The following is a 143,873-nucleotide window of genomic DNA, read 5'->3' as shown; positions in this document are numbered from 1 at the left end:
GGTGAGTCACAGAGACAAAGAGACTGAGGTGGGGTCCCTTAAACTCCATATAATTTGAACTTTCCTGAAGCTGGGATTGGAATTCCTGGACAGAAGGGGGTGAGTCACAGAGACAAAGAGACTGAGGTGGGGGCCCTGAAACTCCATAACATTTGAACCTTCCTGAAGCTGGGATTGGAGCTCCTGGTAGAAGGGGGGTGAGTCACAGAGACAAAGAAACTGAGGTGGGGGCCCTTAAACTCCATATCATTTGAACTTTCCTGAAGCTGGGATTGGAGCTCCTGGATAGAAGGGGGGTGAGTCACAGAGACAAAGAGACTGAGGTGGGGTCCCTTAAACTCCATATCATTTGAACTTTCCTGAAGCTGGGATTGGAATTCCTGGACAGAAGGGGGTGAGTCACAGAGACAAAGAGACTGAGGTGGGGGCCCTTAAACTCCATAACATTTGAACCTTCCTGAAGCTGGGATTGGACCTCCTGGTAGAAGGGGGGTGAGTCACAGAGACAAAGAGACTGAGGTGGGGGCCCTTAAACTCTATATCATTTGAACTTTCCTGAAGCTGGGATTGGAGCTCCTGGATAGATGGGGGGTGAGTCACAGAGACAAAGAGACTGAGGTGGGGGCCCTTAAACTCCATATCATTTGAACTTTCCTAAAGCTGGGATTTGAGCTCCTGGATAGAAGGGGGGTGAGTCACAGAGACAAAGAGACTGAGGTGGGGGCCCTTAAACTCCATAACATTTGAACCTTCCTGAAGCTGGGATTGGAGCTCCTGGTAGAAGGGGGGTGAGTCACAGAGACAAAGAGACTGAGGTGGGGGCCGTTAAACTCTATATCATTTGAACTTTCCTGAAGCTGGGATTGGAGCTCCTGGATAGATGGGGGGTGAGTCACAGAGACAAAGAGACTGAGGTGGGGGCCCTTAAACTCCATATCATTTGAACTTTCCTGAAGCTGGGATTGGATCTCCTGGATAGAAGGGGGGTGAGTCACAGAGACAAAGAGACTGAGGTGGGGGCCCTTAAACTCCATATCATTTGAACCTTCCTGAAGCTGGGCTTGGAGCTCCTGGATAGAAGGGGGGTGAGTCACAGAGACAAAGAAACTGAGTTGGGGGCCCTTAAACTCCATATCATTTGAACTTTCCTGAAGCTGGGATTGGACCTCCTGGATAGAAGTGGGGTGAGTCACAGAGACAAAGAGACTGAGGTGGGGTCCCTTAAACTCCATATAATTTGAACTTTCCTGAAGCTGGGATTGGAATTCCTGGACAGAAGGGGGTGAGTCACAGAGACAAAGAGACTGAGGTGGGGGCCCTGAAACTCCATAACATTTGAACCTTCCTGAAGCTGGGATTGGAGCTCCTGGTAGAAGGGGGGTGAGTCACAGAGACAAAGAAACTGAGGTGGGGGCCCTTAAACTCCATATCATTTGAACTTTCCTGAAGCTGGGATTGGAGCTCCTGGATAGAAGGGGGGTGAGTCACAGAGACAAAGAGACTGAGGTGGGGTCCCTTAAACTCCATATCATTTGAACTATCCTGAAGCTGGGATTGGAATTCCTGGACAGAAGGGGGTGAGTCACAGAGACAAAGAGACTGAGGTGGGGGCCCTTAAACTCCATAACATTTGAACCTTCCTGAAGCTGGGATTGGAGCTCCTGGTAGAAGGGGGGTGAGTTACAGAGACAAAGAAACTGAGGTGGGGGCCCTTAAACTCCATATCATTTGAACTTTCCTGAAGCTGGGATTGGAGCTCCTGGATAGAAGGGGGGTGAGTCACAGAGACAAAGAGACTGAGGTGGGGTCCCTTAAACTCCATATCATTTGAACTTTCCTGAAGCTGGGATTGGAATTCCTGGACAGAAGGGGGTGAGTCACAGAGACAAAGAGACTGAGGTGGGGGCCCTTAAACTCCATAACATTTGAACCTTCCTGAAGCTGGGATTGGAGCTCCTGGTAGAAGGGGGGTGAGTCACAGAGACAAAGAGACTGAGGTGGGGGCCCTTAAACTCTATATCATTTGAACTTTCCTGAAGCTGGGATTGGAGCTCCTGGATAGATGGGGGGTGAGTCACAGAGACAAAGAGACTGAGGTGGGGGCCCTTAAACTCCATATCATTTGAACTTTCCTGAAGCTGGGATTGGAGCTCCTGGATAGAAGGGGGGTGAGTCACAGAGACAAAGAAACTGAGTTGGGGGCCCTTAAACTCCATATCATTTGAACTTTCCTGAAGCTGGGATTGGACCTCCTGGATAGAAGTGGGGTGAGTCACAGAGACAAAGAGACTGAGGTGGGGGCCCTTAAACTCCATATCATTTGAACTTTCCTGAAGCTGGGATTGGAATTCCTGGACAGAAGGGGGTGAGTCACAGAGACAAAGAGACTGAGGTGCGGGCCCTTAAACTCCATAACATTTGAACTTTCCTGAAGCTGGGATTGGAATTCCTGGACAGAAGGGGGTGAGTCAAAGAGACAAAGAGACTGAGGTGGCTGCCCTTAAACTCCATAACATTTGAACCTTCCTGAAGCTGGGATTGGAGCTCCTGGTAGAAGGGGGGTGAGTCACAAAGACAAAGAAACTGAGGTGGGGGCCCTTAAACTCCATATCATTTGAACTTTCCTGAAGCTGGGATTGGAGCTCCTGGATAGAAGGGGGGTGAGTCACAGAGACAAAGAGACTGAGGTGGGGTCCCTTAAACTCCATATCATTTGAACTATCCTGAAGCTGGGATTGGAATTCCTGGACAGAAGGGGGTGAGTCACAGAGACAAAGAGACTGAGGTGGGGGCCCTTAAACTCCATAACATTTGAACCTTCCTGAAGCTGGGATTGGAGCTCCTGGTAGAAGGGGGGTGAGTCACAGAGACAAAGAGACTGAGGTGGGGGCCGTTAAACTCTATATCATTTGAACTTTCCTGAAGCTGGGATTGGAGCTCCTGGATAGATGGGGGGTGAGTCACAGAGACAAAGAGACTGAGGTGGGGGCCCTTAAACTCCATATCATTTGAACTTTCCTGAAGCTGGGATTGGATCTCCTGGATAGAAGGGGGGTGAGTCACAGAGACAAAGAGACTGAGGTGGGGGCCCTTAAACTCCATATCATTTGAACCTTCCTGAAGCTGGGCTTGGAGCTCCTGGATAGAAGGGGGGTGAGTCACAGAGACAAAGAAACTGAGTTGGGGGCCCTTAAACTCCATATCATTTGAACTTTCCTGAAGCTGTGATTGGACCTCCTGGATAGAAGTGGGGTGAGTCACAGAGACAAAGAGACTGAGGTGGGGTCCCTTAAACTCCATATAATTTGAACTTTCCTGAAGCTGGGATTGGAATTCCTGGACAGAAGGGGGTGAGTCACAGAGACAAAGAGACTGAGGTGGGGGCCCTGAAACTCCATAACATTTGAACCTAACTGAAGCTGGGATTGGAGCTCCTGGTAGAAGGGGGGTGAGTCACAGAGACAAAGAAACTGAGGTGGGGGCCCTTAAACTCCATATCATTTGAACTTTCCTGAAGCTGGGATTGGAGCTCCTGGATAGAAGGGGGGTGAGTCACAGAGACAAAGAGACTGAGGTGGGGTCCCTTAAACTCCATATCATTTGAACTATCCTGAAGCTGGGATTGGAATTCCTGGACAGAAGGGGGTGAGTCACAGAGACAAAGAGACTGAGGTGGGGGCCCTTAAACTCCATAACATTTGAACCTTCCTGAAGCTGGGATTGGAGCTCCTGGTAGAAGGGGGGTGAGTTACAGAGACAAAGAAACTGAGGTGGGGGCCCTTAAACTCCATATCATTTGAACTTTCCTGAAGCTGGGATTGGAGCTCCTGGATAGAAGGGGGGTGAGTCACAGAGACAAAGAGACTGAGGTGGGGTCCCTTAAACTCCATATCATTTGAACTTTCCTGAAGCTGGGATTGGAATTCCTGGACAGAAGGGGGTGAGTCACAGAGACAAAGAGACTGAGGTGGGGGCCCTTAAACTCCATAACATTTGAACCTTCCTGAAGCTGGGATTGGAGCTCCTGGTAGAAGGGGGGTGAGTCACAGAGACAAAGAGACTGAGGTGGGGGCCCTTAAACTCTATATCATTTGAACTTTCCTGAAGCTGGGATTGGAGCTCCTGGATAGATGGGGGGTGAGTCACAGAGACAAAGAGACTGAGGTGGGGGCCCTTAAACTCCATATCATTTGAACTTTCCTAAAGCTGGGATTTGAGCTCCTGGATAGAAGGGGGGTGAGTCACAGAGACAAAGAGACTGAGGTGGGGGCCCTTAAACTCCATAACATTTGAACCTTCCTGAAGCTGGGATTGGAGCCCCTGGTAGAAGGGGGGTGAGTCACAGAGACAAAGAGACTGAGGTGGGGGCCCTTAAACTCCATAACATTTGAACCTTCCTGAAGCTGGGATTGGAGCTCCTGGTAGAAGGGGGGTGAGTTACAGAGACAAAGAAACTGAGGTGGGGGCCCTTAAACTCCATATCATTTGAACTTTCCTGAAGCTGGGATTGGAATTCCTGGACAGAAGGGGGTGAGTCACAGAGACAAAGAGACTGAGGTGCGGGCCCTTAAACTCCATAACATTTGAACTTTCCTGAAGCTGGGATTGGAATTCCTGGACAGAAGGGGGTGAGTCAAAGAGACAAAGAGACTGAGGTGGCTGCCCTTAAACTCCATAACATTTGAACCTTCCTGAAGCTGGGATTGGAGCTCCTGGTAGAAGGGGGGTGAGTCACAAAGACAAAGAAACTGAGGTGGGGGCCCTTAAACTCCATATCATTTGAACTTTCCTGAAGCTGGGATTGGAGCTCCTGGATAGAAGGGGGGTGAGTCACAGAGACAAAGAGACTGAGGTGGGGTCCCTTAAACTCCATATCATTTGAACTATCCTGAAGCTGGGATTGGAATTCCTGGACAGAAGGGGGTGAGTCACAGAGACAAAGAGACTGAGGTGGGGGCCCTTAAACTCCATAACATTTGAACCTTCCTGAAGCTGGGATTGGAGCTCCTGGTAGAAGGGGGGTGAGTTACAGAGACAAAGAAACTGAGGTGGGGGCCCTTAAACTCCATATCATTTGAACTTTCCTGAAGCTGGGATTGGAGCTCCTGGATAGAAGGGGGGTGAGTCACAGAGACAAAGAGACTGAGGTGGGGTCCCTTAAACTCCATATCATTTGAACTTTCCTGAAGCTGGGATTGGAATTCCTGGACAGAAGGGGGTGAGTCACAGAGACAAAGAGACTGAGGTGGGGGCCCTTAAACTCCATAACATTTGAACCTTCCTGAAGCTGGGATTGGAGCTCCTGGTAGAAGGGGGGTGAGTCACAGAGACAAAGAGACTGAGGTGGGGGCCCTTAAACTCTATATCATTTGAACTTTCCTGAAGCTGGGATTGGAGCTCCTGGATAGATGGGGGGTGAGTCACAGAGACAAAGAGACTGAGGTGGGGGCCCTTAAACTCCATATCATTTGAACTTTCCTAAAGCTGGGATTTGAGCTCCTGGATAGAAGGGGGGTGAGTCACAGAGACAAAGAGACTGAGGTGGGGGCCCTTAAACTCCATAACATTTGAACCTTCCTGAAGCTGGGATTGGAGCTCCTGGTAGAAGGGGGGTGAGTCACAGAGACAAAGAGACTGAGTTGGGGGCCCTTAAACTCCATAACATTTGAACCTTCCTGAAGCTGGGATTGGAGCTCCTGGTAGAAGGGGGGTGAGTCACAGAGACAAAGAGACTGAGGTGGGGGCCCTTAAACTCTATATCATTTGAACTTTCCTGAAGCTGGGATTGGAGCTCCTGGATAGATGGGGGGTGAGTCACAGAGACAAAGAGACTGAGGTGGGGGCCCTTAAACTCTATATCATTTGAACTTTCCTGAAGCTGGGATTGGAGCTCCTGGATAGATGGGGTGTGAGTCACAGAGACAAAGAGACTGAGGTGGGGGCCCTTAAACTCCATATCATTTGAACTTTCCTAAAGCTGGGATTTGAGCTCCTGGATAGAAGGGGGGTGAGTCACAGAGACAAAGAGACTGAGGTGGGGGCCCTTAAACTCCATAACATTTGAACATTCCTGAAGCTGGGATTGGAATTCCTGGACAGAAGGGGGTGAGTCACAGAGACAAAGAGACTGAGGTGGGGGCCCTTAAACTCTATATCATTTGAACTTTCCTGAAGCTGGGATTGGAGCTCCTGGATAGATGGGGGCTGAGTCACAGAGATAAAGAGACTGAGGTGGGGGCCCTTAAACTCCATATCATTTGAACTTTCCTAAAGCTGGGATTGGAGCTCCTGGATAGAAGGGGGGTGAGTCACAGAGACAAAGAGACTGAGGTGGGGGCCCTTAAACTCCATAACATTTGAACCTTCATGAAGCTGGGATTGGAGCTTCTGGATAGAAGGGGGGTGAGTCACAGAGACAAAGAGACTGAGGTGGGGGCCCTTAAACTCCATATCATTTGAACTTTCCTGAAGCTGGGATTGGAGCTCCTGGATAGATGGGGGTGAGTCACAGAGACAAAGAGAGTGAGGTGGGGTCCCTTAAACTCCATATAATTTGAACTTTCCTGAAGCTGGGATTGGAATTCCTGGACAGAAGGGGGTGAGTCACAGAGACAAAGAGACTGAGGTGGGGGCCCTGAAACTCCATAACATTTGAACCTTCCTGAAGCTGGGATTGGAGCTCCTGGTAGAAGGGGGGTGAGTCACAGAGACAAAGAAACTGAGGTGGGGGCCCTTAAACTCCATAACATTTGAACTTTCCTGAAGCTGGGATTGGAGCTCCTGGATAGATGGGGGGTTAGTCACAGAGACAAAGAGACTGAGGTGGGGGCCCTTAAACTCCATATCATTTGAACTTTCCTAAAGCTGGGATTTGAGCTCCTGGATAGAAGGGGGGTGAGTCACAGAGACAAAGAAACTGAGGTGGGGGCCCTTAAACTCCATAACATTTGAACATTCCTGAAGCTGGGATTGGAATTCCTGGACAGAAGGGGGTGAGTCACAGAGACAAAGAGACTGAGGTGGGGGCCCTTAAACTCTATATCATTTGAACTTTCCTGAAGCTGGGATTGGAGCTCCTGGATAGATGGGGGCTGAGTCACAGAGATAAAGAGACTGAGGTGGGGGCCCTTAAACTCCATATCATTTGAACTTTCCTAAAGCTGGGATTGGAGCTCCTGGATAGAAGGGGGGTGAGTCACAGAGACAAAGAGACTGAGGTGGGGGCCCTTAAACTCCATATCATTTGAACCTTCCTGAAGCTGGGATTGGAGCTCCTGGATAGAAGGGGGGTGAGTCACGGAGACAAAGAGACTGAGGTGGGGTCCCTTAAACTCCATATCATTTGAACTTTCCTGAAGCTGGGATTGGAATTCCTGGTAGAAGGGGGGTGAGTCACAGAGACAAAGAGACTGAGGTGGGGGCCCTTAAACTCTATATCATTTGAACTTTCCTGAAGCTGGGATTGGAGCTCCTGGATAGATGGGGGGTGAGTCACAGAGACAAAGAGACTGAGGTGGGGGCCCTTAAACTCCATATCATTTGAACTTTCCTAAAGCTGGGATTTGAGCTCCTGGATAGAAGGGGGGTGAGTCACAGGGACAAAGAGACTGAGGTGGGGGCCCTTAAACTCCATAACATTTGAACATTCCTGAAGCTGGGATTGGAGCTCCTGGTAGAAGGGGGGTGAGTCACAGAGACAAAGAGACTGAGGTGGGGGCCCTTAAACTCCATAACATTTGAACCTTCCTGAAGCTGGGATTGGAGCTCCTTGTAGAAGGGGGGTGAGTCACAGAGACAAAGAGACTGAGGTGGGGGCCCTTAAACTCTATATCATTTGAACTTTCCTGAAGCTGGGATTGGAGCTCCTGGATAGATGGGGGGTGAGTCACAGAGACAAAGAGACTGAGGTGGGGGCCCTTAAACTCCATATCATTTGAACTTTCCTGAAGCTGGGATTGGAGCTCCTGGATAGAAGGGGGGTGAGTCACAGAGACAAAGAGACTGAGGTGGGGTCCCTTAAACTCCATATCATTTGAACTTTCCTGAAGCTGGGATTGGAATTCCTGAACAGAAGGGGGTGAGTCACAGAGACAAAGAGACTGAGGTGGGGGCCCTTAAACTCCATAACATTTGAACCTTCCTGAAGCTGGGATTGGAGCTCCTGGTAGAAGGGGGGTGAGTCACAGAGACAAAGAGACTGAGGTGGGGCCCCTTAAACTCTATATCATTTGAACTTTCCTGAAGCTGGGATTGGAGCTCCTGGATAGATGGGGGCTGAGTCACAGAGACAAAGAGACTGAGGTGGGGCCCTTAAACTCCATAACATTTCAACTTTCCTGAAGCTGGGATTGGAGCTCCTGGTAGAAGGGGTTGAGTCACAGAGACAAAGAGACTGAGGTGGGGGCCCTTAAACTCCATAACATTTGAAGCTTCCTGAAGCTGGGATTGGAGCTGCTGGATAGAAGGGGGTAAGTCACAGAGACAAAGAGACTGAGGTGGGGGCCCTTTAACTCCATATCATTTGAACATTCCTGAAGCTGGGATTGGAGCTCCTGGATAGAAGTGGGGGGTGAGATAGAGAGACAAAGAGACTGAGGTGGGGGCCCTTAAACTCCATATCATTTGAACTTTCCTGAAGCTGGGATTGGAGCTCCTGGATAGAAGGGGGGTGAGTCACAGAGACAAAGAGACTGAGGTGGGGTCCCTTAAACTCCATATCATTTGAACTTTCCTGAAGCTGGGATTGGAATTCCTGAACAGAAGGGGGTGAGTCACAGAGACAAAGAGACTGAGGTGGGGGCCCTTAAACTCCATAACATTTGAACCTTCCTGAAGCTGGGATTGGAGCTCCTGGTAGAAGGGGGGTGAGTCACAGAGACAAAGAGACTGAGGTGGGGCCCCTTAAACTCTATATCATTTGAACTTTCCTGAAGCTGGGATTGGAGCTCCTGGATAGATGGGGGCTGAGTCACAGAGACAAAGAGACTGAGGTGGGGGCCCTTAAACTCCATATCATTTGAACTTTCCTAAAGCTGGGATTTGAGCTCCTGGATAGAAGGGGGGTGAGTCACAGAGACAAAGAGACTGAGGTGGGGCCCTTAAACTCCATAACATTTCAACTTTCCTGAAGCTGGGATTGGAGCTCCTGGTAGAAGGGGTTGAGTCACAGAGACAAAGAGACTGAGGTGGGGGCCCTTAAACTCCATAACATTTGAAGCTTCCTGAAGCTGGGATTGGAGCTGCTGGATAGAAGGGGGTAAGTCACAGAGACAAAGAGACTGAGGTGGGGGCCCTTTAACTCCATATCATTTGAACATTCCTGAAGCTGGGATTGGAGCTCCTGGATAGAAGTGGGGGGTGAGATAGAGAGACAAAGAGACTGAGGTGGGGGCCCTTAAACTCTATATCATTTGAACTTTCCTGAAGCTGGGATTGGAGCTCCTGGTAGAAGGGGGGTGAGTCACAGAGACAAAGAGACTGAGGTGGGGGCCCTTAAACTCTATATCATTTGAATTTTCCTGAAGCTGGGATTGGAGCTCCTGGATAGATGGGGGCTGAGTCACAGAGATAAAGAGACTGAGGTGGGGGCCCTTAAACTCCATATCATTTGAACTTTCCTAAAGCTGGGATTGGAGCTCCTGGATAGAAGGAGGGTGAGTCACAGAGACAAAGAGACTGAGGTGGGGGCCCTTAAACTCCATAACATTTGAACCTTCATGAAGCTGGGATTGGAGCTCCTGGATAGAAGGGGGGTGAGTCACAGAGACAAAGAGACTGAGGTGGGGGCCCTTAAGCTCCATATCATTTGAACCTTCCTGAAGCTGGGATTGGAGCTCCTGGATAGAAGGGGGGTGAGTCACGGAGACAAAGAGACTGAGGTGGGGTCCCTTAAACTCCATATCATTTGAACTTTCCTGAAGCTGGGATTGGAATTCCTGGTAGAAGGGGGGTGAGTCACAGAGACAAAGAGACTGAGGTGGGGGCCCTTAAACTCTATATCATTTGAACTTTCCTGAAGCTGGGATTGGAGCTCCTGGATAGATGGGGGGTGAGTCACAGAGACAAAGAGACTGAGGTGGGGGCCCTTAAACTCCATATCATTTGAACTTTCCTAAAGCTGGGATTTGAGCTCCTGGATAGAAGGGGGGTGAGTCACAGAGACAAAGAGACTGAGGTGGGGGCCCTTAAACTCCATAACATTTGAACATTCCTGAAGCTGGGATTGGAGCTCCTGGTAGAAGGGGGGTGAGTCACAGAGACAAAGAGACTGAGGTGGGGTCCCTTAAACTCCATATCATTTGAACTTTCCTGAAGCTGGGATTGGAATTCCTGAACAGAAGGGGGTGAGTCACAGAGACAAAGAGACTGAGGTGGGGGCCCTTAAACTCCATAACATTTGAACCTTCCTGAAGCTGGGATTGGAGCTCCTGGTAGAAGGGGGGTGAGTCACAGAGACAAAGAGACTGAGGTGGGGGCCCTTAAACTCTATATCATTTGAACTTTCCTGAAGCTGGGATTGGAGCTCCTGGATAGATGGGGGGTGAGTCACAGAGACAAAGAGACTGAGGTGGGGGCCCTTAAACTCCATATCATTTGAACTTTCCTGAAGCTGGGTTTGGAGCTCCTGGATAGAAGGGGGGTGAGTCACAGAGACAAAGAGACTGAGGTGGGGTCCCTTAAACTCCATATCATTTGAACTTTCCTGAAGCTGGGATTGGAATTCCTGAACAGAAGGGGGTGAGTCACAGAGACAAAGAGACTGAGGTGGGGGCCCTTAAACTCCATAACATTTGAACCTTCCTGAAGCTGGGATTGGAGCTCCTGGTAGAAGGGGGGTGAGATAGGGAGACAAAGAGACTGAGGTGGGGGCCCTTTAACTCCATATCATTTGAAGCTTCCTGAAGCTGGGATTGGAGCTGCTGGATAGAAGGGGGGTGAGTCACAGAGACAAAGAGACTGAGGTGGGTCCCTTAAACTCCATATCATTTCAACTTTCCTGAAGCTGGGATTGGAGCTCCTTGTAGAAGGGGTTGAGTCACAGAGACAAAGAGACTGAGGTGGGGGCCCTTAAACTCCATAACATTTGAAGCTTCCTGAAGCTGGGATTGGAGCTCCTGGTAGAAGGGGGGTGAGTCACAGAGACAAAGAGACTGAGGTGGGGGCCCTTAAACTCTATATCATTTGAATTTTCCTGAAGCTGGGATTGGAGCTCCTGGATAGATGGGGGGTGAGTCACAGAGACAAAGAGACTGAGGTGGGGGCCCTTAAACTCCATATCATTTGAACTTTCCTAAAGCTGGGATTGGAGCTCCTGGATAGATGGGGGGTGAGTCACAGAGACAAAGAGACTGAGGTGGGGTCCCTTAAACTCCATAACATTTGAACCTTCCTGAAGTTGGGATTGGAGCTCCTGGTAGAAGGGGGGTGAGTCACAGAGACAAAGAGAGTGAGGTGGGGGCCCTTAAACTCTATATCATTTGAACTTTCCTGAAGCTGGGATTGGAGCTCCTGGATAGATGGGGGGTGAGTCACAGAGACAAAGAGACTGAGGTGGGGGCCCTTAAACTCCATATCATTTGAACTTTCCTGAAGCTGGGATTGGAGCTGCTGGATAGAAGGGGGGTGAGTCACAGAAACAAAGAGACTGAGGTGGGGGCCCATAAACTCTATATCATTTGAACTTTCCTGAAGCTAGGGTTGGAGCTGCTGGACAGAAGGGGGGTGAGTCACAGAGACAAAGAGACTAAGGTGGGGGCCCTTAAACTCCATAACATTTGAACGTTCCTGAAGCTGGGATTCGAGCTCCTGGTAGAAGGGGGGTGAGTCACAGAGACAAAGAGACTGAGGTGGGGGCCCTTAAACTCTATATCATTATAACTTTCCTGAAGCTGGGATTGGAGCTCCTGGATAGATGGCTGGTGAGTCACAGAGACAAAGAGACTGAGGTGGGGGCCCTTAAACTCTATATCATTTGAACTTTCCTGAAGCTGGGATTGGAGCTGCTGCATAGAAGGGGGGTGAGTCACAGAGACAAAGAGACTGAGGTGGGGGCCCTTAAACTCCATATCACTTGAACCTTCCTGAAGCTGGGGTTTGAGCTGCTGGATAGAAGGGCAGTGAGTCACAGAGACAAAGAGAGTGAGGTGGGGGCCCTTAAACTCCATATCATTTGAACTTTCCTAAAGCTGGGATTTGAGCTCCTGGATAGAAGGGGGGTGAGTCACAGAGACAAAGAGACTGAGGTGGGGCCCTTAAACTCCATAACATTTCAACTTTCCTGAAGCTGGGATTGGAGCTCCTGGTAGAAGGGGTTGAGTCACAGAGACAAAGAGACTGAGGTGGGGGCCCTTAAACTCCATAACATTTGAAGCTTCCTGAAGCTGGGATTGGAGCTGCTGGATAGAAGGGGGTAAGTCACAGAGACAAAGAGACTGAGGTGGGGGCCCTTTAACTCCATATCATTTGAACATTCCTGAAGCTGGGATTGGAGCTCCTGGATAGAAGAGGGGGGGTGAGTCACAGAGACAAAGAGACTGAGGTGGGGGCCCTTAAACTCTATATCATTTGAATTTTCCTGAAGCTGGGATTGGAGCTCCTGGATAGATGGGGGGTGAGTCACAGAGACAAAGAGACTGAGGTGGGGGCCCTTAAACTCCATATCATTTGAACCTTCCTGAAGCTGGGGTTGGAGCTGCTGGATAGAAGGGCAGAGAGTCACAGAGACAAAGAGACTGAGGTGGGGGCCCTTAAACTCCATATCATTTGAAGCTTCCTGAAGTTGGGATTGGAGCTCCTGTATAGAAGTGGGGGGTGAGATAGGGAGACAAAGAGACTGAGGTGGGGGCCCTTTAACTCCATATCATTTGAAGCTTCCTGAAGCTGGGATTGGAGCTGCTGGATAGAAGGGGGGTGAGTCACAGAGACAAAGAGACTGAGGTGGGGCCCTTAAACTCCATATCATTTCAACTTTCCTGAAGCTGGGATTGGAGCTCCTTGTAGAAGGGGTTGAGTCACAGAGACAAAGAGACTGAGGTGGGGGCCCTTAAACTCCATAACATTTGAAGCTTCCTGAAGCTGGGATTGGAGCTCCTGGTAGAAGGGGGGTGAGTCACAGAGACAAAGAGACTGAGGTGGGGGCCCTTAAACTCCATAACATTTGAACCTTCATGAAGCTGGGATTGGAGCTACTGGATAGAAGGGGGGTGAGTAACAGAGAGAAAGAGATTGAGTTGGGGGCCCTTAAACTCCATATCATTTGAACCTTCCTGAAGTTGGGCTTGGAGCTCCTGGATAGAAGGGGGGTGAGTCACAGAGACAAAGAGACTGAGGTGGGGGCCCTTAAACTCCATATCATTTGAACTTTCCTGAAGCTGGGATTGGAGCTCCTGGATAGAAGGGGGGTGAGTCACAGAGACAAAGAGACTGAGGTGGGGGCCCTTAAACTCTATATCATTTGAACTTTCCTGAAGCTGGGATTGGAGCTCCTGGATAGATGGGGGGTGAGTCACAGAGACAAAGAAACTGAGGTGGGGGCCCTTAAAGTCCATATCATTTGAACTTTCCTGAAGCTGGGATTGGATCTCCTGGATAGAAGGGGGGTGAGTCACAGAGACAAAGAGACTGAGGTGGGGGCCCTTAAACTCCATATCATTTGAACTTTCCTAAAGCTGGGATTTGAGCTCCTGGATAGAAGGGGGGTGAGTCACAGAGACAAAGAGACTGAGGTGGGGCCCTTAAACTCCATAACATTTCAACTTTCCTGAAGCTGGGATTGGAGCTCCTGGTAGAAGGGGTTGAGTCACAGAGACAAAGAGACTGAGGTGGGGGCCCTTAAACTCCATAACATTTGAAGCTTCCTGAAGCTGGGGTTGGAGCTGCTGGATAGAAGGGCAGAGAGTCACAGAGACAAAGAGACTGAGGTGGGGGCCCTTAAACTCCATATCATTTGAAGCTTCCTGAAGCTGGGATTGGAGCTCCTGTATAGAAGTGGGGGGTGAGATAGGGAGACAAAGAGACTGAGGTGGGGGCCCTTTAACTCCATATCATTTGAAGCTTCCTGAAGCTGGGATTGGAGCTGCTGGATAGAAGGGGGGTGAGTCACAGAGACAAAGAGACTGAGGTGGGGCCCTTAAACTCCATATCATTTCAACTTTCCTGAAGCTGGGATTGGAGCTCCTTGTAGAAGGGGTTGAGTCACAGAGACAAAGAGACTGAGGTGGGGGCCCTTAAACTCCATAACATTTGAAGCTTCCTGAAGCTGGGATTGGAGCTCCTGGTAGAAGGGGGGTGAGTCACAGAGACAAAGAGACTGAGGTGGGGGCCCTTAAACTCCATAACATTTGAACCTTCATGAAGCTGGGATTGGAGCTACTGGATAGAAGGGGGGTGAGTAACAGAGAGAAAGAGATTGAGTTGGGGGCCCTTAAACTCCATATCATTTGAACTTTCCTGAAGCTGGGATTGGAATTCCTGAACAGAAGGGGGTGAGTCACAGAGACAAAGAGACTGAGGTGGGGGCCCTTAAACTCCATAACATTTGAACCTTCCTGAAGCTGGGATTGGAGCTCCTGGTAGAAGGGGGGTGAGTCACAGAGACAAAGAGACTGAGGTGGGGCCCCTTAAACTCTATATCATTTGAACTTTCCTGAAGCTGGGATTGGAGCTCCTGGATAGATGGGGGCTGAGTCACAGAGACAAAGAGACTGAGGTGGGGGCCCTTAAACTCCATATCATTTGAACTTTCCTAAAGCTGGGATTTGAGCTCCTGGATAGAAGGGGGGTGAGTCACAGAGACAAAGAGACTGAGGTGGGGCCCTTAAACTCCATAACATTTCAACTTTCCTGAAGCTGGGATTGGAGCTCCTGGTAGAAGGGGTTGAGTCACAGAGACAAAGAGACTGAGGTGGGGGCCCTTAAACTCCATAACATTTGAAGCTTCCTGAAGCTGGGATTGGAGCTGCTGGATAGAAGGGGGTAAGTCACAGAGACAAAGAGACTGAGGTGGGGGCCCTTTAACTCCATATCATTTGAACATTCCTGAAGCTGGGATTGGAGCTCCTGGATAGAAGTGGGGGGTGAGATAGAGAGACAAAGAGACTGAGGTGGGGGCCCTTAAACTCTATATCATTTGAACTTTCCTGAAGCTGGGATTGGAGCTCCTGGTAGAAGGGGGGTGAGTCACAGAGACAAAGAGACTGAGGTGGGGGCCCTTAAACTCTATATCATTTGAATTTTCCTGAAGCTGGGATTGGAGCTCCTGGATAGATGGGGGCTGAGTCACAGAGATAAAGAGACTGAGGTGGGGGCCCTTAAACTCCATATCATTTGAACTTTCCTAAAGCTGGGATTGGAGCTCCTGGATAGAAGGAGGGTGAGTCACAGAGACAAAGAGACTGAGGTGGGGGCCCTTAAACTCCATAACATTTGAACCTTCATGAAGCTGGGATTGGAGCTCCTGGATAGAAGGGGGGTGAGTCACAGAGACAAAGAGACTGAGGTGGGGGCCCTTAAGCTCCATATCATTTGAACCTTCCTGAAGCTGGGATTGGAGCTCCTGGATAGAAGGGGGGTGAGTCACGGAGACAAAGAGACTGAGGTGGGGTCCCTTAAACTCCATATCATTTGAACTTTCCTGAAGCTGGGATTGGAATTCCTGGTAGAAGGGGGGTGAGTCACAGAGACAAAGAGACTGAGGTGGGGGCCCTTAAACTCTATATCATTTGAACTTTCCTGAAGCTGGGATTGGAGCTCCTGGATAGATGGGGGGTGAGTCACAGAGACAAAGAGACTGAGGTGGGGGCCCTTAAACTCCATATCATTTGAACTTTCCTAAAGCTGGGATTTGAGCTCCTGGATAGAAGGGGGGTGAGTCACAGAGACAAAGAGACTGAGGTGGGGGCCCTTAAACTCCATAACATTTGAACATTCCTGAAGCTGGGATTGGAGCTCCTGGTAGAAGGGGGGTGAGTCACAGAGACAAAGAGACTGAGGTGGGGTCCCTTAAACTCCATATCATTTGAACTTTCCTGAAGCTGGGATTGGAATTCCTGAACAGAAGGGGGTGAGTCACAGAGACAAAGAGACTGAGGTGGGGGCCCTTAAACTCCATAACATTTGAACCTTCCTGAAGCTGGGATTGGAGCTCCTGGTAGAAGGGGGGTGAGTCACAGAGACAAAGAGACTGAGGTGGGGGCCCTTAAACTCTATATCATTTGAACTTTCCTGAAGCTGGGATTGGAGCTCCTGGATAGATGGGGGGTGAGTCACAGAGACAAAGAGACTGAGGTGGGGGCCCTTAAACTCCATATCATTTGAACTTTCCTGAAGCTGGGTTTGGAGCTCCTGGATAGAAGGGGGGTGAGTCACAGAGACAAAGAGACTGAGGTGGGGTCCCTTAAACTCCATATCATTTGAACTTTCCTGAAGCTGGGATTGGAATTCCTGAACAGAAGGGGGTGAGTCACAGAGACAAAGAGACTGAGGTGGGGGCCCTTAAACTCCATAACATTTGAACCTTCCTGAAGCTGGGATTGGAGCTCCTGGTAGAAGGGGGGTGAGATAGGGAGACAAAGAGACTGAGGTGGGGGCCCTTTAACTCCATATCATTTGAAGCTTCCTGAAGCTGGGATTGGAGCTGCTGGATAGAAGGGGGGTGAGTCACAGAGACAAAGAGACTGAGGTGGGTCCCTTAAACTCCATATCATTTCAACTTTCCTGAAGCTGGGATTGGAGCTCCTTGTAGAAGGGGTTGAGTCACAGAGACAAAGAGACTGAGGTGGGGGCCCTTAAACTCCATAACATTTGAAGCTTCCTGAAGCTGGGATTGGAGCTCCTGGTAGAAGGGGGGTGAGTCACAGAGACAAAGAGACTGAGGTGGGGGCCCTTAAACTCTATATCATTTGAATTTTCCTGAAGCTGGGATTGGAGCTCCTGGATAGATGGGGGGTGAGTCACAGAGACAAAGAGACTGAGGTGGGGGCCCTTAAACTCCATATCATTTGAACTTTCCTAAAGCTGGGATTGGAGCTCCTGGATAGATGGGGGGTGAGTCACAGAGACAAAGAGACTGAGGTGGGGTCCCTTAAACTCCATAACATTTGAACCTTCCTGAAGTTGGGATTGGAGCTCCTGGTAGAAGGGGGGTGAGTCACAGAGACAAAGAGAGTGAGGTGGGGGCCCTTAAACTCTATATCATTTGAACTTTCCTGAAGCTGGGATTGGAGCTCCTGGATAGATGGGGGGTGAGTCACAGAGACAAAGAGACTGAGGTGGGGGCCCTTAAACTCCATATCATTTGAACTTTCCTGAAGCTGGGATTGGAGCTGCTGGATAGAAGGGGGGTGAGTCACAGAAACAAAGAGACTGAGGTGGGGGCCCATAAACTCTATATCATTTGAACTTTCCTGAAGCTAGGGTTGGAGCTGCTGGACAGAAGGGGGGTGAGTCACAGAGACAAAGAGACTAAGGTGGGGGCCCTTAAACTCCATAACATTTGAACGTTCCTGAAGCTGGGATTCGAGCTCCTGGTAGAAGGGGGGTGAGTCACAGAGACAAAGAGACTGAGGTGGGGGCCCTTAAACTCTATATCATTATAACTTTCCTGAAGCTGGGATTGGAGCTCCTGGATAGATGGCTGGTGAGTCACAGAGACAAAGAGACTGAGGTGGGGGCCCTTAAACTCTATATCATTTGAACTTTCCTGAAGCTGGGATTGGAGCTGCTGCATAGAAGGGGGGTGAGTCACAGAGACAAAGAGACTGAGGTGGGGGCCCTTAAACTCCATATCACTTGAACCTTCCTGAAGCTGGGGTTTGAGCTGCTGGATAGAAGGGCAGTGAGTCACAGAGACAAAGAGAGTGAGGTGGGGGCCCTTAAACTCCATATCATTTGAACTTTCCTAAAGCTGGGATTTGAGCTCCTGGATAGAAGGGGGGTGAGTCACAGAGACAAAGAGACTGAGGTGGGGCCCTTAAACTCCATAACATTTCAACTTTCCTGAAGCTGGGATTGGAGCTCCTGGTAGAAGGGGTTGAGTCACAGAGACAAAGAGACTGAGGTGGGGGCCCTTAAACTCCATAACATTTGAAGCTTCCTGAAGCTGGGATTGGAGCTGCTGGATAGAAGGGGGTAAGTCACAGAGACAAAGAGACTGAGGTGGGGGCCCTTTAACTCCATATCATTTGAACATTCCTGAAGCTGGGATTGGAGCTCCTGGATAGAAGAGGGGGGGTGAGTCACAGAGACAAAGAGACTGAGGTGGGGGCCCTTAAACTCTATATCATTTGAATTTTCCTGAAGCTGGGATTGGAGCTCCTGGATAGATGGGGGGTGAGTCACAGAGACAAAGAGACTGAGGTGGGGGCCCTTAAACTCCATATCATTTGAACCTTCCTGAAGCTGGGGTTGGAGCTGCTGGATAGAAGGGCAGAGAGTCACAGAGACAAAGAGACTGAGGTGGGGGCCCTTAAACTCCATAACATTTGAACCTTCATGAAGCTGGGATTGGAGCTCCTGGATAGAAGGGGGGTGAGTCACAGAGACAAAGAGACTGAGGTGGGGGCCCTTAAGCTCCATATCATTTGAACCTTCCTGAAGCTGGGATTGGAGCTCCTGGATAGAAGGGGGGTGAGTCACGGAGACAAAGAGACTGAGGTGGGGTCCCTTAAACTCCATATCATTTGAACTTTCCTGAAGCTGGGATTGGAATTCCTGGTAGAAGGGGGGTGAGTCACAGAGACAAAGAGACTGAGGTGGGGGCCCTTAAACTCTATATCATTTGAACTTTCCTGAAGCTGGGATTGGAGCTCCTGGATAGATGGGGGGTGAGTCACAGAGACAAAGAGACTGAGGTGGGGGCCCTTAAACTCCATATCATTTGAACTTTCCTAAAGCTGGGATTTGAGCTCCTGGATAGAAGGGGGGTGAGTCACAGAGACAAAGAGACTGAGGTGGGGGCCCTTAAACTCCATAACATTTGAACATTCCTGAAGCTGGGATTGGAGCTCCTGGTAGAAGGGGGGTGAGTCACAGAGACAAAGAGACTGAGGTGGGGTCCCTTAAACTCCATATCATTTGAACTTTCCTGAAGCTGGGATTGGAATTCCTGAACAGAAGGGGGTGAGTCACAGAGACAAAGAGACTGAGGTGGGGGCCCTTAAACTCCATAACATTTGAACCTTCCTGAAGCTGGGATTGGAGCTCCTGGTAGAAGGGGGGTGAGTCACAGAGACAAAGAGACTGAGGTGGGGGCCCTTAAACTCTATATCATTTGAACTTTCCTGAAGCTGGGATTGGAGCTCCTGGATAGATGGGGGGTGAGTCACAGAGACAAAGAGACTGAGGTGGGGGCCCTTAAACTCCATATCATTTGAACTTTCCTGAAGCTGGGTTTGGAGCTCCTGGATAGAAGGGGGGTGAGTCACAGAGACAAAGAGACTGAGGTGGGGTCCCTTAAACTCCATATCATTTGAACTTTCCTGAAGCTGGGATTGGAATTCCTGAACAGAAGGGGGTGAGTCACAGAGACAAAGAGACTGAGGTGGGGGCCCTTAAACTCCATAACATTTGAACCTTCCTGAAGCTGGGATTGGAGCTCCTGGTAGAAGGGGGGTGAGATAGGGAGACAAAGAGACTGAGGTGGGGGCCCTTTAACTCCATATCATTTGAAGCTTCCTGAAGCTGGGATTGGAGCTGCTGGATAGAAGGGGGGTGAGTCACAGAGACAAAGAGACTGAGGTGGGTCCCTTAAACTCCATATCATTTCAACTTTCCTGAAGCTGGGATTGGAGCTCCTTGTAGAAGGGGTTGAGTCACAGAGACAAAGAGACTGAGGTGGGGGCCCTTAAACTCCATAACATTTGAAGCTTCCTGAAGCTGGGATTGGAGCTCCTGGTAGAAGGGGGGTGAGTCACAGAGACAAAGAGACTGAGGTGGGGGCCCTTAAACTCTATATCATTTGAATTTTCCTGAAGCTGGGATTGGAGCTCCTGGATAGATGGGGGGTGAGTCACAGAGACAAAGAGACTGAGGTGGGGGCCCTTAAACTCCATATCATTTGAACTTTCCTAAAGCTGGGATTGGAGCTCCTGGATAGATGGGGGGTGAGTCACAGAGACAAAGAGACTGAGGTGGGGTCCCTTAAACTCCATAACATTTGAACCTTCCTGAAGTTGGGATTGGAGCTCCTGGTAGAAGGGGGGTGAGTCACAGAGACAAAGAGAGTGAGGTGGGGGCCCTTAAACTCTATATCATTTGAACTTTCCTGAAGCTGGGATTGGAGCTCCTGGATAGATGGGGGGTGAGTCACAGAGACAAAGAGACTGAGGTGGGGGCCCTTAAACTCCATATCATTTGAACTTTCCTGAAGCTGGGATTGGAGCTGCTGGATAGAAGGGGGGTGAGTCACAGAAACAAAGAGACTGAGGTGGGGGCCCATAAACTCTATATCATTTGAACTTTCCTGAAGCTAGGGTTGGAGCTGCTGGACAGAAGGGGGGTGAGTCACAGAGACAAAGAGACTAAGGTGGGGGCCCTTAAACTCCATAACATTTGAACGTTCCTGAAGCTGGGATTCGAGCTCCTGGTAGAAGGGGGGTGAGTCACAGAGACAAAGAGACTGAGGTGGGGGCCCTTAAACTCTATATCATTATAACTTTCCTGAAGCTGGGATTGGAGCTCCTGGATAGATGGCTGGTGAGTCACAGAGACAAAGAGACTGAGGTGGGGGCCCTTAAACTCTATATCATTTGAACTTTCCTGAAGCTGGGATTGGAGCTGCTGCATAGAAGGGGGGTGAGTCACAGAGACAAAGAGACTGAGGTGGGGGCCCTTAAACTCCATATCACTTGAACCTTCCTGAAGCTGGGGTTTGAGCTGCTGGATAGAAGGGCAGTGAGTCACAGAGACAAAGAGAGTGAGGTGGGGGCCCTTAAACTCCATATCATTTGAACTTTCCTAAAGCTGGGATTTGAGCTCCTGGATAGAAGGGGGGTGAGTCACAGAGACAAAGAGACTGAGGTGGGGCCCTTAAACTCCATAACATTTCAACTTTCCTGAAGCTGGGATTGGAGCTCCTGGTAGAAGGGGTTGAGTCACAGAGACAAAGAGACTGAGGTGGGGGCCCTTAAACTCCATAACATTTGAAGCTTCCTGAAGCTGGGATTGGAGCTGCTGGATAGAAGGGGGTAAGTCACAGAGACAAAGAGACTGAGGTGGGGGCCCTTTAACTCCATATCATTTGAACATTCCTGAAGCTGGGATTGGAGCTCCTGGATAGAAGAGGGGGGGTGAGTCACAGAGACAAAGAGACTGAGGTGGGGGCCCTTAAACTCTATATCATTTGAATTTTCCTGAAGCTGGGATTGGAGCTCCTGGATAGATGGGGGGTGAGTCACAGAGACAAAGAGACTGAGGTGGGGGCCCTTAAACTCCATATCATTTGAACCTTCCTGAAGCTGGGGTTGGAGCTGCTGGATAGAAGGGCAGAGAGTCACAGAGACAAAGAGACTGAGGTGGGGGCCCTTAAACTCCATATCATTTGAAGCTTCCTGAAGTTGGGATTGGAGCTCCTGTATAGAAGTGGGGGGTGAGATAGGGAGACAAAGAGACTGAGGTGGGGGCCCTTTAACTCCATATCATTTGAAGCTTCCTGAAGCTGGGATTGGAGCTGCTGGATAGAAGGGGGGTGAGTCACAGAGACAAAGAGACTGAGGTGGGGCCCTTAAACTCCATATCATTTCAACTTTCCTGAAGCTGGGATTGGAGCTCCTTGTAGAAGGGGTTGAGTCACAGAGACAAAGAGACTGAGGTGGGGGCCCTTAAACTCCATAACATTTGAAGCTTCCTGAAGCTGGGATTGGAGCTCCTGGTAGAAGGGGGGTGAGTCACAGAGACAAAGAGACTGAGGTGGGGGCCCTTAAACTCCATAACATTTGAACCTTCATGAAGCTGGGATTGGAGCTACTGGATAGAAGGGGGGTGAGTAACAGAGAGAAAGAGATTGAGTTGGGGGCCCTTAAACTCCATATCATTTGAACCTTCCTGAAGTTGGGCTTGGAGCTCCTGGATAGAAGGGGGGTGAGTCACAGAGACAAAGAGACTGAGGTGGGGGCCCTTAAACTCCATATCATTTGAACTTTCCTGAAGCTGGGATTGGAGCTCCTGGATAGAAGGGGGGTGAGTCACAGAGACAAAGAGACTGAGGTGGGGGCCCTTAAACTCTATATCATTTGAACTTTCCTGAAGCTGGGATTGGAGCTCCTGGATAGATGGGGGGTGAGTCACAGAGACAAAGAAACTGAGGTGGGGGCCCTTAAAGTCCATATCATTTGAACTTTCCTGAAGCTGGGATTGGATCTCCTGGATAGAAGGGGGGTGAGTCACAGAGACAAAGAGACTGAGGTGGGGGCCCTTAAACTCCATATCATTTGAACTTTCCTAAAGCTGGGATTTGAGCTCCTGGATAGAAGGGGGGTGAGTCACAGAGACAAAGAGACTGAGGTGGGGCCCTTAAACTCCATAACATTTCAACTTTCCTGAAGCTGGGATTGGAGCTCCTGGTAGAAGGGGTTGAGTCACAGAGACAAAGAGACTGAGGTGGGGGCCCTTAAACTCCATAACATTTGAAGCTTCCTGAAGCTGGGGTTGGAGCTGCTGGATAGAAGGGCAGAGAGTCACAGAGACAAAGAGACTGAGGTGGGGGCCCTTAAACTCCATATCATTTGAAGCTTCCTGAAGCTGGGATTGGAGCTCCTGTATAGAAGTGGGGGGTGAGATAGGGAGACAAAGAGACTGAGGTGGGGGCCCTTTAACTCCATATCATTTGAAGCTTCCTGAAGCTGGGATTGGAGCTGCTGGATAGAAGGGGGGTGAGTCACAGAGACAAAGAGACTGAGGTGGGGCCCTTAAACTCCATATCATTTCAACTTTCCTGAAGCTGGGATTGGAGCTCCTTGTAGAAGGGGTTGAGTCACAGAGACAAAGAGACTGAGGTGGGGGCCCTTAAACTCCATAACATTTGAAGCTTCCTGAAGCTGGGATTGGAGCTCCTGGTAGAAGGGGGGTGAGTCACAGAGACAAAGAGACTGAGGTGGGGGCCCTTAAACTCCATAACATTTGAACCTTCATGAAGCTGGGATTGGAGCTACTGGATAGAAGGGGGGTGAGTAACAGAGAGAAAGAGATTGAGTTGGGGGCCCTTAAACTCCATATCATTTGAACCTTCCTGAAGTTGGGCTTGGAGCTCCTGGATAGAAGGGGGGTGAGTCACAGAGACAAAGAGACTGAGGTGGGGGCCCTTAAACTCCATATCATTTGAACTTTCCTGAAGCTGGGATTGGAGCTCCTGGATAGAAGGGGGGTGAGTCACAGAGAAAAAGAGACTGAGGTGGGGGCCCTTAAACTCTATATCATTTGAACTTTCCTGAAGCTGGGATTGGAGCTCCTGGATAGATGGGGGGTGAGTCACAGAGACAAAGAAACTGAGGTGGGGGCCCTTAAAGTCCATATCATTTGAACTTTCCTGAAGCTGGGATTGGATCTCCTGGATAGAAGGGGGGTGAGTCACAGAGACAAAGAGACTGAGGTGGGGGCCCTTAAACTCCATATCATTTGAACTTTCCTAAAGCTGGGATTTGAGCTCCTGGATAGAAGGGGGGTGAGTCACAGAGACAAAGAGACTGAGGTGGGGCCCTTAAACTCCATAACATTTCAACTTTCCTGAAGCTGGGATTGGAGCTCCTGGTAGAAGGGGTTGAGTCACAGAGACAAAGAGACTGAGGTGGGGGCCCTTAAACTCCATAACATTTGAAGCTTCCTGAAGCTGGGATTGGAGCTGCTGGATAGAAGGGGGTAAGTCACAGAGACAAAGAGACTGAGGTGGGGGCCCTTTAACTCCATATCATTTGAACTTTCCTGAAGCTGGGATTGGATCTCCTGGATAGAAGGGGGGTGAGTCACAGAGACAAAGAGACTGAGGTGGGGGCCCTTAAACTGCATATCATTTGAACTTTCCTGAAGCTGGGATTGGAGCTCCTGGTAGAAGGGGGGTGAGTCACAGAGACAAAGAGACTGAGGTGGGGGCCCTTAAACTCTATATCATTTGAATTTTCCTGAAGCTGGGATTGGAGCTCCTGGATAGATGGGGGGTGAGTCACAGAGACAAAGAGACTGAGGTGGGGGCCCTTAAACTCCATATCATTTGAACCTTCCTGAAGCTGGGGTTGGAGCTGCTGGATAGAAGGGCAGTGAGTCACAGAGACAAAGAGACTGAGGTGGGGGCCCTTAAACTCCATATCATTTGAAGCTTCCTGAAGCTGGGATTGGAGCTCCTGGATAGAAGTGGGGGGTGAGATAGGGAGACAAAGAGACTGAGGTGGGGGCCCTTTAACTCCATATCATTTGAAGCTTCCTGAAGCTGGGATTGGAGCTGCTGGATAGAAGGGGGGTGAGTCACAGAGACAAAGAGACTGAGGTGGGGCCCTTAAACTCCATATCATTTCAACTTTCCTGAAGCTGGGATTGGAGCTCCTGGATAGATGGGGGGTGAGTCACAGAGACAAAGAGACTGAGGTGGGGGCCCTTAAACTCTATATCATTTGAACTTTCCTAAAGCTGGGATTGGAGCTCCTGGATAGATGGGGGGTGAGTCACAGAGACAAAGAGACTGAGGTGGGGGCCCTTAAACTCCATAACATTTGAACCTTCCTGAAGCTGGGATTGGAGCTGCTGGATAGAAGGGGGGTGAGTAACAGAGACAAAGAGATTGAGTTGGGGGCCCTTTAACTCCATATCATTTGAACCTTCCTGAAGCTGGGCTTGGAGCTCCTGGATAGAAGGGGGGTGAGTCACAGAAACAAAGAGACTGAGGTGGGGGCCCATAAACTCTATATCATTTGAACTTTCCTGAAGCTGGGATTGGAGCTCCTGGATAGATGTGGGGTGAGTCACAGAGACAAAGAGACTGAGGTGGGGGCCCTTAAACTCCATAACATTTGAACCTTCCTGAAGCTGGGATTGGAGGTGCTGGATAGAAGGGGGGTGAGTAACAAGGACAAAGAGACTTAGTTGGGGGCCCTTAAACTCCATATCATTTGAACCTTCCTGAAACTGGGCTTGGAGCTCCTGGATAGAAGGGGGGGGTGTCACAGAGACAAAGAGACTGAGATGGGGGCCCTTAAACTCCATAACATTTGAACCTTCATGAAGCTGGGATTGGAGCTCCTGGATAGATGGGGGCTGAGTCACAGAGACAAAGAGACTGAGGTGGGGGCCCTTAAACTCCATATCATTTGAACTTTCCTAAACCTGGGATTGGAGCTCCTGGATAGAAGGGGGGTGAGTCACAGAGACAAAGAGACTGAGGTGGGGGCCCTTAAACTCCATAACATTTGAACCTTCATGAAGCTGGGATTGGAGCTACTGGATAGAAGGGGGGTGAGTAACAGAGAGAAAGAGATTGAGTTGGGGGCCCTTAAACTCCATATCATTTGAACCTTCCTGAAGTTGGGCTTGGAGCTCCTGGATAGAAGGGGGGTGAGTCACAGAGACAAAGAGATTGAGTGGGGGGCCCTTAAACTCCATATCATTTGAACCTTCCTGAAGTTGGGCTTGGAGCTCCTGGATAGAAGGGGGGTGAGTCACAGAAACAAAGAGACTGAGGTGGGGTCCCTTAAACTCTATATCATTTGAACTTTCCTGAAGCTGGGATTGGAATTCCTGGACAGAAGGGGGTGAGTCACAGAGACAAAGAGACTGAGGTGGGGGCCCTTAAACTCCATAACATTTGAACCTTCCTGAAGCTGGGATTGGAGCTCCTGGTAGAAGCGGGGTGAGTCACAGAGACAAAGAAACTGAGGTGGGGGCCCTTAAACTCCATATCATTTGAACTTTCCTGAAGCTGGGATTGGAGCTCCTGGATAGATGGGGGGTGAGTCACAGAGACAAAGAGGTGGGGGCCCTTAAACTCCATATCATTTGAACTTTCCTAAAGCTGGGATTTGAGCTCCTGGATAGAAGGGGGGTGAGTCACAGAGACAAAGAGACTGAGGTGGGGGCCCTTAAACTCCATAACATTTGAACATTCCTGAAGCTGGGATTGGAATTCCTGGACAGAAGGGGGAGAGTCACAGAGACAAAGAGACTGAGGTGGGGGCCCATAAACTCTATATCATTTGAACTTTCCTGAAGCTGGGATTGGAGCTCCTGGATAGATGGGGGCTGAGTCACAGAGACAAAGAGACTGAGGTGGGTGCCCTTAAACTCCATATCATTTGAACTTTCCTGAAGCTGGGATTGGAGCTCCTGGATAGATGGGGGGTGAGTCACAGAGACAAAGAGACTGAGGTGGGGGCCCTTAAAGTCCATATCATTTGAACTTTCCTGAAGCTGGGATTGGATCTCCTGGATTGAAGGGGGGTGAGTCACAGAGACAAAGAGACTGAGGTGGGGCCCTTAAACTCCATAACATTTCAACTTTCCTGAAGCTGGGATTGGAGCTCCTGGTAGAAGGGGTTGAGTCACAGAGACAAAGAGACTGAGGTGGGGGCCCTTAAACTCCATAACATTTGAAGCTTCCTGAAGCTGGGATTGGAGCTGCTGGATAGAAGGGGGTAAGTCACAGAGACAAAGAGACTGAGGTGGGGGCCCTTTAACTCCATATCATTTGAACATTCCTGAAGCTGGGATTGGAGCTCCTGGATAGAAGTGGGGGGGTGAGTCACAGAGATAAAGAGACTGAGGTGGGGGCCCTTAAACTCTATATCATTTGAATTTTCCTGAAGCTGGGATTGGAGCTCCTGGATAGATGGGGGGTGAGTCACAGAGACAAAGAGACTGAGGTGGGGGCCCTTAAACTCCATATCATTTGAACCTTCCTGAAGCTGGGGTTGGAGCTGCTGGATAGAAGGGCAGAGAGTCACAGAGACAAAGAGACTGAGGTGGGGGCCCTTAAACTCCATATCATTTGAAGCTTCCTGAAGCTGGGATTGGAGCTCCTGTATAGAAGTGGGGGGTGAGATAGGGAGACAAAGAGACTGAGGTGGGGGCCCTTTAACTCCATATCATTTGAAGCTTCCTGAAGCTGGGATTGGAGCTGCTGGATAGAAGGGGGGTGAGTCACAGAGACAAAGAGACTGAGGTGGGGCCCTTAAACTCCATATCATTTCAACTTTCCTGAAGCTGGGATTGGAGCTCCTTGTAGAAGGGGTTGAGTCACAGAGACAAAGAGACTGAGGTGGGGGCCCTTAAACTCCATAACATTTGAAGCTTCCTGAAGCTGGGATTGGAGCTCCTGGTAGAAGGGGGGTGAGTCACAGAGACAAAGAGACTGAGGTGGGGGCCCTTAAACTCCATAACATTTGAACCTTCATGAAGCTGGGATTGGAGCTACTGGATAGAAGGGGGGTGAGTAACAGAGAGAAAGAGATTGAGTTGGGGGCCCTTAAACTCCATATCATTTGAACCTTCCTGAAGTTGGGCTTGGAGCTCCTGGATAGAAGGGGGGTGAGTCACAGAGACAAAGAGACTGAGGTGGGGGCCCTTAAACTCTATATCATTTGAACTTTCCTGAAGCTGGGATTGGAGCTCCTGGATAGATGGGGGGTGAGTCACAGAGACAAAGAGACTGAGGTGGGGGCCCTTAAAGTCCATATCATTTGAACTTTCCTGAAGCTGGGATTGGATCTCCTGGATTGAAGGGGGGTGAGTCACAGAGACAAAGAGACTGAGGTGGGGGCCCTTAAACTCCATATCATTTGAACTTTCCTAAAGCTGGGATTTGAGCTCCTGGATAGAAGGGGGGTGAGTCACAGAGACAAAGAGACTGAGGTGGGGCCCTTAAACTCCATAACATTTCAACTTTCCTGAAGCTGGGATTGGAGCTCCTGGTAGAAGGGGTTGAGTCACAGAGACAAAGAGACTGAGGTGGGGGCCCTTAAACTCCATAACATTTGAAGCTTCCTGAAGCTGGGATTGGAGCTGCTGGATAGAAGGGGGTAAGTCACAGAGACAAAGAGACTGAGGTGGGGGCCCTTTAACTCCATATCATTTGAACATTCCTGAAGCTGGGATTGGAGCTCCTGGATAGAAGTGGGGGGGTGAGTCACAGAGACAAAGAGACTGAGGTGGGGGCCCTTAAACTCTATATCATTTGAATTTTCCTGAAGCTGGGATTGGAGCTCCTGGATAGATGGGGGGTGAGTCACAGAGACAAAGAGACTGAGGTGGGGGCCCTTAAACTCCATATCATTTGAACCTTCCTGAAGCTGGGGTTGGAGCTGCTGGATAGAAGGGCAGAGAGTCACAGAGACAAAGAGACTGAGGTGGGGGCCCTTAAACTCCATATCATTTGAAGCTTCCTGAAGCTGGGATTGGAGCTCCTGTATAGAAGTGGGGGGTGAGATAGGGAGACAAAGAGACTGAGGTGGGGGCCCTTTAACTCCATATCATTTGAAGCTTCCTGAAGCTGGGATTGGAGCTGCTGGATAGAAGGGGGGTGAGTCACAGAGACAAAGAGACTGAGGTGGGGCCCTTAAACTCCATATCATTTCAACTTTCCTGAAGCTGGGATTGGAGCTCCTTGTAGAAGGGGTTGAGTCACAGAGACAAAGAGACTGAGGTGGGGGCCCTTAAACTCCATAACATTTGAAGCTTCCTGAAGCTGGGATTGGAGCTCCTGGTAGAAGGGGGGTGAGTCACAGAGACAAAGAGACTGAGGTGGGGGCCCTTAAACTCCATAACATTTGAACCTTCATGAAGCTGGGATTGGAGCTACTGGATAGAAGGGGGGTGAGTAACAGAGAGAAAGAGATTGAGTTGGGGGCCCTTAAACTCCATATCATTTGAACCTTCCTGAAGTTGGGCTTGGAGCTCCTGGATAGAAGGGGGGTGAGTCACAGAGACAAAGAGACTGAGGTGGGGGCCCTTAAAATCTATATCATTTGAACTTTCCTGAAGCTGGGATTGGAGCTCCTGGATAGAAGGGGGGTGAGTCACAGAGACAAAGAGACTGAGGTGGGGGCCCTTAAACTCTATATCATTTGAACTTTCCTGAAGCTGGGATTGGAGCTCCTGGATAGATGGGGGGTGAGTCACAGAGACAAAGAAACTGAGGTGGGGGCCCTTAAAGTCCATATCATTTGAAGCTTCCTGAAGCTGGGATTGGAGCTGCTGGATAGAAGGGGGTAAGTCACAGAGACAAAGAGACTGAGGTGGGGGCCCTTTAACTCCATATCATTTGAACTTTCCTGAAGCTGGGATTGGATCTCCTGGATAGAAGGGGGGTGAGTCACAGAGACAAAGAGACTGAGGTGGGGGCCCTTAAACTGCATATCATTTGAACTTTCCTGAAGCTGGGATTGGAGCTCCTGGTAGAAGGGGGGTGAGTCACAGAGACAAAGAGACTGAGGTGGGGGCCCTTAAACTCTATATCATTTGAATTTTCCTGAAGCTGGGATTGGAGCTCCTGGATAGATGGGGGGTGAGTCACAGAGACAAAGAGACTGAGGTGGGGGCCCTTAAACTCCATATCATTTGAACCTTCCTGAAGCTGGGGTTGGAGCTGCTGGATAGAAGGGCAGTGAGTCACAGAGACAAAGAGACTGAGGTGGGGGCCCTTAAACTCCATATCATTTGAAGCTTCCTGAAGCTGGGATTGGAGCTCCTGGATAGAAGTGGGGGGTGAGATAGGGAGACAAAGAGACTGAGGTGGGGGCCCTTTAACTCCATATCATTTGAAGCTTCCTGAAGCTGGGATTGGAGCTGCTGGATAGAAGGGGGGTGAGTCACAGAGACAAAGAGACTGAGGTGGGGCCCTTAAACTCCATATCATTTCAACTTTCCTGAAGCTGGGATTGGAGCTCCTGGATAGATGGGGGGTGAGTCACAGAGACAAAGAGACTGAGGTGGGGGCCCTTAAACTCCATATCATTTGAACTTTCCTAAAGCTGGGATTGGAGCTCCTGGATAGATGGGGGGTGAGTCACAGAGACAAAGAGACTGAGGTGGGGTCCCTTAAACTCCATAACATTTGAACCTTCCTGAAGCTGGGATTGGAGCTCCTGGTAGAAGGGGGGTGAGTCACAGAGACAAAGAGAGTGAGGTGGGGGCCCTTAAACTCTATATCATTTGAACTTTCCTGAAGCTGGGATTGGAGCTCCTGGATAGAAGGGCAGTGAGTCACAGAGACAAAGAGACTGAGGTGGGGGCCCTTAAACTCCATATCATTTGAAGCTTCCTGAAGCTGGGATTGGAGCTCCTGGATAGAAGTGGGGGGTGAGATAGGGAGACAAAGAGACTGAGGTGGGGGCCCTTTAACTCCATATCATTTGAAGCTTCCTGAAGCTGGGATTGGAGCTGCTGGATAGAAGGGGGGTGAGTCACAGAGACAAAGAGACTGAGGTGGGGCCCTTAAACTCCATATCATTTCAACTTTCCTGAAGCTGGGATTGGAGCTCCTGGATAGATGGGGGGTGAGTCACAGAGACAAAGAGACTGAGGTGGGGGCCCTTAAACTCCATATCATTTGAACTTTCCTAAAGCTGGGATTGGAGCTCCTGGATAGATGGGGGGTGAGTCACAGAGACAAAGAGACTGAGGTGGGGTCCCTTAAACTCCATAACATTTGAACCTTCCTGAAGCTGGGATTTGAGCTCCTGGTAGAAGGGGGGTGAGTCACAGAGACAAAGAGACTGAGGTGGGGGCCCTTAAACTCTATATCATTTGAACTTTCCTGAAGCTGGGATTGGAGCTCCTGGATAGATGGGGGGTGAGTCACAGAGACAAAGAGACTGAGGTGGGGGCCCTTAAACTCCATATCATTTGAACTTTCCTGAAGCTGGGATTGGAGCTGCTGGATAGAAGGGGGGTGAGTCACAGAAACAAAGAGACTGAGGTGGGGGCCCATAAACTCTATATCATTTGAACTTTCCTGAAGCTGGGATTGGAGCTCCTGGATAGATGGGGGGTGAGTCACAGAGACAAAGAGACTGAGGTGGGGGCCCTTAAACTCCATATCATTTGAACGTTCCTGAAGCTGGGATTCGAGCTCCTGGTAGAAGGGGGGTGAGTCACAGAGACAAAGAGACTGAGGTGGGGGCCCTTAAACTCTATATCATTATAACTTTCCTGAAGCTGGGATTGGAGCTCCTGGATAGATGGGGGGTGAGTCACAGAGACAAAGAGACTGAGGTGGGGGCCCTTAAACTCTATATCATTTGAACTTTCCTGAAGCTGGGATTGGAGCTGCTGCATAGAAGGGGGGTGAGTCACAGAGACAAAGAGACTGAGGTGGGGGCCCTTAAACTCCATATCACTTGAACCTTCCTGAAGCTGGGGTTTGAGCTGCTGGATAGAAGGGCAGTGAGTCACAGAGACAAAGAGAGTGAGGTGGGGGCCCTTAAACTCCATATCATTTGAAGCTTCCTGAAGCTGGGATTGGAGCTCCTGGATAGAAGTGGGGGGTGAGATAGGGAGACAAAGAGACTGAGGTGGGGGCCCTTTTACTCCATATCATTTGAAGCTTCCTGAAGCTGGGATTGGAGCTGCTGGATAGAAGGGGGGTGAGTCACAGAGACAAAGAGACTGAGGTGGGGCCCTTAAACTCCATATCATTTCAACTTTCCTGAAGCTGGGATTGGAGCTCCTTGTAGAAGGGGTTGAGTCACAGAGACAAAGAGACTGAGGTGGGGGCCTTTAAACTCTATATCATTTGAACTTTCCTGAAGCTGGGATTGGAGCTCCTGGTAGAAGGGGGGTGAGTCACAGAGACAAAGAGACTGAGGTGGGGGCCCTTAAACTCTATATCATTTGAATTTTCCTGAAGCTGGGATTGGAGCTCCTGTATAGAAGTGGGGGGTGAGATAGGGAGACAAAGAGACTGAGGTGGGGGCCCTTTAACTCCATATCATTTGAAGCTTCCTGAAGCTGGGATTGGAGCTGCTGGATAGAAGGGGGGTGAGTCACAGAGACAAAGAGACTGAGGTGGGGCCCTTAAACTCCATATCATTTCAACTTTCCTGAAGCTGGGATTGGAGCTCCTTGTAGAAGGGGTTGAGTCACAGAGACAAAGAGACTGAGGTGGGGGCCCTTAAACTCCATAACATTTGAAGCTTCCTGAAGCTGGGATTGGAGCTCCTGGTAGAAGGGGGGTGAGTCACAGAGACAAAGAGACTGAGGTGGGGGCCCTTAAACTCCATAACATTTGAACCTTCATGAAGCTGGGATTGGAGCTACTGGATAGAAGGGGGGTGAGTAACAGAGAGAAAGAGATTGAGTTGGGGGCCCTTAAACTCCATATCATTTGAACCTTCCTGAAGTTGGGCTTGGAGCTCCTGGATAGAAGGGGGGTGAGTCACAGAGACAAAGAGACTGAGGTGGGGGCCCTTAAACTCTATATCATTTGAACTTTCCTGAAGCTGGGATTGGAGCTCCTGGATAGAAGGGGGGTGAGTCACAGAGACAAAGAGACTGAGGTGGGGGCCCTTAAACTCTATATCATTTGAACTTTCCTGAAGCTGGGATTGGAGCTCCTGGATAGATGGGGGGTGAGTCACAGAGACAAAGAAACTGAGGTGGGGGCCCTTAAAGTCCATATCATTTGAAGCTTCCTGAAGCTGGGATTGGAGCTGCTGGATAGAAGGGGGTAAGTCACAGAGACAAAGAGACTGAGGTGGGGGCCCTTTAACTCCATATCATTTGAACTTTCCTGAAGCTGGGATTGGATCTCCTGGATAGAAGGGGGGTGAGTCACAGAGACAAAGAGACTGAGGTGGGGGCCCTTAAACTGCATATCATTTGAACTTTCCTGAAGCTGGGATTGGAGCTCCTGGTAGAAGGGGGGTGAGTCACAGAGACAAAGAGACTGAGGTGGGGGCCCTTAAACTCTATATCATTTGAATTTTCCTGAAGCTGGGATTGGAGCTCCTGGATAGATGGGGGGTGAGTCACAGAGACAAAGAGACTGAGGTGGGGGCCCTTAAACTCCATATCATTTGAACCTTCCTGAAGCTGGGGTTGGAGCTGCTGGATAGAAGGGCAGTGAGTCACAGAGACAAAGAGACTGAGGTGGGGGCCCTTAAACTCCATATCATTTGAAGCTTCCTGAAGCTGGGATTGGAGCTCCTGGATAGAAGTGGGGGGTGAGATAGGGAGACAAAGAGACTGAGGTGGGGGCCCTTTAACTCCATATCATTTGAAGCTTCCTGAAGCTGGGATTGGAGCTGCTGGATAGAAGGGGGGTGAGTCACAGAGACAAAGAGACTGAGGTGGGGCCCTTAAACTCCATATCATTTCAACTTTCCTGAAGCTGGGATTGGAGCTCCTGGATAGATGGGGGGTGAGTCACAGAGACAAAGAGACTGAGGTGGGGGCCCTTAAACTCCATATCATTTGAACTTTCCTAAAGCTGGGATTGGAGCTCCTGGATAGATGGGGGGTGAGTCACAGAGACAAAGAGACTGAGGTGGGGTCCCTTAAACTCCATAACATTTGAACCTTCCTGAAGCTGGGATTGGAGCTCCTGGTAGAAGGGGGGTGAGTCACAGAGACAAAGAGAGTGAGGTGGGGGCCCTTAAACTCTATATCATTTGAACTTTCCTGAAGCTGGGATTGGAGCTCCTGGATAGATGGGGGGTGAGTCACAGAGACAAAGAGACTGAGGTGGGGGCCCTTAAACTCCATATCATTTGAACTTTCCTGAAGCTGGGATTGGAGCTGCTGGATAGAAGGGGGGTGAGTCACAGAAACAAAGAGACTGAGGTGGGGGCCCATAAACTCTATATCATTTGAACTTTCCTGAAGCTGGGATTGGAGCTCCTGGATAGATGGGGGGTGAGTCACAGAGACAAAGTGACTGAGGTGGGGGCCCTTAAACTCCATATCATTTGAACGTTCCTGAAGCTGGGATTCGAGCTCCTGGTAGAAGGGGGGTGAGTCACAGAGACAAAGAGACTGAGGTGGGGGCCCTTAAACTCTATATCATTTGAATTTTCCTGAAGCTGGGATTGGAGCTCCTGGATAGATGGGGGGTGAGTCACAGAGACAAAGAGACTGAGGTGGGGGCCCTTAAACTCCATATCATTTGAACCTTCCTGAAGCTGGGGTTGGAGCTGCTGGATAGAAGGGCAGTGAGTCACAGAGACAAAGAGACTGAGGTGGGGGCCCTTAAACTCCATATCATTTGAAGCTTCCTGAAGCTGGGATTGGAGCTCCTGGATAGAAGTGGGGGGTGAGATAGGGAGACAAAGAGACTGAGGTGGGGGCCCTTTAACTCCATATCATTTGAAGCTTCCTGAAGCTGGGATTGGAGCTGCTGGATAGAAGGGGGGTGAGTCACAGAGACAAAGAGACTGAGGTGGGGCCCTTAAACTCCATATCATTTCAACTTTCCTGAAGCTGGGATTGGAGCTCCTGGATAGATGGGGGGTGAGTCACAGAGACAAAGAGACTGAGGTGGGGGCCCTTAAACTCCATATCATTTGAACTTTCCTAAAGCTGGGATTGGAGCTCCTGGATAGATGGGGGGTGAGTCACAGAGACAAAGAGACTGAGGTGGGGTCCCTTAAACTCCATAACATTTGAACCTTCCTGAAGCTGGGATTTGAGCTCCTGGTAGAAGGGGGGTGAGTCACAGAGACAAAGAGACTGAGGTGGGGGCCCTTAAACTCTATATCATTTGAACTTTCCTGAAGCTGGGATTGGAGCTCCTGGATAGATGGGGGGTGAGTCACAGAGACAAAGAGACTGAGGTGGGGGCCCTTAAACTCCATATCATTTGAACTTTCCTGAAGCTGGGATTGGAGCTGCTGGATAGAAGGGGGGTGAGTCACAGAAACAAAGAGACTGAGGTGGGGGCCCATAAACTCTATATCATTTGAACTTTCCTGAAGCTGGGATTGGAGCTCCTGGATAGATGGGGGGTGAGTCACAGAGACAAAGAGACTGAGGTGGGGGCCCTTAAACTCCATATCATTTGAACGTTCCTGAAGCTGGGATTCGAGCTCCTGGTAGAAGGGGGGTGAGTCACAGAGACAAAGAGACTGAGGTGGGGGCCCTTAAACTCTATATCATTATAACTTTCCTGAAGCTGGGATTGGAGCTCCTGGATAGATGGGGGGTGAGTCACAGAGACAAAGAGACTGAGGTGGGGGCCCTTAAACTCTATATCATTTGAACTTTCCTGAAGCTGGGATTGGAGCTGCTGCATAGAAGGGGGGTGAGTCACAGAGACAAAGAGACTGAGGTGGGGGCCCTTAAACTCCATATCACTTGAACCTTCCTGAAGCTGGGGTTTGAGCTGCTGGATAGAAGGGCAGTGAGTCACAGAGACAAAGAGAGTGAGGTGGGGGCCCTTAAACTCCATATCATTTGAAGCTTCCTGAAGCTGGGATTGGAGCTCCTGGATAGAAGTGGGGGGTGAGATAGGGAGACAAAGAGACTGAGGTGGGGGCCCTTTTACTCCATATCATTTGAAGCTTCCTGAAGCTGGGATTGGAGCTGCTGGATAGAAGGGGGGTGAGTCACAGAGACAAAGAGACTGAGGTGGGGCCCTTAAACTCCATATCATTTCAACTTTCCTGAAGCTGGGATTGGAGCTCCTTGTAGAAGGGGTTGAGTCACAGAGACAAAGAGACTGAGGTGGGGGCCTTTAAACTCTATATCATTTGAACTTTCCTGAAGCTGGGATTGGAGCTCCTGGTAGAAGGGGGGTGAGTCACAGAGACAAAGAGACTGAGGTGGGGGCCCTTAAACTCTATATCATTTGAATTTTCCTGAAGCTGGGATTGGAGCTCCTGGATAGATGGGGGGTGAGTCACAGAGACAAAGAGACTGAGGTGGGGGCCCTTAAACTCCATATCATTTGAACTTTCCTGAAGCTGGGATTGGCGCTCCTGGATAGAAGGGAGGTGAGTCACAGAGACAAAGAGACTGAGGTGGGGGCCCTTAAACTCTATATCATTTGAATTTTCCTGAAGCTGGGATTGGAGCTCCTGGATAGATGGGGGGTGAGTCACAGAGACAAAGAGACTGAGGTGGGGGCCCTTAAACTCCATAACATTTGAACCTTCCTGAAGCTGGGATTGGAGGTGCTGGATAGAAGGGGGGTGAGTAACAAGGACAAAGAGACTTAGTTGGGGGCCCTTAAACTCCATATCATTTGAACCTTCCTGAAACTGGGCTTGGAGCTCCTGGATAGATGGGGGCTGAGTCACAGAGACAAAGAGACTGAGGTGGGGGCCCTTAAACTCCATATCATTTGAACTTTCCTAAACCTGGGATTGGAGCTCCTGGATAGAAGGGGGGTGAGTCACAGAGACAAAGAGACTGAGGTGGGGGCCCTTAAACTCCATAACATTTGAACCTTCATGAAGCTGGGATTGGAGCTACTGGATAGAAGGGGGGTGAGTAACAGAGAGAAAGAGATTGAGTTGGGGGCCCTTAAACTCCATATCATTTGAACCTTCCTGAAGTTGGGCTTGGAGCTCCTGGATAGAAGGGGGGTGAGTCACAGAGACAAAGAGACTGAGGTGAGGGCCCTTAAACTCCATATCATTTGAACTTTCCTGAAGCTGGGATTGGAGCTCCTGGATAGAAGGGGGGTGAGTCACAGAGACAAAGAGACTGAGGTGGGGGCCCTTAAACTTTATATCATTTGAACTTTCCTGAAGCTGGGATTGGAGCTCCTGGATAGATGGGGGGTGAGTCACAGAGACAAAGAGACTGAGGTGGGGGCCCTTAAACTCTATATCATTTGAACTTTCCTGAAGCTGGGATTGGAGCTCCTGGATAGATGGCGGGGTGAGTCACAGAGACAAAGAGACTGAGGTGGGGGCCCTTAAACTCCATATCATTTGAACTTTCCTGAAGCTGGGATTGGATCTCCTGGATAGAAGGGGGGTGAGTCACAGAGACAAAGAGACTGAGGTGGGGGCCCTTAAACTCCATATCATTTGAACTTTCCTAAAGCTGGGATTTGAGCTCCTGGATAGAAGGGGGGTGAGTCACAGAGACAAAGAGACTGAGGTGGGGGCCCTTAAACTCCATAACATTTGAACCTTCCTGAAGCTGGGATTGGAGCTCCTGGTAGAAGGGGGGTGAGTCACAGAGACAAAGAGACTGAGGTGGGGGCCCTTAAACTCCATAACATTTGAACCTTCCTGAAGCTGGGATTGGAGCTCCTGGATAGAAGGGGGGTGAGTCACAGAGACAAAGAAACTGAGTTGGGGGCCCTTAAACTCCATATCATTTCAACTTTCCTGAAGCTGGGATTGGACCTCCTGGATAGAAGTGGGGTGAGTCACAGAGACAAAGAGACTGAGGTGGGGTCCCTTAAACTCCATATCATTTGAACTTTCCTGAAGCTGGGATTGGAATTCCTGGACAGAAGGGGGTGAGTCACAGAGACAAAGAGACTGAGGTGGGGGCCCTTAAACTCCATAACATTTGAACCTTCCTGAAGCTGGGATTGGAGCTTCTGGTAGAAGGGGGGTGAGTCACAGAGACAAAGAGACTGAGGTGGGGGCCCATAAACTCTATATCATTTGAACTTTCCTGAAGCTGGGATTGGAGCTCCTGGATAGATGGGGGCTGAGTCACAGAGACAAAGAGACTGAGGTGGGGGCCCTTAAACTCCATATCATTTGAACTTTCCTAAAGCTGGGATTGGAGCTCCTGGATAGAAGGGGGGTGAGTCACAGATACAAAGAGACTGAGGTGGGGGCCCTTAAACTCCATATCATTTGAACCTTCCTGAAGTTGGGCTTGGAGCTCCTGGATAGAAGGGGGGTGAGTCACAGAGACAAAGAGACTGAGGTGGGGGCCCTTAAACTCCATATCATTTGAACTTTCCTGAAGCTGGGATTGGAGCTCCTGGATAGAAGGGGGGTGAGTCACAGAGACAAAGAGACTGAGGTGGGGGCCCTTAAACTCTATATCATTTGAACTTTCCTGAAGCTGGGATTGGAGCTCCTGGATAGATGGGGGGTGAGTCACAGAGACAAAGAGACTGAGGTGGGGGCCCTTAAACTCTATATCATTTGAACTTTCCTGAAGCTGGGATTGGATCTCCTGGATAGAAGGGGGGTGAGTCACAGAGACAAAGAGACTGAGGTGGGGGCCCTTAAACTCCATATCATTTGAACTTTCCTAAAGCTGGGATTTGAGCTCCTGGATAGAAGGGGGGTGAGTCACAGAGACAAAGAGACTGAGGTGGGGGCCCTTAAACTCCATAACATTTGAACCTTCCTGAAGCTGGGATTGGAGCTCCTGGTAGAAGGGGGGTGAGTCACAGAGACAAAGAGACTGAGGTGGGGGCCCTTAAACTCCATAACATTTGAACCTTCCTGAAGCTGGGATTGGAGCTTCTGGATAGAAGGGGGGTGAGTCACAGAGACAAAGAAACTGAGTTGGGGGCCCTTAAACTCCATATCATTTGAACTTTCCTAAAGCTGGGATTGGAGCTCCTGGATAGAAGGGGGGTGAGTCACAGATACAAAGAGACTGAGGTGGGGGCCCTTAAACTCCATAACATTTGAACCTTCATGAAGCTGGGATTGGAGCTACTGGATAGAAGGGGGGTGAGTAACAGAGAGAAAGAGATTGAGTTGGGGGCCCTTAAACTCCATATCATTTGAACCTTCCTGAAGTTGGGCTTGGAGCTCCTGGATAGAAGGGGGGTGAGTCACAGAGACAAAGAGACTGAGGTGGGGGCCCTTAAACTCCATATCATTTGAACTTTCCTGAAGCTGGGATTGGAGCTCCTGGATAGAAGGGGGGTGAGTCACAGAGACAAAGAGACTGAGGTGGGGGCCCTTAAACTCTATATCATTTGAACTTTCCTGAAGCTGGGATTGGAGCTCCTGGTAGAAGGGGGGTGAGTCACAGAGACAAAGAAACTGAGGTGGGGGCCCTTAAACTCCATATCATTTGAACTTTCCTAAAGCTGGGATTGGAGCTCCTGGATAGAAGGGGGGTGAGTCACAGATACAAAGAGACTGAGGTGGGGGCCCTTAAACTCCATAACATTTGAACCTTCATGAAGCTGGGATTGGAGCTACTGGATAGAAGGGGGGTGAGTAACAGAGAGAAAGAGATTGAGTTGGGGGCCCTTAAACTCCATATCATTTGAACCTTCCTGAAGTTGGGCTTGGAGCTCCTGGATAGAAGGGGGGTGAGTCACAGAGACAAAGAGACTGAGGTGGGGGCCCTTAAACTCCATATCATTTGAACTTTCCTGAAGCTGGGATTGGAGCTCCTGGATAGAAGGGGGGTGAGTCACAGAGACAAAGAGACTGAGGTGGGGGCCCTTAAACTCTATATCATTTGAACTTTCCTGAAGCTGGGATTGGAATTCCTGGACAGAAGGGGGTGAGTCAAAGAGACAAAGAGACTGAGGTGGCTGCCCTTAAACTCCATAAAATTTGAACCTTCCTGAAGCTGGGATTGGAGCTCCTGGTAGAAGGGGGGTGAGTCACAAAGACAAAGAAACTGAGGTGGGGGCCCTTAAACTCCATATCATTTGAACTTTCCTGAAGCTGGGATTGGAGCTCCTGGATAGAAGGGGGGTGAGTCACAGAGACAAAGAGACTGAGGTGGGGTCCCTTAAACTCCATATCATTTGAACTGTCCTGAAGCTGGGATTGGAATTCCTGGACAGAAGGGGGTGAGTCACAGAGACAAAGAGACTGAGGTGGGGGCCCTTAAACTCCATAACATTTGAACCTTCCTGAAGCTGGGATTGGAGCTCCTGGTAGAAGGGGGGTGAGTTACAGAGACAAAGAAACTGAGGTGGGGGCCCTTAAACTCCATATCATTTGAACTTTCCTGAAGCTGGGATTGGAGCTCCTGGATAGAAGGGGGGTGAGTCACAGAGACAAAGAGACTGAGGTGGGGGCCCTTAAACTCCATAACATTTGAAGCTTCCTGAAGCTGGGATTGGAGCTCCTGGTAGAAGGGGGGTGAGTCACAGAGACAAAGAGACTGAGGTGGGGGCCCTTAAACTCTATATCATTTGAATTTTCCTGAAGCTGGGATTGGAGCTCCTGGATAGATGGGGGGTGAGTCACAGAGACAAAGAGACTGAGGTGGGGGCCCTTAAACTCCATATCATTTGAACTTTCCTAAAGCTGGGATTGGAGCTCCTGGATAGATGGGGGGTGAGTCACAGAGACAAAGAGACTGAGGTGGGGTCCCTTAAACTCCATAACATTTGAACCTTCCTGAAGCTGGGATTGGAGCTCCTGGTAGAAGGGGGGTGAGTCACAGAGACAAAGAGAGTGAGGTGGGGGCCCTTAAACTCTATATCATTTGAACTTTCCTGAAGCTGGGATTGGAGCTCCTGGATAGATGGGGGGTGAGTCACAGAGACAAAGAGACTGAGGTGGGGGCCCTTAAACTCCATATCATTTGAACTTTCCTGAAGCTGGGATTGGAGCTGCTGGATAGAAGGGGGGTGAGTCACAGAAACAAAGAGACTGAGGTGGGGGCCCTTAAACTCTATATCATTATAACTTTCCTGAAGCTGGGATTGGAGCTCCTGGATAGATGGGGGGTGAGTCACAGAGACAAAGAGACTGAGGTGGGGGCCCTTAAACTCTATATCATTTGAACTTTCCTGAAGCTGGGATTGGAGCTGCTGCATAGAAGGGTGGTGAGTCACAGAGACAAAGAGACTGAGGTGGGGGCCCTTAAACTCCATATCACTTGAACCTTCCTGAAGCTGGGGTTTGAGCTGCTGGATAGAAGGGCAGTGAGTCACAGAGACAAAGAGAGTGAGGTGGGGGCCCTTAAACTCCATATCATTTGAAGCTTCCTGAAGCTGGGATTGGAGCTCCTGGATAGAAGTGGGGGGTGAGATAGGGAGACAAAGAGACTGAGGTGGGGGCCCTTTTACTCCATATCATTTGAAGCTTCCTGAAGCTGGGATTGGAGCTGCTGGATAGAAGGGGGGTGAGTCACAGAGACAAAGAGACTGAGGTGGGGCCCTTAAACTCCATATCATTTCAACTTTCCTGAAGCTGGGATTGGAGCTCCTTGTAGAAGGGGTTGAGTCACAGAGACAAAGAGACTGAGGTGGGGGCCCTTAAACTCCATAACATTTGAAGCTTCCTGAAGCTGGGATTGGAGCTGCTGGTTAGAAGGGGGTAAGTCACAGAGACAAAGAGACTGAGGTGGGGGCCCTTTAACTCCATATCATTTGAACGTTCCTGAAGCTGGGATTGGAGCTCCTGGATAGAAGTGGGGGGTGAGATAGAGAGACAAAGAGACTGAGGTGGGGGCCTTTAAACTCTATATCATTTGAACTTTCCTGAAGCTGGGATTGGAGCTCCTGGTAGAAGGGGGGTGAGTCACAGAGACAAAGAGACTGAGGTGGGGGCCCTTAAACTCTATATCATTTGAATTTTCCTGAAGCTGGGATTGGAGCTCCTGGATAGATGGGGGGTGAGTCACAGAGACAAAGAGACTGAGGTGGGGGCCCTTAAACTCCATATCATTTGAACTTTCCTGAAGCTGGGATTGGCGCTCCTGGATAGAAGGGAGGTGAGTCACAGAGACAAAGAGACTGAGGTGGGGGCCCTTAAACTCCATAACATTTGAACCTTCCTGAAGCTGGGATTGGAGGTGCTGGATAGAAGGGGGGTGAGTAACAAGGACAAAGAGACTTAGTTGGGGGCCCTTAAACTCCATATCATTTGAACCTTCCTGAAACTGGGCTTGGAGCTCCTAGATAGAAGGGGGGTGAGTCACAGAGACAAAGAGACTGAGATGGGGGCCCTTAAACTCCATAACATTTGAACCTTCATGAAGCTGGGATTGGAGCTCCTGGATAGATGGGGGCTGAGTCACAGAGACAAAGAGACTGAGGTGGGGGCCCTTAAACTCCATATCATTTGAACTTTCCTAAACCTGGGATTGGAGCTCCTGGATAGAAGGGGGGTGAGTCACAGAGACAAAGAAACTGAGGTGGGGGCCCTTAAACTCCATAACATTTGAACCTTCATGAAGCTGGGATTGGAGCTACTGGATAGAAGGGGGGTGAGTAACAGAGAGAAAGAGATTGAGTTGGGGGCCCTTAAACTCCATATCATTTGAACCTTCCTGAAGTTGGGCTTGGAGCTCCTGGATAGAAGGGGGGTGAGTCACAGAGACAAAGAGACTGAGGTGGTGGCCCTTAAACTCCATAACATTTGAACCTTCCTGAAGCTGGGATTGGAGCTCCTGGTAGAAGGGGGGTGAGTCACAGAGACAAAGAGACTGAGGTGGGGGCCCTTAAACTCTATATCATTTGAACTTTCCTGAAGCTGGGATTGGAGCTCCTGGATAGAAGGGGGGTGAGTCACAGAGACAAAGAGACTGAGGTGGGGGCCCTTAAACTCTATATCATTTGAACTTTCCTGAAGCTGGGATTGGAGCTCCTGGATAGATGGGGGGTGAGTCACAGAGACAAAGAGACTGAGGTGGGGGCCCTTAAACTCTATATCATTTGAACTTTCCTGAAGCTGGGATTGGATCTCCTGGATAGAAGGGGGGTGAGTCACAGAGACAAAGAGACTGAGGTGGGGGCCCTTAAACTCCATATCATTTGAACTTTCCTAAAGCTGGGATTTGAGCTCCTGGATAGAAGGGGGGTGAGTCACAGAGACAAAGAGACTGAGGTGGGGGCCCTTAAACTCCATAACATTTGAACCTTCCTGAAGCTGGGATTGGAGCTCCTGGTAGAAGGGGGGTGAGTCACAGAGACAAAGAGACTGAGGTGGGGTCCCTTAAACTCCATAACATTTTAACCTTCCTGAAGCTGGGATTGGAGCTTCTGGATAGAAGGGGGGTGAGTCACAGAGACAAAGAAACTGAGTTGGGGGCCCTTAAACTCCATATCATTTGAACTTTCCTAAAGCTGGGATTGGAGCTCCTGGATAGAAGGGGGGTGAGTCACAGATACAAAGAGACTGAGGTGGGGGCCCTTAAACTCCATAACATTTGAACCTTCATGAAGCTGGGATTGGAGCTACTGGATAGAAGGGGGGTGAGTAACAGAGAGAAAGAGATTGAGTTGGGGGCCCTTAAACTCCATATCATTTGAACCTTCCTGAAGTTGGGCTTGGAGCTCCTGGATAGAAGGGGGGTGAGTCACAGAGACAAAGAGACTGAGGTGGGGGCCCTTAAACTCCATATCATTTGAACTTTCCTGAAGCTGGGATTGGAGCTCCTGGATAGAAGGGGGGTGAGTCACAGAGACAAAGAGACTGAGGTGGGGGCCCTTAAACTCTATATCATTTGAACTTTCCTGAAGCTGGGATTGGAGCTCCTGGTAGAAGGGGGGTGAGTCACAGAGACAAAGAAACTGAGGTGGGGGCCCTTAAACTCCATAACATTTGAACCTTCATGAAGCTGGGATTGGAGCTACTGGATAGAAGGGGGGTGAGTAACAGAGAGAAAGAGATTGAGTTGGGGGCCCTTAAACTCCATATCATTTGAACCTTCCTGAAGTTGGGCTTGGAGCTCCTGGATAGAAGGGGGGTGAGTCACAGAGACAAAGAGACTGAGGTGGGGGCCCTTAAACTCCATATCATTTGAACTTTCCTGAAGCTGGGATTGGAGCTCCTGGATAGAAGGGGGGTGAGTCACAGAGACAAAGAGACTGAGGTGGGGGCCCTTAAACTCTATATCATTTGAACTTTCCTGAAGCTGGGATTGGAATTCCTGGACAGAAGGGGGTGAGTCAAAGAGACAAAGAGACTGAGGTGGCTGCCCTTAAACTCCATAAAATTTGAACCTTCCTGAAGCTGGGATTGGAGCTCCTGGTAGAAGGGGGGTGAGTCACAAAGACAAAGAAACTGAGGTGGGGGCCCTTAAACTCCATATCATTTGAACTTTCCTGAAGCTGGGATTGGAGCTCCTGGATAGAAGGGGGGTGAGTCACAGAGACAAAGAGACTGAGGTGGGGTCCCTTAAACTCCATATCATTTGAACTGTCCTGAAGCTGGGATTGGAATTCCTGGACAGAAGGGGGTGAGTCACAGAGACAAAGAGACTGAGGTGGGGGCCCTTAAACTCCATAACATTTGAACCTTCCTGAAGCTGGGATTGGAGCTCCTGGTAGAAGGGGGGTGAGTTACAGAGACAAAGAAACTGAGGTGGGGGCCCTTAAACTCCATATCATTTGAACTTTCCTGAAGCTGGGATTGGAGCTCCTGGATAGAAGGGGGGTGAGTCACAGAGACAAAGAGACTGAGGTGGGGGCCCTTAAACTCCATAACATTTGAAGCTTCCTGAAGCTGGGATTGGAGCTCCTGGTAGAAGGGGGGTGAGTTACAGAGACAAAGAAACTGAGGTGGGGGCCCTTAAACTCTATATCATTTGAATTTTCCTGAAGCTGGGATTGGAGCTCCTGGATAGATGGGGGGTGAGTCACAGAGACAAAGAGACTGAGGTGGGGGCCCTTAAACTCCATATCATTTGAACTTTCCTAAAGCTGGGATTGGAGCTCCTGGATAGATGGGGGGTGAGTCACAGAGACAAAGAGACTGAGGTGGGGTCCCTTAAACTCCATAACATTTGAACCTTCCTGAAGCTGGGATTGGAGCTCCTGGTAGAAGGGGGGTGAGTCACAGAGACAAAGAGAGTGAGGTGGGGGCCCTTAAACTCTATATCATTTGAACTTTCCTGAAGCTGGGATTGGAGCTCCTGGATAGATGGGGGGTGAGTCACAGAGACAAAGAGACTGAGGTGGGGGCCCTTAAACTCCATATCATTTGAACTTTCCTGAAGCTGGGATTGGAGCTGCTGGATAGAAGGGGGGTGAGTCACAGAAACAAAGAGACTGAGGTGGGGGCCCTTAAACTCTATATCATTATAACTTTCCTGAAGCTGGGATTGGAGCTCCTGGATAGATGGGGGGTGAGTCACAGAGACAAAGAGACTGAGGTGGGGGCCCTTAAACTCTATATCATTTGAACTTTCCTGAAGCTGGGATTGGAGCTGCTGCATAGAAGGGTGGTGAGTCACAGAGACAAAGAGACTGAGGTGGGGGCCCTTAAACTCCATATCACTTGAACCTTCCTGAAGCTGGGGTTTGAGCTGCTGGATAGAAGGGCAGTGAGTCACAGAGACAAAGAGAGTGAGGTGGGGGCCCTTAAACTCCATATCATTTGAAGCTTCCTGAAGCTGGGATTGGAGCTCCTGGATAGAAGTGGGGGGTGAGATAGGGAGACAAAGAGACTGAGGTGGGGGCCCTTTTACTCCATATCATTTGAAGCTTCCTGAAGCTGGGATTGGAGCTGCTGGATAGAAGGGGGGTGAGTCACAGAGACAAAGAGACTGAGGTGGGGCCCTTAAACTCCATATCATTTCAACTTTCCTGAAGCTGGGATTGGAGCTCCTTGTAGAAGGGGTTGAGTCACAGAGACAAAGAGACTGAGGTGGGGGCCCTTAAACTCCATAACATTTGAAGCTTCCTGAAGCTGGGATTGGAGCTGCTGGTTAGAAGGGGGTAAGTCACAGAGACAAAGAGACTGAGGTGGGGGCCCTTTAACTCCATATCATTTGAACGTTCCTGAAGCTGGGATTGGAGCTCCTGGATAGAAGTGGGGGGTGAGATAGAGAGACAAAGAGACTGAGGTGGGGGCCTTTAAACTCTATATCATTTGAACTTTCCTGAAGCTGGGATTGGAGCTCCTGGTAGAAGGGGGGTGAGTCACAGAGACAAAGAGACTGAGGTGGGGGCCCTTAAACTCTATATCATTTGAATTTTCCTGAAGCTGGGATTGGAGCTCCTGGATAGATGGGGGGTGAGTCACAGAGACAAAGAGACTGAGGTGGGGGCCCTTAAACTCCATATCATTTGAACTTTCCTGAAGCTGGGATTGGCGCTCCTGGATAGAAGGGAGGTGAGTCACAGAGACAAAGAGACTGAGGTGGGGGCCCTTAAACTCCATAACATTTGAACCTTCCTGAAGCTGGGATTGGAGGTGCTGGATAGAAGGGGGGTGAGTAACAAGGACAAAGAGACTTAGTTGGGGGCCCTTAAACTCCATATCATTTGAACCTTCCTGAAACTGGGCTTGGAGCTCCTAGATAGAAGGGGGGTGAGTCACAGAGACAAAGAGACTGAGGTGGGGGCCCTTAAACTCTATATCATTTGAACTTTCCTGAAGCTGGGATTGGAGCTGCTGCATAGAAGGGTGGTGAGTCACAGAGACAAAGAGACTGAGGTGGGGGCCCTTAAACTCCATATCACTTGAACCTTCCTGAAGCTGGGGTTTGAGCTGCTGGATAGAAGGGCAGTGAGTCACAGAGACAAAGAGAGTGAGGTGGGGGCCCTTAAACTCCATATCATTTGAAGCTTCCTGAAGCTGGGATTGGAGCTCCTGGATAGAAGTGGGGGGTGAGATAGGGAGACAAAGAGACTGAGGTGGGGGCCCTTTTACTCCATATCATTTGAAGCTTCCTGAAGCTGGGATTGGAGCTGCTGGATAGAAGGGGGGTGAGTCACAGAGACAAAGAGACTGAGGTGGGGCCCTTAAACTCCATATCATTTCAACTTTCCTGAAGCTGGGATTGGAGCTCCTTGTAGAAGGGGTTGAGTCACAGAGACAAAGAGACTGAGGTGGGGGCCCTTAAACTCCATAACATTTGAAGCTTCCTGAAGCTGGGATTGGAGCTGCTGGTTAGAAGGGGGTAAGTCACAGAGACAAAGAGACTGAGGTGGGGGCCCTTTAACTCCATATCATTTGAACGTTCCTGAAGCTGGGATTGGAGCTCCTGGATAGAAGTGGGGGGTGAGATAGAGAGACAAAGAGACTGAGGTGGGGGCCTTTAAACTCTATATCATTTGAACTTTCCTGAAGCTGGGATTGGAGCTCCTGGTAGAAGGGGGGTGAGTCACAGAGACAAAGAGACTGAGGTGGGGGCCCTTAAACTCTATATCATTTGAATTTTCCTGAAGCTGGGATTGGAGCTCCTGGATAGATGGGGGGTGAGTCACAGAGACAAAGAGACTGAGGTGGGGGCCCTTAAACTCCATATCATTTGAACTTTCCTGAAGCTGGGATTGGCGCTCCTGGATAGAAGGGAGGTGAGTCACAGAGACAAAGAGACTGAGGTGGGGGCCCTTAAACTCCATAACATTTGAACCTTCCTGAAGCTGGGATTGGAGGTGCTGGATAGAAGGGGGGTGAGTAACAAGGACAAAGAGACTTAGTTGGGGGCCCTTAAACTCCATATCATTTGAACCTTCCTGAAACTGGGCTTGGAGCTCCTAGATAGAAGGGGGGTGAGTCACAGAGACAAAGAGACTGAGATGGGGGCCCTTAAACTCCATAACATTTGAACCTTCATGAAGCTGGGATTGGAGCTCCTGGATAGATGGGGGCTGAGTCACAGAGACAAAGAGACTGAGGTGGGGGCCCTTAAACTCCATATCATTTGAACTTTCCTAAACCTGGGATTGGAGCTCCTGGATAGAAGGGGGGTGAGTCACAGAGACAAAGAAACTGAGGTGGGGGCCCTTAAACTCCATAACATTTGAACCTTCATGAAGCTGGGATTGGAGCTACTGGATAGAAGGGGGGTGAGTAACAGAGAGAAAGAGATTGAGTTGGGGGCCCTTAAACTCCATATCATTTGAACCTTCCTGAAGTTGGGCTTGGAGCTCCTGGATAGAAGGGGGGTGAGTCACAGAGACAAAGAGACTGAGGTGGGGGCCCTTAAACTCCATATCATTTGAACTTTCCTGAATCTGGGATTGGAGCTCCTGGATAGAAGGGGGGTGAGTCACAGAGACAAAGAGACTGAGGTGGGGGCCCTTAAACTTTATATCATTTGAACTTTCCTGAAGCTGGGATTGGAGCTCCTAGATAGATGGGGGGTGAGTCACAGAGACAAAGAGACTGAGGTGGGGGCCCTTAAACTCTATATCATTTGAACTTTCCTGAAGCTGGGATTGGAGCTCCTGGATAGATGGCGGGGTGAGTCACAGAGACAAAGAGACTGAGGTGGGGGCCCTTAAACTCCATATCATTTGAACTTTCCTGAAGCTGGGATTGGATCTCCTGGATAGAAGGGGGGTGAGTCACAGAGACAAAGAGACTGAGGTGGGGGCCCTTAAACTCCATATCATTTGAACTTTCCTAAAGCTGGGATTTGAGCTCCTGGATAGAAGGGGGGTGAGTCACAGAGACAAAGAGACTGAGGTGTGGGCCCTTAAACTCCATAACATTTGAACCTTCCTGAAGCTGGGATTGGAGCTCCTGGTAGAAGGGGGGTGAGTCACAGAGACAAAGAGACTGAGGTGGGGGCCCTTAAACTCCATAACATTTGAACCTTCCTGAAGCTGGGATTGGAGCTCCTGGATAGAAGGGGGGTGAGTCACAGAGACAAAGAAACTGAGTTGGGGGCCCTTAAACTCCATATCATTTCAACTTTCCTGAAGCTGGGATTGGACCTCCTGGATAGAAGTGGGGTGAGTCACAGAGACAAAGAGACTGAGGTGGGGTCCCTTAAACTCCATATCATTTGAACTTTCCTGAAGCTGGGATTGGAATTCCTGGACAGAAGGGGGTGAGTCACAGAGACAAAGAGACTGAGGTGGGGGCCCTTAAACTCCATAACATTTGAACCTTCCTGAAGCTGGGATTGGAGCTCCTGGTAGAAGGGGGGTGAGTCACAGAGACAAAGAGACTGAGGTGGGGGCCCATAAACTCTATATCATTTGAACTTTCCTGAAGCTGGGATTGGAGCTCCTGGATAGATGGGGGCTGAGTCACAGAGACAAAGAGACTGAGGTGGGGGCCCTTAAACTCCATATCATTTGAACTTTCCTAAAGCTGGGATTGGAGCTCCTGGATAGAAGGGGGGTGAGTCACAGATACAAAGAGACTGAGGTGGGGGCCCTTAAACTCCATAACATTTGAACCTTCATGAAGCTGGGATTGGAGCTACTGGATAGAAGGGGGGTGAGTAACAGAGAGAAAGAGATTGAGTTGGGGGCCCTTAAACTCCATATCATTTGAACCTTCCTGAAGTTGGGCTTGGAGCTCCTGGATAGAAGGGGGGTGAGTCACAGAGACAAAGAGACTGAGGTGGGGGTCCTTAAACTCCATATCATTTGAACTTTCCGGAAGCTGGGATTGGAGCTCCTGGATAGAAGGGTGGTGAGTCACAGAGACAAAGAGACTGAGGTGGGGTCCCTTAAACTCCATATCATTTGAACTTTCCTGAAGCTGGGATTGGAATTCCTGGACAGAAGGGGGTGAGTCACAGAGACAAAGAGACTGAGGTGGGGGCCCTTAAACTCCATAACATTTGAACCTTCCTGAAGCTGGGATTGGAGCTCCTGGTAGAAGGGGGGTGAGTCACAGAGACAAAGAGACTGAGGTGGGGGGCCCTTAAACTCTATATCATTTGAACTTTCCTGAAGCTGGGATTGGAGCTCCTGGATAGATGCGGGGTGAGTCACAGAGACAAAGAGACTGAGGTGGGGGCCCTTAAACTCCATATCATTTGAACTTTCCTAAAGCTGGGATTTGAGCTCCTGGATAGAAGGGGGGTGAGTCACAGAGACAAAGAGACTGAGGTGGGGGCCCTTAAACTCCATATCATTTGAACTTTCCTAAAGCTGGGATTGGAGCTCCTGGATAGAAGGGGGGTGAGTCACAGAGACAAAGAGACTGAGGTGGGGGCCCTTAAACTCCATATCATTTGAACTTTCCTGAAGCTGGGATTGGAATTCCTGGACAGAAGGGGGTGAGTCACAGAGACAAAGAGACTGAGGTGCGGGCCCTTAAACTCCATAACATTTGAACTTTCCTGAAGCTGGGATTGGAATTCCTGGACAGAAGGGGGTGAGTCAAAGAGACAAAGAGACTGAGGTGGCTGCCCTTAAACTCCATAACATTTGAACCTTCCTGAAGCTGGGATTGGAGCTCCTGGTAGAAGGGGGGTGAGTGACAAAGACAAAGAAACTGAGGTGGGGGCCCTTAAACTCCATATCATTTGAACTTTCCTGAAGCTGGGATTGGAGCTCCTGGATAGAAGGGGGGTGAGTCACAGAGACAAAGAGACTGAGGTGGGGTCCCTTAAACTCCATATCATTTGAACTGTCCTGAAGCTGGGATTGGAATTCCTGGACAGAAGGGGGTGAGTCACAGAGACAAAGAGACTGAGGTGGGGGCCCTTAAACTCCATAACATTTGAACCTTCCTGAAGCTGGGATTGGAGCTCCTGGTAGAAGGGGGGTGAGTTACAGAGACAAAGAAACTGAGGTGGGGGCCCTTAAACTCCATATCATTTGAACTTTCCTGAAGCTGGGATTGGAGCTCCTGGATAGAAGGGGGGTGAGTCACAGAGACAAAGAGACTGAGGTGGGGTCCCTTAAACTCCATATCATTTGAACTTTCCTGAAGCTGGGATTGGAATTCCTGGACAGAAGGGGGTGAGTCACAGAGACAAAGAGACTGAGGTGGGGGCCCTTAAACTCCATAACATTTGAACCTTCCTGAAGCTGGGATTCGAGCTCCTGGTAGAAGGGGGGTGAGTCACAGAGACAAAGAGACTGAGGTGGGGGCCCTTAAACTCTATATCATTTGAACTTTCCTGAAGCTGGGATTAGAGCTCCTGGATAGATGGGGGGTGAGTCACAGAGACAAAGAGACTGAGGTGGGGGCCCTTAAACTCCCTATCATTTGAACTTTCCTAAAGCTGGGATTTGAGCTCCTGGATAGAAGGGGGGTGAGTCACAGAGACAAAGAGACTGAGGTGGGGGCCCTTAAACTCCATAACATTTGAACCTTCCTGAAGCTGGGATTGGAGGTGCTGGATAGAAGGGGGGTGAGTAACAAGGACAAAGAGACTTAGTTGGGGGCCCTTAAACTCCATATCATTTGAACCTTCCTGAAACTGGGCTTGGAGCTCCTAGATAGAAGGGGGGTGAGTCACAGAGACAAAGAGACTGAGATGGGGGCCCTTAAACTCCATAACATTTGAACCTTCATGAAGCTGGGATTGGAGCTCCTGGATAGATGGGGGCTGAGTCACAGAGACAAAGAGACTGAGGTGGGGGCCCTTAAACTCCATATCATTTGAACTTTCCTAAACCTGGGATTGGAGCTCCTGGATAGAAGGGGGGTGAGTCACAGAGACAAAGAGACTGAGGTGGGGGCCCTTAAACTCCATAACATTTGAACCTTCATGAAGCTGGGATTGGAGCTACTGGATAGAAGGGGGGTGAGTAACAGAGAGAAAGAGATTGAGTTGGGGGCCCTTAAACTCCATATCATTTGAACCTTCCTGAAGTTGGGCTTGGAGCTCCTGGATAGAAGGGGTGTGAGTCACAGAGACAAAGAGACTGAGGTGGGGGCCCTTAAACTCCATATCATTTGAACTTTCCTGAAGCTGGGATTGGAGCTCCTGGATAGAAGGGGGGTGAGTCACAGAGACAAAGAGACTGAGGTGGGGGCCCTTAAACTTTATATCATTTGAACTTTCCTGAAGCTGGGATTGGAGCTCCTGGATAGATGGGGGGTGAGTCACAGAGACAAAGAGACTGAGGTGGGGGCCCTTAAACTCTATATCATTTGAACTTTCCTGAAGCTGGGATTGGAGCTCCTGGATAGATGGCGGGGTGAGTCACAGAGACAAAGAGACTGAGGTGGGGGCCCTTAAACTCCATATCATTTGAACTTTCCTGAAGCTGGGATTGGATCTCCTGGATAGAAGGGGGGTGAGTCACAGAGACAAAGAGACTGAGGTGGGGGCCCTTAAACTCCATATCATTTGAACTTTCCTAAAGCTGGGATTTGAGCTCCTGGATAGAAGGGGGGTGAGTCACAGAGACAAAGAGACTGAGGTGGGGGCCCTTAAACTCCATAACATTTGAACCTTCCTGAAGCTGGGATTGGAGCTCCTGGTAGAAGGGGGGTGAGTCACAGAGACAAAGAGACTGAGGTGGGGGCCCTTAAACTCCATAACATTTGAACCTTCCTGAAGCTGGGATTGGAGCTCCTGGATAGAAGGGGGGTGAGTCACAGAGACAAAGAAACTGAGTTGGGGGCCGTTAAACTCCATATCATTTCAACTTTCCTGAAGCTGGGATTGGACCTCCTGGATAGAAGTGGGGTGAGTCACAGAGACAAAGAGACTGAGGTGGGGTCCCTTAAACTCCATATCATTTGAACTTTCCTGAAGCTGGGATTGGAATTCCTGGACAGAAGGGGGTGAGTCACAGAGACAAAGAGACTGAGGTGGGGGCCCTTAAACTCCATAACATTTGAACCTTCCTGAAGCTGGGATTGGAGCTCCTGGTAGAAGGGGGGTGAGTCACAGAGACAAAGAGACTGAGGTGGGGGCCCATAAACTCTATATCATTTGAACTTTCCTGAAGCTGGGATTGGAGCTCCTGGATAGATGGGGGCTGAGTCACAGAGACAAAGAGACTGAGGTGGGGGCCCTTAAACTCCATATCATTTGAACTTTCCTAAAGCTGGGATTGGAGCTCCTGGATAGAAGGGGGGTGAGTCACAGATACAAAGAGACTGAGGTGGGGGCCCTTAAACTCCATAACATTTGAACCTTCATGAAGCTGGGATTGGAGCTACTGGATAGAAGGGGGGTGAGTAACAGAGAGAAAGAGATTGAGTTGGGGGCCCTTAAACTCCATATCATTTGAACCTTCCTGAAGTTGGGCTTGGAGCTCCTGGATAGAAGGGGGGTGAGTCACAGAGACAAAGAGACTGAGGTGGGGGCCCTTAAACTCCATATCATTTGAACTTTCCTGAAGCTGGGATTGGAATTCCTGGACAGAAGGGGGTGAGTCACAGAGACAAAGAGACTGAGGTGGGGGCCCTTAAACTCCATAACATTTGAACCTTCCTGAAGCTGGGATTGGAGCTCCTGGTAGAAGGGGGGTGAGTCACAGAGACAAAGAGACTGAGGTGGGGGCCCATAAACTCTATATCATTTGAACTTTCCTGAAGCTGGGATTGGAGCTCCTGGATAGATGGGGGCTGAGTCACAGAGACAAAGAGACTGAGGTGGGGGCCCTTAAACACCATATCATTTGAACTTTCCTAAAGCTGGGATTGGAGCTCCTGGATAGAAGGGGGGTGAGTCACAGATACAAAGAGACTGAGGTGGGGGCCCTTAAACTCCATAACATTTGAACCTTCATGAAGCTGGGATTGGAGCTACTGGATAGAAGGGGGGTGAGTAACAGAGAGAAAGAGATTGAGTTGGGGGCCCTTAAACTCCATATCATTTGAACCTTCCTGAAGTTGGGCTTGGAGCTCCTGGATAGAAGGGGGGTGAGTCACAGAGACAAAGAGACTGAGGTGGGGGCCCTTAAACTCTATATCATTTGAACTTTCCTGAAGCTGGGATTGGAGCTCCTGGATAGATGGGGGGTGAATCACAGAGACAAAGAGACTGAGGTGGGGGCCCTTAAACTCTATATCATTTGAACTTTCCTGAAGCTGGGATTGGAGCTCCTGGATAGATGGGGGGGTGAGTCACAGAGACAAAGAGACTGAGGTGGGGGCCCTTAAACTCCATATCATTTGAACTTTCCTGAAGCTGGGATTGGATCTCCTGGATAGAAGGGGGGTGAGTCACAGAGACAAAGAGACTGAGGTGGGGGCCCTTAAACTCCATATCATTTGAACTTTCCTAAAGCTGGGATTTGAGCTCCTGGATAGAAGGGGGGTGAGTCACAGAGACAAAGAGACTGAGGTGGGGGCCCTTAAACTCCATAACATTTGAACCTTCCTGAAGCTGGGATTGGAGCTCCTGGTAGAAGGGGGGTGAGTCACAGAGACAAAGAGACTGAGGTGGGGGCCCTTAAACTCCATAACATTTGAACCTTCCTGAAGCTGGGATTGGAGCTCCTGGATAGAAGGGGGGTGAGTCACAGAGACAAAGAAACTGAGTTGGGGGCCCTTAAACTCCATATCATTTGAACTTTCCTGAAGCTGGGATTGGACCTCCTGGATAGAAGTGGGGTGAGTCACAGAGACAAAGAGACTGAGGTGGGGTCCCTTAAACTCCATATCATTTGAACTTTCCTGAAGCTGGGATTGGAATTCCTGGACAGAAGGGGGTGAGTCACAGAGACAAAGAGACTGAGGTGGGGGCCCTTAAACTCCATAACATTTGAACCTTCCTGAAGCTGGGATTGGAGCTCCTGGTAGAAGGGGGGTGAGTCACAGAGACAAAGAAACTGAGGTGGGGGCCCTTAAACTCCATATCATTTGAACTTTCCGGAAGCTGGGATTGGAGCTCCTGGATAGAAGGGTGGTGAGTCACAGAGACAAAGAGACTGAGGTGGGGTCCCTTAAACTCCATATCATTTGAACTTTCCTGAAGCTGGGATTGGAATTCCTGGACAGAAGGGGGTGAGTCACAGAGACAAAGAGACTGAGGTGGGGGCCCTTAAACTCCATAACATTTGAACCTTCCTGAAGCTGGGATTGGAGCTCCTGGTAGAAGGGGGGTGAGTCACAGAGACAAAGAGACTGAGGTGGGGGGCCCTTAAACTCTATATCATTTGAACTTTCCTGAAGCTGGGATTGGAGCTCCTGGATAGATGCGGGGTGAGTCACAGAGACAAAGAGACTGAGGTGGGGGCCCTTAAACTCCATATCATTTGAACTTTCCTAAAGCTGGGATTTGAGCTCCTGGATAGAAGGGGGGTGAGTCACAGAGACAAAGAGACTGAGGTGGGGGCCCTTAAACTCCATATCATTTGAACTTTCCTAAAGCTGGGATTGGAGCTCCTGGATAGAAGGGGGGTGAGTCACAGAGACAAAGAGACTGAGGTGGGGGCCCTTAAACTCCATATCATTTGAACTTTCCTGAAGCTGGGATTGGAATTCCTGGACAGAAGGGGGTGAGTCACAGAGACAAAGAGACTGAGGTGCGGGCCCTTAAACTCCATAACATTTGAACTTTCCTGAAGCTGGGATTGGAATTCCTGGACAGAAGGGGGTGAGTCAAAGAGACAAAGAGACTGAGGTGGCTGCCCTTAAACTCCATAACATTTGAACCTTCCTGAAGCTGGGATTGGAGCTCCTGGATAGATGCGGGGTGAGTCACAGAGACAAAGAGACTGAGGTGGGGGCCCTTAAACTCCATATCATTTGAACTGTCCTGAAGCTGGGATTGGAATTCCTGGACAGAAGGGGGTGAGTCACAGAGACAAAGAGACTGAGGTGGGGGCCCTTAAACTCCATAACATTTGAACCTTCCTGAAGCTGGGATTGGAGCTCCTGGTAGAAGGGGGGTGAGTTACAGAGACAAAGAAACTGAGGTGGGGGCCCTTAAACTCCATATCATTTGAACTTTCCTGAAGCTGGGATTGGAGCTCCTGGATAGAAGGGGGGTGAGTCACAGAGACAAAGAGACTGAGGTGGGGTCCCTTAAACTCCATATCATTTGAACTTTCCTGAAGCTGGGATTGGAATTCCTGGACAGAAGGGGGTGAGTCACAGAGACAAAGACACTGAGGTGGGGGCCCTTAAACTCCATAACATTTGAACCTTCCTGAAGCTGGGATTGGAGCTCCTGGTAGAAGGGGGGTGAGTCACAGAGACAAAGAGACTGAGGTGGGGGCCCTTAAACTCTATATCATTTGAACTTTCCTGAAGCTGGGATTGGAGCTCCTGGATAGATGGGGGGTGAGTCACAGAGACAAAGAGACTGAGGTGGGGGCCCTTAAACTCCATATCATTTGAACTTTCCTAAAGCTGGGATTTGAGCTCCTGCATAGAAGGGGGGTGAGTCACAGAGACAAAGAGACTGAGGTGGGGGCCCTTAAACTCCATAACATTTGAACCTTCCTGAAGCTGGGATTGGAGCTCCTGGTAGAAGGGGGGTGAGTCACAGAGACAAAGAGACTGAGGTGGGGGCCCTTAAAGTCTATATCATTTGAACTTTCCTGAAGCTGGGATTGGAGCTCCTGGATAGATGGGGGGTGAGTCACAGAGACAAAGAGACTGAGGTGGGGGCCCTTAAACTCCATATCATTTGAACTTTCCTGAAGCTGGGATTGGATCTCCTGGATAGAAGGGGGGTGAGTCACAGAGACAAAGAGACTGAGGTGGGGGCCCTTAAACTCCATATCATTTGAACCTTCCTGAAGCTGGGCTTGGAGCTCCTGGATAGAAGGGGGGTGAGTCACAGAGACAAAGAAACTGAGTTGGGGGCCCTTAAACTCCATATCATTTGAACTTTCCTGAAGCTGGGATTGGACCTCCTGGATAGAAGTGGGGTGAGTCACAGAGACAAAGAGACTGAGGTGGGGTCCCTTAAACTCCATATAATTTGAACTTTCCTGAAGCTGGGATTGGAATTCCTGGACAGAAGGGGGTGAGTCACAGAGACAAAGAGACTGAGGTGGGGGCCCTGAAACTCCATAACATTTGAACCTTCCTGAAGCTGGGATTGGAGCTCCTGGTAGAAGGGGGGTGAGTCACAGAGACAAAGAAACTGAGGTGGGGGCCCTTAAACTCCATATCATTTGAACTTTCCTGAAGCTGGGATTGGAGCTCCTGGATAGAAGGGGGGTGAGTCACAGAGACAAAGAGACTGAGGTGGGGGCCCTTAAACTCCATATCATTTGAACTTTCCTGAAGCTGGGATTGGAATTCCTGGACAGAAGGGGGTGAGTCACAGAGACAAAGAGACTGAGGTGCGGGCCCTTAAACTCCATAACATTTGAACTTTCCTGAAGCTGGGATTGGAATTCCTGGACAGAAGGGGGTGAGTCAAAGAGACAAAGAGACTGAGGTGGCTGCCCTTAAACTCCATAACATTTGAACCTTCCTGAAGCTGGGATTGGAGCTCCTGGATAGATGCGGGGTGAGTCACAGAGACAAAGAGACTGAGGTGGGGGCCCTTAAACTCCATATCATTTGAACTGTCCTGAAGCTGACATTGGAATTCCTGGACAGAAGGGGGTGAGTCACAGAGACAAAGAGACTGAGGTGGGGGCCCTTAAACTCCATAACATTTGAACCTTCCTGAAGCTGGGATTGGAGCTCCTGGTAGAAGGGGGGTGAGTTACAGAGACAAAGAAACTGAGGTGGGGGCCCTTAAACTCCATATCATTTGAACTTTCCTGAAGCTGGGATTGGAGCTCCTGGATAGAAGGGGGGTGAGTCACAGAGACAAAGAGACTGAGGTGGGGTCCCTTAAACTCCATATCATTTGAACTTTCCTGAAGCTGGGATTGGAATTCCTGGACAGAAGGGGGTGAGTCACAGAGACAAAGACACTGAGGTGGGGGCCCTTAAACTCCATAACATTTGAACCTTCCTGAAGCTGGGATTGGAGCTCCTGGTAGAAGGGGGGTGAGTCACAGAGACAAAGAGACTGAGGTGGGGGCCCTTAAACTCTATATCATTTGAACTTTCCTGAAGCTGGGATTGGAGCTCCTGGATAGATGGGGGGTGAGTCACAGAGACAAAGAGACTGAGGTGGGGGCCCTTAAACTCCATATCATTTGAACTTTCCTAAAGCTGGGATTTGAGCTCCTGCATAGAAGGGGGGTGAGTCACAGAGACAAAGAGACTGAGGTGGGGGCCCTTAAACTCCATAACATTTGAACCTTCCTGAAGCTGGGATTGGAGCTCCTGGTAGAAGGGGGGTGAGTCACAGAGACAAAGAGACTGAGGTGGGGGCCCTTAAAGTCTATATCATTTGAACTTTCCTGAAGCTGGGATTGGAGCTCCTGGATAGATGGGGGGTGAGTCACAGAGACAAAGAGACTGAGGTGGGGGCCCTTAAACTCCATATCATTTGAACTTTCCTGAAGCTGGGATTGGATCTCCTGGATAGAAGGGGGGTGAGTCACAGAGACAAAGAGACTGAGGTGGGGGCCCTTAAACTCCATATCATTTGAACCTTCCTGAAGCTGGGCTTGGAGCTCCTGGATAGAAGGGGGGTGAGTCACAGAGACAAAGAAACTGAGTTGGGGGCCCTTAAACTCCATATCATTTGAACTTTCCTGAAGCTGGGATTGGACCTCCTGGATAGAAGTGGGGTGAGTCACAGAGACAAAGAGACTGAGGTGGGGTCCCTTAAACTCCATATAATTTGAACTTTCCTGAAGCTGGGATTGGAATTCCTGGACAGAAGGGGGTGAATCACAGAGACAAAGAGACTGAGGTGGGGGCCCTGAAACTCCATAACATTTGAACCTTCCTGAAGCTGGGATTGGAGCTCCTGGTAGAAGGGGGGTGAGTCACAGAGACAAAGAAACTGAGGTGGGGGCCCTTAAACTCCATATCATTTGAACTTTCCTGAAGCTGGGATTGGAGCTCCTGGATAGAAGGGGGGTGAGTCACAGAGACAAAGAGACTGAGGTGGGGGCCCTTAAACTCCATAACATTTGAACCTTCCTGAAGCTGGGATTGGAGCTCCTGGTAGAAGGGGGGTGAGTCACAGAGACAAAGAGACTGAGGTGGGGGGCCCTTAAACTCTATATCATTTGAACTTTCCTGAAGCTGGGATTGGAGCTCCTGGATAGATGCGGGGTGAGTCACAAAGACAAAGAGACTGAGGTGGGGGCCCTTAAACTCCATATCATTTGAACTTTCCTAAAGCTGGGATTTGAGCTCCTGGATAGAAGGGGGGTGAGTCACAGAGACAAAGAGACTGAGGTGGGGGCCCTTAAACTCCATATCATTTGAACTTTCCTAAAGCTGGGATTGGAGCTCCTGGATAGAAGGGGGGTGAGTCACAGAGACAAAGAGACTGAGGTGGGGGCCCTTAAACTCCATATCATTTGAACTTTCCTGAAGCTGGGATTGGAATTCCTGGACAGAAGGGGGTGAGTCACAGAGACAAAGAGACTGAGGTGCGGGCCCTTAAACTCCATAACATTTGAACTTTCCTGAAGCTGGGATTGGAATTCCTGGACAGAAGGGGGTGAGTCAAAGAGACAAAGAGACTGAGGTGGCTGCCCTTAAACTCCATAACATTTGAACCTTCCTGAAGCTGGGATTGGAGCTCCTGGTAGAAGGGGGGTGAGTCACAAAGACAAAGAAACTGAGGTGGGGGCCCTTAAACTCCATATCATTTGAACTTTCCTGAAGCTGGGATTGGAGCTCCTGGATAGAAGGGGGGTGAGTCACAGAGACAAAGAGACTGAGGTGGGGTCCCTTAAACTCCATATCATTTGAACTGTCCTGAAGCTGGGATTGGAATTCCTGGACAGAAGGGGGTGAGTCACAGAGACAAAGAGACTGAGGTGGGGGCCCTTAAACTCCATAACATTTGAACCTTCCTGAAGCTGGGATTGGAGCTCCTGGTAGAAGGGGGGTGAGTTACAGAGACAAAGAAACTGAGGTGGGGGCCCTTAAACTCCATATCATTTGAACTTTCCGGAAGCTGGGATTGGAGCTCCTGGATAGAAGGGGGGTGAGTCACAGAGACAAAGAGACTGAGGTGGGGTCCCTTAAACTCCATATCATTTGAACTTTCCTGAAGCTGGGATTGGAATTCCTGGACAGAAGGGGGTGAGTCACAGAGACAAAGAGACTGAGGTGGGGGCCCTTAAACTCCATAACATTTGAACCTTCCTGAAGCTGGGATTGGAGCTCCTGGTAGAAGGGGGGTGAGTCACAGAGACAAAGAGACTGAGGTGGGGGCCCTTAAACTCTATATCATTTGAACTTTCCTGAAGCTGGGATTGGAGCTCCTGGATAGATGGGGGGTGAGTCACAGAGACAAAGAGACTGAGGTGGAGGCCCTTAAACTCCATATCATTTGATCTTTCCTAAAGCTGGGATTTGAGCTCCTGGATAGAAGGGGGGTGAGTCACAGAGACAAAGAGACTGAGGTGGGGGCCCTTAAACTCCATAACATTTGAACCTTCCTGAAGCTGGGATTGGAGCTCCTGGTAGAAGGGGGGTGAGTCACAGAGACAAAGAGACTGAGGTGGGGGCCCTTAAACTCTATATCATTTGAACTTTCCTGAAGCTGGGATTGGAGCTCCTGGATAGATGGGGGGTGAGTCACAGAGACAAAGAGACTGAGGTGGGGGCCCTTAAACTCCATATCATTTGAACTTTCCTGAAGCTGGGATTGGATCTCCTGGATAGAAGGGGGGTGAGTCACAGAGACAAAGAGACTGAGGTGGGGGCCCTTAAACTCCATATCATTTGAACCTTCCTGAAGCTGGGCTTGGAGCTCCTGGATAGAAGGGGGGTGAGTCACAGAGACAAAGAAACTGAGTTGGGGGCCCTTAAACTCCATATCATTTGAACTTTCCTGAAGCTGGGATTGGACCTCCTGGATAGAAGTGGGTTGAGTCACAGAGACAAAGAGACTGAGGTGGGGTCCCTTAAACTCCATATAATTTGAACTTTCCTGAAGCTGGGATTGGAATTCCTGGACAGAAGGGGGTGAGTCACAGAGACAAAGAGACTGAGGTGGGGGCCCTTAAACTCCATAACATTTGAACCTTCCTGAAGCTGGGATTGGAGCTCCTGGTAGAAGGGGGGGTGAGTCACAGAGACAAAGAGACTGAGGTGGGGGCCCTTAAACTCTATATCATTTGAACTTTCCTGAAGCTGGGATTGGAGCTCCTGGATAGATGGGGGGTGAGTCACAGAGACAAAGAGACTGAGGTGGGGGCCCTTAAACTCCATATCATTTGAACTTTCCTAAAGCTGGGATTTGAGCTCCTGGATAGAAGGGGGGTGAGTCACAGAGACAAAGAGACTGAGGTGGGGGCCCTTAAACTCCATAACATTTGAACCTTCCTGAAGCTGGGATTGGAGCTCCTGGTAGAAGGGGGGTGAGTCACAGAGACAAAGAGACTGAGGTGGGGGCCCTTAAACTCTATATCATTTGAACTTTCCTGAAGCTGGGATTGGAGCTCCTGGAAAGATGGGGGGTGAGTCACAGAGACAAAGAGACTGAGGTGGGGGCCCTTAAACTCCATATCATTTGAACTTTCCTGAAGCTGGGATTGGATCTCCTGGATAGAAGGGGGGTGAGTCACAGAGACAAAGAGACTGAGGTGGGGGCCCTTAAACTCCATATCATTTGAACCTTCCTGAAGCTGGGCTTGGAGCTCCTGGATAGAAGGGGGGTGAGTCACAGAGACAAAGAAACTGAGTTGGGGGCCCTTAAACTCCATATCATTTGAACTTTCCTGAAGCTGGGATTGGACCTCCTGGATAGAAGTGGGGTGAGTCACAGAGACAAAGAGACTGAGGTGGGGTCCCTTAAACTCCATATAATTTGAACTTTCCTGAAGCTGGGATTGGAATTCCTGGACAGAAGGGGGTGAGTCACAGAGACAAAGAGACTGAGGTGGGGGCCCTTAAACTCCATATCATTCGAACTTTCCTGAAGCTGGGATTGGAATTCCTGGACAGAAGGGGGTGAGTCACAGAGACAAGGAGACTGAGGGGCGGGCCCTTAAACTCCATAACATTTGAACTTTCCTGAAGCTGGGATTGGAATTCCTGGACAGAAGGGGGTGAGTCAAAGAGACAAAGAGACTGAGGTGGCTGCCCTTAAACTCCATAACATTTGAACCTTCCTGAAGCTGGGATTGGAGCTCCTGGTAGAAGGGGGGTGAGTCACAAAGACAAAGAAACTGAGGTGGGGGCCCTTAAACTCCATATCATTTGAACTTTCCTGAAGCTGGGATTGGAGCTCCTGGATAGAAGGGGGGTGAGTCACAGAGACAAAGAGACTGAGGTGGGGTCCCTTAAACTCCATATCATTTGAACCTTCCTGAAGCTGGGCTTGGAGCTCCTGGATAGAAGGGGGGTGAGTCACAGAGACAAAGAAACTGAGTTGGGGGCCCTTAAACTCCATATCATTTGAACTTTCCTGAAGCTGGGATTGGACCTCCTGGATAGAAGTGGGGTGAGTCACAGAGACAAAGAGACTGAGGTGGGGTCCCTTAAACTCCATATCATTTGAACTTTCCTGAAGCTGGGATTGGAATTCCTGGACAGAAGGGGGTGAGTCACAGAGACAAAGAGACTGAGGTGGGGGCCCTGAAACTCCATAACATTTGAACCTTCCTGAAGCTGGGATTGGAGCTCCTGGTAGAAGGGGGGTGAGTCACAGAGACAAAGAAACTGAGGTGGGGGCCCTTAAACTCCATATCATTTGAACTTTCCTGAAGCTGGGATTGGAGCTCCTGGATAGAAGGGGGGTGAGTCACAGAGACAAAGAGACTGAGGTGGGGTCCCTTAAACTCCATATCATTTGAACTTTCCTGAAGCTGGGATTGGAATTCCTGGACAGAAGGGGGTGAGTCACAGAGACAAAGAGACTGAGGTGGGGGCACTTAAACTCCATAACATTTGAACCTTCCTGAAGCTGGGATTGGAGCTCCTGGTAGAAGGGGGGTGAGTCACAGAGACAAAGAGACTGAGGTGGGGGCCCTTAAACTCCATAACATTTGAACCTTCCTGAAGCTGGGATTGGAGCTCCTGGTAGAAGGGGGGTGAGTTACAGAGACAAAGAAACTGAGGTGGGGGCCCTTAAACTCCATATCATTTGAACTTTCCTGAAGCTGGGATTGGAGCTCCTGGATAGAAGGGGGGTGAGTCACAGAGACAAAGAGACTGAGGTGGGGTCCCTTAAACTCCATATCATTTGAACTTTCCTGAAGCTGGGATTGGAATTCCTGGACAGAAGGGGGTGAGTCACAGAGACAAAGAGACTGAGGTGGGGGCACTTAAACTCCATAACATTTGAACCTTCCTGAAGCTGGGATTGGAGCTCCTGGTAGAAGGGGGGTGAGTCACAGAGACAAAGAGACTGAGGTGGGGGCCCTTAAACTCTATATCATTTGAACTTTCCTGAAGCTGGGATTGGAGCTCCTGGATAGATGGGGGGTGAGTCACAGAGACAAAGAGACTGAGGTGGGGGCCCTTAAACTCCATATCATTTGAACTTTCCTAACGCTGGGATTTGAGCTCCTGGATAGAAGGGGGGTGAGTCACAGAGACAAAGAGACTGAGGTGGGGGCCCTTAAACTCTATATCATTTGAACTTTCCTGAAGCTGGGATTGGAGCTCCTGGATAGATGGGGGGTGAGTCACAGAGACAAAGAGACTGAGGTGGGGGCCCTTAAACTCCATATCATTTGAACTTTCCTGAAGCTGGGATTGGATCTCCTGGATAGAAGGGGGGTGAGTCACAGAGACAAAGAGACTGAGGTGGGGGCCCTTAAACTCCATATCATTTGAACCTTCCTGAAGCTGGGCTTGGAGCTCCTGGATAGAAGGGGGGTGAGTCACAGAGACAAAGAAACTGAGTTGGGGGCCCTTAAACTCCATATCATTTGAACTTTCCTGAAGCTGGGATTGGACCTCCTGGATAGAAGTGGGGTGAGTCACAGAGACAAAGAGACTGAGGTGGGGTCCCTTAAACTCCATATAATTTGAACTTTCCTGAAGCTGGGATTGGAATTCCTGGACAGAAGGGGGTGAGTCACAGAGACAAAGAGACTGAGGTGGGGGCCCTGAAACTCCATAACATTTGAACCTTCCTGAAGCTGGGATTGGAGCTCCTGGTAGAAGGGGGGTGAGTCACAGAGACAAAGAAACTGAGGTGGGGGCCCTTAAACTCCATATCATTTGAACTTTCCTGAAGCTGGGATTGGAATTCCTGGACAGAAGGGGGTGAGTCACAGAGACAAAGAGACTGAGGGGCGGGCCCTTAAACTCCATAACATTTGAACTTTCCTGAAGCTGGGATTGGAATTCCTGGACAGAAGGGGGTGAGTCAAAGAGACAAAGAGACTGAGGTGGCTGCCCTTAAACTCCATAACATTTGAACCTTCCTGAAGCTGGGATTGGAGCTCCTGGTAGAAGGGGGGTGAGTCACAAAGACAAAGAAACTGAGGTGGGGGCCCTTAAACTCCATATCATTTGAACTTTCCTGAAGCTGGGATTGGAGCTCCTGGATAGAAGGGGGGTGAGTCACAGAGACAAAGAGACTGAGGTGGGGGCCCTTAAACTCCATAACATTTGAACCTTCCTGAAGCTGGGATTGGAGCTCCTGGTAGAAGGGGGGTGAGTTACAGAGACAAAGAAACTGAGGTGGGGGCCCTTAAACTCCATATCATTTGAACTTTCCTGAAGCTGGGATTGGAGCTCCTGGATAGAAGGGGGGTGAGTCACAGAGACAAAGAGACTGAGGTGGGGTCCCTTAAACTCCATATCATTTGAACTTTCCTGAAGCTGGGATTGGAATTCCTGGACAGAAGGGGGTGAGTCACAGAGACAAAGAGACTGAGGTGGGGGCACTTAAACTCCATAACATTTGAACCTTCCTGAAGCTGGGATTGGAGCTCCTGGTAGAAGGGGGGTGAGTCACAGAGACAAAGAGACTGAGGTGGGGGCCCTTAAACTCTATATCATTTGAACTTTCCTGAAGCTGGGATTGGAGCTCCTGGATAGATGGGGGGTGAGTCACAGAGACAAAGAGACTGAGGTGGGGGCCCTTAAACTCCATATCATTTGAACTTTCCTAACGCTGGGATTTGAGCTCCTGGATAGAAGGGGGGTGAGTCACAGAGACAAAGAGACTGAGGTGGGGGCCCTTAAACTCTATATCATTTGAACTTTCCTGAAGCTGGGATTGGAGCTCCTGGATAGATGGGGGGTGAGTCACAGAGACAAAGAGACTGAGGTGGGGGCCCTTAAACTCCATATCATTTGAACTTTCCTGAAGCTGGGATTGGATCTCCTGGATAGAAGGGGGGTGAGTCACAGAGACAAAGAGACTGAGGTGGGGGCCCTTAAACTCCATATCATTTGAACCTTCCTGAAGCTGGGCTTGGAGCTCCTGGATAGAAGGGGGGTGAGTCACAGAGACAAAGAAACTGAGTTGGGGGCCCTTAAACTCCATATCATTTGAACTTTCCTGAAGCTGGGATTGGACCTCCTGGATAGAAGTGGGGTGAGTCACAGAGACAAAGAGACTGAGGTGGGGTCCCTTAAACTCCATATAATTTGAACTTTCCTGAAGCTGGGATTGGAATTCCTGGACAGAAGGGGGTGAGTCACAGAGACAAAGAGACTGAGGTGGGGGCCCTGAAACTCCATAACATTTGAACCTTCCTGAAGCTGGGATTGGAGCTCCTGGTAGAAGGGGGGTGAGTCACAGAGACAAAGAAACTGAGGTGGGGGCCCTTAAACTCCATATCATTTGAACTTTCCTGAAGCTGGGATTGGAGCTCCTGGATAGAAGGGGGGTGAGTCACAGAGACAAAGAGACTGAGGTGGGGTCCCTTAAACTCCATATCATTTGAACTTTCCTGAAGCTGGGATTGGAATTCCTGGACAGAAGGGGGTGAGTCACAGAGACAAAGAGACTGAGGTGGGGGCCCTTAAACTCCATAACATTTGAACCTTCCTGAAGCTGGGATTGGAGCTCCTGGTAGAAGGGGGGTGAGTCACAGAGACAAAGAGACTGAGGTGGGGGCCCTTAAACTCTATATCATTTGAACTTTCCTGAAGCTGGGATTGGAGCTCCTGGATAGATGGGGGGTGAGTCACAGAGACAAAGAGACTGAGGTGGGGGCCCTTAAACTCCATATCATTTGAACTTTCCTAAAGCTGGGATTTGAGCTCCTGGATAGAAGGGGGGTGAGTCACAGAGACAAAGAGACTGAGGTGGGGGCCCTTAAACTCCATAACATTTGAACCTTCCTGAAGCTGGGATTGGAGCTCCTGGTAGAAGGGGGGTGAGTCACAGAGACAAAGAGACTGAGGTGGGGGCCCTTAAACTCCATAACATTTGAACCTTCCTGAAGCTGGGATTGGAGCTCCTGGTAGAAGGGGGGTGAGTCACAGAGACAAAGAGACTGAGTTGGGGGCCCTTAAACTCTATATCATTTGAACTTTCCTGAAGCTGGGATTGGAGCTCCTGGATAGATGGGGGGTGAGTCACAGAGACAAAGAGACTGAGGTGGGGGCCCTTAAACTCCATATCATTTGAACTTTCCTAAAGCTGGGATTTGAGCTCCTGGGTAGAAGGGGGGTGAGTCACAGAGACAAAGAGACTGAGGTGGGGGCCCTTAAACTCCATATCATTTGAACTTTCCTAAAGCTGGGATTTGAGCTCCTGGATAGAAGGGGGGTGAGTCACAGAGACAAAGAGACTGAGGTGGGGGCCCTTAAACTCCATAACATTTGAACCTTCCTGAAGCTGGGATTGGAGCTCCTGGTAGAAGGGGGGTGAGTCACAGAGACAAAGAGACTGAGGTGGGGGCCCTTAAACTCCATAACATTTGAACTTTCCTGAAGCTGGGATTGGAGCTCCTGGATAGATGGGGGGTGAGTCACAGAGACAAAGAGACTGAGGTGGGGGCCCTTAAACTCTATATCATTTGAACTTTCCTGAAGCTGGGATTGGAGCTCCTGGATAGATGGGGTGTGAGTCACAGAGACAAAGAGACTGAGGTGGGGGCCCTTAAACTCCATATCATTTGAACTTTCCTAAAGCTGGGATTTGAGCTCCTGGGTAGAAGGGGGGTGAGTCACAGAGACAAAGAGACTGAGGTGGGGGCCCTTAAACTCCATAACATTTGAACATTCCTGAAGCTGGGATTGGAATTCCTGGACAGAAGGGGGTGAGTCACAGAGACAAAGAGACTGAGGTGGGGGCCCTTAAACTCTATATCATTTGAACTTTCCTGAAGCTGGGATTGGAGCTCCTGGATAGATGGGGGCTGAGTCACAGAGATAAAGAGACTGAGGTGGGGGCCCTTAAACTCCATATCATTTGAACTTTCCTAAAGCTGGGATTGGAGCTCCTGGATAGAAGGGGGGTGAGTCACAGAGACAAAGAGACTGAGGTGGGGGCCCTTAAACTCCATAACATTTGAACCTTCATGAAGCTGGGATTGGAGCTCCTGGATAGAAGGGGGGTGAGTCACAGAGACAAAGAGACTGAGGTGGGGGCCCTTAAACTCCATATCATTTGAACCTTCCTGAAGCTGGGATTGGAGCTCCTGGATAGAAGGGGGGTGAGTCACGGAGACAAAGAGACTGAGGTGGGGTCCCTTAAACTCCATATCATTTGAACTTTCCTGAAGCTGGGATTGGAATTCCTGGTAGAAGGGGGGTGAGTCACAGAGACAAAGAGACTGAGGTGGGGGCCCTTAAACTCTATATCATTTGAACTTTCCTGAAGCTGGGATTGGAGCTCCTGGATAGATGGGGGTGAGTCACAGAGACAAAGAGACTGAGGTGGGGGCCCTTAAACTCCATATCATTTGAACTTTCCTGAAGCTGGGATTGGACCTCCTGGATAGAAGTGGGGTGAGTCACAGAGACAAAGAGACTGAGGTGGGGTCCCTTAAACTCCATATAATTTGAACTTTCCTGAAGCTGGGATTGGAATTCCTGGACAGAAGGGGGTGAGTCACAGAGACAAAGAGACTGAGGTGGGGGACCTTAAACTCCATAACATTTGAAGCTTCCTGAAGCTGGGATTGGAGCTCCTGGTAGAAGGGGGGTGAGTCACAGAGACAAAGAGACTGAGGTGGGGGCCCTTAAACTCTATATCATTTGAACATTCCTGAAGCTGGGATTGGAATTCCTGGATAGAAGGAGGGTGAGTCACAGAGACAAAGAGACTGAGGTGGGGGCCCTTAAACTCCATAACATTTGAACCTTCATGAAGCTGCGATTGGAGCTCCTGGATAGATGGGGGGTGAGTCACAGAGACAAAGAGACTGAGGTGGGGGCCCTTAAACTCCATAACATTTGAACCTTCATGAAGCTGCGATTGGAGCTCCTGGATAGATGGGGGGTGAGTCACAGAGACAAAGAGACTGAGGTGGGGGCCCTTAAACTCCATAACATTTGAACCTTCCTGAAGCTGGGATTGGAGCTCCTGGTAGAAGGGGGGTGAGTTACAGAGACAAAGAAACTGAGGTGGGGGCCCTTAAACTCCATATCATTTGAACTTTCCTGAAGCTGGGATTGGAGCTCCTGGATAGAAGGGGGGTGAGTCACAGAGACAAAGAGACTGAGGTGGGGTCCCTTAAACTCCATATCATTTGAACTTTCCTGAAGCTGGGATTGGAATTCCTGGACAGAAGGGGGTGAGTCACAGAGACAAAGAGACTGAGGTGGGGGCACTTAAACTCCATAACATTTGAACCTTCCTGAAGCTGGGATTGGAGCTCCTGGTAGAAGGGGGGTGAGTCACAGAGACAAAGAGACTGAGGTGGGGGCCCTGAAACTCCATAACATTTGAACCTTCCTGAAGCTGGGATTGGAGCTCCTGGTAGAAGGGGGGTGAGTCACAGAGACAAAGAAACTGAGGTGGGGGCCCTTAAACTCCATATCATTTGAACTTTCCTGAAGCTGGGATTGGAGCTCCTGGATAGATGGGGGGTGAGTCACAGAGACAAAGAGACTGAGGTGGGGGCCCTTAAACTCCATATCATTTGAACTTTCCTGAAGCTGGGATTGGAGCTCCTGGATAGAAGGGGGGTGAGTCACAGAGACAAAGAGACTGAGGTGGGGGCCCTTAAACTCCATAACATTTGAACATTCCTGAAGCTGGGATTGGAGCTCCTGGTAGAAGGGGGGTGAGTCACAGAGACAAAGAGACTGAGGTGGGGGCCCTTAAACTCCATAACATTTGAACCTTCCTGAAGCTGGGATTGGAGCTCCTGGTAGAAGGGGGGTGAGTCACAGAGACAAAGAGACTGAGGTGGGGGCCCTTAAACTCTATATCATTTGAACTTTCCTGAAGCTGGGATTGGAGCTCCTGGATAGATGGGGGGTGAGTCACAGAGACAAAGAGACTGAGGTGGGGGCCCTTAAACTCCATATCATTTGAACTTTCCTGAAGCTGGGATTGGAGCTCCTGGATAGAAGGGGGGTGAGTCACAGAGACAAAGAGACTGAGGTGGGGTCCCTTAAACTCCATATCATTTGAACTTTCCTGAAGCTGGGATTGGAATTCCTGAACAGAAGGGGGTGAGTCACAGAGACAAAGAGACTGAGGTGGGGGCCCTTAAACTCCATAACATTTGAACCTTCCTGAAGCTGGGATTGGAGCTCCTGGTAGAAGGGGGGTGAGTCACAGAGAGAAAGAGACTGAGGTGGGGCCCCTTAAACTCTATATTATTTGAACTTTCCTGAAGCTGGGATTGGAGCTCCTGGATAGATGGGGGCTGAGTCACAGAGACAAAGAGACTGAGGTGGGGGCCCTTAAACTCCATATCATTTGAACTTTCCTAAAGCTGGGATTTGAGCTCCTGGATAGAAAGGGGGTGAGTCACAGAGACAAAGAGACTGAGGTGGGGCCCTTAAACTCCATAACATTTCAACTTTCCTGAAGCTGGGATTGGAGCTCCTCGTAGAAGGGGTTGAGTCACAGAGACAAAGAGACTGAGGTGGGGGCCCTTAAACTCCACAACATTTGAAGCTTCCTGAAGCTGGGATTGGAGCTGCTGGATAGAAGGGGGTAAGTCACAGAGACAAAGAGACTGAGGTGGGGGCCCTTTAACTCCATATCATTTGAACTTTCCTAAAGCTGGGATTTGAGCTCCTGGATAGAAGGGGGGTGAGTCACAGAGACAAAGAGACTGAGGTGGGGGCCCTTAAACTCCATAACATTTGAACCTTCCTGAAGCTGGGATTGGAGCTCCTGGTAGAAGGGGGGTGAGTCACAGAGACAAAGAGACTGAGGTGGGGGCCCTTAAACTCCATAACATTTGAACCTTCCTGAAGCTGGGATTGGAGCTCCTGGTAGAAGGGGGGTGAGTCACAGAGACAAAGAGACTGAGGTGGGGGCCCTTAAACTCTATATCATTTGAACTTTCCTGAAGCTGGGATTGGAGCTCCTGGATAGATGGGGGGTGAGTCACAGAGACAAAGAGACTGAGGTGGGGGCCCTTAAACTCTATATCATTTGAACTTTCCTGAAGCTGGGATTGGAGCTCCTGGATAGATGGGGTGTGAGTCACAGAGACAAAGAGACTGAGGTGGGGGCCCTTAAACTCCATATCATTTGAACTTTCCTAAAGCTGGGATTTGAGCTCCTGGATAGAAGGGGGGTGAGTCACAGAGACAAAGAGACTGAGGTGGGGGCCCTTAAACTCCATAACATTTGAACATTCCTGAAGCTGGGATTGGAATTCCTGGACAGAAGGGGGTGAGTCACAGAGACAAAGAGACTGAGGTGGGGGCCCTTAAACTCTATATCATTTGAACTTTCCTGAAGCTGGGATTGGAGCTCCTGGATAGATGGGGGCTGAGTCACAGAGATAAAGAGACTGAGGTGGGGGCCCTTAAACTCCATATCATTTGAACTTTCCTAAAGCTGGGATTGGAGCTCCTGGATAGAAGGAGGGTGAGTCACAGAGACAAAGAGACTGAGGTGGGGGCCCTTAAACTCCATAACATTTGAACCTTCATGAAGCTGCGATTGGAGCTCCTGGATAGATGGGGGGTGAGTCACAGAGACAAAGAGACTGAGGTGGGGGCCCTTAAACTGCATATCATTTGAACCTTCCTGAAGCTGGGATTGGAGCTCCTGGATAGAAGGGGGGTGAGTCACGGAGACAAAGAGACTGAGGTGGGGTCCCTTAAACTCCATATCATTTGAACTTTCCTGAAGCTGGGATTGGAATTCCTGGTAGAAGGGGGGTGAGTCACAGAGACAAAGAGACTGAGGTGGGGGCCCTTAAACTCTATATCATTTGAACTTTCCTGAAGCTGGGATTGCAGCTCCTGGATAGATGGGGGGTGAGTCACAGAGACAAAGAGACTGAGGTGGGGGCCCTTAAACTCCATATCATTTGAACTTTCCTAAAGCTGGGATTTGAGCTCCTGGATAGAAGGGGGGTGAGTCACAGAGACAAAGAGACTGAGGTGGGGGCCCTTAAACTCCATAACATTTGAACATTCCTGAAGCTGGGATTGGAGCTCCTGGTAGAAGGGGGGTGAGTCACAGAGACAAAGAGACTGAGGTGGGGGCCCTTAAACTCCATAACATTTGAACCTTCCTGAAGCTGGGATTGGAGCTCCTGGTAGAAGGGGGGTGAGTCACAGAGACAAAGAGACTGAGGTGGGGGCCCTTAAACTCTATATCATTTGAACTTTCCTGAAGCTGGGATTGGAGCTCCTGGATAGATGGGGGGTGAGTCACAGAGACAAAGAGACTGAGGTGGGGGCCCTTAAACTCCATATCATTTGAACTTTCCTGAAGCTGGGATTGGAGCTCCTGGATAGAAGGGGGGTGAGTCACAGAGACAAAGAGACTGAGGTGGGGTCCCTTAAACTCCATATCATTTGAACTTTCCTGAAGCTGGGATTGGAATTCCTGAACAGAAGGGGGTGAGTCACAGAGACAAAGAGACTGAGGTGGGGGCCCTTAAACTCCATAACATTTGAACCTTCCTGAAGCTGGGATTGGAGCTCCTGGTAGAAGGGGGGTGAGTCACAGAGAGAAAGAGACTGAGGTGGGGCCCCTTAAACTCTATATTATTTGAACTTTCCTGAAGCTGGGATTGGAGCTCCTGGATAGATGGGGGCTGAGTCACAGAGACAAAGAGACTGAGGTGGGGGCCCTTAAACTCCATATCATTTGAACTTTCCTAAAGCTGGGATTTGAGCTCCTGGATAGAAGGGGGGTGAGTCACAGAGACAAAGAGACTGAGGTGGGGCCCTTAAACTCCATAACATTTCAACTTTCCTGAAGCTGGGATTGGAGCTCCTCGTAGAAGGGGTTGAGTCACAGAGACAAAGAGACTGAGGTGGGGGCCCTTAAACTCCACAACATTTGAAGCTTCCTGAAGCTGGGATTGGAGCTGCTGGATAGAAGGGGGTAAGTCACAGAGACAAAGAGACTGAGGTGGGGGCCCTTTAACTCCATATCATTTGAACATTCCTGAAGCTGGGATTGGAGCTCCTGGATAGAAGTGGGGGGTGAGATAGAGAGACAAAGAGACTGAGGTGGGGGCCCTTAAACTCTATATCATTTGAACTTTCCTGAAGCTGGGATTGGAGCTCCTGGTAGAAGGGGGGTGAGTCACAGAGACAAAGAGATTGAGGTGGGGGCCCTTAAACTCTATATCATTTGAATTTTCCTGAAGCTGGGATTGGAGCTCCTGGATAGATGGGGGCTGAGTCACAGAGATAAAGAGACTGAGGTGGGGGCCCTTAAACTCCATATCATTTGAACTTTCCTAAAGCTGGGATTGGAGCTCCTGGATAGAAGGAGGGTGAGTCACAGAGACAAAGAGACTGAGGTGGGGGCCCTTAAACTCCATAACATTTGAACCTTCATGAAGCTGGGATTGGAGCTCCTGGATAGAAGGGGGGTGAGTCACAGAGACAAAGAGACTGAGGTGGGGGCCCTTAAACTCCATATCATTTGAACCTTCCTGAAGCTGGGATTGGAGCTCCTGGATAGAAGTGGGGTGAGTCACGGAGACAAAGAGACTGAGGTGGGGTCCCTTAAACTCCATATCATTTGAACTTTCCTGAAGCTGGGATTGGAATTCCTGGTAGAAGGGGGGTGAGTCACAGAGACAAAGAGACTGAGGTGGGGGCCCTTAAACTCTATATCATTTGAACTTTCCTGAAGCTGGGATTGGAGCTCCTGGATAGATGGGGGGTGAGTCACAGAGACAAAGAGACTGAGGTGGGGGCCCTTAAACTCCATATCATTTGAACTTTCCTAAAGCTGGGATTTGAGCTCCTGGATAGAAGGGGGGTGAGTCACAGAGACAAAGAGACTGAGGTGGGGGCCCTTAAACTCCATAACATTTGAACATTCCTGAAGCTGGGATTGGAGCTCCTGGTAGAAGGGGGGTGAGTCACAGAGACAAAGAGACTGAGGTGGGGGCCCTTAAACTCCATAACATTTGAACCTTCCTGAAGCTGGGATTGGAGCTCCTGGTAGAAGGGGGGTGAGTCACAGAGACAAAGAGACTGAGGTGGGGGCCCTTAAACTCTATATCATTTGAACTTTCCTGAAGCTGGGATTGGAGCTCCTGGATAGATGGGGGGTGAGTCACAGAGACAAAGAGACTGAGGTGGGGGCCCTTAAACTCCATATCATTTGAACTTTCCTGAAGCTGGGTTTGGAGCTCCTGGATAGAAGGGGGGTGAGTCACAGAGACAAAGAGACTGAGGTGGGGTCCCTTAAACTCCATATCATTTGAACTTTCCTGAAGCTGGGATTGGAATTCCTGAACAGAAGGGGGTGAGTCACAGAGACAAAGAGACTGAGGTGGGGGCCCTTAAACTCCATAACATTTGAACCTTCCTGAAGCTGGGATTGGAGCTCCTGGTAGAAGGGGGGTGAGATAGGGAGACAAAGAGACTGAGGTGGGGGCCCTTTAACTCCATATCATTTGAAGCTTCCTGAAGCTGGGATTGGAGCTGCTGGATAGAAAAGGGGTGAGTCACAGAGACAAAGAGACTGAGGTGGGTCCCTTAAACTCCATATCATTTCAACTTTCCTGAAGCTGGGATTGGAGCTCCTTGTAGAAGGGGTTGAGTCACAGAGACAAAGAGACTGAGGTGGGGGCCCTTAAACTCCATAACATTTGAAGCTTCCTGAAGCTGGGATTGGAGCTCCTGGTAGAAGGGGGGTGAGTCACAGAGACAAAGAGACTGAGGTGGGGGCCCTTAAACTCCATATCATTTGAATTTTCCTGAAGCTGGGATTGGAGCTCCTGGATAGAAGGGGGGTGAGTCACAGAGACAAAGAGACTGAGGTGGGGGCCCTTAAACTCCATATCATTTGAACTTTCCTAAAGCTGGGATTGGAGCTCCTGGATAGATGGGGGGTGAGTCACAGAGACAAAGAGACTGAGGTGGGGTCCCTTAAACTCCATAACATTTGAACCTTCCTGAAGCTGGGATTGGAGCTCCTGGTAGAAGGGGGGTGAGTCACAGAGACAAAGAGAGTGAGGTGGGGGCCCTTAAACTCTATATCATTTGAACTTTCCTGAAGCTGGGATTGGAGCTCCTGGATAGATGGGGGGTGAGTCACAGAGACAAAGAGACTGAGGTGGGGGCCCTTAAACTCCATATCATTTGAACTTTCCTGAAGCTGGGATTGGAGCTGCTGGATAGACGGGGGGTGAGTCACAGAAACAAAGAGACTGAGGTGGGGGCCCATAAACTCTATATCATTTGAACTTTCCTGAAGCTGGGATTGGAGCTCCTGGATAGATGGGGGGTGAGTCACAGAGACAAAGAGACTAAGGTGGGGGCCCTTAAACTCTATATCATTTGAACTTTCCTGAAGCTGGGATTGGAGCTGCTGCATAGAAGGGGGGTGAGTCACAGAGACAAAGAGACTGAGGTGGGGGCCCTTAAACTCCATATCACTTGAACCTTCCTGAAGCTGGGGTTTGAGCTGCTGGATAGAAGGGCAGTGAGTCACAGAGACAAAGAGAGTGAGGTGGGGGCCCTTAAACTCCATATCATTTGAAGCTTCCTGAAGCTGGGATTGGAGCTCCTGGATAGAAGTGGGGGGTGAGATAGGGAGACAAAGAGACTGAGGTGGGGGCCCTTTTACTCCATATCATTTGAACTTTCCTGAAGCTGGGATTGGAGCTGCTGGATAGAAGGGGGGTGAGTCACAGAGACAAAGAGACTGAGGTGGGGCCCTTAAACTCCATATCATTTCAACTTTCCTGAAGCTGGGATTGGAGCTCCTTGTAGAAGGGGTTGAGTCACAGAGACAAAGAGACTGAGGTGGTGGCCCTTAAACTCCATAACATTTGAAGCTTCCTGAAGCTGGGATTGGAGCTGCTGGTTAGAAGGGGGTAAGTCACAGAGACAAAGAGACTGAGGTGGGGGCCCTTTAACTCCATATCATTTGAACGTTCCTGAAGCTGGGATTGGAGCTCCTGGATAGAAGTGGGGGGTGAGATAGAGAGACAAAGAGACTGAGGTGGGGGCCCTTAAACTCTATATCATTTGAATTTTCCTGAAGCTGGGATTCTAGCTCCTGGATAGATGGGGGGTGAGTCACAGAGACAAAGAGACTGAGGTGGGGGCCCTTAAACTCCATATCATTTGAACTTTCCTAAAGCTGGGATTTGAGCTCCTGGATAGAAGGGGGGTGAGTCACAGAGACAAAGAGACTGAGGTGGGGGCCCTTAAACTCCATATCATTTGAACTTTCCTAAAGCTGGGATTGGAGCTCCTGGATAGAAGGGGGGTGAGTCACAGAGACAAAGAGACTGAGGTGGGGGCCCTTAAACTCCATATCATTTGAACTTTCCTGAAGCTGGGATTGGAATTCCTGGACAGAAGGGGGTGAGTCACAGAGACAAAGAGACTGAGGTGGGGGCCCTTAAACTCCATAACATTTGAACTTTCCTGAAGCTGGGATTGGAATTCCTGGACAGAAGGGGGTGAGTCACAGAGACAAAGAGACTGAGGTGGCTGCCCTTAAACTCCATAACATTTGAACCTTCCTGAAGCTGGGATTGGAGCTCCTGGTAGAAGGGGGGTGAGTCACAAAGACAAAGAAACTGAGGTGGGGGCCCTTAAACTCCATATCATTTGAACTTTCCTGAAGCTGGGATTGGAGCTCCTGGATAGAAGGGGGGTGAGTCACAGAGACAAAGAGACTGAGGTGGGGTCCCTTAAACTCCATATCATTTGAACTGTCCTGAAGCTGGGATTGGAATTCCTGGACAGAAGGGGGGTGAGTAACAGAGAGAAAGAGATTGAGTTGGGGGCCCTTAAACTCCATATCATTTGAACCTTCCTGAAGTTGGGCTTGGAGCTCCTGGATAGAAGGGGGGTGAGTCACAGAGACAAAGAGACTGAGGTGGGGTCCCTTAAACTCCATATCATTTGAACTTTCCTGAAGCTGGGATTGGAATTCCTGGATAGAAGGGGGGTGAGTCACAGACACAAAGAGACTGAGGTGGGGGCCCTTAAACTCTATATCATTTGAACTTTCCTGAAACTGGGATTGGAGCTCCTGGATAGATGGGGGGTGAGTCACAGAGACAAAGAGACTGAGGTGGGGGCCCTTAAACTCTATATCATTTGAACTTTCCTGAAGCTGGGATTGGAGCTCCTGGATAGATGGGGGGGGTGAGTCACAGAGACAAAGAGACTGAGGTGGGGGCCCTTAAACTCCATATCATTTGAACTTTCCTGAAGCTGGGATTGGATTTCCTGGATAGAAGGGGGGTGAGTCACAGAGACAAAGAGACTGAGGTGGGGGCCCTTAAACTCCATATCATTTGAACTTTCCTAAAGCTGGGATTTGAGCTCCTGGATAGAAGGGGGGTGAGTCACAGAGACAAAGAGACTGAGGTGGGGGCCCTTAAACTCCATAACATTTGAACCTTCCTGAAGCTGGGATTGGAGCTCCTGGATAGAAGGGGGGTGAGTCACAGAGACAAAGAAACTGAGTTGGGGGCCCTTAAACTCCATATCATTTGAACTTTCCTGAAGCTGGGATTGGACCTCCTGGATAGAAGTGGGGTGAGTCACAGAGACAAAGAGACTGAGGTGGGGTCCCTTAAACTCCATATCATTTGAACTTTCCTAAAGCTGGGATTTGAGCTCCTGGATAGAAGGGGGGGTGAGTCACAGAGACAAAGAGACTGAGGTGGGGGCCCTTAAACTCCATAACATTTGAACCTTCCTGAAGCTGGGATTGGAGATCCTGGATAGAAGGGGGGTGAGTCACGGAGACAAAGAGACTGAGGTGGGGTCCCTTAAACTCCATATCATTTGAACTTTCCTGAAGCTGGGATTGGAATTCCTGGTAGAAGGGGGGTGAGTCACAGAGACAAAGAGACTGAGGTGGGGGCCCTTAAACTCCATATCATTTGAACTTTCCTAAAGCTGGGATTTGAGCTCCTGGATAGAAGGGGGGTGAGTCACAGAGACAAAGAGACTGAGGTGGGGGCCCTTAAACTCCATAACATTTGAACCTTCCTGAAGCTGGGATTGGAGCTCCTGGTAGAAGGGGGGTGAGTCACAGAGACAAAGAGACTGAGGTGGGGGCCCTTAAACTCCATAACATTTGAACCTTCCTGAAGCTGGGATTGGAGCTCCTGGTAGAAGGGGGGTGAGTCACAGAGACAAAGAGACTGAGGTGGGGGCCCTTAAACTCTATATCATTTGAACTTTCCTGAAGCTGGGATTGGAGCTCCTGGATAGATGGGGGGTGAGTCACAGAGACAAAGAGACTGAGGTGGGGGCCCTTAAACTCCATATCATTTGAACTTTCCTGAAGCTGGGTTTGGAATTCCTGAACAGAAGGGGGTGAGTCACAGAGACAAAGAGACTGAGGTGGGGGCCCTTAAACTCCATAACATTTGAACCTTCCTGAAGCTGGGATTGGAGCTCCTGGTAGAAGGGGGGTGAGATAGGGAGACAAAGAGACTGAGGTGGGGGCCCTTTAACTCCATATCATTTGAAGCTTCCTGAAGCTGGGATTGGAGCTGCTGGATAGAAGGGGGGTGAGTCACAGAGACAAAGAGACTGAGGTGGGTCCCTTAAACTCCATATCATTTCAACTTTCCTGAAGCTGGGATTGGAGCTCCTTGTAGAAGGGGTTGAGTCACAGAGACAAAGAGACTGAGGTGGGGGCCCTTAAACTCCATAACATTTGAAGCTTCCTGAAGCTGGGATTGGAGCTCCTGGTAGAAGGGGGGTGAGTCACAGAGACAAAGAGACTGAGGTGGGGGCCCTTAAACTCTATATCATTTGAATTTTCCTGAAGCTGGGATTGGAGCTCCTGGATAGATGGGGGGTGAGTCACAGAGACAAAGAGACTGAGGTGGGGGCCCTTAAACTCCATATCATTTGAACTTTCCTAAAGCTGGGATTGGAGCTCCTGGATAGATGGGGGGTGAGTCACAGAGACAAAGAGACTGAGGTGGGGTCCCTTAAACTCCATAACATTTGAACCTTCCTGAAGCTGGGATTGGAGCTCCTGGTAGAAGGGGGGTGAGTCACAGAGACAAAGAGAGTGAGGTGGGGGCCCTTAAACTCCATAACATTTGAACCTTCCTGAAGCTGGGATTGGAGCTCCTGGTAGAAGGGGGGTGAGATAGGGAGACAAAGAGACTGAGGTGGGGGCCCTTTAACTCCATATCATTTGAAGCTTCCTGAAGCTGGGATTGGAGCTGCTGGATAGAAGGGGGGTGAGTCACAGAGACAAAGAGACTGAGGTGGGTCCCTTAAACTCCATATCATTTCAACTTTCCTGAAGCTGGGATTGGAGCTCCTTGTAGAAGGGGTTGAGTCACAGAGACAAAGAGACTGAGGTGGGGGCCCTTAAACTCCATAACATTTGAAGCTTCCTGAAGCTGGGATTGGAGCTCCTGGTAGAAGGGGGGTGAGTCACAGAGACAAAGAGACTGAGGTGGGGGCCCTTAAACTCTATATCATTTGAATTTTCCTGAAGCTGGGATTGGAGCTCCTGGATAGATGGGGGGTGAGTCACAGAGACAAAGAGACTGAGGTGGGGGCCCTTAAACTCCATATCATTTGAACTTTCCTAAAGCTGGGATTGGAGCTCCTGGATAGATGGGGGGTGAGTCACAGAGACAAAGAGACTGAGGTGGGGTCCCTTAAACTCCATAACATTTGAACCTTCCTGAAGCTGGGATTGGAGCTCCTGGTAGAAGGGGGGTGAGTCACAGAGACAAAGAGAGTGAGGTGGGGGCCCTTAAACTCTATATCAGTTGAACTTTCCTGAAGCTGGGATTGGAGCTCCTGGATAGATGGGGGGTGAGTCACAGAGACAAAGAGACTGAGGTGGGGGCCCTTAAACTCCATATCATTTGAACTTTCCTGAAGCTGGGATTGGAGCTGCTGGATAGAAGGGGGGTGAGTCACAGAAACAAAGAGACTGAGGTGGGGGCCCATAAACTCTATATCATTTGAACTTTCCTGAAGCTGGGATTGGAGCTCCTGGATAGATGGGGGCTGAGTCACAGAGATAAAGAGACTGAGGTGGGGGCCCTTAAACTCCATATCATTTGAACTTTCCTAAAGCTGGGATTGGAGCTCCTGGATAGAAGGAGGGTGAGTCACAGAGACAAAGAGACTGAGGTGGGGGCCCTTAAACTCCATAACATTTGAACCTTCATGAAGCTGGGATTGGAGCTCCTGGATAGAAGGGGGGTGAGTCACAGAGACAAAGAGACTGAGGTGGGGGCCCTTAAACTCCATATCATTTGAACCTTCCTGAAGCTGGGATTGGAGATCCTGGATAGAAGGGGGGTGAGTCACGGAGACAAAGAGACTGAGGTGGGGTCCCTTAAACTCCATATCATTTGAACTTTCCTGAAGCTGGGATTGGAATTCCTGGTAGAAGGGGGGTGAGTCACAGAGACAAAGAGACTGAGGTGGGGGCCCTTAAACTCTATATCATTTGAACTTTCCTGAAGCTGGGATTGGAGCTCCTGGATAGATGGGGGGTGAGTCACAGAGACAAAGAGACTGAGGTGGGGGCCCTTAAACTCCATATCATTTGAACTTTCCTAAAGCTGGGATTTGAGCTCCTGGATAGAAGGGGGGTGAGTCACAGAGACAAAGAGACTGAGGTGGGGGCCCTTAAACTCCATAACATTTGAACATTCCTGAAGCTGGGATTGGAGCTCCTGGTAGAAGGGGGGTGAGTCACAGAGACAAAGAGACTGAGGTGGGGGCCCTTAAACTCCATAACATTTGAACCTTCCTGAAGCTGGGATTGGAGCTCCTGGTAGAAGGGGGGTGAGTCACAGAGACAAAGAGACTGAGGTGGGGGCCCTTAAACTCTATATCATTTGAACTTTCCTGAAGCTGGGATTGGAGCTCCTGGATAGATGGGGGGTGAGTCACAGAGACAAAGAGACTGAGGTGGGGGCCCTTAAACTCCATATCATTTGAACTTTCCTGAAGCTGGGTTTGGAATTCCTGAACAGAAGGGGGTGAGTCACAGAGACAAAGAGACTGAGGTGGGGGCCCTTAAACTCCATAACATTTGAACCTTCCTGAAGCTGGGATTGGAGCTCCTGGTAGAAGGGGGGTGAGTCACAGAGACAAAGAGACTGAGGTGGGGGCCCTTAAACTCCATATCATTTGAACTTTCCTGAAGCTGGGATTGGAGCTCCTGGATAGAAGGGGGGTGAGTCACAGAGACAAAGAGACTGAGGTGGGGGCCCTTAAACTCTATATCATTTGAACTTTCCTGAAGCTGGGATTGGAGCTCCTGGATAGATGGGGTGTGAGTCACAGAGACAAAGAGACTGAGGTGGGGGCCCTTAAACTCTATATCATTTGAACTTTCCTGAAGCTGGGATTGGAGCTCCTGGATAGATGGGGGGGTGAGTCACAGAGACAAAGAGACTGAGGTGGGGGCCCTTAAACTCCATATCATTTGAACTTTCCTAAAGCTGGGATTTGAGCTCCTGGATAGAAGGGGGGTGAGTCACAGAGACAAAGAGACTGAGGTGGGGGCCCTTAAACTCCATAACATTTGAACCTTCCTGAAGCTGGGATTGGACCTCCTGGATAGAAGTGGGGTGAGTCACAGAGACAAAGAGACTGAGGTGGGGTCCCTTAAACTCCATATCATTTGAACTTTCCTAAAGCTGGGATTGGAATTCCTGGACAGAAGGGGGTGAGTCACAGAGACAAAGAGACTGAGGTGGGGGCCCTTAAACTCCATAACATTTCAACCTTCCTGAAGCTGGGATTGGAGCTCCTGGTAGAAGGGGGGTGAGTCACAGAGACAAAGAGACTGAGGTGGGGGCCCATAAACTCTATATCATTTGAACTTTCCTAAAGCTGGGATTGGAGCTCCTGGATAGAAGGGGGGTGAGTCACAGAGACAAAGAGACTGAGGTGGGGGCCCTTAAACTCCATAACATTTGAACCTTCATGAAGCTGGGATTGGAGCTCCTGGATAGAAGGGGGGTGAGTCACAGAGACAAAGAGACTGAGGTGGGGGCCCTTAAACTCCATAACATTTGAACCTTCATGAAGCTGGGATTGGAGCTACTGGATAGAAGGGGGGTGAGTAACAGAGAGAAAGAGATTGAGTTGGGGGCCCTTAAACTCCATATCATTTGAACCTTCCTGAAGTTGGGCTTGGAGCTCCTGGATAGAAGGGGGGTGAGTCACAGAGACAAAGAGACTGAGGTGGGGGCCCTTAAACTCCATATCATTTGAACTTTCCTGAAGCTGGGATTGGAGCTCCTGGATAGAAGGGGGGTGAGTCACAGAGACAAAGAGACTGAGGTGGGGGCCCTTAAACTCTATATCATTTGAACTTTCCTGAAGCTGGGATTGGAGCTCCTGGATAGATGGGGTGTGAGTCACAGAGACAAAGAGACTGAGGTGGGGGCCCTTAAACTCTATATCATTTGAACTTTCCTGAAGCTGGGATTGGAGCTCCTGGATAGATGGGGGGGTGAGTCACAGAGACAAAGAGACTGAGGTGGGGGCCCTTAAACTCCATATCATTTGAACTTTCCTGAAGCTGGGATTGGATCTCCTGGATAGAAGGGGAGTGAGTCACAGAGACAAAGAGACTGAGGTGGGGGCCCTTAAACTCCATATCATTTGAACTTTCCTAAAGCTGGGATTTGAGCTCCTGGATAGAAGGGGGGTGAGTCACAGAGACAAAGAGACTGAGGTGGGGGCCCTTAAACTCCATAACATTTGAACCTTCCTGAAGCTGGGATTGGAGCTCCTGGTAGAAGGGGGGTGAGTCACAGAGACAAAGAGACTGAGGTGGGGGCCCTTAAACTCCATAACATTTGAACCTTCCTGAAGCTGGGATTGGAGCTCCTGGATAGAAGGGGGGTGAGTCACAGAGACAAAGAAACTGAGTTGGGGGCCCTTAAACTCCATATCATTTGAACTTTCCTGAAGCTGGGATTGGAGCTCCTGGATAGAAGGGGGGTGAGTCACAGAGACAAAGAGACTGAGGTGGGGGCCCTTAAACTCCATAACATTTGAACCTTCCTGAAGCTGGGATTGGAGCTCCTGGTAGAAGGGGGGTGAGTCACAGAGACAAAGAAACTGAGGTGGGGGCCCTTAAACTCCATATCATTTGAACTTTCCTGAAGCTGGGATTGGAGCTCCTGGATAGAAGGGGGGTGAGTCACAGAGACAAAGAGACTGAGGTGGGGTCCCTTAAACTCCATATCATTTGAACTTTCCTGAAGCTGGGATTGGAATTCCTGGACAGAAGGGGGTGAGTCACAGAGACAAAGAGACTGAGGTGGGGGCCCTTAAACTCCATAACATTTGAACCTTCCTGAAGCTGGGATTGGAGCTCCTGGTAGAAGGGGGGTGAGTCACAGAGACAAAGAGACTGAGGTGGGGGGCCCTTAAACTCTATATCATTTGAACTTTCCTGAAGCTGGGATTGGAGCTCCTGGATAGATGCGGGGTGAGTCACAGAGACAAAGAGACTGAGGTGGGGGCCCTTAAACTCCATATCATTTGAACTTTCCTAAAGCTGGGATTTGAGCTCCTGGATAGAAGGGGGGTGAGTCACAGAGACAAAGAGACTGAGGTGGGGGCCCTTAAACTCCATATCATTTGAACTTTCCTAAAGCTGGGATTGGAGCTCCTGGATAGAAGGGGGGTGAGTCACAGAGACAAAGAGACTGAGGTGGGGGCCCTTAAACTCCATATCATTTGAACTTTCCTGAAGCTGGGATTGGAATTCCTGGACAGAAGGGGGTGAGTCACAGAGACAAAGAGACTGAGGTGGGGGCCCTTAAACTCCATAACATTTGAACTTTCCTGAAGCTGGGATTGGAATTCCTGGACAGAAGGGGGTGAGTCACAGAGACAAAGAGACTGAGGTGGCTGCCCTTAAACTCCATAACATTTGAACCTTCCTGAAGCTGGGATTGGAGCTCCTGGTAGAAGGGGGGTGAGTCACAAAGACAAAGAAACTGAGGTGGGGGCCCTTAAACTCCATATCATTTGAACTTTCCTGAAGCTGGGATTGGAGCTCCTGGATAGAAGGGGGGTGAGTCACAGAGACAAAGAGACTGAGGTGGGGTCCCTTAAACTCCATATCATTTGAACTGTCCTGAAGCTGGGATTGGAATTCCTGGACAGAAGGGGGTGAGTCACAGAGACAAAGAGCCTGAGGTGGGGGCCCTTAAACTCCATATCATTTGAACCTTCCTGAAGCTGGGATTGGAGCTCCTGGATAGAAGGGGGGTGAGTCACGGAGACAAAGAGACTGAGGTGGGGTCCCTTAAACTCCATATCATTTGAACTTTCCTGAAGCTGGGATTGGAATTCCTGGTAGAAGGGGGGTGAGTCACAGAGACAAAGAGACTGAGGTGGGGGCCCTTAAACTCTATATCATTTGAACTTTCCTGAAGCTGGGATTGGAGCTCCTGGATAGATGGGGGGTGAGTCACAGAGACAAAGAGACTGAGGTGGGGGCCCTTAAACTCCATAACATTTGAACATTCCTGAAGCTGGGATTGGAGCTCCTGGTAGAAGGGGGGTGAGTCACAGAGACAAAGAGACTGAGGTGGGGGCCCTTAAACTCCATAACATTTGAACCTTCCTGAAGCTGGGATTGGAGCTCCTGGTAGAAGGGGGGTGAGTCACAGAGACAAAGAGACTGAGGTGGGGGCCCTTAAACTCTATATCATTTGAACTTTCCTGAAGCTGGGATTGGAGCTCCTGGATAGATGGGGGGTGAGTCACAGAGACAAAGAGACTGAGGTGGGGGCCCTTAAACTCCATAACATTTGAACCTTCCTGAAGCTGGGATTGGAGCTCCTGGATAGATGGGGGCTGAGTCACAGAGATAAAGAGACTGAGGTGGGGGCCCTTAAACTCCATATCATTTGAACTTTCCTAAAGCTGGGATTGGAGCTCCTGGATAGAAGGAGGGTGAGTCACAGAGACAAAGAGACTGAGGTGGGGGCCCTTAAACTCCATAACATTTGAACCTTCATGAAGCTGGGATTGGAGCTCCTGGATAGAAGGGGGGTGAGTCACAGAGACAAAGAGACTGAGGTGGGGGCCCTTAAACTCCATATCATTTGAACCTTCCTGAAGCTGGGATTGGAGATCCTGGATAGAAGGGGGGTGAGTCACGGAGACAAAGAGACTGAGGTGGGGTCCCTTAAACTCCATATCATTTGAACTTTCCTGAAGCTGGGATTGGAATTCCTGGTAGAAGGGGGGTGAGTCACAGAGACAAAGAGACTGAGGTGGGGGCCCTTAAACTCTATATCATTTGAACTTTCCTGAAGCTGGGATTGGAGCTCCTGGATAGATGGGGGGTGAGTCACAGAGACAAAGAGACTGAGGTGGGGGCCCTTTAACTCCATATCATTTGAAGCTTCCTGAAGCTGGGATTGGAGCTCCTGGATAGAAGGGGGGTGAGTCACAGAGACAAAGAGACTGAGGTGGGGGCCCTTAAACTCCATAACATTTGAACATTCCTGAAGCTGGGATTGGAGCTCCTGGTAGAAGGGGGGTGAGTCACAGAGACAAAGAGACTGAGGTGGGGGCCCTTAAACTCCATAACATTTGAACCTTCCTGAAGCTGGGATTGGAGCTCCTGGTAGAAGGGGGGTGAGTCACAGAGACAAAGAGACTGAGGTGGGGGCCCTTAAACTCTATATCATTTGAACTTTCCTGAAGCTGGGATTGGAGCTCCTGGATAGATGGGGGGTGAGTCACAGAGACAAAGAGACTGAGGTGGGGGCCCTTAAACTCCATATCATTTGAACTTTCCTGAAGCTGGGTTTGGAATTCCTGAACAGAAGGGGGTGAGTCACAGAGACAAAGAGACTGAGGTGGGGGCCCTTAAACTCCATAACATTTGAACCTTCCTGAAGCTGGGATTGGAGCTCCTGGTAGAAGGGGGGTGAGATAGGGAGACAAAGAGACTGAGGTGGGGGCCCTTTAACTCCATATCATTTGAAGCTTCCTGAAGCTGGGATTGGAGCTGCTGGATAGAAGGGGGGTGAGTCACAGAGACAAAGAGACTGAGGTGGGTCCCTTAAACTCCATATCATTTCAACTTTCCTGAAGCTGGGATTGGAGCTCCTTGTAGAAGGGGTTGAGTCACAGAGACAAAGAGACTGAGGTGGGGGCCCTTAAACTCCATAACATTTGAAGCTTCCTGAAGCTGGGATTGGAGCTCCTGGTAGAAGGGGGGTGAGTCACAGAGACAAAGAGACTGAGGTGGGGGCCCTTAAACTCTATATCATTTGAATTTTCCTGAAGCTGGGATTGGAGCTCCTGGATAGATGGGGGGTGAGTCACAGAGACAAAGAGACTGAGGTGGGGGCCCTTAAACTCCATATCATTTGAACTTTCCTAAAGCTGGGATTGGAGCTCCTGGATAGATGGGGGGTGAGTCACAGAGACAAAGAGACTGAGGTGGGGTCCCTTAAACTCCATAACATTTGAACCTTCCTGAAGCTGGGATTGGAGCTCCTGGTAGAAGGGGGGTGAGTCACAGAGACAAAGAGAGTGAGGTGGGGGCCCTTAAACTCCATAACATTTGAACCTTCCTGAAGCTGGGATTGGAGCTCCTGGTAGAAGGGGGGTGAGATAGGGAGACAAAGAGACTGAGGTGGGGGCCCTTTAACTCCATATCATTTGAAGCTTCCTGAAGCTGGGATTGGAGCTGCTGGATAGAAGGGGGGTGAGTCACAGAGACAAAGAGACTGAGGTGGGTCCCTTAAACTCCATATCATTTCAACTTTCCTGAAGCTGGGATTGGAGCTCCTTGTAGAAGGGGTTGAGTCACAGAGACAAAGAGACTGAGGTGGGGGCCCTTAAACTCCATAACATTTGAAGCTTCCTGAAGCTGGGATTGGAGCTCCTGGTAGAAGGGGGGTGAGTCACAGAGACAAAGAGACTGAGGTGGGGGCCCTTAAACTCTATATCATTTGAATTTTCCTGAAGCTGGGATTGGAGCTCCTGGATAGATGGGGGGTGAGTCACAGAGACAAAGAGACTGAGGTGGGGGCCCTTAAACTCCATATCATTTGAACTTTCCTAAAGCTGGGATTGGAGCTCCTGGATAGATGGGGGGTGAGTCACAGAGACAAAGAGACTGAGGTGGGGTCCCTTAAACTCCATAACATTTGAACCTTCCTGAAGCTGGGATTGGAGCTCCTGGTAGAAGGGGGGTGAGTCACAGAGACAAAGAGAGTGAGGTGGGGGCCCTTAAACTCTATATCAGTTGAACTTTCCTGAAGCTGGGATTGGAGCTCCTGGATAGATGGGGGGTGAGTCACAGAGACAAAGAGACTGAGGTGGGGGCCCTTAAACTCCATATCATTTGAACTTTCCTGAAGCTGGGATTGGAGCTGCTGGATAGAAGGGGGGTGAGTCACAGAAACAAAGAGACTGAGGTGGGGGCCCATAAACTCTATATCATTTGAACTTTCCTGAAGCTGGGATTGGAGCTCCTGGATAGATGGGGGCTGAGTCACAGAGATAAAGAGACTGAGGTGGGGGCCCTTAAACTCCATATCATTTGAACTTTCCTAAAGCTGGGATTGGAGCTCCTGGATAGAAGGAGGGTGAGTCACAGAGACAAAGAGACTGAGGTGGGGGCCCTTAAACTCCATAACATTTGAACCTTCATGAAGCTGGGATTGGAGCTCCTGGATAGAAGGGGGGTGAGTCACAGAGACAAAGAGACTGAGGTGGGGGCCCTTAAACTCCATATCATTTGAACCTTCCTGAAGCTGGGATTGGAGATCCTGGATAGAAGGGGGGTGAGTCACGGAGACAAAGAGACTGAGGTGGGGTCCCTTAAACTCCATATCATTTGAACTTTCCTGAAGCTGGGATTGGAATTCCTGGTAGAAGGGGGGTGAGTCACAGAGACAAAGAGACTGAGGTGGGGGCCCTTAAACTCTATATCATTTGAACTTTCCTGAAGCTGGGATTGGAGCTCCTGGATAGATGGGGGGTGAGTCACAGAGACAAAGAGACTGAGGTGGGGGCCCTTAAACTCCATATCATTTGAACTTTCCTAAAGCTGGGATTTGAGCTCCTGGATAGAAGGGGGGTGAGTCACAGAGACAAAGAGACTGAGGTGGGGGCCCTTAAACTCCATAACATTTGAACATTCCTGAAGCTGGGATTGGAGCTCCTGGTAGAAGGGGGGTGAGTCACAGAGACAAAGAGACTGAGGTGGGGGCCCTTAAACTCCATAACATTTGAACCTTCCTGAAGCTGGGATTGGAGCTCCTGGTAGAAGGGGGGTGAGTCACAGAGACAAAGAGACTGAGGTGGGGGCCCTTAAACTCTATATCATTTGAACTTTCCTGAAGCTGGGATTGGAGCTCCTGGATAGATGGGGGGTGAGTCACAGAGACAAAGAGACTGAGGTGGGGGCCCTTAAACTCCATATCATTTGAACTTTCCTGAAGCTGGGTTTGGAATTCCTGAACAGAAGGGGGTGAGTCACAGAGACAAAGAGACTGAGGTGGGGGCCCTTAAACTCCATAACATTTGAACCTTCCTGAAGCTGGGATTGGAGCTCCTGGTAGAAGGGGGGTGAGATAGGGAGACAAAGAGACTGAGGTGGGGGCCCTTTAACTCCATATCATTTGAAGCTTCCTGAAGCTGGGATTGGAGCTGCTGGATAGAAGGGGGGTGAGTCACAGAGACAAAGAGACTGAGGTGGGTCCCTTAAACTCCATATCATTTCAACTTTCCTGAAGCTGGGATTGGAGCTCCTTGTAGAAGGGGTTGAGTCACAGAGACAAAGAGACTGAGGTGGGGGCCCTTAAACTCCATAACATTTGAAGCTTCCTGAAGCTGGGATTGGAGCTCCTGGTAGAAGGGGGGTGAGTCACAGAGACAAAGAGACTGAGGTGGGGGCCCTTAAACTCTATATCATTTGAATTTTCCTGAAGCTGGGATTGGAGCTCCTGGATAGATGGGGGGTGAGTCACAGAGACAAAGAGACTGAGGTGGGGGCCCTTAAACTCCATATCATTTGAACTTTCCTAAAGCTGGGATTGGAGCTCCTGGATAGATGGGGGGTGAGTCACAGAGACAAAGAGACTGAGGTGGGGTCCCTTAAACTCCATAACATTTGAACCTTCCTGAAGCTGGGATTGGAGCTCCTGGTAGAAGGGGGGTGAGTCACAGAGACAAAGAGAGTGAGGTGGGGGCCCTTAAACTCCATAACATTTGAACCTTCCTGAAGCTGGGATTGGAGCTCCTGGTAGAAGGGGGGTGAGATAGGGAGACAAAGAGACTGAGGTGGGGGCCCTTTAACTCCATATCATTTGAAGCTTCCTGAAGCTGGGATTGGAGCTGCTGGATAGAAGGGGGGTGAGTCACAGAGACAAAGAGACTGAGGTGGGTCCCTTAAACTCCATATCATTTCAACTTTCCTGAAGCTGGGATTGGAGCTCCTTGTAGAAGGGGTTGAGTCACAGAGACAAAGAGACTGAGGTGGGGGCCCTTAAACTCCATAACATTTGAAGCTTCCTGAAGCTGGGATTGGAGCTCCTGGTAGAAGGGGGGTGAGTCACAGAGACAAAGAGACTGAGGTGGGGGCCCTTAAACTCTATATCATTTGAATTTTCCTGAAGCTGGGATTGGAGCTCCTGGATAGATGGGGGGTGAGTCACAGAGACAAAGAGACTGAGGTGGGGGCCCTTAAACTCCATATCATTTGAACTTTCCTAAAGCTGGGATTGGAGCTCCTGGATAGATGGGGGGTGAGTCACAGAGACAAAGAGACTGAGGTGGGGTCCCTTAAACTCCATAACATTTGAACCTTCCTGAAGCTGGGATTGGAGCTCCTGGTAGAAGGGGGGTGAGTCACAGAGACAAAGAGAGTGAGGTGGGGGCCCTTAAACTCTATATCAGTTGAACTTTCCTGAAGCTGGGATTGGAGCTCCTGGATAGATGGGGGGTGAGTCACAGAGACAAAGAGACTGAGGTGGGGGCCCTTAAACTCCATATCATTTGAACTTTCCTGAAGCTGGGATTGGAGCTGCTGGATAGAAGGGGGGTGAGTCACAGAAACAAAGAGACTGAGGTGGGGGCCCATAAACTCTATATCATTTGAACTTTCCTGAAGCTGGGATTGGAGCTCCTGGATAGATGGGGGGTGAGTCACAGAGACAAAGAGACTAAGGTGGGGGCCCTTAAACTCCATAACATTTGAACGTTCCTGAAGCTGGGATTCGAGCTCCTGGTAGAAGGGGGGTGAGTCACAGAGACAAAGAGACTGAGGTGGGGGCCCTTAAACTCTATATCATTATAACTTTCCTGAAGCTGGGATTGGAGCTCCTGGATAGATGGGGGGTGAGTCACAGAGACAAAGAGACTGAGGTGGGGGCCCTTAAACTCTATATCATTTGAACTTTCCTGAAGCTGGGATTGGAGCTGCTGCATAGAAGGGGGGTGAGTCACAGAGACAAAGAGACTGAGGTGGGGGCCCTTAAACTCCATATCACTTGAACCTTCCTGAAGCTGGGGTTTGAGCTGCTGGATAGAAGGGCAGTGAGTCACAGAGACAAAGAGAGTGAGGTGGGGGCCCTTAAACTCCATATCATTTGAAGCTTCCTGAAGCTGGGATTGGAGCTCCTGGATAGAAGTGGGGGGTGAGATAGGGAGACAAAGAGACTGAGGTGGGGGCCCTTTTACTCCATATCATTTGAAGCTTCTTGAAGCTGGGATTGGAGCTGCTGGATAGAAGGGGGGTGAGTCACAGAGACAAAGAGACTGAGGTGGGGCCCTTAAACTCCATATCATTTCAACTTTCCTGAAGCTGGGATTGGAGCTCCTTGTAGAAGGGGTTGAGTCACAGAGACAAAGAGACTGAGGTGGTGGCCCTTAAACTCCATAACATTTGAAGCTTCCTGAAGCTGGGATTGGAGCTGCTGGTTAGAAGGGGGTAAGTCACAGAGACAAAGAGACTGAGGTGGGGGCCCTTTAACTCCATATCATTTGAACGTTCCTGAAGCTGGGATTGGAGCTCCTGGATAGAAGTGGGGGGTGAGATAGAGAGACAAAGAGACTGAGGTGGGGGCCCTTTTACTCCATAACATTTGAACCTTCCTGAAGCTGGGATTGGAGGTGCTGGATAGAAGGGGGGTGAGTAACAAGGACAAAGAGACTTAGTTGGGGGCCCTTAAACTCCATATCATTTGAACCTTCCTGAAACTGGGCTTGGAGCTCCTGGATAGAAGGGGGGGGGGGTGTCACAGAGACAAAGAGACTGAGATGGGGGCCCTTAAACTCCATAACATTTGAACCTTCATGAAGCTGGGATTGGAGCTCCTGGATAGATGGGGGCTGAGTCACAGAGACAAAGAGACTGAGGTGGGGGCCCTTAAACTCCATATCATTTGAACTTTCCTAAACCTGGGATTGGAGCTCCTGGATAGAAGGGGGGTGAGTCACAGAGACAAAGAGACTGAGGTGGGGGCCCTTAAACTCCATAACATTTGAACCTTCATGAAGCTGGGATTGGAGCTACTGGATAGAAGGGGGGTGAGTAACAGAGAGAAAGAGATTGAGTTGGGGGCCCTTAAACTCCATATCATTTGAACCTTCCTGAAGTTGGGCTTGGAGCTCCTGGATAGAAGGGGGGTGAGTCACAGAGACAAAGAGACTGAGGTGGGGGCCCTTAAACTCCATATCATTTGAACTTTCCTGAAGCTGGGATTGGAGCTCCTGGATAGAAGGGGGGTGAGTCACAGACACAAAGAGACTGAGGTGGGGGCCCTTAAACTTTATATCATTTGAACTTTCCTGAAACTGGGATTGGAGCTCCTGGATAGATGGGGGGTGAGTCACAGAGACAAAGAGACTGAGGTGGGGTCCCTTAAACTCTATATCATTTGAACTTTCCTGAAGCTGGGATTGGAGCTCCTGGATAGATGGGGGGGGGTGAGTCACAGAGACAAAGAGACTGAGGTGGGGGCCCTTAAACTCCATATCATTTGAACTTTCCTGAAGCTGGGATTGGATTTCCTGGATAGAAGGGGGGTGAGTCACAGAGACAAAGAGACTGAGGTGGGGGCCCTTAAACTCCATATCATTTGAACTTTCCTAAAGCTGGGATTTGAGCTCCTGGATAGAAGGGGGGTGAGTCACAGAGACAAAGAGACTGAGGTGGGGGCCCTTAAACTCCATAACATTTGAACCTTCCTGAAGCTGGGATTGGAGCTCCTGGATAGAAGGGGGGTGAGTCACAGAGACAAAGAAACTGAGTTGGGGGCCCTTAAACTCCATATCATTTGAACTTTCCTGAAGCTGGGATTGGACCTCCTGGATAGAAGTGGGGTGAGTCACAGAGACAAAGAGACTGAGGTGGGGTCCCTTAAACTCCATATCATTTGAACTTTCCTAAAGCTGGGATTTGAGCTCCTGGATAGAAGGGGGGTGAGTCACAGAGACAACGAGACTGAGGTGGGGGCCCTTAAACTCCATAACATTTGAACCTTCATGAAGCTGGGATTGGAGCTCCTGGATAGAAGGGGGGTGAGTCACAGAGACAAAGAGACTGAGGTGGGGGCCCTTAAACTCCATAACATTTGAACCTTCATGAAGCTGGGATTGGAGCTACTGGATAGAAGGGGGGTGAGTAACAGAGAGAAAGAGATTGAGTTGGGGGCCCTTAAACTCCATATCATTTGAACCTTCCTGAAGTTGGGCTTGGAGCTCCTGGATAGAAGGGGGGTGAGTCACAGAGACAAAGAGACTGAGGTGGGGGCCCTTAAACTCCATATCATTTGAACTTTCCTGAAGCTGGGATTGGAGCTCCTGGATAGAAGGGGGGTGAGTCACAGAGACAAAGAGACTGAGGTGGGGGCCCTTAAACTCTATATCATTTGAACTTTCCTGAAGCTGGGATTGGAGCTCCTGGATAGATGGGGTGTGAGTCACAGAGACAAAGAGACTGAGGTGGGGGCCCTTAAACTCTATATCATTTGAACTTTCCTGAAGCTGGGATTGGAGCTCCTGGATAGATGGGGGGGTGAGTCACAGAGACAAAGAGACTGAGGTGGGGGCCCTTAAACTCCATATCATTTGAACTTTCCTGAAGCTGGGATTGGATCTCCTGGATAGAAGGGGAGTGAGTCACAGAGACAAAGAGACTGAGGTGGGGGCCCTTAAACTCCATATCATTTGAACTTTCCTAAAGCTGGGATTTGAGCTCCTGGATAGAAGGGGGGTGAGTCACAGAGACAAAGAGACTGAGGTGGGGGCCCTTAAACTCCATAACATTTGAACCTTCCTGAAGCTGGGATTGGACCTCCTGGATAGAAGTGGGGTGAGTCACAGAGACAAAGAGACTGAGGTGGGGTCCCTTAAACTCCATATCATTTGAACTTTCCTAAAGCTGGGATTGGAATTCCTGGACAGAAGGGGGTGAGTCACAGAGACAAAGAGACTGAGGTGCGGGCCCTTAAACTCCATAACATTTGAACCTTCCTGAAGCTGGGATTGGAGCTCCTGGTAGAAGGGGGGTGAGTCACAGAGACAAAGAGACTGAGGTGGGGGCCCATAAACTCTATATCATTTGAACTTTCCTGAAGCTGGGATTGGAGCTCCTGGATAGATGGGGGCTGAGTCACAGAGACAAAGAGACTGAGGTGGGGGCCCTTAAACTCCATATCATTTGAACTTTCCTAAAGCTGGGATTGGAGCTCCTGGATAGAAGGGGGGTGAGTCACAGAGACAAAGAGACTGAGGTGGGGGCCCTTAAACTCCATAACATTTGAACCTTCATGAAGCTGGGATTGGAGCTCCTGGATAGAAGGGGGGTGAGTCACAGAGACAAAGAGACTGAGGTGGGGGCCCTTAAACTCCATAACATTTGAACCTTCATGAAGCTGGGATTGGAGCTACTGGATAGAAGGGGGGTGAGTAACAGAGAGAAAGAGATTGAGTTGGGGGCCCTTAAACTCCATATCATTTGAACCTTCCTGAAGTTGGGCTTGGAGCTCCTGGATAGAAGGGGGGTGAGTCACAGAGACAAAGAGACTGAGGTGGGGGCCCTTAAACTCCATATCATTTGAACTTTCCTGAAGCTGGGATTGGAGCTCCTGGATAGAAGGGGGGTGAGTCACAGAGACAAAGAGACTGAGGTGGGGGCCCTTAAACTCTATATCATTTGAACTTTCCTGAAGCTGGGATTGGAGCTCCTGGATAGATGGGGTGTGAGTCACAGAGACAAAGAGACTGAGGTGGGGGCCCTTAAACTCTATATCATTTGAACTTTCCTGAAGCTGGGATTGGAGCTCCTGGATAGATGGGGGGGTGAGTCACAGAGACAAAGAGACTGAGGTGGGGGCCCTTAAACTCCATATCATTTGAACTTTCCTGAAGCTGGGATTGGATCTCCTGGATAGAAGGGGAGTGAGTCACAGAGACAAAGAGACTGAGGTGGGGGCCCTTAAACTCCATATCATTTGAACTTTCCTAAAGCTGGGATTTGAGCTCCTGGATAGAAGGGGGGTGAGTCACAGAGACAAAGAGACTGAGGTGGGGGCCCTTAAACTCCATAACATTTGAACCTTCCTGAAGCTGGGATTGGAGCTCCTGGTAGAAGGGGGGTGAGTCACAGAGACAAAGAGACTGAGGTGGGGGCTCTTAAACTCCATAACATTTGAACCTTCCTGAAGCTGGGATTGGAGCTCCTGGATAGAAGGGGGGTGAGTCACAGAGACAAAGAAACTGAGTTGGGGGCCCTTAAACTCCATATCATTTGAACTTTCCTGAAGCTGGGATTGGACCTCCTGGATAGAAGTGGGGTGAGTCACAGAGACAAAGAGACTGAGGTGGGGTCCCTTAAACTCCATATCATTTGAACTTTCCTGAAGCTGGGATTGGAATTCCTGGACAGAAGGGGGTGAGTCACAGAGACAAAGAGACTGAGGTGGGGGCCCTTAAACTCCATAACATTTGAACCGTCCTGAAGCTGGGATTGGAGCTCCTGGTAGAAGGGGGGTGAGTCACAGAGACAAAGAAACTGAGGTGGGGGCCCTTAAACTCCATATCATTTGAACTTTCCTGAAGCTGGGATTGGAGCTCCTGGATAGAAGGGGGGTGAGTCACAGAGACAAAGAGACTGAGGTGGGGTCCCTTAAACTCCATATCATTTGAACTTTCCTGAAGCTGGGATTGGAATTCCTGGACAGAAGGGGGTGAGTCACAGAGACAAAGAGACTGAGGTGGGGGCCCTTAAACTCCATAACATTTGAACCTTCCTGAAGCTGGGATTGGAGCTCCTGGTAGAAGGGGGGTGAGTCACAGAGACAAAGAGACTGAGGTGGGGGGCCCTTAAACTCTATATCATTTGAACTTTCCTGAAGCTGGGATTGGAGCTCCTGGATAGATGCGGGGTGAGTCACAGAGACAAAGAGACTGAGGTGGGGGCCCTTAAACTCCATATCATTTGAACTTTCCTAAAGCTGGGATTTGAGCTCCTGGATAGAAGGGGGGTGAGTCACAGAGACAAAGAGACTGAGGTGGGGGCCCTTAAACTCCATATCATTTGAACTTTCCTAAAGCTGGGATTGGAGCTCCTGGATAGAAGGGGGGTGAGTCACAGAGACAAAGAGACTGAGGTGGGGGCCCTTAAACTCCATATCATTTGAACTTTCCTGAAGCTGGGATTGGAATTCCTGGACAGAAGGGGGTGAGTCACAGAGACAAAGAGACTGAGGTGCGGGCCCTTAAACTCCATAACATTTGAACTTTCCTGAAGCTGGGATTGGAATTCCTGGACAGAAGGGGGTGAGTCACAGAGACAAAGAGACTGAGGTGGCTGCCCTTAAACTACATAACATTTGAACCTTCCTGAAGCTGGGATTGGAGCTCCTGGTAGAAGGGGGGTGAGTCACAGAGACAAAGAAACTGAGGTGGGGGCCCTTAAACTCCATATCATTTGAACTTTCCTGAAGCTGGGATTGGAGCTCCTGGATAGAAGGGGGGTGAGTCACAGAGACAAAGAGACTGAGGTGGGGTCCCTTAAACTCCATATCATTTGAACTTTCCTGAAGCTGGGATTGGAATTCCTGGACAGAAGGGGGTGAGTCACAGAGACAAAGAGACTGAGGTGGGGGCCCTTAAACTCCATAACATTTGAACCTTCCTGAAGCTGGGATTGGAGCTCCTGGTAGAAGGGGGGTGAGTCACAGAGACAAAGAGACTGAGGTGGGGGGCCCTTAAACTCTATATCATTTGAACTTTCCTGAAGCTGGGATTGGAGCTCCTGGATAGAAGGGGGGTGAGTCACAGAGACAAAGAGACTGAGGTGGGGGCCCTTAAACTCCATATCATTTGAACTTTCCTAAAGCTGGGATTTGAGCTCCTGGATAGAAGGGGGGTGAGTCACAGAGACAAAGAGACTGAGGTGGGGGCCCTTAAACTCCATATCATTTGAACTTTCCTAAAGCTGGGATTGGAGCTCCTGGATAGAAGGGGGGTGAGTCACAGAGACAAAGAGACTGAGGTGGGGGCCCTTAAACTCCATATCATTTGAACTTTCCTGAAGCTGGGATTGGAATTCCTGGACAGAAGGGGGTGAGTCACAGAGACAAAGAGACTGAGGTGGGGGCCCTTAAACTCCATAACATTTGAACTTTCCTGAAGCTGGGATTGGAATTCCTGGACAGAAGGGGGTGAGTCACAGAGACAAAGAGACTGAGGTGGCTGCCCTTAAACTCCATAACATTTGAACCTTCCTGAAGCTGGGATTGGAGCTCCTGGTAGAAGGGGGGTGAGTCACAAAGACAAAGAAACTGAGGTGGGGGCCCTTAAACTCCATATCATTTGAACTTTCCTGAAGCTGGGATTGGAGCTCCTGGATAGAAGGGGGGTGAGTCACAGAGACAAAGAGACTGAGGTGGGGTCCCTTAAACTCCATATCATTTGAACTGTCCTGAAGCTGGGATTGGAATTCCTGGACAGAAGGGGGTGAGTCACAGAGACAAAGAGACTGAGGTGGGGGCCCTTAAACTCCATATCATTTGAACCTTCCTGAAGCTGGGATTGGAGCTCCTGGATAGAAGGGGGGTGAGTCACGGAGACAAAGAGACTGAGGTGGGGTCCCTTAAACTCCATATCATTTGAACTTTCCTGAAGCTGGGATTGGAATTCCTGGTAGAAGGGGGGTGAGTCACAGAGACAAAGAGACTGAGGTGGGGGCCCTTAAACTCTATATCATTTGAACTTTCCTGAAGCTGGGATTGGAGCTCCTGGATAGATGGGGGGTGAGTCACAGAGACAAAGAGACTGAGGTGGGGGCCCTTAAACTCCATATCATTTGAACTTTCCTAAAGCTGGGATTTGAGCTCCTGGATAGAAGGGGGGTGAGTCACAGAGACAAAGAGACTGAGGTGGGGGCCCTTAAACTCCATAACATTTGAACATTCCTGAAGCTGGGATTGGAGCTCCTGGTAGAAGGGGGGTGAGTCACAGAGACAAAGAGACTGAGGTGGGGGCCCTTAAACTCCATATCATTTGAACCTTCCTGAAGCTGGGATTGGAGCTCCTGGATAGAAGGGGGGTGAGTCACGGAGACAAAGAGACTGAGGTGGGGTCCCTTAAACTCCATATCATTTGAACTTTCCTGAAGCTGGGATTGGAATTCCTGGTAGAAGGGGGGTGAGTCACAGAGACAAAGAGACTGAGGTGGGGGCCCTTAAACTCTATATCATTTGAACTTTCCTGAAGCTGGGATTGGAGCTCCTGGATAGATGGGGGGTGAGTCACAGAGACAAAGAGACTGAGGTGGGGGCCCTTAAACTCCATATCATTTGAACTTTCCTAAAGCTGGGATTTGAGCTCCTGGATAGAAGGGGGGTGAGTCACAGAGACAAAGAGACTGAGGTGGGGGCCCTTAAACTCCATAACATTTGAACATTCCTGAAGCTGGGATTGGAGCTCCTGGTAGAAGGGGGGTGAGTCACAGAGACAAAGAGACTGAGGTGGGGGCCCTTAAACTCCATAACATTTGAACCTTCCTGAAGCTGGGATTGGAGCTCCTGGTAGAAGGGGGGTGAGTCACAGAGACAAAGAGACTGAGGTGGGGGCCCTTAAACTCTATATCATTTGAACTTTCCTGAAGCTGGGATTGGAGCTCCTGGATAGATGGGGGGTGAGTCACAGAGACAAAGAGACTGAGGTGGGGGCCCTTAAACTCCATATCATTTGAACTTTCCTGAAGCTGTGATTGGAGCTCCTGGATAGAAGGGGGGTGAGTCACAGAGACAAAGAGACTGAGGTGGGGTCCCTTAAACTCCATATCATTTGAACTTTCCTGAAGCTGGGATTGGAATTCCTGAACAGAAGGGGGTGAGTCACAGAGACAAAGAGACTGAGGTGGGGGCCCTTAAACTCCATAACATTTGAACCTTCCTGAAGCTGGGATTGGAGCTCCTGGTAGAAGGGGGGTGAGTCACAGAGACAAAGAGACTGAGGTGGGGGCCCTTAAACTCCATATCACTTGAACCTTCCTGAAGCTGGGGTTTGAGCTGCTGGATAGAAGGGCAGTGAGTCACAGAGACAAAGAGACTGAGGTGGGGGCCCTTAAACTCCATAACATTTGAACCTTCCTGAAGCTGGGATTGGAGCTCCTGGATAGATGGGGGGTGAGTCACAGAGACAAAGAGACTGAGGTGGGGGCCCTTAAACTCCATATCATTTGAACTTTCCTGAAGCTGTGATTGGAGCTCCTGGATAGAAGGGGGGTGAGTCACAGAGACAAAGAGACTGAGGTGGGGTCCCTTAAACTCCATATCATTTGAACTTTCCTGAAGCTGGGATTGGAATTCCTGAACAGAAGGGGGTGAGTCACAGAGACAAAGAGACTGAGGTGGGGGCCCTTAAACTCCATAACATTTGAACCTTCCTGAAGCTGGGATTGGAGCTCCTGGTAGAAGGGGGGTGAGTCACAGAGACAAAGAGACTGAGGTGGGGGCCCTTAAACTCCATATCACTTGAACCTTCCTGAAGCTGGGGTTTGAGCTGCTGGATAGAAGGGCAGTGAGTCACAGAGACAAAGACAGTGAGGTGGGGGCCCTTAAACTCCATATCATTTGAAGCTTCCTGAAGCTGGGATTGGAGCTCCTGGATAGAAGTGGGGGGTGAGATAGGGAGACAAAGAGACTGAGGTGGGGGCCCTTTTACTCCATATCATTTGAAGCTTCCTGAAGCTGGGATTGGAGCTGCTGGATAGAAGGGGGGTGAGTCACAGAGACAAAGAGACTGAGGTGGGGCCCTTAAACTCCATATCATTTCAACTTTCCTGAAGCTGGGATTGGAGCTCCTTGTAGAAGGGGTTGAGTCACAGAGACAAAGAGACTGAGGTGGTGGCCCTTAAACTCCATAACATTTGAAGCTTCCTGAAGCTGGGATTGGAGCTGCTGGTTAGAAGGGGGTAAGTCACAGAGACAAAGAGACTGAGGTGGGGGCCCTTTAACTCCATATCATTTGAACGTTCCTGAAGCTGGGATTGGAGCTCCTGGATAGAAGTGGGGGGTGAGATAGAGAGACAAAGAGACTGAGGTGGGGGCCCTTTTACTCCATATCATTTGAAGCTTCCTGAAGCTGGGATTGGAGCTGCTGGATAGAAGGGGGGTGAGTAACAGAGACAAAGAGATTGAGTTGCGGGCCCTTTAACTCCATATCATTTGAACCTTCCTGAAGCTGGGCTTGGAGCTCCTGGATAGAAGGGGGGTGAGTCACAGAAACAAAGAGACTGAGGTGGGGGCCCATAAACTCTATATCATTTGAACTTTCCTGAAGCTGGGATTGGAGCTCCTGGATAGATGTGGGGTGAGTCACAGAGACAAAGAGACTGAGGTGGGGGCCCTTAAACTCCATAACATTTGAACCTTCCTGAAGCTGGGATTGGAGGTGCTGGATAGAAGGGGGGTGAGTAACAAGGACAAAGAGACTTAGTTGGGGGCCCTTAAACTCCATATCATTTGAACCTTCCTGAAACTGGGCTTGGAGCTCCTGGATAGAAGGGGGGGGGGTGTCACAGAGACAAAGAGACTGAGATGGGGGCCCTTAAACTCCATAACATTTGAACCTTCATGAAGCTGGGATTGGAGCTCCTGGATAGATGGGGGCTGAGTCACAGAGACAAAGAGACTGAGGTGGGGGCCCTTAAACTCCATATCATTTGAACTTTCCTAAACCTGGGATTGGAGCTCCTGGATAGAAGGGGGGTGAGTCACAGAGACAAAGAGACTGAGGTGGGGGCCCTTAAACTCCATAACATTTGAACCTTCATGAAGCTGGGATTGGAGCTACTGGATAGAAGGGGGGTGAGTAACAGAGAGAAAGAGATTGAGTTGGGGGCCCTTAAACTCCATATCATTTGAACCTTCCTGAAGTTGGGCTTGGAGCTCCTGGATAGAAGGGGGGTGAGTCACAGAGACAAAGAGACTGAGGTGGGGGCCCTTAAACTCCATATCATTTGAACTTTCCTGAAGCTGGGATTGGAGCTCCTGGATAGAAGGGGGGTGAGTCACAGACACAAAGAGACTGAGGTGGGGGCCCTTAAACTTTATATCATTTGAACTTTCCTGAAACTGGGATTGGAGCTCCTGGATAGATGGGGGGTGAGTCACAGAGACAAAGAGACTGAGGTGGGGGCCCTTAAACTCTATATCATTTGAACTTTCCTGAAGCTGGGATTGGAGCTCCTGGATAGATGGGGGGGGGTGAGTCACAGAGACAAAGAGACTGAGGTGGGGGCCCTTAAACTCCATATCATTTGAACTTTCCTGAAGCTGGGATTGGATTTCCTGGATAGAAGGGGGGTGAGTCACAGAGACAAAGAGACTGAGGTGGGGGCCCTTAAACTCCATATCATTTGAACTTTCCTAAAGCTGGGATTTGAGCTCCTGGATAGAAGGGGGGTGAGTCACAGAGACAAAGAGACTGAGGTGGGGGCGCTTAAACTCCATAACATTTGAACCTTCCTGAAGCTGGGATTGGAGCTCCTGGATAGAAGGGGGGTGAGTCACAGAGACAAAGAAACTGAGTTGGGGGCCCTTAAACTCCATATCATTTGAACTTTCCTGAAGCTGGGATTGGACCTCCTGGATAGAAGTGGGGTGAGTCACAGAGACAAAGAGACTGAGGTGGGGTCCCTTAAACTCCATATCATTTGAACTTTCCTAAAGCTGGGATTTGAGCTCCTGGATAGAAGGGGGGTGAGTCACAGAGACAACGAGACTGAGGTGGGGGCCCTTAAACTCCATAACATTTGAACCTTCATGAAGCTGGGATTGGAGCTACTGGATAGAAGGGGGGTGAGTAACAGAGAGAAAGAGATTGAGTTGGGGGCCCTTAAACTCCATATCATTTGAACCTTCCTGAAGTTGGGCTTGGAGCTCCTGGATAGAAGGGGGGTGAGTCACAGAGACAAAGAGACTGAGGTGGGGGCCCTTAAACTCCATATCATTTGAACTTTCCTGAAGCTGGGATTGGAGCTCCTGGATAGAAGGGGGGTGAGTCACAGAGACAAAGAGACTGAGGTGGGGGCCCTTAAACTCTATATCATTTGAACTTTCCTGAAGCTGGGATTGGAGCTCCTGGATAGATGGGGTGTGAGTCACAGAGACAAAGAGACTGAGGTGGGGGCCCTTAAACTCTATATCATTTGAACTTTCCTGAAGCTGGGATTGGAGCTCCTGGATAGATGGGGGGGTGAGTCACAGAGACAAAGAGACTGAGGTGGGGGCCCTTAAACTCCATATCATTTGAACTTTCCTGAAGCTGGGATTGGATCTCCTGGATAGAAGGGGAGTGAGTCACAGAGACAAAGAGACTGAGGTGGGGGCCCTTAAACTCCATATCATTTGAACTTTCCTAAAGCTGGGATTTGAGCTCCTGGATAGAAGGGGGGTGAGTCACAGAGACAAAGAGACTGAGGTGGGGGCCCTTAAACTCCATAACATTTGAACCTTCCTGAAGCTGGGATTGGAGCTCCTGGTAGAAGGGGGGTGAGTCACAGAGACAAAGAGACTGAGGTGGGGGCCCTTAAACTCCATAACATTTGAACCTTCCTGAAGCTGGGATTGGAGCTCCTGGATAGAAGGGGGGTGAGTCACAGAGACAAAGAAACTGAGTTGGGGGCCCTTAAACTCCATATCATTTGAACTTTCCTGAAGCTGGGATTGGACCTCCTGGATAGAAGTGGGGTGAGTCACAGAGACAAAGAGACTGAGGTGGGGTCCCTTAAACTCCATATCATTTGAACTTTCCTGAAGCTGGGATTGGAATTCCTGGACAGAAGGGGGTGAGTCACAGAGACAAAGAGACTGAGGTGGGGGCCCTTAAACTCCATAACATTTGAACCGTCCTGAAGCTGGGATTGGAGCTCCTGGTAGAAGGGGGGTGAGTCACAGAGACAAAGAAACTGAGGTGGGGGCCCTTAAACTCCATATCATTTGAACTTTCCTGAAGCTGGGATTGGAGCTCCTGGATAGAAGGGGGGTGAGTCACAGAGACAAAGAGACTGAGGTGGGGTCCCTTAAACTCCATATCATTTGAACTTTCCTGAAGCTGGGATTGGAATTCCTGGACAGAAGGGGGTGAGTCACAGAGACAAAGAGACTGAGGTGGGGGCCCTTAAACTCCATAACATTTGAACCTTCCTGAAGCTGGGATTGGAGCTCCTGGTAGAAGGGGGGTGAGTCACAGAGACAAAGAGACTGAGGTGGGGGGCCCTTAAACTCTATATCATTTGAACTTTCCTGAAGCTGGGATTGGAGCTCCTGGATAGATGCGGGGTGAGTCACAGAGACAAAGAGACTGAGGTGGGGGCCCTTAAACTCCATATCATTTGAACTTTCCTAAAGCTGGGATTTGAGCTCCTGGATAGAAGGGGGGTGAGTCACAGAGACAAAGAGACTGAGGTGGGGGCCCTTAAACTCCATATCATTTGAACTTTCCTAAAGCTGGGATTGGAGCTCCTGGATAGAAGGGGGGTGAGTCACAGAGACAAAGAGACTGAGGTGGGGGCCCTTAAACTACATATCATTTGAACTTTCCTGAAGCTGGGATTGGAATTCCTGGACAGAAGGGGGTGAGTCACAGAGACAAAGAGACTGAGGTGCGGGCCCTTAAACTCCATAACATTTGAACTTTCCTGAAGCTGGGATTGGAATTCCTGGACAGAAGGGGGTGAGTCACAGAGACAAAGAGACTGAGGTGGCTGCCCTTAAACTCCATAACATTTGAACCTTCCTGAAGCTGGGATTGGAGCTCCTGGTAGAAGGGGGGTGAGTCACAGAGACAAAGAAACTGAGGTGGGGGCCCTTAAACTCCATATCATTTGAACTTTCCTGAAGCTGGGATTGGAGCTCCTGGATAGAAGGGGGGTGAGTCACAGAGACAAAGAGACTGAGGTGGGGTCCCTTAAACTCCATATCATTTGAACTTTCCTGAAGCTGGGATTGGAATTCCTGGACAGAAGGGGGTGAGTCACAGAGACAAAGAGACTGAGGTGGGGGCCCTTAAACTCCATAACATTTGAACCTTCCTGAAGCTGGGATTGGAGCTCCTGGTAGAAGGGGGGTGAGTCACAGAGACAAAGAGACTGAGGTGGGGGGCCCTTAAACTCTATATCATTTGAACTTTCCTGAAGCTGGGATTGGAGCTCCTGGATAGAAGGGGGGTGAGTCACAGAGACAAAGAGACTGAGGTGGGGGCCCTTAAACTCCATATCATTTGAACTTTCCTAAAGCTGGGATTTGAGCTCCTGGATAGAAGGGGGGTGAGTCACAGAGACAAAGAGACTGAGGTGGGGGCCCTTAAACTCCATATCATTTGAACTTTCCTAAAGCTGGGATTGGAGCTCCTGGATAGAAGGGGGGTGAGTCACAGAGACAAAGAGACTGAGGTGGGGGCCCTTAAACTACATATCATTTGAACTTTCCTGAAGCTGGGATTGGAATTCCTGGACAGAAGGGGGTGAGTCACAGAGACAAAGAGACTGAGGTGCGGGCCCTTAAACTCCATAACATTTGAACTTTCCTGAAGCTGGGATTGGAATTCCTGGACAGAAGGGGGTGAGTCACAGAGACAAAGAGACTGAGGTGGCTGCCCTTAAACTCCATAACATTTGAACCTTCCTGAAGCTGGGATTGGAGCTCCTGGTAGAAGGGGGGTGAGTCACAGAGACAAAGAAACTGAGGTGGGGGCCCTTAAACTCCATATCATTTGAACTTTCCTGAAGCTGGGATTGGAGCTCCTGGATAGAAGGGGGGTGAGTCACAGAGACAAAGAGACTGAGGTGGGGTCCCTTAAACTCCATATCATTTGAACTTTCCTGAAGCTGGGATTGGAATTCCTGGACAGAAGGGGGTGAGTCACAGAGACAAAGAGACTGAGGTGGGGGCCCTTAAACTCCATAACATTTGAACCTTCCTGAAGCTGGGATTGGAGCTCCTGGTAGAAGGGGGGTGAGTCACAGAGACAAAGAGACTGAGGTGGGGGGCCCTTAAACTCTATATCATTTGAACTTTCCTGAAGCTGGGATTGGAGCTCCTGGATAGAAGGGGGGTGAGTCACAGAGACAAAGAGACTGAGGTGGGGGCCCTTAAACTCCATATCATTTGAACTTTCCTAAAGCTGGGATTTGAGCTCCTGGATAGAAGGGGGGTGAGTCACAGAGACAAAGAGACTGAGGTGGGGGCCCTTAAACTCCATATCATTTGAACTTTCCTAAAGCTGGGATTGGAGCTCCTGGATAGAAGGGGGGTGAGTCACAGAGACAAAGAGACTGAGGTGGGGGCCCTTAAACTCCATATCATTTGAACTTTCCTGAAGCTGGGATTGGAATTCCTGGACAGAAGGGGGTGAGTCACAGAGACAAAGAGACTGAGGTGGGGGCCCTTAAACTCCATAACATTTGAACCTTCCTGAAGCTGGGATTGGAGCTCCTGGTAGAAGGGGGGTGAGTCACAAAGACAAAGAAACTGAGGTGGGGGCCCTTAAACTCCATATCATTTGAACTTTCCTGAAGCTGGGATTGGAGCTCCTGGATAGAAGGGGGGTGAGTCACAGAGACAAAGAGACTGAGGTGGGGTCCCTTAAACTCCATATCATTTGAACTGTCCTGAAGCTGGGATTGGAATTCCTGGACAGAAGGGGGTGAGTCACAGAGACAAAGAGACTGAGGTGGGGGCCCTTAAACTCCATATCATTTGAACCTTCCTGAAGCTGGGATTGGAGCTCCTGGATAGAAGGGGGGTGAGTCACGGAGACAAAGAGACTGAGGTGGGGTCCCTTAAACTCCATATCATTTGAACTTTCCTGAAGCTGGGATTGGAATTCCTGGTAGAAGGGGGGTGAGTCACAGAGACAAAGAGACTGAGGTGGGGGCCCTTAAACTCTATATCATTTGAACTTTCCTGAAGCTGGGATTTGAGCTCCTGGATAGATGGGGGGTGAGTCACAGAGACAAAGAGACTGAGGTGGGGGCCCTTAAACTCCATATCATTTGAACTTTCCTAAAGCTGGGATTTGAGCTCCTGGATAGAAGGGGGGTGAGTCACAGAGACAAAGAGACTGAGGTGGGGGCCCTTAAACTCCATAACATTTGAACATTCCTGAAGCTGGGATTGGAGCTCCTGGTAGAAGGGGGGTGAGTCACAGAGACAAAGAGACTGAGGTGGGGGCCCTTAAACTCCATATCATTTGAACCTTCCTGAAGCTGGGATTGGAGCTCCTGGATAGAAGGGGGGTGAGTCACGGAGACAAAGAGACTGAGGTGGGGTCCCTTAAACTCCATATCATTTGAACTTTCCTGAAGCTGGGATTGGAATTCCTGGTAGAAGGGGGGTGAGTCACAGAGACAAAGAGACTGAGGTGGGGGCCCTTAAACTCTATATCATTTGAACTTTCCTGAAGCTGGGATTGGAGCTCCTGGATAGATGGGGGGTGAGTCACAGAGACAAAGAGACTGAGGTGGGGCCCCTTAAACTCCATATCATTTGAACTTTCCTAAAGCTGGGATTTGAGCTCCTGGATAGAAGGGGGGTGAGTCACAGAGACAAAGAGACTGAGGTGGGGGCCCTTAAACTCCATAACATTTGAACATTCCTGAAGCTGGGATTGGAGCTCCTGGTAGAAGGGGGGTGAGTCACAGAGACAAAGAGACTGAGGTGGGGGCCCTTAAACTCCATAACATTTGAACCTTCCTGAAGCTGGGATTGGAGCTCCTGGTAGAAGGGGGGTGAGTCACAGAGACAAAGAGACTGAGGTGGGGGCCCTTAAACTCTATATCATTTGAACTTTCCTGAAGCTGGGATTGGAGCTCCTGGATAGATGGGGGGTGAGTCACAGAGACAAAGAGACTGAGGTGGGGGCCCTTAAACTCCATATCATTTGAACTTTCCTGAAGCTGTGATTGGAGCTCCTGGATAGAAGGGGGGTGAGTCACAGAGACAAAGAGACTGAGGTGGGGTCCCTTAAACTCCATATCATTTGAACTTTCCTGAAGCTGGGAATGGAATTCCTGAACAGAAGGGGGTGAGTCACAGAGACAAAGAGACTGAGGTGGGGGCCCTTAAACTCCATAACATTTGAACCTTCCTGAAGCTGGGATTGGAGCTCCTGGTAGAAGGGGGGTGAGTCACAGAGACAAAGAGACTGAGGTGGGGCCCCTTAAACTCTATATCATTTGAACTTTCCTGAAGCTGGGATTGGAGCTCCTGGATAGATGGGGGCTGAGTCACAGAGACAAAGAGACTGAGGTGGGGGCCCTTAAACTCCATAACATTTGAACATTCCTGAAGCTGGGATTGGAGCTCCTGGTAGAAGGGGGGTGAGTCACAGAGACAAAGAGACTGAGGTGGGGGCCCTTAAACTCCATAACATTTGAACCTTCCTGAAGCTGGGATTGGAGCTCCTGGTAGAAGGGGGGTGAGTCACAGAGACAAAGAGACTGAGGTGGGGGCCCTTAAACTCTATATCATTTGAACTTTCCTGAAGCTGGGATTGGAGCTCCTGGATAGATGGGGGGTGAGTCACAGAGACAAAGAGACTGAGGTGGGGGCCCTTAAACTCCATATCATTTGAACTTTCCTGAAGCTGTGATTGGAGCTCCTGGATAGAAGGGGGGTGAGTCACAGAGACAAAGAGACTGAGGTGGGGTCCCTTAAACTCCATATCATTTGAACTTTCCTGAAGCTGGGATTGGAATTCCTGAACAGAAGGGGGTGAGTCACAGAGACAAAGAGACTGAGGTGGGGGCCCTTAAACTCCATAACATTTGAACCTTCCTGAAGCTGGGATTGGAGCTCCTGGTAGAAGGGGGGTGAGTCACAGAGACAAAGAGACTGAGGTGGGGCCCCTTAAACTCTATATCATTTGAACTTTCCTGAAGCTGGGATTGGAGCTCCTGGATAGATGGGGGCTGAGTCACAGAGACAAAGAGACTGAGGTGGGGGCCCTTAAACTCCATATCATTTGAACTTTCCTAAAGCTGGGATTTGAGCTCCTGGATAGAAGGGGGGTGAGTCACAGAGACAAAGAGACTGAGGTGGGGCCCTTAAACTCCATAACATTTCAACTTTCCTGAAGCTGGGATTGGAGCTCCTCGTAGAAGGGGTTGAGTCACAGAGACAAAGAGACTGAGGTGGGGGCCCTTAAACTCCATAACATTTGAAGCTTTCTGAAGCTGGGATTGGAGCTGCTGGATAGAAGGGGGGGGTGAGATAGAGAGACAAAGAGACTGAGGTGGGGGCCCTTAAACTCTATATCATTTGAACTTTCCTGAAGCTGGGATTGGAGCTCCTGGCAGAAGGGGGGTGAGTCACAGAGACAAAGAGACTGAGGTGGGGGCCCTTAAACTCTATATCATTTGAATTTTCCTGAAGCTGGGATTGGAGCTCCTGGATAGATGGGGGGTGAGTCACAGAGACAAAGAGACTGAGGTGGGGGCCCTTAAACTCCATATCATTTGAACCTTCCTGAAGCTGGGGTTGGAGCTGCTGGATAGAAGGGCAGTGAGTCACAGAGACAAAGAGACTGAGGTGGGGGCCCTTAAACTCCATATCATTTGAAGCTTCCTGAAGCTGGGATTGGAGCTCCTGGATAGAAGTGGGGGGTGAGATAGGGAGACAAAGAGACTGAGGTGGGGGCCCTTTAACTCCATATCATTTGAAGCTTCCTGAAGCTGGGATTGGAGCTGCTGGATAGAAGGGGGGTGAGTCACAGAGACAAAGAGACTGAGGTGGGGGCCCTTAAACTCCATAACATTTGAACCTTCCTGAAGCTGGGATTGGAGGTGCTGGATAGAAGGGGGGTGAGTAACAAGGACAAAGAGACTTAGTTGGGGGCCCTTAAACTCCATATCATTTGAACCTTCCTGAAACTGGGCTTGGAGCTCCTGGATAGAAGGGGGGGGGGTGTCACAGAGACAAAGAGACTGAGATGGGGCCCCTTAAACTCCATAACATTTGAACCTTCATGAAGCTGGGATTGGAGCTCCTGGATAGATGGGGGCTGAGTCACAGAGACAAAGAGACTGAGGTGGGGGCCCTTAAACTCCATATCATTTGAACTTTCCTAAACCTGGGATTGGAGCTCCTGGATAGAAGGGGGGTGAGTCACAGAGACAAAGAGACTGAGGTGGGGGCCCTTAAACTCCATAACATTTGAACCTTCATGAAGCTGGGATTGGAGCTACTGGATAGAAGGGGGGTGAGTAACAGAGAGAAAGAGATTGAGTTGGGGGCCCTTAAACTCCATATCATTTGAACTTTCCTGAAGCTGGGATTGGAATTCCTGGACAGAAGGGGGTGAGTCACAGAGACAAAGAGACTGAGGTGGGGGCCCTTAAACTCCATAACATTTGAACTTTCCTGAAGCTGGGATTGGAATTCCTGGACAGAAGGGGGTGAGTCACAGAGACAAAGAGACTGAGGTGGCTGCCCTTAAACTCCATAACATTTGAACCTTCCTGAAGCTGGGATTGGAGCTCCTGGTAGAAGGGGGGTGAGTCACAAAGACAAAGAAACTGAGGTGGGGGCCCTTAAACTCCATATCATTTGAACTTTCCTGAAGCTGGGATTGGAGCTCCTGGATAGAAGGGGGGTGAGTCACAGAGACAAAGAGACTGAGGTGGGGTCCCTTAAACTCCATATCATTTGAACTGTCCTGAAGCTGGGATTGGAATTCCTGGACAGAAGGGGGTGAGTCACAGAGACAAAGAGACTGAGGTGGGGGCCCTTAAACTCCATATCATTTGAACCTTCCTGAAGCTGGGATTGGAGCTCCTGGATAGAAGGGGGGTGAGTCACGGAGACAAAGAGACTGAGGTGGGGTCCCTTAAACTCCATATCATTTGAACTTTCCTGAAGCTGGGATTGGAATTCCTGGTAGAAGGGGGGTGAGTCACAGAGACAAAGAGACTGAGGTGGGGGCCCTTAAACTCTATATCATTTGAACTTTCCTGAAGCTGGGATTGGAGCTCCTGGATAGATGGGGGGTGAGTCACAGAGACAAAGAGACTGAGGTGGGGGCCCTTAAACTCCATATCATTTGAACTTTCCTAAAGCTGGGATTTGAGCTCCTGGATAGAAGGGGGGTGAGTCACAGAGACAAAGAGACTGAGGTGGGGGCCCTTAAACTCCATAACATTTGAACATTCCTGAAGCTGGGATTGGAGCTCCTAGTAGAAGGGGGGTGAGTCACAGAGACAAAGAGACTGAGGTGGGGGCCCTTAAACTCCATATCATTTGAACCTTCCTGAAGCTGGGATTGGAGCTCCTGGATAGAAGGGGGGTGAGTCACGGAGACAAAGAGACTGAGGTGGGGTCCCTTAAACTCCATATCATTTGAACTTTCCTGAAGCTGGGATTGGAATTCCTGGTAGAAGGGGGGTGAGTCACAGAGACAAAGAGACTGAGGTGGGGGCCCTTAAACTCTATATCATTTGAACTTTCCTGAAGCTGGGATTGGAGCTCCTGGATAGATGGGGGGTGAGTCACAGAGACAAAGAGACTGAGGTGGGGGCCCTTAAACTCCATATCATTTGAACTTTCCTGAAGCTGTGATTGGAGCTCCTGGATAGAAGGGGGGTGAGTCACAGAGACAAAGAGACTGAGGTGGGGTCCCTTAAACTCCATATCATTTGAACTTTCCTGAAGCTGGGATTGGAATTCCTGAACAGAAGGGGGTGAGTCACAGAGACAAAGAGACTGAGGTGGGGGCCCTTAAACTCCATAACATTTGAACCTTCCTGAAGCTGGGATTGGAGCTCCTGGTAGAAGGGGGGTGAGTCACAGAGACAAAGAGACTGAGGTGGGGCCCCTTAAACTCTATATCATTTGAACTTTCCTGAAGCTGGGATTGGAGCTCCTGGATAGATGGGGGCTGAGTCACAGAGACAAAGAGACTGAGGTGGGGGCCCTTAAACTCCATATCATTTGAACTTTCCTAAAGCTGGGATTTGAGCTCCTGGATAGAAGGGGGGTGAGTCACAGAGACAAAGAGACTGAGGTGGGGCCCTTAAACTCCATAACATTTCAACTTTCCTGAAGCTGGGATTGGAGCTCCTCGTAGAAGGGGTTGAGTCACAGAGACAAAGAGACTGAGGTGGGGGCCCTTAAACTCCATAACATTTGAAGCTTTCTGAAGCTGGGATTGGAGCTGCTGGATAGAAGGGGGGGGTGAGATAGAGAGACAAAGAGACTGAGGTGGGGGCCCTTAAACTCTATATCATTTGAACTTTCCTGAAGCTGGGATTGGAGCTCCTGGCAGAAGGGGGGTGAGTCACAGAGACAAAGAGACTGAGGTGGGGGCCCTTAAACTCCATAACATTTGAACATTCCTGAAGCTGGGATTGGAGCTCCTAGTAGAAGGGGGGTGAGTCACAGAGACAAAGAGACTGAGGTGGGGGCCCTTAAACTCCATATCATTTGAACCTTCCTGAAGCTGGGATTGGAGCTCCTGGATAGAAGGGGGGTGAGTCACGGAGACAAAGAGACTGAGGTGGGGTCCCTTAAACTCCATATCATTTGAACTTTCCTGAAGCTGGGATTGGAATTCCTGGTAGAAGGGGGGTGAGTCACAGAGACAAAGAGACTGAGGTGGGGGCCCTTAAACTCTATATCATTTGAACTTTCCTGAAGCTGGGATTGGAGCTCCTGGATAGATGGGGGGTGAGTCACAGAGACAAAGAGACTGAGGTGGGGGCCCTTAAACTCCATATCATTTGAACTTTCCTGAAGCTGTGATTGGAGCTCCTGGATAGAAGGGGGGTGAGTCACAGAGACAAAGAGACTGAGGTGGGGTCCCTTAAACTCCATATCATTTGAACTTTCCTGAAGCTGGGATTGGAATTCCTGAACAGAAGGGGGTGAGTCACAGAGACAAAGAGACTGAGGTGGGGGCCCTTAAACTCCATAACATTTGAACCTTCCTGAAGCTGGGATTGGAGCTCCTGGTAGAAGGGGGGTGAGTCACAGAGACAAAGAGACTGAGGTGGGGCCCCTTAAACTCTATATCATTTGAACTTTCCTGAAGCTGGGATTGGAGCTCCTGGATAGATGGGGGCTGAGTCACAGAGACAAAGAGACTGAGGTGGGGGCCCTTAAACTCCATATCATTTGAACTTTCCTAAAGCTGGGATTTGAGCTCCTGGATAGAAGGGGGGTGAGTCACAGAGACAAAGAGACTGAGGTGGGGCCCTTAAACTCCATAACATTTCAACTTTCCTGAAGCTGGGATTGGAGCTCCTCGTAGAAGGGGTTGAGTCACAGAGACAAAGAGACTGAGGTGGGGGCCCTTAAACTCCATAACATTTGAAGCTTTCTGAAGCTGGGATTGGAGCTGCTGGATAGAAGGGGGGGGTGAGATAGAGAGACAAAGAGACTGAGGTGGGGGCCCTTAAACTCTATATCATTTGAACTTTCCTGAAGCTGGGATTGGAGCTCCTGGCAGAAGGGGGGTGAGTCACAGAGACAAAGAGACTGAGGTGGGGGCCCTTAAACTCCATATCATTTGAACCTTCCTGAAGCTGGGGTTGGAGCTGCTGGATAGAAGGGCAGTGAGTCACAGAGACAAAGAGACTGAGGTGGGGGCCCTTAAACTCCATATCATTTGAAGCTTCCTGAAGCTGGGATTGGAGCTCCTGGATAGAAGTGGGGGGTGAGATAGGGAGACAAAGAGACTGAGGTGGGGGCCCTTTAACTCCATATCATTTGAAGCTTCCTGAAGCTGGGATTGGAGCTGCTGGATAGAAGGGGGGTGAGTCACAGAGACAAAGAGACTGAGGTGGGGGCCCTTAAACTCCATAACATTTGAACCTTCCTGAAGCTGGGATTGGAGGTGCTGGATAGAAGGGGGGTGAGTAACAAGGACAAAGAGACTTAGTTGGGGGCCCTTAAACTCCATATCATTTGAACCTTCCTGAAACTGGGCTTGGAGCTCCTGGATAGAAGGGGGGGGGGGTGTCATAGAGACAAAGAGACTGAGATGGGGGCCCTTAAACTCCATAACATTTGAACCTTCATGAAGCTGGGATTGGAGCTCCTGGATAGATGGGGGCTGAGTCACAGAGACAAAGAGACTGAGGTGGGGGCCCTTAAACTCCATATCATTTGAACTTTCCTAAACCTGGGATTGGAGCTCCTGGATAGAAGGGGGGTGAGTCACAGAGACAAAGAGACTGAGGTGGGGGCCCTTAAACTCCATAACATTTGAACCTTCATGAAGCTGGGATTGGAGCTACTGGATAGAAGGGGGGTGAGTAACAGAGAGAAAGAGATTGAGTTGGGGGCCCTTAAACTCCATATCATTTGAACCTTCCTGAAGTTGGGCTTGGAGCTCCTGGATAGAAGGGGGGTGAGTCACAGAGACAAAGAGACTGAGGTGGGGGCCCTTAAACTCCATATCATTTGAACTTTCCTGAAGCTGGGATTGGAGCTCCTGGATAGAAGGGGGGTGAGTCACAGACACAAAGAGACTGAGGTGGGGGCCCTTAAACTTTATATCATTTGAACTTTCCTGAAACTGGGATTGGAGCTCCTGGATAGATGGGGGGTGAGTCACAGAGACAAAGAGACTGAGGTGGGGGCCCTTAAACTCTATATCATTTGAACTTTCCTGAAGCTGGGATTGGAGCTCCTGGATAGATGGGGGGGGGTGAGTCACAGAGACAAAGAGACTGAGGTGGGGGCCCTTAAACTCCATATCATTTGAACTTTCCTGAAGCTGGGATTGGATTTCCTGGATAGAATGGGGGTGAGTCACAGAGACAAAGAGACTGAGGTGGGGGCCCTTAAACTCCATATCATTTGAACTTTCCTAAAGCTGGGATTTGAGCTCCTGGATAGAAGGGGGGTGAGTCACAGAGACAAAGAGACTGAGGTGGGGGCCCTTAAACTCCATAACATTTGAACCTTCCTGAAGCTGGGATTGGAGCTCCTGGATAGAAGGGGGGTGAGTCACAGAGACAAAGAAACTGAGTTGGGGGCCCTTAAACTCCATATCATTTGAACTTTCCTGAAGCTGGGATTGGACCTCCTGGATAGAAGTGGGGTGAGTCACAGAGACAAAGAGACTGAGGTGGGGTCCCTTAAACTCCATATCATTTGAACTTTCCTAAAGCTGGGATTTGAGCTCCTGGATAGAAGGGGGGTGAGTCACAGAGACAACGAGACTGAGGTGGGGGCCCTTAAACTCCATAACATTTGAACCTTCATGAAGCTGGGATTGGAGCTCCTGGATAGAAGGGGGGTGAGTCACAGAGACAAAGAGACTGAGGTGGGGGCCCTTAAACTCCATAACATTTGAACCTTCATGAAGCTGGGATTGGAGCTACTGGATAGAAGGGGGGTGAGTAACAGAGAGAAAGAGATTGAGTTGGGGGCCCTTAAACTCCATATCATTTGAACCTTCCTGAAGTTGGGCTTGGAGCTCCTGGATAGAAGCGGGGTGAGTCACAGAGACAAAGAGACTGAGGTGGGGGCCCTTAAACTCCATATCATTTGAACTTTCCTGAAGCTGGGATTGGAGCTCCTGGATAGAAGGGGGGTGAGTCACAGAGACAAAGAGACTGAGGTGGGGGCCCTTAAACTCTATATCATTTGAACTTTCCTGAAGCTGGGATTGGAGCTCCTGGATAGATGGGGTGTGAGTCACAGAGACAAAGAGACTGAGGTGGGGGCCCTTAAACTCTATATCATTTGAACTTTCCTGAAGCTGGGATTGGAGCTCCTGGATAGATGGGGGGGTGAGTCACAGAGACAAAGAGACTGAGGTGGGGGCCCTTAAACTCCATATCATTTGAACTTTCCTGAAGCTGGGATTGGATCTCCTGGATAGAAGGGGAGTGAGTCACAGAGACAAAGAGACTGAGGTGGGGGCCCTTAAACTCCATAACATTTGAACCTTCCTGAAGCTGGGATTGGAGGTGCTGGATAGAAGGGGGGTGAGTAACAAGGACAAAGAGACTTAGTTGGGGGCCCTTAAACTCCATATCATTTGAACCTTCCTGAAACTGGGCTTGGAGCTCCTGGATAGAAGGGGGGGGGGTGTCATAGAGACAAAGAGACTGAGATGGGGGCCCTTAAACTCCATAACATTTGAACCTTCATGAAGCTGGGATTGGAGCTCCTGGATAGATGGGGGCTGAGTCACAGAGACAAAGAGACTGAGGTGGGGGCCCTTAAACTCCATATCATTTGAACTTTCCTAAACCTGGGATTGGAGCTCCTGGATAGAAGGGGGGTGAGTCACAGAGACAAAGAGACTGAGGTGGGGGCCCTTAAACTCCATAACATTTGAACCTTCATGAAGCTGGGATTGGAGCTACTGGATAGAAGGGGGGTGAGTAACAGAGAGAAAGAGATTGAGTTGGGGGCCCTTAAACTCCATATCATTTGAACCTTCCTGAAGTTGGGCTTGGAGCTCCTGGATAGAAGGGGGGTGAGTCACAGAGACAAAGAGACTGAGGTGGGGGCCCTTAAACTCCATATCATTTGAACTTTCCTGAAGCTGGGATTGGAGCTCCTGGATAGAAGGGGGGTGAGTCACAGACACAAAGAGACTGAGGTGGGGGCCCTTAAACTTTATATCATTTGAACTTTCCTGAAACTGGGATTGGAGCTCCTGGATAGATGGGGGGTGAGTCACAGAGACAAAGAGACTGAGGTGGGGGCCCTTAAACTCTATATCATTTGAACTTTCCTGAAGCTGGGATTGGAGCTCCTGGATAGATGGGGGGGGGGTGAGTCACAGAGACAAAGAGACTGAGGTGGGGGCCCTTAAACTCCATATCATTTGAACTTTCCTGAAGCTGGGATTGGATTTCCTGGATAGAATGGGGGTGAGTCACAGAGACAAAGAGACTGAGGTGGGGGCCCTTAAACTCCATATCATTTGAACTTTCCTAAAGCTGGGATTTGAGCTCCTGGATAGAAGGGGGGTGAGTCACAGAGACAAAGAGACTGAGGTGGGGGCCCTTAAACTCCATAACATTTGAACCTTCCTGAAGCTGGGATTGGAGCTCCTGGATAGAAGGGGGGTGAGTCACAGAGACAAAGAAACTGAGTTGGGGGCCCTTAAACTCCATATCATTTGAACTTTCCTGAAGCTGGGATTGGACCTCCTGGATAGAAGTGGGGTGAGTCACAGAGACAAAGAGACTGAGGTGGGGTCCCTTAAACTCCATATCATTTGAACTTTCCTAAAGCTGGGATTTGAGCTCCTGGATAGAAGGGGGGTGAGTCACAGAGACAACGAGACTGAGGTGGGGGCCCTTAAACTCCATAACATTTGAACCTTCATGAAGCTGGGATTGGAGCTCCTGGATAGAAGGGGGGTGAGTCACAGAGACAAAGAGACTGAGGTGGGGGCCCTTAAACTCCATAACATTTGAACCTTCATGAAGCTGGGATTGGAGCTACTGGATAGAAGGGGGGTGAGTAACAGAGAGAAAGAGATTGAGTTGGGGGCCCTTAAACTCCATATCATTTGAACCTTCCTGAAGTTGGGCTTGGAGCTCCTGGATAGAAGCGGGGTGAGTCACAGAGACAAAGAGACTGAGGTGGGGGCCCTTAAACTCCATATCATTTGAACTTTCCTGAAGCTGGGATTGGAGCTCCTGGATAGAAGGGGGGTGAGTCACAGAGACAAAGAGACTGAGGTGGGGGCCCTTAAACTCTATATCATTTGAACTTTCCTGAAGCTGGGATTGGAGCTCCTGGATAGATGGGGTGTGAGTCACAGAGACAAAGAGACTGAGGTGGGGGCCCTTAAACTCTATATCATTTGAACTTTCCTGAAGCTGGGATTGGAGCTCCTGGATAGATGGGGGGGTGAGTCACAGAGACAAAGAGACTGAGGTGGGGGCCCTTAAACTCCATATCATTTGAACTTTCCTGAAGCTGGGATTGGATCTCCTGGATAGAAGGGGAGTGAGTCACAGAGACAAAGAGACTGAGGTGGGGGCCCTTAAACTCCATATCATTTGAACTTTCCTAAAGCTGGGATTTGAGCTCCTGGATAGAAGGGGGGTGAGTCACAGAGACAAAGAGACTGAGGTGGGGGCCCTTAAACTCCATAACATTTGAACCTTCCTGAAGCTGGGATTGGACCTCCTGGATAGAAGTGGGGTGAGTCACAGAGACAAAGAGACTGAGGTGGGGTCCCTTAAACTCCATATCATTTGAACTTTCCTAAAGCTGGGATTGGAATTCCTGGACAGAAGGGGGTGAGTCACAGAGACAAAGAGACTGAGGTGGGGGCCCTTAAACTCCATAACATTTGAACCTTCCTGAAGCTGGGATTGGAGCTCCTGGTAGAAGGGGGGTGAGTCACAGAGACAAAGAGACTGAGGTGGGGGCCCATAAACTCTATATCATTTGAACTTTCCTGAAGCTGGGATTGGAGCTCCTGGATAGATGGGGGCTGAGTCACAGAGACAAAGAGACTGAGGTGGGGGCCCTTAAACTCCATATCATTTGAACTTTCCTAAAGCTGGGATTGGAGCTCCTGGATAGAAGGGGGGTGAGTCACAGAGACAAAGAGACTGAGGTGGGGGCCCTTAAACTCCATAACATTTGAACCTTCATGAAGCTGGGATTGGAGCTCCTGGATAGAAGGGGGGTGAGTCACAGAGACAAAGAGACTGAGGTGGGGGCCCTTAAACTCCATAACATTTGAACCTTCATGAAGCTGGGATTGGAGCTACTGGATAGAAGGGGGGTGAGTAACAGAGAGAAAGAGATTGAGTTGGGGGCCCTTAAACTCCATATCATTTGAACCTTCCTGAAGTTGGGCTTGGAGCTCCTGGATAGAAGGGGGGTGAGTCACAGAGACAAAGAGACTGAGGTGGGGGCCCTTAAACTCCATATCATTTGAACTTTCCTGAAGCTGGGATTGGAGCTCCTGGATAGAAGGGGGGTGAGTCACAGAGACAAAGAGACTGAGGTGGGGGCCCTTAAACTCTATATCATTTGAACTTTCCTGAAGCTGGGATTGGAGCTCCTGGATAGATGGGGTGTGAGTCACAGAGACAAAGAGACTGAGGTGGGGGCCCTTAAACTCTATATCATTTGAACTTTCCTGAAGCTGGGATTGGAGCTCCTGGATAGATGGGGGGGTGAGTCACAGAGACAAAGAGACTGAGGTGGGGGCCCTTAAACTCCATATCATTTGAACTTTCCTGAAGCTGGGATTGGATCTCCTGGATAGAAGGGGAGTGAGTCACAGAGACAAAGAGACTGAGGTGGGGGCCCTTAAACTCCATATCATTTGAACTTTCCTAAAGCTGGGATTTGAGCTCCTGGATAGAAGGGGGGTGAGTCACAGAGACAAAGAGACTGAGGTGGGGGCCCTTAAACTCCATAACATTTGAACCTTCCTGAAGCTGGGATTGGAGCTCCTGGTAGAAGGGGGGTGAGTCACAGAGACAAAGAGACTGAGGTGGGGGCCCTTAAACTCCATAACATTTGAACCTTCCTGAAGCTGGGATTGGAGCTCCTGGATAGAAGGGGGGTGAGTCACAGAGACAAAGAAACTGAGTTGGGGGCCCTTAAACTCCATATCATTTGAACTTTCCTGAAGCTGGGATTGGACCTCCTGGATAGAAGTGGGGTGAGTCACAGAGACAAAGAGACTGAGGTGGGGTCCCTTAAACTCCATATCATTTGAACTTTCCTGAAGCTGGGATTGGAATTCCTGGACAGAAGGGGGTGAGTCACAGAGACAAAGAGACTGAGGTGGGGGCCCTTAAACTCCATAACATTTGAACCGTCCTGAAGCTGGGATTGGAGCTCCTGGTAGAAGGGGGGTGAGTCACAGAGACAAAGAAACTGAGGTGGGGGCCCTTAAACTCCATATCATTTGAACTTTCCTGAAGCTGGGATTGGAGCTCCTGGATAGAAGGGGGGTGAGTCACAGAGACAAAGAGACTGAGGTGGGGTCCCTTAAACTCCATATCATTTGAACTTTCCTGAAGCTGGGATTGGAATTCCTGGACAGAAGGGGGTGAGTCACAGAGACAAAGAGACTGAGGTGGGGGCCCTTAAACTCCATAACATTTGAACCTTCCTGAAGCTGGGATTGGAGCTCCTGGTAGAAGGGGGGTGAGTCACAGAGACAAAGAGACTGAGGTGGGGGGCCCTTAAACTCTATATCATTTGAACTTTCCTGAAGCTGGGATTGGAGCTCCTGGATAGATGCGGGGTGAGTCACAGAGACAAAGAGACTGAGGTGGGGGCCCTTAAACTCCATATCATTTGAACTTTCCTAAAGCTGGGATTTGAGCTCCTGGATAGAAGGGGGGTGAGTCACAGAGACAAAGAGACTGAGGTGGGGGCCCTTAAACTCCATATCATTTGAACTTTCCTAAAGCTGGGATTGGAGCTCCTGGATAGAAGGGGGGTGAGTCACAGAGACAAAGAGACTGAGGTGGGGGCCCTTAAACTCCATATCATTTGAACTTTCCTGAAGCTGGGATTGGAATTCCTGGACAGAAGGGGGTGAGTCACAGAGACAAAGAGACTGAGGTGCGGGCCCTTAAACTCCATAACATTTGAACTTTCCTGAAGCTGGGATTGGAATTCCTGGACAGAAGGGGGTGAGTCACAGAGACAAAGAGACTGAGGTGGCTGCCCTTAAACTCCATAACATTTGAACCTTCCTGAAGCTGGGATTGGAGCTCCTGGTAGAAGGGGGGTGAGTCACAGAGACAAAGAAACTGAGGTGGGGGCCCTTAAACTCCATATCATTTGAACTTTCCTGAAGCTGGGATTGGAGCTCCTGGATAGAAGGGGGGTGAGTCACAGAGACAAAGAGACTGAGGTGGGGTCCCTTAAACTCCATATCATTTGAACTTTCCTGAAGCTGGGATTGGAATTCCTGGACAGAAGGGGGTGAGTCACAGAGACAAAGAGACTGAGGTGGGGGCCCTTAAACTCCATAACATTTGAACCTTCCTGAAGCTGGGATTGGAGCTCCTGGTAGAAGGGGGGTGAGTCACAGAGACAAAGAGACTGAGGTGGGGGGCCCTTAAACTCTATATCATTTGAACTTTCCTGAAGCTGGGATTGGAGCTCCTGGATAGAAGGGGGGTGAGTCACAGAGACAAAGAGACTGAGGTGGGGGCCCTTAAACTCCATATCATTTGAACTTTCCTAAAGCTGGGATTTGAGCTCCTGGATAGAAGGGGGGTGAGTCACAGAGACAAAGAGACTGAGGTGGGGGCCCTTAAACTCCATATCATTTGAACTTTCCTAAAGCTGGGATTGGAGCTCCTGGATAGAAGGGGGGTGAGTCACAGAGACAAAGAGACTGAGGTGGGGGCCCTTAAACTCCATATCATTTGAACTTTCCTGAAGCTGGGATTGGAATTCCTGGACAGAAGGGGGTGAGTCACAGAGACAAAGAGACTGAGGTGGGGGCCCTTAAACTCCATAACATTTGAACTTTCCTGAAGCTGGGATTGGAATTCCTGGACAGAAGGTGGTGAGTCACAGAGACAAAGAGACTGAGGTGGCTGCCCTTAAACTCCATAACATTTGAACCTTCCTGAAGCTGGGATTGGAGCTCCTGGTAGAAGGGGGGTGAGTCACAAAGACAAAGAAACTGAGGTGGGGGCCCTTAAACTCCATATCATTTGAACTTTCCTGAAGCTGGGATTGGAGCTCCTGGATAGAAGGGGGGTGAGTCACAGAGACAAAGAGACTGAGGTGGGGTCCCTTAAACTCCATATCATTTGAACTGTCCTGAAGCTGGGATTGGAATTCCTGGACAGAAGGGGGTGAGTCACAGAGACAAAGAGACTGAGGTGGGGGCCCTTAAACTCCATATCATTTGAACCTTCCTGAAGCTGGGATTGGAGCTCCTGGATAGAAGGGGGGTGAGTCACGGAGACAAAGAGACTGAGGTGGGGTCCCTTAAACTCCATATCATTTGAACTTTCCTGAAGCTGGGATTGGAATTCCTGGTAGAAGGGGGGTGAGTCACAGAGACAAAGAGACTGAGGTGGGGGCCCTTAAACTCTATATCATTTGAACTTTCCTGAAGCTGGGATTGGAGCTCCTGGATAGATGGGGGGTGAGTCACAGAGACAAAGAGACTGAGGTGGGGGCCCTTAAACTCCATATCATTTGAACTTTCCTAAAGCTGGGATTTGAGCTCCTGGATAGAAGGGGGGTGAGTCACAGAGACAAAGAGACTGAGGTGGGGGCCCTTAAACTCCATAACATTTGAACATTCCTGAAGCTGGGATTGGAGCTCCTGGTAGAAGGGGGGTGAGTCACAGAGACAAAGAGACTGAGGTGGGGGCCCTTAAACTCCATATCATTTGAACCTTCCTGAAGCTGGGATTGGAGCTCCTGGATAGAAGGGGGGTGAGTCACGGAGACAAAGAGACTGAGGTGGGGTCCCTTAAACTCCATATCATTTGAACTTTCCTGAAGCTGGGATTGGAATTCCTGGTAGAAGGGGGGTGAGTCACAGAGACAAAGAGACTGAGGTGGGGGCCCTTAAACTCTATATCATTTGAACTTTCCTGAAGCTGGGATTGGAGCTCCTGGATAGATGGGGGGTGAGTCACAGAGACAAAGAGACTGAGGTGGGGGCCCTTAAACTCCATATCATTTGAACTTTCCTAAAGCTGGGATTTGAGCTCCTGGATAGAAGGGGGGTGAGTCACAGAGACAAAGAGACTGAGGTGGGGGCCCTTAAACTCCATAACATTTGAACATTCCTGAAGCTGGGATTGGAGCTCCTGGTAGAAGGGGGGTGAGTCACAGAGACAAAGAGACTGAGGTGGGGGCCCTTAAACTCCATAACATTTGAACCTTCCTGAAGCTGGGATTGGAGCTCCTGGTAGAAGGGGGGTGAGTCACAGAGACAAAGAGACTGAGGTGGGGGCCCTTAAACTCTATATCATTTGAACTTTCCTGAAGCTGGGATTGGAGCTCCTGGATAGATGGGGGGTGAGTCACAGAGACAAAGAGACTGAGGTGGGGGCCCTTAAACTCCATATCATTTGAACTTTCCTGAAGCTGTGATTGGAGCTCCTGGATAGAAGGGGGGTGAGTCACAGAGACAAAGAGACTGAGGTGGGGTCCCTTAAACTCCATATCATTTGAACTTTCCTGAAGCTGGGATTGGAATTCCTGAACAGAAGGGGGTGAGTCACAGAGACAAAGAGACTGAGGTGGGGGCCCTTAAACTCCATAACATTTGAACCTTCCTGAAGCTGGGATTGGAGCTCCTGGTAGAAGGGGGGTGAGTCACAGAGACAAAGAGACTGAGGTGGGGCCCCTTAAACTCTATATCATTTGAACTTTCCTGAAGCTGGGATTGGAGCTCCTGGATAGATGGGGGCTGAGTCACAGAGACAAAGAGACTGAGGTGGGGGCCCTTAAACTCCATATCATTTGAACTTTCCTAAAGCTGGGATTTGAGCTCCTGGATAGAAGGGGGGTGAGTCACAGAGACAAAGAGACTGAGGTGGGGCCCTTAAACTGCATAACATTTCAACTTTCCTGAAGCTGGGATTGGAGCTCCTCGTAGAAGGGGTTGAGTCACAGAGACAAAGAGACTGAGGTGGGGGCCCTTAAACTCCATAACATTTGAAGCTTTCTGAAGCTGGGATTGGAGCTGCTGGATAGAAGGGGGGGGTGAGATAGAGAGACAAAGAGACTGAGGTGGGGGCCCTTAAACTCTATATCATTTGAACTTTCCTGAAGCTGGGATTGGAGATCCTGGCAGAAGGGGGGTGAGTCACAGAGACAAAGAGACTGAGGTGGGGGCCCTTAAACTCTATATCATTTGAATTTTCCTGAAGCTGGGATTGGAGCTCCTGGATAGATGGGGGGTGAGTCACAGAGACAAAGAGACTGAGGTGGGGGCCCTTAAACTCCATATCATTTGAACCTTCCTGAAGCTGGGGTTGGAGCTGCTGGATAGAAGGGCAGTGAGTCACAGAGACAAAGAGACTGAGGTGGGGGCCCTTAAACTCCATATCATTTGAAGCTTCCTGAAGCTGGGATTGGAGCTCCTGGATAGAAGTGGGGGGTGAGATAGGGAGTCAAAGAGACTGAGGTGGGGGCCCTTTAACTCCATATCATTTGAAGCTTCCTGAAGCTGGGATTGGAGCTGCTGGATAGAAGGGGGGTGAGTCACAGAGACAAAGAGACTGAGGTGGGTCCCTTAAACTCCATATCATTTCAACTTTCCTGAAGCTGGGATTGGAGCTCCTTGTAGAAGGGGTTGAGTCACAGAGACAAAGAGACTGAGGTGGGGGCCCTTAAACTCCATAACATTTGAAGCTTCCTGAAGCTGGGATTGGAGCTCCTGGTAGAAGGGGGGTGAGTCACAGAGACAAAGAGACTGAGGTGGGGCCCCTTAAACTCTATATCATTTGAATTTTCCTGAAGCTGGGATTGGAGCTCCTGGATAGATGGGGGGTGAGTCACAGAGACAAAGAGACTGAGGTGGGGGCCCTTAAACTCCATATCATTTGAACTTTCCTAAAGCTGGGATTGGAGCTCCTGGATAGATGGGGGGTGAGTCACAGAGACAAAGAGACTGAGGTGGGGTCCCTTAAACTCCATAACATTTGAACCTTCCTGAAGCTGGGATTGGAGCTCCTGGTAGAAGGGGGGTGAGTCACAGAGACAAAGAGAGTGAGGTGGGGGCCCTTAAACTCTATATCATTTGAACTTTCCTGAAGCTGGGATTGGAGCTCCTGGATAGATGGGGGGTGAGTCACAGAGACAAAGAGACTGAGGTGGGGGCCCTTAAACTCCATATCATTTGAACTTTCCTGAAGCTGGGATTGGAGCTGCTGGATAGAAGGGGGGTGAGTCACAGAAACAAAGAGACTGAGGTGGGGGCCCATAAACTCTATATCATTTGAACTTTCCTGAAGCTGGGATTGGAGCTCCTGGATAGATGGGGGGTGAGTCACAGAGACAAAGAGACTAAGGTGGGGGCCCTTAAACTCCATATCATTTGAACGTTCCTGAAGCTGGGATTCGAGCTCCTGGTAGAAGGGGGGTGAGTCACAGAGACAAAGAGACTGAGGTGGGGGCCCTTAAACTCTATATCATTATAACTTTCCTGAAGCTGGGATTGGAGCTGCTGGATAGATGGGGGGTGAGTCACAGAGACAAAGAGACTGAGGTGGGGGCCCTTAAACTCTATATCATTTGAACTTTCCTGAAGCTGGGATTGGAGCTGCTGCATAGAAGGGGGGTGAGTCACAGAGACAAAGAGACTGAGGTGGGGGCCCTTAAACTCCATATCACTTGAACCTTCCTGAAGCTGGGGTTTGAGCTGCTGGATAGAAGGGCAGTGAGTCACAGAGACAAAGAGAGTGAGGTGGGGGCCCTTAAACTCCATATCATTTGAAGCTTCCTGAAGCTGGGATTGGAGCTCCTGGATAGAAGTGGGGGGTGAGATAGGGAGACAAAGAGACTGAGGTGGGGGCCCTTTTACTCCATATCATTTGAAGCTTCCTGAAGCTGGGATTGGAGCTGCTGGATAGAAGGGGGGTGAGTCACAGAGACAAAGAGACTGAGGTGGGGCCCTTAAACTCCATATCATTTCAACTTTCCTGAAGCTGGGATTGGAGCTCCTTGTAGAAGGGGTTGAGTCACAGACACAAAGAGACTGAGGTGGGGGCCCTTAAACTCCATAACATTTGAAGCTTCCTGAAGCTGGGATTGGAGCTGCTGGTTAGAAGGGGGTAAGTCACAGAGACAAAGAGACTGAGGTGGGGGCCCTTTAACTCCATATCATTTGAACGTTCCTGAAGCTGGGATTGGAGCTCCTGGATAGAAGTTGGGGGTGAGATAGAGAGACAAAGAGACTGAGGTTGGGGCCCTTAAACTCTATATCATTTGAACTTTCCTGAAGCTGGGATTGGAGCTCCTGGTAGAAGGGGGGTGAGTCACAGAGACAAAGAGACTGAGGTGGGGGCCCTTAAACTCTATATCATTTGAATTTTCCTGAAGCTGGGATTGGAGCTCCTGGATAGATGGGGGGTGAGTCACAGAGACAAAGAGACTGAGGTGGGGGCCCTTAAACTCCATATCATTTGAACTTTCCTAAAGCTGGGATTGGAGCTCCTGGATAGATGGGGGGTGAGTCACAGAGACAAAGAGACTGAGGTGGGGGCCCTTAAACTCCATAACATTTGAACCTTCCTGAAGCTGGGATTGGAGCTGCTGGATAGAAGGGGGGTGAGTAACAGACACAAAGAGATTGAGTTGGGGGCCCTTTAACTCCATATCATTTGAACCTTCCTGAAGCTGGGCTTGGAGCTCCTGGATAGAGGGGGGGTGAGTCACAGAAACAAAGAGACTGAGGTGGGGGCCCATAAACTCTATATCATTTGAACTTTCCTGAAGCTGGGATTGGAGCTCCTGGATAGATGGGGGGTGAGTCACAGAGACAAAGAGACTGAGGTGGGGGCCCTTAAACTCCATATCATTTGAACTTTCCTGAAGCTGGGATTGGCGCTCCTGGATAGAAGGGAGGTGAGTCACAGAGACAAAGAGACTGAGGTGGGGGCCCTTAAACTCCATATCATTTGAACTTTCCTAAAGCTGGGATTTGAGCTCCTGGATAGAAGGGGGGTGAGTCACAGAGACAAAGAGACTGAGGTGGGGGCCCTTAAACTCCATAACATTTGAACATTCCTGAAGCTGGGATTGGAATTCCTGGACAGAAGGGGGTGAGTCACAGAGACAAAGAGACTGAGGTGGGGGCCCTTAAACTCTATATCATTTGAACTTTCCTGAAGCTGGGATTGGAGCTCCTGGATAGATGGGGGCTGAGTCACAGAGACAAAGAGACTGAGGTGGGGGCCCTTAAACTCCATATCATTTGAACTTTCCTAAAGCTGGGTTTGGAGCTCCTGGATAGAAGGGGGGTGAGTCACAGAGACAAAGAGACTGAGGTGCGGGCCCTTAAACTCCATAACATTTGAACCTTCATGAAGCTGGGATTGGAGCTACTGGATAGAAGGGGGGTGAGTAACAGAGACAAAGAGATTGAGTTGGGGGCCCTTAAACTCCATATCATTTGAACCTTCCTGAAGCTGGGATTGGAGCTCCTGGATAGATGGGGGGTGAGTCACAGAGACAAAGAGACTGAGGTGGGGGCCCTTAAACTCCATAACATTTGAACCTTCATGAAGCTGGGATTGGAGCTACTGGATAGAAGGGGGGTGAGTAACAGAGACAAAGAGATTGAGTTGGGGGCCCTTAAACTCCATATCATTTGAACCTTCCTGAAGTTGGGCTTGGAGCTCCTGGATAGAAGGGGGGTGAGTCACAGAAACAAAGAGACTGAGGTGGGGGCCCTTAAACTCTATATCATTTGAACTTTCCTGAAGCTGGGATTGGAATTCCTGGACAGAAGGGGGTGAGTCACAGAGACAAAGAGACTGAGGTGGGGGCCCTTAAACTCCATAACATTTGAACCTTCCTGAAGCTGGGATTGGAGCTCCTGGTAGAAGGGGGGTGAGTCACAGAGACAAAGAGACTGAGGTGGGGGCCCTTAAACTCTATATCATTTGAACTTTCCTGAAGCTGGGATTGGAGCTCCTGGGTAGATGGGGGGTGAGTCACAGAGACAAAGAGACTGAGGTGGGGGCCCTTAAACTCCATATCATTTGAACCTTCCTGAAGCTGGGCTTGGAGCTCCTGGATAGAAGTGGGGGGTGAGTCACAGAAACAAAGAGACTGAGTTGGGGGCCCTTAAACTCCATATCATTTGAACCTTCCTGAAGCTGGGCTTGGAGCTCCTGGATAGAAGTGGGGGGTGAGATAGAGAGACAAAGAGACTGAGGTGGGGGCCCTTAAACTCCATATCATTTGAACCTTCCTGAAGCTGGGCTTGGAGCTCCTGGATAGAAGGGGGGTGAGTCACAGAGACAAAGAGACTGAGGTGGGGGCCCTTAAACTCCAAATCATTTGAACTTTCCTGAAGCTGGGATTGGAGCTCCTGGATAGAAGGGGGGTGAGTCAAAGAGACAAAGAGACTGAGGTGGGGGCCCTTAAACTCCATATCATTTGAAACTTCCTGAAGCTGGGATTGGAGCTGCTGGATAGAAGGGGGGTGAGTCATAGAGACAAAGAGACTGAGGTGGGGGCCCTTAAACTCTATATCATTTGAACTTTCCTGAAGCTGGGATTGGAGTTCCTGGATAGAAGTGGGGGGGTGAGATAGAGAGACAAAGAGACTGAGGTGGGGGCCCTTAAACTCCATATCATTTGAACTTTCCTGAAGCTGGGATTGGAGCTGCAGGATAGAAGGGGGGTGAGTCACAGAGACAAAGAGACTGAGGTGGGGGCCCTTAAACCCCATATCATTTGAACTTTCCTAAAGCTGGGATTGGAGCTCCTGGATAGAAAGGGGTTGAGTCACAGAGAGAAAGAGACTGAGATGGGGGCCCTTAAACTCCATAACATTTGAAACTTCCTGAAGCTTGGATTGGAGCTGCTGGATAGAATGGGGGTGAGTAACAGAGACAAAGAGACTGAGTTGGGGCCCTTAAACTCCATATCATTTGAACCTTCCTGAAGCTGGGCTTGGAGCTCCTGGATAGAAGGGGGGTGAGTCACAGAGACAAAGAGACTGAGGTGGGGGCCCTTAAACTCCAAATCATTTGAACTTTCCTGAAGCTGGGATTGGAGCTCCTGGATAGAAGTGGGGGGTGAGATAGAGAGACAAAGAGACTGAGGTGGGGGCCCTTAAACTCCATATCATTTGAACTTTCCTGAAGCTGGGATTGGAGCTGCAGGATAGAAGGGGGGTGAGTAACAGAGACAAAGAGACTGCGGTGTGGGCCCTTAAACTCCATATCATTTGAACCTTCCTGAAGCTGGGATTGGAGCTGCTGGATAGAAGGGGGGTGAGTCACAGAGACAAAGAGACTGAGGTGGGGGCCCTTAACCTGGGTTTGGAGCTGCTGGATAGAAGCGGGGTGAGTCACAGAGACAAAGAGACTGAGGTGGGGGCCCTTAAACTCCATATCATTTGAACTTTCCTGAAGCTGGGATTGGAGCTGCAGGATAGAAGGGGGGTGAGTCACAGAGACAAAGGACTGAGGTGGGGGCCCTTAAACTCCATATCATTTGAACCTTCCTGAAGCTGGGATTGGAGCTGCTGGATAGAAGGGGGGTGAGTCACAGAGACAAAGAGACTGAGGTGGGGGCCCTTAAACTCCATATCATTTGAACTTTCCTGAAGCTGGGATTGGAGCTCCTGGATAGAAGGGGGGTGAGTCACAGAGACAAAGAGACTGAGGTGGGGGCCCTTAAACCCCATATCATTTGAACTTTCCTGAAGCTGGGATTGGAGCTGCTGGATAGAAGGGGGATGAGTCACAGAGACAAAGAGACTGAGGTGGGGGCCCTTAAGCTGGGTTTGGAGCTGCTGGATAGAAGCGGGGTGAGTCACAGAGACAAAGAGACTGAGGTGGGGGCCCTTAAACTCCATATCATTTGAACTTTCCTGAAGCTGGGATTGGAGCTGCAGGATAGAAGCGGGGTGAGTCACAGAGACAAAGAGACTGAGGTGGGGGCCCTTAAACCCCATATCATTTGAACATTCCTAAAGCTGGGATTGGAGCTCCTGGATAGAAAGGGGTTGAGTCACAGAGAGAAAGAGACTGAGGTGGGGGCCCTTAAACTCCATAACATTTGAACCTTCCTGAAGCTTGGATTGGAGCTGCTGGATAGAAGGGGGGTGAGTAACAGAGACAAAGAGACTGAGTTGGGGGCCCTTAAACTCCATATCATTTGAACCTTCCTGAAGCTGGGCTTGGAGCTCCTGGATAGAAGTGGGGGGTGAGATAGAGAGACAAAGAGACTGAGGTGGGGGCCCTTAAACTCCATATCATTTGAACCTTCCTGAAGCTGGGCTTGGAGCTCCTGGATAGAAGGGGGGTGAGTCACAGAGACAAAGAGACTGAGGTGGGGGCCCTTAAACTCCAAATCATTTGAACTTTCCTGAAGCTGGGATTGGAGCTCCTGGATAGAAGGGGGGTGAGTCACAGAGACAAAGAGACTGAGGTGGGGGCCCTTAAACTCCATATCATTTGAAACTTCCTGAAGCTGGGATTGGAGCTGCTGGATAGAAGGGGGGTGAGTCATAGAGACAAAGAGACTGAGGTGGGGGCCCTTAAACTCTATATCATTTGAACTTTCCTGAAGCTGGGATTGGAGTTCCTGGATAGAAGTGGGGGGTGAGATAGAGAGACAAAGAGACTGAGGTGGGGGCCCTTAAACTCCATATCATTTGAACTTTCCTGAAGCTGGGATTGGAGCTGCAGGATAGAAGGGGGGTGAGTCACAGAGACAAAGAGACTGAGGTGGGGGCCCTTAAACTCCATAACATTTGAACCTTCCTGAAGCTGGGATTGGAGCTGCTGGATAGAAGGGGGGTGAGTAACAGAGACAAAGAGACTAAGTTGGGGGCCCTTAAACTCCATATCATTTGAACCTTCCTGAAGCTGGGCTTGGAGCTCCTGGATAGAAGGGGGGTGAGTCACAGAGACAAAGAGACTGAGGTGGGGGCCCTTAAACTCCAAATCATTTGAACTTTCCTGAAGCTGGGATTGGAGCTCCTGGATAGAAGTGGGGGGTGAGATAGAGAGACAAAGAGACTGAGGTGGGGGCCCTTAAACTCCATATCATTTGAACTTTCCTGAAGCTGGGATTGGAGCTGCTGGATAGAAGGGGGATGAGTCACAGAGACAAAGAGACTGAGGTGGGGGCCCTTAACCTGGGTTTGGAGCTGCTGGATAGAAGCGGGGTGAGTCACAGAGACAAAGAGACTGAGGTGGGGGCCCTTAAACTCCATATCATTTGAACTTTCCTGAAGCTGGGATTGGAGCTGCAGGATAGAAGGGGGGTGAGTCACAGAGACAAAGAGACTGAGTTGGGGGCCCTTAAACTCCATATCATTTGAACCTTCCTGAAGCTGGGATTGGAGCTGCTGGATAGAAGGGGGGTGAGTCACAGAGACAAAGAGACTGAGGTGGGGGCCCTTAAACTCCATATCATTTGAACCTTCGTGAAGCTGGGTTTGGAGCTGCTGGATGTAAGCGGTTTGAGTCAAAGAGACAAAGAGACTGAGGTGGGGGCCCTTAAGCTGGGTTTGGATCTGCTGGATAGAAGCGGGGTGAGTCACAGAGACAAAGAGACTGAGGTGGGGGCCCTTAAACTCCATATCATTTGAACCTTCCTGAAGCTGGGATTGGAGCTGCTGGATAGAAGGGGGGTGAGTCACAGAGACAAAGAGACTGAGGTGGGGGCCCTTAAACTCCATATCATTTGAACCTTCGTGAAGCTGGGTTTGGAGCTGCTGGATGTAAGCGGTTTGAGTCAAAGAGACAAAGAGACTGAGGTGGGGGCCCTTAAACTCCATATCATTTGAACCTTCCTGAAGCTGGGATTGGAGCTGCTGGATAGAAGGGGGATGAGTCACAGAGACAAAGAGACTGAGGTGGGGGCCCTTAAACTCTATATCATTTGAACCTTCCTGAAGCTTGGCTTGGAGCTCCTGGATAGAAGGGGGGTGAGTCACAGAGACAAAGAGACTGAGGTGGGGGCCCTTAAACTCCAAATCATTTGAACTTTCCTGAAGCTGGGATTGGAGCTCCTGGATAGAAGTGGGGGGTGAGATAGAGAGACAAAGAGACTGAGGTGGGGGCTCTTAAACTCCATATCATTTGAACTTTCCTGAAGCTGGGATTGGAGCTGCAGGATAGAAGGGGGGTGAGTAACAGAGACAAAGAGACTGCGGTGTGGGCCCTTAAACTCCATATCATTTGAACCTTCCTGAAGCTGGGATTGGAGCTGCTGGATAGAAGGGGGATGAGTCACAGAGACAAAGAGACTGAGGTGGGGGCCCTTAAGCTGGGTTTGGAGCTGCTGGATAGAAGCGGGGTGAGTCACAGAGACAAAGAGACTGAGGTGGGGGCCCTTAAACTCCATATCATTTGAACTTTCCTGAAGCTGGGATTGGAGCTGCAGGATAGAAGGGGGGTGAGTCACAGAGACAAAGAGACTGAGGTGGGGGCCCTTAAACTCCATATCATTTGAACCTTCCTGAAGCTGGGATTGGAGCTGCTGGATAGAAGGGGGGTGAGTCACAGAGACAAAGAGACTGAGGTGGGGGCCCTTAAACTCCATATCATTTGAACTTTCCTGAAGCTGGGATTGGAGCTCCTGGATAGAAGGGGGGTGAGTCACAGAGACAAAGAGACTGAGGTGGGGGCCCTTAAACTCCATATCATTTGAACCTTCGTGAAGCTGGGTTTGGAGCTGCTGGATGTAAGCGGTTTGAGTCAAAGAGACAAAGAGACTGAGGTGGGGGCCCTTAAACTCCATATCATTTGAACCTTCCTGAAGCTGGGATTGGAGCTGCTGGATAGAAGGGGGATGAGTCACAGAGACAAAGAGACTGAGGTGGGGGCCCTTAAACTCTATATCATTTGAACTTTCCTGAAGCTGGGATTGGAGTTCCTGGATAGAAGTGGGGGGTGAGATAGAGAGACAAAGAGACTGAGGTGGGGGCCCTTAAACTCCATATCATTTGAACTTTCCTGAAGCTGGGATTGGAGCTGCAGGATAGAAGGGGGGTGAGTCACAGAGACAAAGAGACTGAGGTGGGGGCCCTTAAACCCCATATCATTTGAACTTTCCTAAAGCTGGGATTGGAGCTCCTGGATATAAGGGGGGTGAGTCACAGAGACAAAGAGACTGAGGTGGGGGCCCTTAAACTCCATAACATTTGAACCTTCCTGAAGCTGGGATTGGAGCTGCTGGATAGAAGGGGGGTGAGTAACAGAGACAAAGAGACTGAGGTGGGGGCCCTTAAACTCTATATCATTTGAACTTTCCTAAAGCTGGGATTGGAGCTCCTGGATAGAAAGGGGTTGAGTCACAGAGAGAAAGAGACTGAGGTGGGGGCCCTTAAACTCCATAACATTTGAACCTTCCTGAAGCTGGGATTGGAGCTGCTGGATAGAAGGGGTGTGAGTCATAGAGACAAAGAGACTGAGGTGGGGCCCCTTAAACTCTATATCATTTGAACTTTCCTGAAGCTGGGATTGGAGTTCCTGGATAGAAGTGGGGGGTGAGATAGAGAGACAAAGAGACTGAGGTGGGGGCCCTTAAACTCCATATCATTTGAACTTTCCTGAAGCTGGGATTGGAGCTGCAGGATAGAAGGGGTGTGAGTCACAGAGACAAAGAGACTGAGGTGGGGGCCCTTAAACTCCATAACATTTGAACCTTCCTGAAGCTGGGATTGGAGCTGCTGGATAGAAGGGGGGTGAGTAACAGAGACAAAGAGACTGAATTGGGGGCCCTTAAACTCCATATCATTTGAACCTTCCTGAAGCTGGGCTTGGAGCTCCTGGATAGAAGGGGGGTGAGTCACAGAGACAAAGAGACTGAGGTGGGGGCCCTTAAACTCCAAATCATTTGAACTTTCCTGAAGCTGGGATTGGAGCTCCTGGATAGAAGTGGGGGGTGAGATAGAGAGACAAAGAGACTGAGGTGGGGGCTCTTAAACTCCATATCATTTGAACTTTCCTGAAGCTGGGATTGGAGCTGCAGGATAGAAGGGGGGTGAGTAACAGAGACAAAGAGACTGCGGTGTGGGCCCTTAAACTCCATATCATTTGAACCTTCCTGATGCTGGGATTGGAGCTGCTGGATAGAAGGGGGATGAGTCACAGAGACAAAGAGACTGAGGTGGGGGCCCTTAAGCTGGGTTTGGAGCTGCTGGATAGAAGCGGGGTGAGTCACAGAGACAAAGAGACTGAGGTGGGGGCCCTTAAACTCCATATCATTTGAACTTTCCTGAAGCTGGGATTGGAGCTGCAGGATAGAAGGGGGGTGAGTCACAGAGACAAAGAGACTGAGGTGGGGGCCCTTAAACTCCATATCATTTGAACCTTCCTGAAGCTGGGATTGGAGCTGCTGGATAGAAGGGGGGTGAGTCACAGAGACAAAGAGACTGAGGTGGGGGCCCTTAAACTCCATATCATTTGAACTTTCCTGAAGCTGGGATTGGAGCTCCTGGATAGAAGGGGGGTGAGTCACAGAGACAAAGAGACTGAGGTGGGGGCCCTTAAACCCCATATCTTTTGAACTTTCCTGAATCTGGGATTGGAGCTGCTGGATAGAAGGGGGGGTTTGTCACAGAGACAAAGAGACTGAGGTGGGGGCCCTTAAACTCCATTTCATTTGAACTTTCCTGAAGCTGGGATTGGAGCTGCAGGATGGAAGGGGGGTGAGTCACAGAGACAAAGAAACTGAGGTGGGGGCCCTTAAACTCCATATCATTTGAACTTTCCTGAAGCTGGGATTGCAGCTCCTGGATAGAAGGTGGGTGAGTCACAGAGACAAAGAGGCTGAGGTGGGGTCCCTTAAACTCTATATCATTTGAACTTTCCTGAAGCTGGGATTGGAGCTCCTGGATAGATGCGGGGTGAGTCACAGAGACAAAGAGACTGAGGTGGGGGCCCTTAAACTCCATATCATTTGAACTTTCCTAAAGCTGGGATTTGAGCTCCTGGATAGAAGGGGGGTGAGTCACAGAGACAAAGAGACTGAGGTGGGGGCCCTTAAACTCTATATCGTTTGAACTTTCCTGAAGCTGGGATTGGAGCTCGTGGATAGAAGGGGGGTGAGTCACAGAGACAAAGAGACTGAGGTGGGGGCCCTTAAACTCCACATCATTTGAACTTTCCTGAAGCTGGGATTGGAGTTCCTGGATAGAAGTGGGGGGTGAGATAGAGAGACAAAGAGACTGAGGTGGGGGCCCTTAAACTCCATATCATTTGAACTTTCCTGAAGCTGGGATTGGAGCTGCAGGATAGAAGGGGTGTGAGTCACAGAGACAAAGAGACTGAGGTGGGGGCCCTTAAACTCCATAACATTTGAACCTTCCTGAAGCTGGGATTGGAGCTGCTGGATAGAAGGGGGGTGAGTAACAGAGACAAAGAGACTGAATTGGGGGCCCTTAAACTCCATATCATTTGAACCTTCCTGAAGCTGGGCTTGGAGCTCCTGGATAGAAGGGGGGTGAGTCACAGAGACAAAGAGACTGAGGTGGGGGCCCTTAAACTCCAAATCATTTGAACTTTCCTGAAGCTGGGATTGGAGCTCCTGGATAGAAGTGGGGGGTGAGATAGAGAGACAAAGAGACTGAGGTGGGGGCTCTTAAACTCCATATCATTTGAACTTTCCTGAAGCTGGGATTGGAGCTGCAGGATAGAAGGGGGGTGAGTAACAGAGACAAAGAGACTGCGGTGTGGGCCCTTAAACTCCATATCATTTGAACCTTCCTGAAGCTGGGATTGGAGCTGCTGGATAGAAGGGGGATGAGTCACAGAGACAAAGAGACTGAGGTGGGGGCCCTTAAGCTGGGTTTGGAGCTGCTGGATAGAAGCGGGGTGAGTCACAGAGACAAAGAGACTGAGGTGGGGGCCCTTAAACTCCATATCATTTGAACTTTCCTGAAGCTGGGATTGGAGCTGCAGGATAGAAGGGGGGTGAGTCACAGAGACAAAGAGACTGAGGTGGGGGCCCTTAAACTCCATATCATTTGAACCTTCCTGAAGCTGGGATTGGAGCTGCTGGATAGAAGGGGGGTGAGTCACAGAGACAAAGAGACTGAGGTGGGGGCCCTTAAACTCCATATCATTTGAACTTTCCTGAAGCTGGGATTGGAGCTCCTGGATAGAAGGGGGGTGAGTCACAGAGACAAAGAGACTGAGGTGGGGGCCCTTAAACCCCATATCTTTTGAACTTTCCTGAATCTGGGATTGGAGCTGCTGGATAGAAGGGGGGGTTTGTCACAGAGACAAAGAGACTGAGGTGGGGGCCCTTAAACTCCATTTCATTTGAACTTTCCTGAAGCTGGGATTGGAGCTGCAGGATGGAAGGGGGGTGAGTCACAGAGACAAAGAAACTGAGGTGGGGGCCCTTAAACTCCATATCATTTGAACTTTCCTGAAGCTGGGATTGCAGCTCCTGGATAGAAGGTGGGTGAGTCACAGAGACAAAGAGGCTGAGGTGGGGTCCCTTAAACTCTATATCATTTGAACTTTCCTGAAGCTGGGATTGGAGCTCCTGGATAGATGCGGGGTGAGTCACAGAGACAAAGAGACTGAGGTGGGGGCCCTTAAACTCCATATCATTTGAACTTTCCTAAAGCTGGGATTTGAGCTCCTGGATAGAAGGGGGGTGAGTCACAGAGACAAAGAGACTGAGGTGGGGGCCCTTAAACTCTATATCGTTTGAACTTTCCTGAAGCTGGGATTGGAGCTCGTGGATAGAAGGGGGGTGAGTCACAGAGACAAAGAGACTGAGGTGGGGGCCCTTAAACTCCACATCATTTGAACCTTCCTGAAGCTGGGATTGGAGCTGCTGGATAGAAGGGGGGTGAGTCACAGAGACAAAGAGACTGAGGTGGGGGCCCTTAAACTCTATATCATTTGAACTTTCCTGAAGCTGGGATTGGAGTTCCTGGATAGAAGTGGGGGGTGAGATAGAGAGACAAAGAGACTGAGGTGGGGCCCCTTAAACTCCATATAATTTGAACTTTCCTGAAGCTGGGATTGGAGCTCGTGGATAGAAGGGGGGTGAGTCACAGAGACAAAGAGACTGAGGTGGGGGCCCTTAAGCTGGGTTTGGAGCTGCTGGATGGAAGCGGGGTGAGTCAAAGAGACAAAGAGACTGAGGTAGGGGCCCTTAAACTCCATATCATTTGAACTTTCCTGAAGCTGGGATTGGAGCTGCAGGATAGAAGGGGGGTGAGTCACAGAGACAAAGAGACTGAGGTGTGGGCCCTTAAACTCCATATCATTTGAACCTTCCTGAAGCTGGGATTGGAGCTACTGGATAGAAGGGGGGTGAGTCACAGAGACAAAGAGACTGAGGTGGGGGCCCTTAAACCCCATATCATTTGAACCTTCCTGAAGCTAGGATGGGAGCTGCTGGATAGAAGGGGGGTGAGTCACAGAGACAAAGAGACTGAGGTGGGGGCCCTTAAACCCCATATCATTTGAACTTTCCTGAAGCTGGGATTGGAGCTGCAGGATAGAAGGGGGGTGAGTCACAGAGACAAAGAAACTGAGGTGGGGGCCTTTAAACTCCATATCATTTGAACTTTCCTGAAGCTGGGATTGGAGTTCCTGGATAGAAGGGGGTGAGTCACAGAGACAAAGAGACTGAGGTGCGGGCCCTTAAACCCCATATCATTTGAACTTTCCTGAAGCTGGGATTGGAGCTGCTGGATAGAAGGGGGATGAGTCACAGAGACAAAGAGACTGAGGTGGGGGCCCTTAAACTCCATATCATTTGAACCTTCCTGAAGCTAGGATGGGAGCTGCTGGATAGAAGGGGGGTGAGTCACAGAGACAAAGAGACTGAGGTGGGGGCCCTTAAACCCCATATCTTTTGAACTTTCCTGAAGCTGGGATTGGAGCTGCAGGATAGAAGGGGGGTTAGTCACAGAGACAAAGAGACTGAGGTGGGGGCCCTTAAACTCCATTTCATTTGAACTTTCCTGAAGCTGGGATTGGAGCTGCAGGATGGAAGGGGGGTGAGTCACAGAGACAAAGAAACTGAGGTGGGGGCCCTTAAACTCCATATCATTTGAACTTTCCTGAAGCTGGAATTGCAGCTCCTGGATAGAAGGTGGGTGAGTCACAGAGACAAAGAGGCTGAGGTGGGGTCCCTTAAACTCTATATCATTTGAACTTTCCTGAAGCTGGGATTGGAGCTCCTGGATAGATGCGGGGTGAGTCACAGAGACAAAGAGACTGAGGTGGGGGCCCTTAAACTCCATATCATTTGAACTTTCCTAAAGCTGGGATTTGAGCTCCTGGATAGAAGGGGGGTGAGTCACAGAGACAAAGAGACTGAGGTGGGGGCCCTTAAACTCTATATCATTTGAACTTTCCTGAACCTGGGATTGGAGTTCCTGGATAGAAGTGGGGGGTGAGATAGAGAGACAAAGAGACTGAGGTGGGGCCCCTTAAACTCCATATAATTTGAACTTTCCTGAAGCTGGGATTGGAGCTCGTGGATAGAAGGGGGGTGAGTCACAGAGACAAAGAGACTGAGGTGGGGGCCCTTAAGCTGGGTTTGGAGCTGCTGGATGGAAGCGGGGTGAGTCAAAGAGACAAAGAGACTGAGGTAGGGGCCCTTAAACTCCATATCATTTGAACTTTCCTGAAGCTGGGATTGGAGCTGCAGGATAGAAGGGGGGTGAGTCACAGAGACAAAGAGACTGAGGTGTGGGCCCTTAAACTCCATAACATTTGAACCTTCCTGAAGCTGGGATTGGAGCTGCTGGATAGAAGGGGGGTGAGTAACAGAGACAAAGAGACTGAGTTGGGGGCCCTTAAACTCCATATCATTTGAACTTTCCTGAAGCTGGGATTGGAGCTGCAGGATAGAAGGGGGGTGAGTAACAGAGACAAAGAGACTGCGGTGTGGGCCCTTAAACTCCATATCATTTGAACCTTCCTGAAGCTGGGATTGGAGCTGCTGGATAGAAGGGGGATGAGTCACAGAGAAAAAGAGACTGAGGTGGGGGCCCTTAAGCTGGGTTTGGAGCTGCTGGATAGAAGCGGGGTGAGTCACAGAGACAAAGAGACTGAGGTGGGGGCCCTTAAACTCCATATCATTTGAACTTTCCTGAAGTTGGGATTGGAGCTGCAGGATAGAAGGGGGGTGAGTCACAGAGACAAAGAGACTGAGGTGGGGGCCCTTAAACTCTATATCATTTGAACTTTCCTGAAGCTGGGATTGGAGTTCCTGGATAGAAGTGGGGGGTGAGATAGAGAGACAAAGAGACTGAGGTGGGGGCCCTTAAACTCCATATCATTTGAACTTTCCTGAAGCTGGGATTGGAGCTGCAGGATAGAAGGGGTGTGAGTCACAGAGACAAAGAGACTGAGGTGGGGGCCCTTAAACTCCATAACATTTGAACCTTCCTGAAGCTGGGATTGGAGCTGCTGGATAGAAGGGGGGTGAGTAACAGAGACAAAGAGACTGAGTTGGGGGCCCTTAAACTCCATATCATTTGAACTTTCCTGAAGCTGGGATTGGAGCTGCAGGATAGAAGGGGGGTGAGTAACAGAGACAAAGAGACTGCGGTGTGGGCCCTTAAACTCCATATCATTTGAACCTTCCTGAAGCTGGGATTGGAGCTGCTGGATAGAAGGGGGATGAGTCACAGAGAAAAAGAGACTGAGGTGGGGGCCCTTAAGCTGGGTTTGGAGCTGCTGGATAGAAGCGGGGTGAGTCACAGAGACAAAGAAACTGAGGTGGGGGCCCTTAAACTCCATATCATTTGAACTTTCCTGAAGTTGGGATTGGAGCTGCAGGATAGAAGGGGGGTGAGTCACAGAGACAAAGAGACTGAGGTGGGGGCCCTTAAACTCCATATCATTTGAACCTTCCTGAAGCTGGGATTGGAGCTGCTGGATAGAAGGGGGGTGAGTCACAGAGACAAAGAGACTGAGGTGGGGGCCCTTAAACTCCATATCATTTGAACTTTCCTGAAGCTGGGATTGGAGCTCCTGGATAGAAGGGGGGTGAGTCACAGAGACAAAGAGACTGAGGTGGGGGCCCTTAAACCCCATATCTTTTGAACTTTCCTGAATCTGGGATTGGAGCTGCTGGATAGAAGGGGGGGTTAGTCACAGAGACAAAGAGACTGAGGTGGGGGCCCTTAAACTCCATTTCATTTGAACTTTCCTGAAGCTGGGATTGGAGCTGCAGGATGGAAGGGGGGTGAGTCACAGAGACAAAGAAACTGAGGTGGGGGCCCTTAAACTCCATATCATTTGAACTTTCCTGAAGCTGGAATTGCAGCTCCTGGATAGAAGGTGGGTGAGTCACAGAGACAAAGAGGCTGAGGTGGGGTCCCTTAAACTCTATATCATTTGAACTTTCCTGAAGCTGGGATTGGAGCTCCTGGATAGATGCGGGGTGAGTCACAGAGACAAAGAGACTGAGGTGGGGGCCCTTAAACTCCATATCATTTGAACTTTCCTAAAGCTGGGATTTGAGCTCCTGGATAGAAGGGGGGTGAGTCACAGAGACAAAGAGACTGAGGTGGGGGCCCTTAAGCTGGGTTTGGAGCTGCTGGATGGAAGCGGGGTGAGTCAAAGAGACAAAGAGACTGAGGTAGGGGCCCTTAAACTCCATATCATTTGAACTTTCCTGAAGCTGGGATTGGAGCTGCAGGATAGAAGGGGGGTGAGTCACAGAGACAAAGAGACTGAGGTGTGGGCCCTTAAACTCCATATCATTTGAACCTTCCTGAAGCTGGGATTGGAGCTGCTGGATAGAAGGGGGGTGAGTCACAGAGACAAAGAGACTGAGGTGGGGGCCCTTAAACCCCATATCATTTGAACCTTCCTGAAGCTAGGATGGGAGCTGCTGGATAGAAGGGGGGTGAGTCACAGAGACAAAGAGACTGAGGTGGGGGCCCTTAAACCCCATATCATTTGAACTTTCCTGAAGCTGGGATTGGAGCTGCAGGATAGAAGGGGGGTGAGTCACAGAGACAAAGAAACTGAGGTGGGGGCCTTTAAACTCCATATCATTTGAACTTTCCTGAAGCTGGGATTGGAGTTCCTGGATAGAAGGGGGTGAGTCACAGAGACAAAGAGACTGAGGTGGGGGCCCTTAAACCCCATATCATTTGAACTTTCCTGAAGCTGGGATTGGAGCTGCTGGATAGAAGGGGGATGAGTCACAGAGACAAAGAGACTGAGGTGGGGGCCCTTAAGCTGGGTTTGGAGCTGCTGGATGGAAGCGGGGTGAGTCAAAGAGACAAAGAGACTGAGGTAGGGGCCCTTAAACTCCATATCATTTGAACTTTCCTGAAGCTGGGATTGGAGCTGCAGGATAGAAGGGGGGTGAGTCACAGAGACAAAGAGACTGAGGTGGGGGCCCTTAAACTCCATATCATTTGAACCTTCCTGAAGCTGGGATTGCAGCTGCTGGATAGAAGGGGGGTGAGTCACACCGACAAAGAGACTGAGGTGGGGGCCCTTAAACTCCATATCATTTGAACTTTCCTGAAGCTGGGATTGGAGCTCCTGGATAGAAGGGGGGTGAGTCACAGAGACAAAGAGACTGAGGTGGGGGCCCTTAAACTCCATATCATTTGAACCTTCCTGAAGCTAGGATGGGAGCTGCTGGATAGAAGGGGGGTGAGTCACAGAGACAAAGAGACTGAGGTGGGGGCCCTTAAACCCCATATCTTTTGAACTTTCCTGAAGCTGGGATTGGAGCTGCAGGATAGAAGGGGGGTGAGTCACAGAGACAAAGAAACTGAGGTGGGGGCCTTTAAACTCCATATCATTTGAACTTTCCTGAAGCTGGGATTGGAGTTCCTGGATAGAAGGGGGTGAGTCACAGAGACAAAGAGACTGAGGTGGGGGCCCTTAAACCCCATATCATTTGAACTTTCCTGAAGCTGGGATTGGAGCTGCAGGATAGAAGGGGGGTGAGTCACAGAAACAAAGAGACTGAGGTGGGGGCCCTTAAACTCCATTTCATTTGAACTTTCCTGATGCTGGGATTGGAGCTGCTGGATGTAAGCGGTTTGAGTCAAAGAGACAAAGAGACTGAGGTGGGGGCCTTTAAACTCCATATCATTTGAACTTTCCTGAAGCTGGGATTGGAGTTCCTGGATAGAAGGGGGTGAGTCACAGAGACAAAGAGACTGAGGTGGGGGCCCTTAAACCCCATATCATTTGAACTTTCCTGAAGCTGGGATTGGAGCTGCTGGATAGAAGGGGGATGAGTCACAGAGACAAAGAGACTGAGGTGGGGGCCCTTAAGCTGGGTTTGGAGCTGCTGGATGGAAGCGGGGTGAGTCAAAGAGACAAAGAGACTGAGGTAGGGGCCCTTAAACTCCATATCATTTGAACTTTCCTGAAGCTGGGATTGGAGCTGCAGGATAGAAGGGGGGTGAGTCACAGAGACAAAGAGACTGAGGTGGGGGCCCTTAAACTCCATATCATTTGAACCTTCCTGAAGCTAGGATGGGAGCTGCTGGATAGAAGGGGGGTGAGTCACAGAGACAAAGAGACTGAGGTGGGGGCCCTTAAACCCCATATCTTTTGAACTTTCCTGAAGCTGGGATTGGAGCTGCAGGATAGAAGGGGGGTGAGTCACAGAGACAAAGAAACTGAGGTGGGGGCCCTTAAACTCCACATCATTTGAACTTTTCTGAAGCTGGGATTGGAGCTCCTGGATAGAAGGGGGTGAGTCACAGAGACAAAGAGACTGAGGTGGGGGCCCTTAAACCCCATATCATTTGAACTTTCCTGAAGCTGGGATTGGAGCTGCAGGATAGAAGGGGGGTGAGTCACAGAAACAAAGAGACTGAGGTGGGGGCCCTTAAACTCCATTTCATTTGAACTTTCCTGAAGCTGGGATTGGAGCTGCTGGATGTAAGCGGTTTGAGTCAAAGAGACAAAGAGACTGAGGTGGGGGCCCTTAAACTCCACATCATTTGAACTTTTCTGAAGCTGGGATTGGAGCTCCTGGATAGAAGGGGGTGAGTCACAGAGACAAAGAGACTGCGGTGGGGCCCCTTAAACTCCATATCATTTGAACCTTCCTGAAGCTGGGATTGGAGCTGCTGGATAGAAGGGGGGTGAGTCACAGAGACAAAGAGACTGAGGTGGGGGCCCTTAAACTCCATATCATTTGAACGTTTCTGAAGCTGGGATTGGAGCTCCTGGATAGAGGGGGGGTGAGTCACAGAGAGAAAGAGACTGAGGTGGGGCCCCTTAAACTCCATATCATTTGAACCTTCCTGAAGCTGGGATTGGAGCTGCTGGATAGAAGGGGGATGAGTCACAGAGACAAAGAGACTGAGGTGGGGGCCCTTAAGCTGGGTTTGGAGCTGCTGGATGAAAGCGGGGTGAGTCACAGAGACAAAGAGACTGAGGTTGGGGCCCTTAAACTCCATATCATTTGAACTTTCCTGAAGCTGGGATTGGAGCTGCAGGATAGAAGGGGGGTGAGTCACAGAGACAAAGAGACTGAGGTGGGGGCCCTTAAACTCCATATCATTTGAACCTTCCTGAAGCTGGGATTGGAGCTGCTGGATAGAAGGGGGGTGAGTCACAGCGACAAAGAGACTGAGGTGGGGGCCCTTAAACTCCATATCATTTGAACTTTCCTGAAGCTGGGATTGGAGCTCCTGGATAGAAGGGGGGTGAGTCACAGAGACAAAGAGACTGAGGTGGGGGCCCTTAAACTCCATATCATTTGAACCTTCCTGAAGCTAGGATGGGAGCTGCTGGATATAAGGGGGGTGAGTCACAGAGACAAAGAGACTGAGGTGGGGGCCCTTAAACCCCATATCATTTGAACTTTCCTGAAGCTGGGATTGGAGCTGCAGGATAGAAGGGGGGTGAGTCACAGAGACAAAGAAACTGAGGTGGGGGCCTTTAAACTCCATATCATTTGAACTTTCCTGAAGCTGGGATTGGAGTTCCTGGATAGAAGGGGGTGAGTCACAGAGACAAAGAGACTGAGGTGGGGGCCCTTAAACCCCATATCATTTGAACTTTCCTGAAGCTGGGATTGGACCTGCAGGATAGAAGGGGGGTGAGTCACAGAGACAAAGAAACTGAGGTGGGGGCCCTTAAACTAAATATCATTTGAACGTTCCTGAAGCAGGATTGGAGCTCCTGGATAGAAGTGGGGGGTGAGATAGAGATACAAAGAGACTGAGGTGGGGGCCCTTAAACTGTATATCATTTGAACTTTCCTGAAGCTGGGATTGGAGCTCCTGGATAAAAGGGGGGTGAGTAACAGAGAGAAAGAGACTGAGGTGGGGGCCCTTAAACTACATATCATTTGAACTTTCCTGAAGCTGGGATTGGAGCTCCTGGATAGAAGGGGGGTGAGTCACAGAGACAAAGAGACTGAGGTGGGGGCCCTTAAACTCCATATCATTTGAAGCTTCCTGAAGCTGGGATTGGAGCTCCTGGATAGAAGGGGGGTGAGTCACAGAGACAAAGAGACTGAGGTGGCGGCCCTTAAACTCCATATCATTTGAACCTTCGTGAAGCTGGGTTTGGAACTGCTGGATAGAAGCGGGGTGAGTCACAGAGACAAAGAGACTGAGGTGGGGGCCCTTAAACTCCATATCATTTGAACCTTCCTGAAGCTAGGATTGGAGCTGCTGGATAGAAGAGGGGTGAGTCACAGAGACAAAGAAACTGAGGTGGGGGCACTTAAACTCCATATCATTTGAACGTTCCTGAAGCGGGAGTGGAGCTCCTGGATAGAAGTGGGGGGTGAGATAGAGATACAAAGAGACTGAGGTGGGGGCCCTTAAACTCTATATCATTTGAAATTTCCTGAAGCTGGGATTGGAGCTCCTGGATAGAAGGGGGTGAGTAACAGAGAGAAAGAGACTGAGGTGGGGGCCCTTAAACTCCATATCATTTGAACTTTCCTGAAGCTGGGATTGGAGCTCCTGGATAGAAGGGGGGTGAGTCACAGAGACAAAGAGACTGAGGTGGGGGCCCTTAAACTCCATATCATTTGAACTTTCCTGAAGCTGGGATTGGAGCTCCTGGATAGAAGGGGGGTGAGTCACAGAGACAAAGAGACTGAGGTGGCGGCCCTTAAACACCATATCATTTGAACCTTCGTGAAGCTGGGTTTGGAGCTGCTGGATAGAAGCGGGGTGAGTCACAGAGACAAAGAGACTGAGGTGGGGGCCCTTAAACTCCATATCATTTGAACCTTCCTGAAGCTGGGATTGGAGCTGCTGGATAGAAGGGGGGTGTGTCACAGAGACAAAGAGACTGAGGTGGGGGCCCTTAAACTCCATATCATTTGAACTTTTCTGAAGCTGGGATTGGAGCTCCTGGATAGAAGGGGGGTGAGTCACAGAGACAAAGAGACTGAGGTGGGGGCCCTTAAACTCCATATCATTTGAACCTTCCTGAAGCTAGGATGGGAGCTGCTGGATAGAAGGGGGGTGAGTCACAGAGACAAAGAGACTGAGGTCGGGGCCCTTAAACCCCATATCATTTGAACTTTCCTGAAGCTGGGATTGGAGCTGCAGGATAGAAAGGGGGTGAGTCACCGAGACAAAGAAACTGAGGTGGGGGCCCTGAAACTCCATATCTTTTGAACTTTCCTGAAGCTGGGATTGGAGCTGCTGGATAGAAGGGGGGGTGAGTCACAGAGACAAAGAGACTGAGGTGGGGGCCCTTAAACTCCATATCATTTGAACCTTTCTGAAGCTAGGATGGGAGCTGCTGGATAGAAGGGGGATGAGTCACAGAGACAAAGAGACTGAGGTGGGGGCCCTTAAACCCCATATCATTTGAACCTTCGTGAAGCTGGGTTTGGAGCTGCTGGATGTAAGCGGTTTGAGTCAAAGAGACAAAGAGACTGAGGTGGGGGCCCTTAAACTCCACATCATTTGAACCTTCCTGAAGCTGGGATTGGAGCTGCTGGATAGAAGGGGGGTGAGTCACAGAGACAAAGAGACTGAGGTGGGGGCCCTTAAACTCTATATCATTTGAACATTCCTGAAGCTGGGATTGGAGTTCCTGGATAGAAGTGGGGGGTGAGATAGAGAGACAAAGAGACTGAGGTGGGGCCCCTTAAACTCCATATCATTTGAACTTTCCTGAAGCTGGGATTGGAACTCGTGGATAGAAGGGGGGTGAGTCACAGAGACAAAGAGACTGAGATGGGGGCCCTTAAACTCCAAATGATTTGAATTTCCTGAAGCTGGGAGTGGAGCTCCTGGATAGAAGTGTGTGAGTCACAGAGACAAAGAGACTGAGGTGGGGTCCCTTAAACTCCAAATCATTTGAACTTTCATGAAGCTGGGATTGGAGCTCCTGGATAGAAGGGGGTGAGTCACAGAGACAAAGAGACTGCGGTGTGGGCCCTTAAACTCCATTACATTTGAACCTTCCTGAAGCTGGGGTTGGAGCTGCTGGATAGAAGGGGGGTGAGTCAAAGAGACAAAGAGACTGAGGTGGGGCCCCTTAAACTCCATATCATTTGAACCTTCCTGAAGCTGGGATTGGAGCTGCTGGATAGAAGGGGGATGAGTCACAGAGACAAAGAGACTGAGGTGGGGGCCCTTAAGCTGGGTTTGGAGCTGCTGGATGGAAGCGGGGTGAGTCAAAGAGACAAAGAGACTGAGGTAGGGGCCCTTAAACTCCATATCATTTGAACTTTCCTGAAGCTGGGATTGGAGCTGCAGGATAGAAGGGGGGTGAGTCACAGAGACAAAGAGACTGAGGTGGGGGCCCTTAAACTCCATATCATTTGAACCTTCCTGAAGCTAGGATTGGAGCTGCTGGATAAAAGCTGGCTGAGTCACAGAGACAAAGAGACTGAGGTGGGGGGC

The sequence above is a fragment of the Natrix helvetica genome, assembly GCF_964273705.1.
Source record: "Natrix helvetica genome assembly, chromosome: W".
Lineage (NCBI taxonomy): Eukaryota > Metazoa > Chordata > Lepidosauria > Squamata > Natricidae > Natrix > Natrix helvetica.
Note: the sequence above shows the minus strand (reverse complement) of the source record.